Source organism: Nothobranchius furzeri, chromosome 19 (assembly GCF_043380555.1).
Source record: "Nothobranchius furzeri strain GRZ-AD chromosome 19, NfurGRZ-RIMD1, whole genome shotgun sequence".
NCBI classification, from domain to species: domain Eukaryota; kingdom Metazoa; phylum Chordata; class Actinopteri; order Cyprinodontiformes; family Nothobranchiidae; genus Nothobranchius; species Nothobranchius furzeri.
The window spans coordinates 4,924,316-5,068,494 of record NC_091759.1 but is presented as its reverse complement, the minus strand read 5'-3'; the positions used below and the strand labels follow the sequence as shown (position 1 = coordinate 5,068,494).

The 144,179-nt window shown below is 36.8% G+C and overlaps 8 protein-coding genes across 11 annotated transcripts in view; 3 read left to right on the top strand and 5 right to left on the bottom strand.

The window, feature by feature from the left end:
• The first annotated feature begins 25,301 nt into the window (after positions 1–25,301).
• On the top strand, positions 25,302–29,907 carry LOC139064212 (uncharacterized). Its single transcript, XM_070547263.1, has 2 exons — positions 25,302–26,006; positions 29,825–29,907. Exons 1-2 carry the CDS (start codon positions 25,302–25,304, stop codon positions 29,831–29,833), a joined length of 714 nt encoding a protein of 237 aa, XP_070403364.1. The 3' UTR covers positions 29,834–29,907.
• A 12,800-nt stretch (positions 29,908–42,707) lies between these two features.
• Positions 42,708–47,117, top strand: cfap20 (cilia and flagella associated protein 20). 2 transcript variants are annotated; one of them, XM_015942151.3, is made up of 6 exons: positions 42,708–42,874; positions 43,051–43,130; positions 46,306–46,417; positions 46,500–46,688; positions 46,755–46,868; positions 46,964–47,117. In XM_015942151.3, the coding sequence occupies exons 1-6, from the start codon at positions 42,791–42,793 to the stop codon at positions 46,967–46,969; spliced, it is 585 nt and encodes a 194-aa protein (XP_015797637.1). In that variant the 5' UTR covers positions 42,708–42,790; the 3' UTR covers positions 46,970–47,117. The 2 variants fall into 2 exon arrangements, with proteins under 2 accessions (XP_015797637.1, XP_015797636.1); XM_015942150.3 differs by having other exon boundaries at positions 42,710–42,874; positions 46,961–47,117.
• Positions 47,118–52,000: 4,883 nt separating this feature from the next.
• Positions 52,001–57,218, bottom strand: LOC107374002 (zinc finger protein 271). The gene is made up of 3 exons (XM_015942148.3): positions 57,020–57,218; positions 56,322–56,720; positions 52,001–53,920 (listed from the first exon to the last, which is right to left on the bottom strand). The coding sequence occupies exons 1-3, from the start codon at positions 57,120–57,122 to the stop codon at positions 52,149–52,151; spliced, it is 2,274 nt and encodes a 757-aa protein (XP_015797634.1). The 5' UTR covers positions 57,123–57,218; the 3' UTR covers positions 52,001–52,148.
• A 2,157-nt stretch (positions 57,219–59,375) lies between these two features.
• On the bottom strand, positions 59,376–117,798 carry LOC107394607 (otolith matrix protein OMM-64). 3 transcript variants are annotated; one of them, XM_054745129.2, is made up of 7 exons: positions 117,598–117,798; positions 116,634–116,966; positions 107,488–107,838; positions 98,151–98,534; positions 63,444–63,824; positions 61,061–61,210; positions 60,713–60,971 (listed from the first exon to the last, which is right to left on the bottom strand). In XM_054745129.2, exons 1-7 carry the CDS (start codon positions 117,695–117,697, stop codon positions 60,919–60,921), a joined length of 1,752 nt encoding a protein of 583 aa, XP_054601104.2. In that variant the 5' UTR covers positions 117,698–117,798; the 3' UTR covers positions 60,713–60,918. The 3 variants fall into 3 exon arrangements, with proteins under 3 accessions (XP_054601097.2, XP_054601100.2, XP_054601104.2); XM_054745122.2 differs by having other exon boundaries at positions 59,376–61,210; XM_054745125.2 differs by lacking the exons at positions 116,634–116,966; positions 117,598–117,798 and adding an exon at positions 108,476–108,660 and having other exon boundaries at positions 59,376–61,210.
• On the bottom strand, positions 84,974–87,125 carry LOC139064267 (zinc finger protein 234-like). Its single transcript, XM_070547482.1, has one exon. The coding sequence runs from the start codon at positions 86,873–86,875 to the stop codon at positions 85,202–85,204; it is 1,674 nt and encodes a 557-aa protein (XP_070403583.1). The 5' UTR covers positions 86,876–87,125; the 3' UTR covers positions 84,974–85,201.
• On the bottom strand, positions 112,431–114,278 carry LOC139064266 (zinc finger protein OZF-like). Its single transcript, XM_070547481.1, has one exon. It carries the CDS (start codon positions 114,144–114,146, stop codon positions 112,647–112,649), a length of 1,500 nt encoding a protein of 499 aa, XP_070403582.1. The 5' UTR covers positions 114,147–114,278; the 3' UTR covers positions 112,431–112,646.
• Positions 117,799–119,212: 1,414 nt separating the features above from the next.
• dgat1a (diacylglycerol O-acyltransferase 1a) lies at positions 119,213–137,361 on the bottom strand. The gene is made up of 17 exons (XM_015973607.3): positions 136,856–137,361; positions 133,973–134,060; positions 127,553–127,593; positions 127,350–127,435; positions 126,014–126,066; positions 125,762–125,867; positions 125,416–125,544; positions 124,827–124,901; positions 124,321–124,424; positions 124,161–124,199; positions 124,008–124,049; positions 123,492–123,536; positions 123,309–123,421; positions 123,170–123,235; positions 120,199–120,286; positions 119,936–119,998; positions 119,213–119,820 (listed from the first exon to the last, which is right to left on the bottom strand). The coding sequence occupies exons 1-17, from the start codon at positions 137,146–137,148 to the stop codon at positions 119,674–119,676; spliced, it is 1,578 nt and encodes a 525-aa protein (XP_015829093.3). The 5' UTR covers positions 137,149–137,361; the 3' UTR covers positions 119,213–119,673.
• Positions 137,362–140,345: 2,984 nt separating this feature from the next.
• Positions 140,346–144,179, top strand: part of zgc:63863 (TBC1 domain family member 20) — a 20,869-nt gene continuing 17,035 nt past the window's right edge. The window contains exons 1-4 of the mRNA XM_015973608.3: positions 140,346–140,550; positions 141,327–141,381; positions 142,835–142,965; positions 143,058–143,138. Coding sequence (XP_015829094.1) covers positions 140,481–140,550; positions 141,327–141,381; positions 142,835–142,965; positions 143,058–143,138 — 337 coding nt within the window. The 5' untranslated portion in view covers positions 140,346–140,480. The remainder of the gene's footprint in view (positions 140,551–141,326; positions 141,382–142,834; positions 142,966–143,057; positions 143,139–144,179) is intronic.

Sequence of the window (144,179 nt, the reverse complement as noted above, 5' to 3'; positions counted from 1 at the left end):
TACATTTTTAGGACACATACTGTAGTATGATATTATTTATACATTTTTAGGACACATACTATAATATGATATTATTTATACATTTTTAGGACACATACCTTAGTATGATATTATTTATACATTTTTAGGACACATACTGTAGTATGACATTATTTATACATTTTTAGGACACATACTATAATATGATATTATTTATACATTTTTAGGACACATACTATAGTATGATATTATTTTTACATTTTTTGGACACATACTAAAGTATGATATTATTTATACATTTTTAGGACACATACCTTAGTATGATATTATTTATACATTTTTAGGACACATAGTATAGTATGCAAATTTTTTAACATTTTTTAGGACACATACTATAGTATGATATTATTTATACATTTTTAGGACACATACCTAAGTATGATATTATTTATACATTTTTATGACACATACTATAATATGATATTATTTATACATTTTTAGGACACATACTATAGTATGATATTATTTTTACATTTTTTGGACACATACTAAAGTATGATATTATTTATACATTTTTAGGACACATACTGTAGTATGATATTATTTATACATTTTTAGGACACCTACTATAATATGATATTATTTATACATTTTTAGGACACATACTATAGTATGATATTATTTTTACATTTTTTGGACACATACTAAAGTATGATATTATTTATACATTTTTAGGACACATACCTTAGTATGATATTATTTATACATTTTTAGGACACATACTATAGTATGCAATTATTTTTACATTTTTTAGGACACATACTATAGTATGATATTATTTATAAATTTTGAGGACACATACTATAGTATGATATTATTTTTACATTTTTTGGACACATACTAAAGTATGATATTATTTATACATTTTTAGGACACATACTATAGTATGATATTATTTATACATTTTTAGGACACATACCTTAGTATGATATTATTTATACATTTTTAGGACACATACCTTAGTATGATATTATTTATACATTTTTAGGACACATAGTATAGTATGCAATTTTTTAACATTTTTTAGGACACATACTATAATATGATATTATTTATACATTTTTAGGACACATACCTTAGTATGATATTATTTATACATTTTTAGGACACATACCTTAGTATGATATTATTTATACATTTTTAGGACACATACTATAATATGATATTATTTATACATTTTTTGGACACATACTAAAGTATGATATTATTTATACATTTTTAGGACACATACCTTAGTATGATATTATTTATACATTTTTAGGACACATACCTTAGTGTGATATTATTTATACATTTTTAGGACACATACTATAATATGATATTATTTATACATTTTTAGGACACATACTATAGTATGATATTATTTTTACATTTTTTGGACACATACTAAAGTATGATATTATTTATACATTTTTAGGACACATACCTTAGTATGATATTATTTATACATTTTTAGGACACATACTGTAGTATGACATTATTTATACATTTTTAGGACACATACTATAATATGATAATATTTATACATTTTTAGGACACATACTATAGTATGCAATTATTTATACATTTTTAGGACACATACTGTAGTATGATATTATTTATACATTTTTAGGACACATACTATAATATGATATTATTTATACATTTTTAGGACACATACTATAGTATGATATTATTTTTACATTTTTTGGACACATACTAAAGTATGATATTATTTATACATTTTTAGGACACATACCTTAGTATGATATTATTTATACATTTTTAGGACACATACTGTAGTATGACATTATTTATACATTTTTAGGACACATACTATAATATGATATTATTTATACATTTTTAGGACACATACTATAGTATGATATTATTTTTATATTTTTTGGACACATACTATAGTATGATATTATTTTTACATTTTTTGGACACATACTAAAGTATGATATTATTTATACATTTTTAGGACACATACCTTAGTATGATATTATTTATACATTTTTAGGACACATACTATAGTATGCAATTATTTTTACATTTTTTAGGACACATACTATAGTATGATATTATTTATAAATTTTTAGGACACATACTGTAGTATGAAATTATTTATACATTTTTAGGACACATACTATAGTATGCAATTTTTTTTACATTTTTTAGGACACATACTATAGTATGATATTATTTATACATTTTTAGGACACATACCTTAGTATGATATTATTTATACATTTTTAGGACACATACCTTAGTATGATATTATTTATACATTTTTAGGACACATACCTTAGTATGATATTATTTATACATTTTTAGGACACATACCTTAGTTTGATATTATTTATACATTTTTAGGACACATAGTATAGTATGCAATTTTTTTTACATTTTTTAGGACACATACTATAGTATGATATTATTTATACATTTTTAGGACACATACCTAAGTATGATATTATTTATACATTTTTAGGACACATACTATAATATGATAATATTTATACATTTTTAGGACACATACTATAGTATGCAATTATTTATACATTTTTAGGACACATACTGTAGTATGATATTATTTATACATTTTTAGGACACATACTATAATATGATATTATTTATACATTTTTAGGACACATACTATAGTATGATATTATTTTTACATTTTTTGGACACATACTAAAGTATGATATTATTTATACATTTTTAGGACACATACCTTAGCATGATATTATTTATACATTTTTAGGACACATACTGTAGTATGACATTATTTATACATTTTTAGGACACATACTATAATATGATATTATTTATACATTTTTAGGACACATACCTTAGTATGATATTATTTATACATTTTTAGGACACATACCTTAGTATGATATTATTTATACATTTTTAGGACACATACTATAATATGATATTATTTATACATTTTTAGGACACATACTGTAGTATGAAATTATTTATACATTTTTAGGACACATACTATAGTATGCAATTTTTTTTACATTTTTTAGGACACATACTATAGTATGATATTATTTATACATTTTTAGGACACATACCTTAGTATGATATTATTTATACATTTTTAGGACACATACCTTAGTATGATATTATTTATACATTTTTTAGGACACATACCTTAGTATGATATTATTTATACATTTTTAGGACACATACTATAATATGATATTATTTATACATTTTTAGGACACATACTATAGTATGCAATTATTTATACATTTTTAGGACACATACTGTAGTATGATATTATTTATACATTTTTAGGACACATACCTTAGTATGATATTATTTATACATTTTTAGGACACATACTAAAATATGATATTATTTATACATTTTTAGGACACATACTATAATATGATATTATTTATACATTTTTAGGACACATACTGTAGTATGATATTATTTATACATTTTTAGGACACATACTATAATATGATATTATTTATACATTTTTAGGACACATACTATAGTATGATATTATTTTTACATTTTTTGGACACATACTAAAGTATGATATTATTTATACATTTTTAGGACACATACCTTAGTATGATATTATTTATACATTTTTAGGACACATACTATAGTATGCAATTATTTTTACATTTTTTAGGACACATACTATAGTATGATATTATTCATACATTTTTAGGACACATACCTCAGTATGATATTATTTATACATTTTTAGGACACATACCTTAGTATGATATTATTTATACATTTTTAGGACACATACCTTAGTGTGATATTATTTATACATTTTTAGGACACATACTATAATATGATATTATTTATACATTTTTAGGACACATACTATAGTATGATATTATTTTTACATTTTTGGACACATACTAAAGTATGATATTATTTATACATTTTTAGGACACATACCTTAGTATGATATTATTTATACATTTTTAGGACACATACTGTAGTATGATATTATTTATACATTTTTAGGACACATACTATAGTATGATATTATTTATACATTTTTAGGACACATACCTTAGTATGATATTATTTATACATTTTTAGGACACATACCTTAGTATGATATTATTTATACATTTTTAGGACACATAGTATAGTATGCAATTTTTTTTAACATTTTTTAGGACACATACTATAATATGATATTATTAATACATTTTTAGGACACATACCTTAGTATGATATTATTTATACATTTTTAGGACACATACTATAGTATGATATTATTTTTACATTTTTTGGACACATACTAAAGTATGATATTATTTATACATTTTTAGGACACATACCTTAGTATGATATTATTTATATATTTTTAGGACACATACTGTAGTATGATATTATTTATACATTTTTAGGACACATACTATAATATGATATTATTTATACATTTTTAGGACACATACTGTAGTATGAAATTATTTATACATTTTTAGGACACATACTATAGTATGCAATTTTTTTTACATTTTTTAGGACACATACTATAGTATGATATTATTTATACATTTTTAGGACACATACCTTAGTATGATATTATTTATACATTTTTAGGACACATACCTTAGTATGATATTATTTATACATTTTTTAGGACACATACCTTAGTATGATATTATTTATACATTTTTAGGACACATACTATAATATGATATTATTTATACATTTTTAGGACACATACTATAGTATGCAATTATTTATACATTTTTAGGACACATACTGTAGTATGATATTATTTATACATTTTTAGGACACATACCTTAGTATGATATTATTTATACATTTTTAGGACACATACTAAAATATGATATTATTTATACATTTTTAGGACACATACTATAATATGATATTATTTATACATTTTTAGGACACATACTGTAGTATGATATTATTTATACATTTTTAGGACACATACTATAATATGATATTATTTATACATTTTTAGGACACATACTATAGTATGATATTATTTTTACATTTTTTGGACACATACTAAAGTATGATATTATTTATACATTTTTAGGACACATACCTTAGTATGATATTATTTATACATTTTTAGGACACATACTATAGTATGCAATTATTTTTACATTTTTTAGGACACATACTATAGTATGATATTATTCATACATTTTTAGGACACATACCTCAGTATGATATTATTTATACATTTTTAGGACACATACCTTAGTATGATATTATTTATACATTTTTAGGACACATACTATAGTATGATATTATTTTTACATTTTTGGACACATACTAAAGTATGATATTATTTATACATTTTTAGGACACATACCTTAGTATGATATTATTTATACATTTTTAGGACACATACTGTAGTATGATATTATTTATACATTTTTAGGACACATACTATAGTATGATATTATTTATACATTTTTAGGACACATACCTTAGTATGATATTATTTATACATTTTTAGGACACATACCTTAGTATGATATTATTTATACATTTTTAGGACACATAGTATAGTATGCAATTTTTTTTAACATTTTTTAGGACACATACTATAATATGATATTATTAATACATTTTTAGGACACATACCTTAGTATGATATTATTTATACATTTTTAGGACACATACTATAGTATGATATTATTTTTACATTTTTTGGACACATACTAAAGTATGATATTATTTATACATTTTTAGGACACATACCTTAGTATGATATTATTTATATATTTTTAGGACACATACTGTAGTATGATATTATTTATACATTTTTAGGACACATACTATAATATGATATTATTTATACATTTTTAGGACACATACCTTAGTATGATATTATTTATACATTTTTAGGACACATACTGTAGTATGACATTATTTATACATTTTTAGGACACATACTATAATATGATATTATTTATACATTTTTAGGACACATACCTAAGTATGATATTATTTATACATTTTTAGGACACATACTATAATATGATAATATTTATACATTTTTAGGACACATACTATAGTATGCAATTATTTATACATTTTTAGGACACATACTGTAGTATGATATTATTTATACATTTTTAGGACACATACTATAATATGATATTATTTATACATTTTTAGGACACATACTATAGTATGATATTATTTTTACATTTTTTGGACACATACTAAAGTATGATATTATTTATACATTTTTAGGACACATACCTTAGCATGATATTATTTATACATTTTTAGGACACATACTGTAGTATGACATTATTTATACATTTTTAGGACACATACTATAATATGATATTATTTATACATTTTTAGGACACATACCTTAGTATGATATTATTTATACATTTTTAGGACACATACCTTAGTATGATATTATTTATACATTTTTAGGACACATACTATAATATGATATTATTTATACATTTTTAGGACACATACTGTAGTATGAAATTATTTATACATTTTTAAGACACATACTATAGTATGCAATTTTTTTACATTTTTTAGGACACATACTATAGTATGATATTATTTATACATTTTTAGGTCACATACCTTAGTATGATATTATTTATACATTTTTAGGACACATACCTTAGTATGATATTATTTATACATTTTTTAGGACACATACCTTAGTATGATATTATTTATACATTTTTAGGACACATACTATAATATGATATTATTTATACATTTTTAGGACACATACTATAGTATGATATTATTTTTACATTTTTGGACACATACTAAAGTATGATATTATTTATACATTTTTAGGACACATACCTTAGTATGATATTATTTATACATTTTTAGGACACATACTGTAGTATGATATTATTTATACATTTTTAGGACACATACTATAGTATGATATTATTTATACATTTTTAGGACACATACCTTAGTATGATATTATTTATACATTTTTAGGACACATACCTTAGTATGATATTATTTATACATTTTTAGGACACATAGTATAGTATGCAATTTTTTTTAACATTTTTTAGGACACATACTATAATATGATATTATTAATACATTTTTAGGACACATACCTTAGTATGATATTATTTATACATTTTTAGGACACATACTATAGTATGATATTATTTTTACATTTTTTGGACACATACTAAAGTATGATATTATTTATACATTTTTAGGACACATACCTTAGTATGATATTATTTATATATTTTTAGGACACATACTGTAGTATGATATTATTTATACATTTTTAGGACACATACTATAATATGATATTATTTATACATTTTTAGGACACATACCTTAGTATGATATTATTTATACATTTTTAGGACACATACTGTAGTATGACATTATTTATACATTTTTAGGACACATACTATAATATGATATTATTTATACATTTTTAGGACACATACCTAAGTATGATATTATTTATACATTTTTAGGACACATACTATAATATGATAATATTTATACATTTTTAGGACACATACTATAGTATGCAATTATTTATACATTTTTAGGACACATACTGTAGTATGATATTATTTATACATTTTTAGGACACATACTATAATATGATATTATTTATACATTTTTAGGACACATACTATAGTATGATATTATTTTTACATTTTTTGGACACATACTAAAGTATGATATTATTTATACATTTTTAGGACACATACCTTAGCATGATATTATTTATACATTTTTAGGACACATACTGTAGTATGACATTATTTATACATTTTTAGGACACATACTATAATATGATATTATTTATACATTTTTAGGACACATACCTTAGTATGATATTATTTATACATTTTTAGGACACATACCTTAGTATGATATTATTTATACATTTTTAGGACACATACTATAATATGATATTATTTATACATTTTTAGGACACATACTGTAGTATGAAATTATTTATACATTTTTAGGACACATACTATAGTATGCAATTTTTTTACATTTTTTAGGACACATACTATAGTATGATATTATTTATACATTTTTAGGACACATACCTTAGTATGATATTATTTATACATTTTTAGGACACATACCTTAGTATGATATTATTTATACATTTTTTAGGACACATACCTTAGTATGATATTATTTATACATTTTTAGGACACATACTATAATATGATATTATTTATACATTTTTAGGACACATACTATAGTATGCAATTATTTATACATTTTTAGGACACATACTGTAGTATGATATTATTTATACATTTTTAGGACACATACCTTAGTATGATATTATTTATACATTTTTAGGACACATACTAAAATATGATATTATTTATACATTTTTAGGACACATACTATAATATGATATTATTTATACATTTTTAGGACACATACTATAGTATGATATTATTTTTACATTTTTTGGACACATACTAAAGTATGATATTATTTATACATTTTTAGGACACATACCTTAGTATGATATTATTTATACATTTTTAGGACGCATACTATAGTATGCAATTATTTTTACATTTTTTAGGACACATACTATAGTATGATATTATTCATACATTTTTAGGACACATACCTCAGTATGATATTATTTATACATTTTTAGGACACATACCTTAGTATGATATTATTTATACATTTTTAGGACACATACCTTAGTGTGATATTATTTATACATTTTTAGGACACATACTATAATATGATATTATTTATACATTTTTAGGACACATACTATAGTATGATATTATTTTTACATTTTTGGACACATACTAAAGTATGATATTATTTATACATTTTTAGGACACATACCTTAGTATGATATTATTTATACATTTTTAGGACACATACTGTAGTATGATATTATTTATACATTTTTAGGACACATACTATAGTATGATATTATTTATACATTTTTAGGACACATACCTTAGTATGATATTATTTATACATTTTTAGGACACATACCTTAGTATGATATTATTTATACATTTTTAGGACACATAGTATAGTATGCAATTTTTTTTAACATTTTTTAGGACACATACTATAATATGATATTATTAATACATTTTTAGGACACATACCTTAGTATGATATTATTTATACATTTTTAGGACACATACTATAGTATGATATTATTTTTACATTTTTTGGACACATACTAAAGTATGATATTATTTATACATTTTTAGGACACATACCTTAGTATGATATTATTTATATATTTTTAGGACACATACTGTAGTATGATATTATTTATACATTTTTAGGACACATACTATAATATGATATTATTTATACATTTTTAGGACACATACTGTAGTATGAAATTATTTATACATTTTTAGGACACATACTATAGTATGCAATTTTTTTTACATTTTTTAGGACACATACTATAGTATGATATTATTTATACATTTTTAGGACACATACCTTAGTATGATATTATTTATACATTTTTAGGACACATACCTTAGTATGATATTATTTATACATTTTTTAGGACACATACCTTAGTATGATATTATTTATACATTTTTAGGACACATACTATAATATATTATTTATACATTTTTAGGACACATACTATAGTATGCAATTATTTATACATTTTTAGGACACATACTGTAGTATGATATTATTTATACATTTTTAGGACACATACCTTAGTATGATATTATTTATACATTTTTAGGACACATACTAAAATATGATATTATTTATACATTTTTAGGACACATACTATAATATGATATTATTTATACATTTTTAGGACACATACTGTAGTATGATATTATTTATACATTTTTAGGACACATACTATAATATGATATTATTTATACATTTTTAGGACACATACTATAGTATGATATTATTTTTACATTTTTTGGACACATACTAAAGTATGATATTATTTATACATTTTTAGGACACATACCTTAGTATGATATTATTTATACATTTTTAGGACACATACTATAGTATGCAATTATTTTTACATTTTTTAGGACACATACTATAGTATGATATTATTCATACATTTTTAGGACACATACCTCAGTATGATATTATTTATACATTTTTAGGACACATACCTTAGTATGATATTATTTATACATTTTTAGGACACATACCTTAGTGTGATATTATTTATACATTTTTAGGACACATACTATAATATGATATTATTTATACATTTTTAGGACACATACTATAGTATGATATTATTTTTACATTTTTGGACACATACTAAAGTATGATATTATTTATACATTTTTAGGACACATACCTTAGTATGATATTATTTATACATTTTTAGGACACATACTGTAGTATGATATTATTTATACATTTTTAGGACACATACTATAGTATGATATTATTTATACATTTTTAGGACACATACCTTAGTATGATATTATTTATACATTTTTAGGACACATACCTTAGTATGATATTATTTATACATTTTTAGGACACATAGTATAGTATGCAATTTTTTTTAACATTTTTTAGGACACATACTATAATATGATATTATTAATACATTTTTAGGACACATACCTTAGTATGATATTATTTATACATTTTTAGGACACATACTATAGTATGATATTATTTTTACATTTTTTGGACACATACTAAAGTATGATATTATTTATACATTTTTAGGACACATACCTTAGTATGATATTATTTATATATTTTTAGGACACATACTGTAGTATGATATTATTTATACATTTTTAGGACACATACTATAATATGATATTATTTATACATTTTTAGGACACATACCTTAGTATGATATTATTTATACATTTTTAGGACACATACTGTAGTATGACATTATTTATACATTTTTAGGACACATACTATAATATGATATTATTTATACATTTTTAGGACACATACTATAGTATGATATTATTTTTACATTTTTTGGACACATACTAAAGTATGATATTATTTATACATTTTTAGGACACATACCTTAGTATGATATTATTTATACATTTTTAGGACACATAGTATAGTATGCAAATTTTTTAACATTTTTTAGGACACATACTATAGTATGATATTATTTATACATTTTTAGGACACATACCTAAGTATGATATTATTTATACATTTTTATGACACATACTATAATATGATATTATTTATACATTTTTAGGACACATACTATAGTATGATATTATTTTTACATTTTTTGGACACATACTAAAGTATGATATTATTTATACATTTTTAGGACACATACTGTAGTATGATATTATTTATACATTTTTAGGACACCTACTATAATATGATATTATTTATACATTTTTAGGACACATACTATAATATGATATTATTTATACATTTTTAGGACACATACTATAGTATGATATTATTTTTACATTTTTTGGACACATACTAAAGTATGATATTATTTATACATTTTTAGGACACATACCTTAGTATGATATTATTTATACATTTTTAGGACACATACTATAGTATGCAATTATTTTTACATTTTTTAGGACACATACTATAGTATGATATTATTCATACATTTTTTAGGACACATACCTCAGTATGATATTATTTATACATTTTTAGGACACATACCTTAGTATGATATTATTTATACATTTTTAGGACACATACCTTAGTGTGATATTATTTATACATTTTTAGGACACATACTATAATATGATATTATTTATACATTTTAGGATACATACTATAGTATGATATTATTTTTACATTTTTGGACACATACTAAAGTATGATATTATTTATACATTTTTAGGACACATACCTTAGTATGATATTATTTATACATTTTTAGGACACATACTGTAGTATGATATTATTTATACATTTTTAGGACACATACTATAGTATGATATTATTTATACATTTTTAGGACACATACCTTAGTATGATATTATTTATACATTTTTAGGACACATACCTTAGTATGATATTATTTATACATTTTTAGGACACATAGTATAGTATGCAATTTTTTTTAACATTTTTTAGGACACATACTATAATATGATATTATTAATACATTTTTAGGACACATACCTTAGTATGATATTATTTATACATTTTTAGGACACATACTATAGTATGATATTATTTTTACATTTTTTGGACACATACTAAAGTATGATATTATTTATACATTTTTAGGACACATACCTTAGTATGATATTATTTATATATTTTTAGGACACATACTGTAGTATGATATTATTTATACATTTTTAGGACACATACTATAATATGATATTATTTATACATTTTTAGGACACATACCTTAGTATGATATTATTTATACATTTTTAGGACACATACTGTAGTATGACATTATTTATACATTTTTAGGACACATACTATAATATGATATTATTTATACATTTTTAGGACACATACTATAGTATGATATTATTTTTACATTTTTTGGACACATACTAAAGTATGATATTATTTATACATTTTTAGGACACATACCTTAGTATGATATTATTTATACATTTTTAGGACACATAGTATAGTATGCAAATTTTTTAACATTTTTTAGGACACATACTATAGTATGATATTATTTATACATTTTTAGGACACATACCTAAGTATGATATTATTTATACATTTTTATGACACATACTATAATATGATATTATTTATACATTTTTAGGACACATACTATAGTATGATATTATTTTTACATTTTTTGGACACATACTAAAGTATGATATTATTTATACATTTTTAGGACACATACTGTAGTATGATATTATTTATACATTTTTAGGACACCTACTATAATATGATATTATTTATACATTTTTAGGACACATACTATAATATGATATTATTTATACATTTTTAGGACACATACTATAGTATGATATTATTTTTACATTTTTTGGACACATACTAAAGTATGATATTATTTATACATTTTTAGGACACATACCTTAGTATGATATTATTTATACATTTTTAGGACACATACTATAGTATGCAATTATTTTTACATTTTTTAGGACACATACTATAGTATGATATTATTCATACATTTTTTAGGACACATACCTCAGTATGATATTATTTATACATTTTTAGGACACATACCTTAGTATGATATTATTTATACATTTTTAGGACACATACCTTAGTGTGATATTATTTATACATTTTTAGGACACATACTATAATATGATATTATTTATACATTTTAGGATACATACTATAGTATGATATTATTTTTACATTTTTGGACACATACTAAAGTATGATATTATTTATACATTTTTAGGACACATACCTTAGTATGATATTATTTATACATTTTTAGGACACATACTGTAGTATGATATTATTTATACATTTTTAGGACACATACTATAGTATGATATTATTTATACATTTTTAGGACACATACCTTAGTATGATATTATTTATACATTTTTAGGACACATACCTTAGTATGATATTATTTATACATTTTTAGGACACATAGTATAGTATGCAATTTTTTTTAACATTTTTTAGGACACATACTATAATATGATATTATTAATACATTTTTAGGACACATACCTTAGTATGATATTATTTATACATTTTTAGGACACATACTATAGTATGATATTATTTTTACATTTTTTGGACACATACTAAAGTATGATATTATTTATACATTTTTAGGACACATACCTTAGTATGATATTATTTATATATTTTTAGGACACATACTGTAGTATGATATTATTTATACATTTTTAGGACACATACTATAATATGATATTATTTATACATTTTTAGGACACATACCTTAGTATGATATTATTTATACATTTTTAGGACACATACTGTAGTATGACATTATTTATACATTTTTAGGACACATACTATAATATGATATTATTTATACATTTTTAGGACACATACTATAGTATGATATTATTTTTACATTTTTTGGACACATACTAAAGTATGATATTATTTATACATTTTTAGGACACATACCTTAGTATGATATTATTTATACATTTTTAGGACACATAGTATAGTATGCAAATTTTTTAACATTTTTTAGGACACATACTATAGTATGATATTATTTATACATTTTTAGGACACATACCTAAGTATGATATTATTTATACATTTTTATGACACATACTATAATATGATATTATTTATACATTTTTAGGACACATACTATAGTATGATATTATTTTTACATTTTTTGGACACATACTAAAGTATGATATTATTTATACATTTTTAGGACACATACTGTAGTATGATATTATTTATACATTTTTAGGACACCTACTATAATATGATATTATTTATACATTTTTAGGACACATACTATAATATGATATTATTTATACATTTTTAGGACACATACTATAGTATGATATTATTTTTACATTTTTTGGACACATACTAAAGTATGATATTATTTATACATTTTTAGGACACATACCTTAGTATGATATTATTTATACATTTTTAGGACACATACTATAGTATGCAATTATTTTTACATTTTTTAGGACACATACTATAGTATGATATTATTTATAAATTTTCAGGACACATACTATAGTATGATATTATTTTTACATTTTTTGGACACATACTAAAGTATGATATTATTTATACATTTTTAGGACACATACTATAGTATGATATTATTTATACATTTTTAGGACACATACCTTAGTATGATATTATTTATACATTTTTAGGACACATACCTTAGTATGATATTATTTATACATTTTTAGGACACAGTATAGTATGCAATTTTTTTTAACATTTTTTAGGACACATACTATAATATGATATTATTTATACATTTTTAGGACACATACCTTAGTATGATATTATTTATACATTTTTAGGACACATACCTTAGTATGATATTATTTATACATTTTTAGGACACATACTATAATATGATATTATTTATACATTTTTTGGACACATACTAAAGTATGATATTATTTATACATTTTTAGGACACATACCTTAGTATGATATTATTTATACATTTTTAGGACACATACTGTAGTATGACATTATTTATACATTTTTAGGACACATACTATAGTATGCAATTATTTTTACATTTTTTAGGACACATACTATAGTATGATATTATTTATACATTTTTAGGACACATACCTCAGTATGATATTATTTATACATTTTTAGGACACATACCTTAGTGTGATATTATTTATACATTTTTAGGACACATACTATAATATGATATTATTTATACATTTTTAGGACACATACTATAGTATGATATTATTTTTACATTTTTTGGACACATACTAAAGTATGATATTATTTATACATTTTTAGGACACATACCTTAGTATGATATTATTTATACATTTTTAGGACACATACTGTAGTATGATATTATTTATACATTTTTAGGACACATACTATAGTATGATATTATTTATACATTTTTAGGACACATAGTATAGTATGATATTATTTATACATTTTTAGGACACATACTGTAGTATGACATTATTTATACATTTTTAGGACACATACTATAATATGATATTATTTATACATTTTTAGGACACATACTATAGTATGATATTATTTTTACATTTTTTGGACACATACTAAAGTATGATATTATTTATACATTTTTAGGACACATACCTTAGTTTGATATTATTTATACATTTTTAGGACACATAGTATAGTATGCAAATTTTTTTACATTTTTTAGGACACATACTATAGTATGATATTATTTATACATTTTTAGGACACATACCTAAGTATGATATTATTTATACATTTTTAGGACACATACTATAATATGATAATATTTATACATTTTTAGGACACATACTATAGTATGCAATTATTTATACATTTTTAGGACACATACTGTAGTATGATATTATTTATACATTTGTAGGACACATACCTTAGTATGATATTATTTTTACATTTTTTGGACACATACTAAAGTATGATATTATTTATACATTTTTAGGACACATACCTTAGTATGATATTATTTATACATTTTTAGGACACATACCTTAGTATGATATTATTTATACATTTTCAGGACACATACCTTAGTATGATATTATTTATACATTTTTAGGACACATACTATAATATGATATTATTTATACATTTTTTGGACACATACTAAAGTATGATATTATTTATACATTTTTAGGACACATACCTTAGTATGATATTATTTATACATTTTTAGGACACATACTGTAGTATGACATTATTTATACATTTTTAGGACACATACTATAGTATGCAATTATTTTTACATTTTTTAGGACACATACTATAGTATGATATTATTTATACATTTTTAGGACACATACCTCAGTATGATATTATTTATACATTTTTAGGACACATACCTTAGTGTGATATTATTTATACATTTTTAGGACACATACTATAATATGATATTATTTATACATTTTTAGGACACATACTATAGTATGATATTATTTTTACATTTTTTGGACACATACTAAAGTATGATATTATTTATACATTTTTAGGACACATACCTTAGTATGATATTATTTATACATTTTTAGGACACATACTGTAGTATGATATTATTTATACATTTTTAGGACACATACTATAGTATGATATTATTTATACATTTTTAGGACACATAGTATAGTATGATATTATTTATACATTTTTAGGACACATACTGTAGTATGACATTATTTATACATTTTTAGGACACATACTATAATATGATATTATTTATACATTTTTAGGACACATACTATAGTATGATATTATTTTTACATTTTTTGGACACATACTAAAGTATGATATTATTTATACATTTTTAGGACACATACCTTAGTTTGATATTATTTATACATTTTTAGGACACATAGTATAGTATGCAAATTTTTTTACATTTTTTAGGACACATACTATAGTACGATATTATTTATACATTTTTAGGACACATACCTAAGTATGATATTATTTATACATTTTTAGGACACATACTATAATATGATAATATTTATACATTTTTAGGACACATACTATAGTATGCAATTATTTATACATTTTTAGGACACATACTGTAGTATGATATTATTTATACATTTTTAGGACACATACCTTAGTATGATATTATTTTTACATTTTTTGGACACATACTAAAGTATGATATTATTTATACATTTTTAGGACACATACCTTAGTATGATATTATTTATACATTTTTAGGACACATACTGTAGTATGACATTATTTATACATTTTTAGGACACATCCTATAGTATGCAATTATTTTTACATTTTTTAGGACACATACTATAGTATGATATTATTTATACATTTTTAGGACACATACCTTAGTATGATATTATTTATACATTTTTAGGACACATACCTTAGTATGATATTATTCATACATTTTTAGGACACATACTATAATATGATATTATTTATACATTTTTAGGACACATACTATAGTATGATATTATTTTTACATTTTTTGGACACATACTAAAGTATGATATTATTTATACATTTTTAGGACACATACCTTAGTATGATATTATTTATACATTTTTAGGACACATACTGTAGTATGACATTATTTATACATTTTTAGGACACATACTATAGTATGCAATTATTTTTACATTTTTAGGACACATACTATAGTATGATATTATTTATACATTTTTAGGACACATACCTTAGTATGATATTATTTATACATTTTTAGGACACATACCTTAGTATGATATTATTTATACATTTTTAGGACAGATACTATAATATGATATTATTTATACATTTTTAGGACACATACTGTAGTATGAAATTATTTATACATTTTTAGGACACATACTATAGTATGCAATTATTTGTACATTTTTTAGGACACATACTATAGTATGATATTATTTATACATTTTTAGGACACATACCTTAGTATGATATTATTTATACATTTTTAGGACACATACCTTAGTATGATATTATTTATACATTTTTAGGACACATACTATAGTATGCAATTATTTATACATTTTTAGGACACATACTGTAGTATGATATTATTTATACATTTTTAGGACACATACTATAATATGATATTATTTATACATTTTTAGGACACATACTATAGTATGATATTATTTTTACATTTTTTGGACACATACTAAAGTATGATATTATTTATACATTTTTAGGACACATACTGTAGTATGACATTATTTAGACATTTTTAGGACACATACTATAGTATGCAATTATTTTTACATTTTTTAGGACACATACTTTAGTATGATATTATTTATAAATTTTGAGGACACATACTATAGTATGATATTATTTTTACATTTTTTGGACACATACTAAAGTATGATATTATTTATACATTTTTTGGACACATACTAAAGTATGATATTATTTATACATTTTTAGGACACATACCTTAGCATGATATTATTTATACATTTTTAGGACACATACCTTAGTATGATATTATTTATACATTTTTAGGACACATACCTTAGTATGATATTATTTATACATTTTTAGGACACATGCTATAATATGATATTATTTATACATTTTTAGGACACATACTATAGTATGATATTATTTATACATTTTTAGGACACATACCTTAGTATGATATTATTTATACATTTTTAGGACACATACTGTAGTATGACATTATTTATACATTTTTAGGACACATACTATAGTATGATATTATTTATACATTTTTAGGACACATACTATAGTATGATATTATTTATACATTTTTAGGACACATACCTTAGTATGATATTATTTATACATTTTTAGGACACATACTGTAGTATGACATTATTTATACATTTTTAGGACACATACTATAGTATGCAATTATTTTTACATTTTTTAGGACACATACTATAGTATGATATTATTTATACATTTTTAGGACACATACCTTAGTATGATATTATTTATACATTTTTAGGCCACATACCTTAGTATGATATTATTTATACATTTTTAGGACACATACCTTAGTATGATATTATTTATACATTTTTAGGACACATACCTTAGTATGATATTATTTATACATTTTTAGGACACATACTGTAGTATGACATTATTTATACATTTTTAGGACACATACTGTAGTATGACATTATTTATACATTTTTAGGACACATACTATAGTATGCAATTATTTTTACATTTTTTAGGACACATACTATGGTATGATATTATTTATACATTTTTAGGACACATACCTTAGTATGATATTATTTATACATTTTTAGGCCACATACCTTAGTATGATATTATTTATACATTTTTAGGACACATACCATAGTATGATATTATTTATACATTTTTAGGACACATACTATAATATGATATTATTTATACATTTTTAGGACACATACTATAGTATGATATTATTTTTACATTTTTTGGACACATACTAAAGTATGATATTATTTATACATTTTTAGGACACATACCTTAGTATGATATTATTTATACATTTTTAGGACACATACTGTAGTATGACATTATTTATACATTTTTAGGACACATACTATAGTATGCAATTATTTTTACATTTTTTAGGACACATACTATAGTATGATATTATTTATACATTTTTAGGACACATACCTTAGTATGATATTATTTATACATTTTTAGGACACATACCTTAGTATGATATTATTTATACATTTTTAGGACACATACTATAATATGAAATTATTTATACATTTTTAGGACACATACTATAGTATGCAATTATTTTTACATTTTTTAGGACACATACTATAGTATGATATTATTTATACATTTTTAGGACACATACCTTAGTATGATATTATTTATACATTTTTAGGACACATACCTTAGTATGATATTATTTATACATTTTTAGGACACATACTATAATATGAAATTATTTATACATTTTTAGGACACATACTATAGTATGCAATTATTTTTACATTTTTTAGGACACATACTATAGTATGATATTATTTATACATTTTTAGGACACATACCTTAGTATGATATTATTTATACATTTTTAGGACACATACCTTAGTATGATATTATTTATACATTTTTAGGACACATACTATAGTATGCAATTATTTATACATTTTTAGGACACATACTGTAGTATGATATTATTTATACATTTTTAGGACACATACTATAATATGATATTATTTATACATTTTTAGGACACATACTATAATATGATATTATTTATACATTTTTAGGACACATACTATAGTATGATATTATTTTTACATTTTTTGGACACATACTAAAGTATGATATTATTTATACATTTTTAGGACACATACCTTAGTATGATATTATTTATACATTTTTAGGACACATACTGTAGTATGACATTATTTATACATTTTTAGGACACATACTATAGTATGCAATTATTTTTACATTTTTTAGGACACATACTATAGTATGATATTATTTATAAATTTTGAGGACACATACTATAGTATGATATTATTTTTACATTTTTTGGACACATACTAAAGTATGATATTATTTATACATTTTTAGGACACATACTATAGTATGATATTATTTATACATTTTTAGGACACATACCTTAGTATGATATTATTTATACATTTTTAGGACACATACCTTAGTATGATATTATTTATACATTTTTAGGACACATAGTATAGTATGCAATTTTTTTTAAACATTTTTTAGGACACATACTATAATATGATATTATTTATACATTTTTAGGACACATACCTTAGTATGATATTATTTATACATTTTTAGGACACATACCTTAGTATGATATTATTTATACATTTTTTTTAGGACACATACTATAATATGATATTATTTATACATTTTTAGGACACATACCTTAGTATGATATTATTTATACATTTTTAGGACACATACTATAATATGATATTATTTATACATTTTTAGGACACATACTATAGTATGCAATTATTTTTACATTTTTTAGGACACATACTATAGTATGATATTATTTATACATTTTTAGGAAACATACCTTAGTATGATATTATTTATACATTTTTAGGACACATACTGTAGTATGACATTATTTATACATTTTTAGGACACATACTATAGTATGCAATTATTTTTACATTTTTTAGGACACATACTATAGTATGATATTATTTATAAATTTTGAGGACACATACTATAGTATGATATTATTTTTACATTTTTTGGACACATACTAAAGTATGATATTATTTATACATTTTTAGGACACATACTATAGTATGATATTATTTATACATTTTTAGGACACATACCTTAGTATGATATTATTTATACATTTTTAGGACACATACCTTAGTATGATATTATTTATACATTTTTAGGACACATAGTATAGTATGCAATTTTTTTTAAACATTTTTTAGGACACATACTATAATATGATATTATTTATACATTTTTAGGACACATACCTTAGTATGATATTATTTATACATTTTTAGGACACATACCTTAGTATGATATTATTTATACATTTTTTTAGGACACATACTATAATATGATATTATTTATACATTTTTTGGACACATACTAAAGTATGATATTATTTATACATTTTTAGGACACATACTGTAGTATGATATTATTTATACATTTTTAGGACACATACTATAGTATGCAATTATTTTTACATTTTTTAGGACACATACTATAGTATGATATTATTTATACATTTTTAGGAAACATACCTTAGTATGATATTATTTATACATTTTTAGGACACATACCTTAGTATGATATTATTTATAAATTTTTAGGGCACATACTATAGTATGCAATTATTTATACATTTTTAGGACACATACTGTAGTATGATATTATTTATACATTTTTAGGACACATACTATAATATGATATTATTTATACATTTTTAGGACACATACTATAATATGATATTATTTATACATTTTTAGGACACATACTATAGTATGATATTATTTTTACATTTTTTGGACACATACTAAAGTATGATATTATTTATACATTTTTAGGACACATACCTTAGTATGATATTATTTATACATTTTTAGGACACATACTGTAGTATGACATTATTTATACATTTTTAGGACACATACTATAGTATGCAATTATTTTTACATTTTTTAGGACACATACTATAGTATGATATTATTTATAAATTTTGAGGACACATACTATAGTATGATATTATTTTTACATTTTTTGGACACATACTAAAGTATGATATTATTTATACATTTTTAGGACACATACTATAGTATGATATTATTTATACATTTTTAGGACACATACCTTAGTATGATATTATTTATACATTTTTAGGACACATACCTTAGTATGATATTATTTATACATTTTTAGGACACATAGTATAGTATGCAATTTTTTTTTAACATTTTTTAGGACACACACTATAATATGATATTATTTATACATTTTTAGGACACATACCTTAGTATGATATTATTTATACATTTTTAGGACACATACCTTAGTATGATATTATTTATACATTTTTAGGACACATACTATAATATGATATTATTTATACATTTTTAGGACACATACCTTAGTATGATATTATTTATACATTTTTAGGACACATACTATAATATGATATTATTTATACATTTTTAGGACACATACTATAGTATGATATTATTTTTACATTTTTTGGACACATACTAAAGTATGATATTATTTATACATTTTTAGGACACATACTGTAGTATGATATTATTTATACATTTTTAGGACACATACCTTAGTATGATATTATTTATACATTTTTAGGACACATACTATAATATGATATTATTTATACATTTTTAGGACACATACTATAGTATGATATTATTTTTACATTTTTTGGACACATACTAAAGTATGATATTATTTATACATTTTTAGGACACATACTGTAGTATGATATTATTTATACATTTTTAGGACACATACTATAGTATGCAATTATTTTTACATTTTTTAGGACACATACTATAGTGTGATATTATTTATACATTTTTAGGAAACATACCTTAGTATGATATTATTTATACATTTTTAGGACACATACCTTAGTATGATATTATTTATACATTTTTAGGACACATACTATAATATGATATTATTTATACATTTTTAGGACACATACTGTAGTATGAAATTATTTATACATTTTTAGGACACATACTATAGTATGCAATTATTTTTACATTTTTTAGGACACATATTATAGTATGATATTATTTATACATTTTTAGGACACATACTGTAGTATGACATTATTTATACATTTTTAGGACACATACTATAGTATGCTATTATTTTTACATTTTTTAGGACACATACTATAGTATGATATTATTTATACATTTTTAGGACACATACTATAATATGATATTATTTATACATTTTTAGGACACATACTATAGTATGATATTATTTTTACATTTTTTGGACACATACTAAAGTATGATATTATTTATACATTTTTAGGACACATACCTTAGTATGATATTATTTATATATTTTTAGGACACATACTGTAGTATGATATTATTTATACATTTTTAGGACACATACTATAGTATGATATTATTTATACATTTTTAGGACACATACTATAGTATGATATTATTTTTACATTTTTTGGACACATACTAAAGTATGATATTATTTATACATTTTTAGGACACATACTATAGTATGATATTATTTTTACATTTTTTGGACACATACTGTAGTATGATATTATTTATACATTTTTAGGACACATACTATAATATGATATTATTTATACATTTTTAGGACACATACCTTAGTATGATATTATTTATACATTTTTAGGACACATACTGTAGTATGACATTATTTATACATTTTTAGGACACATACTATAATATGATATTATTTATACATTTTTAGGACACATACTATAGTATGATATTATTTATACATTTTTAGGACACATACTGTAGTATGATATTATTTATACATTTTTAGGACACATACTATAATATGATATTATTTATACATTTTTAGGACACATACCTTAGTATGATATTATTTATACATTTTGAGGACACATACTGTAGTATGACATTATTTATACATTTTTAGGACACATACTATAATATGATATTATTTATACATTTTTAGGACACATACTAAAGTATGATATTATTTATACATTTTTAGGACACATACCTTAGTATGATATTATTTATACATTTTTAGGACACATAGTATAGTATGCAAATTTTTTTACATTTTTTAGGACACATACTATAGTATGATATTATTTATACATTTTTAGGACACATACCTAAGTATGATATTATTTATACATTTTTAGGACACATACTATAATATGATAATATTTATACATTTTTAGGACACATACTATAGTATGCAATTATTTATACATTTTTAGGACACATACTGTAGTATGATATTATTTATACATTTTTAGGACACATACTATAATATGATATTATTTATACATTTTTAGGACACATCCTATAGTATGATATTATTTTTACATTTTTTGGACACATACTAAAGTATGATATTATTTATACATTTTTAGGACACATACATTAGCATGATATTATTTATACATTTTAGGACACATACCTTAGTATGATATTATTTATACATTTTTAGGACACATACCTTAGTATGATATTATTTATACATTTTTAGGACACATGCTATAATATGATATTATTTATACATTTTTAGGACACATACTATAGTATGATATTATTTTTACATTTTTTGGACACATACTAAAGTATGATATTATTTATACATTTTTAGGACACACGTTTTTTTTCCATTGCGCTTAAGTGTGTGTTAAGTACCCTGGGACTCTTTCATTTTGGTGGTTTCACTCTCTGGATTTTAGCTCTTCCCAGGTGAGCTCTATAATAATTATGTTTTCTTTAAAGGAGTTTCTGCGTGCACCGTCGCGGGAAGCGCTCGAGGCCTGCCGCAAGAGCGATCTGGTGGAGGTGGCTGAGCACCTTGATCTCCATGGCACCCGCACAATGACGAAACAGGTTCTAAAAGAGACAGTTATTGCTGCCTTGGAAAACTTGAACTTGTTGCCTGCAAAAGGGACTGGAGATCTTCCTGTCCTTTCCCCGCGTGCGGATGACGCCGCAAGCCATGAGAACGGAGCAGGACCATCTTCTGCGGCACCCGAGGAGACGGCTCCCGGCTACCAGACCCCGCCGGCTCACAGTAAGACCCCTTCTTCACCACTAACTTTGCCCAAGTCTGATCCTGTCTCACCAGCTTCTACTCCGAGTTCGCTGGAGCGTTTTAACCTACGTCTGAAAGTCCGAATGGCTCAGCTAAAGTATGAGGCCGAGGAAAAGGAGAAGCGCCGTCTGATGGAGATGGAGCTGGAGATCCGCAGAATGGATCTGGAAGCCGACACTCAGATCAAGCTAAAAAGACTTGAGCTGGAAGCCCAGGCTTGGAGACAAGCCGAGATTTCCCAACAAAATGACCCACATGTTGACACGCACAAGGTTGTGACAGAACCCGACACCACACGAGAAGAAACTACCCCTGGAATAAAACAGAGACTGGACATAAGTAAATGCATTGTGTTGGTGCCACCTTTTCGGGAGTTTGAGGTGGACAGCTACTTCCAGATATTTGAGCGCATTGCTGCAGCTCTTGAGTGGCCTCGTGACGTGTGGGCGTTGATCCTCCAGTGCAAGCTCACCGGAAAAGCCCAGGAGGTAATGTCTTCTTTGTCCCTTTCTGACAGTTTAGATTACGAATGTGTGAAAAGTGCAGTGTTAACTGCTTATGAACTGGTCCCAGAAGCATACCGACAAAGATTTCGAGCATTAACCAATAAACAGCCACATCAGACGTTTGTCGAGTTCGCCAGAGAAAAGCTTTTATTATTTGAAAAGTGGGTTGCAGCATCAAAAGTGTCTTCTTTTACTGAGCTGAAGGAATTAATCCTGTTAGAGGAGTTCAAGAGATGTTTACCGGAGCGCACCGTTTTATACTTGAATGAACAAAAGGTAGCGACTTTGTCTTCTGCAGCTTTGTTGGCGGATGAATATTCATTAACGCACCGCGTTAGCGGCGAACTGCCACCCAGAGATGCCAGACGGCCTCCTATGATGAGGCCTGCTCACAGCGGTTCGGTAAACGCCCACCAGCCAAGATGTGTTTACTGTCATCGGTCTGGGCATGTAGTAAAAGACTGTTACAAATTAAAAAGGAAAAACGAACAGAAAACCTCCCCCTCACGTGAGGTTGGTTTTATAACGAAAAACAAGCAGGTCGTGACAGAAATAAACGACTGTTTTCAACCATTTTTGTCCAAAGGTGTGGTTCAGCTAAATGAGTCAAGTTCTGACCAAGCTCCAGTTATCATCTTGCGCGATACTGGGGCATCACAAACGCTCATAACTAGCGATGTCATGATTTTTAACGAGAGCAGTGAAACGGGCGTGTCAGTTCTGCTGAACGGAATAAATGGTGAGCCGATTTCTCGGCCGTTACACCGAGTCTTTCTTTCTTGCGAGCTAGCCAGAGGTTATTTTGATGTGGCGGTTTGCCCATCTTTGCCGATCGCTGGAGTAAATCTCCTGCTCGGAAACGATGTTGCTGGAGGAAATGTGGTCCCTCCATTCCAAGTTCTAAACGACCCGTGCTCAGACACCAGTTCGTGCGTTAAGGAGCAGCCAGGAATTTATCCTGCATGTGTCATAACCCGTGCCCAGGCACGTAAACAGGAGGAAACCTTCCAGTTATCCTCTCTCTTTGATGATGGACACAATAAAGAGGACCATCACGTCCACGACCACAATGCGGACATTACCGCCGACACCGAGGATGAAGACGTGTCGCTCACGTCGGGGTGTCTGCCTTTACCCCGGATGACCTTAGGAGAGGAGCAACGTCGTGATGACAGCTTGAAGAAATTTTTTCAGGATATTAAGAATCCTGATGGGGAAAAGTCCGGTTATTTTCTACAGAATGACGTGCTAATGAGATTTTGGAACAATCCTGCCGCCCAAGGAGCACCTTGGGGTACTATTAATCAGATTGTAATTCCCACAAGGTACCGAAATAAAGTTGTGAGTTTAGCTCATGAAAGTCAGTGGGCAGGACACTTAGGCATCCGGAAAACGTACCAGATAATTTTGGAGCATTTCTTTTGGCCTGGCATGAAGAGGGACGTAGCTGAATATTGTAAGCGTTGCCATGTCTGTCAAATTTCTGGAAAACCAAATCAGCTGCCTGCTCCAGCCCCTCTCCATCCGATTCCTGTAATCGGGAATCCTTTTGACACCATTGTGGTGGATTGTGTAGGTCCATTGCCCAGAAGTAAATCTGGTAAGAAATACCTGTTAACCATAATGTGCACATCCACCCGTTTTCCAGAAGCTTTTCCGTTATCCACCATAACAGCTAAAACTGTCACCCGGGCTTTAACCCAGTATTTCTCATTGTTTGGTTTACCCCGTGTTCTACAAACCGATCAGGGAACCAACTTTAAGTCAGAGCTGTTTAGGAAGGTGGCCCAAACACTGGGTATCCACCACGTGGTATCTTCTGCTTATCACCCAGAAAGCCAAGGCGCTTTAGAACGCTGGCACCAAACTTTTAAAAGCATGCTGAAAAAGTACTGTTTAAGTTCAGGAAATCAGTGGGATGAAGGAGTTCCCTTTCTGTTGTTTGCCGCCCGAGAGGCTCCCCAGGATTCTTTGGGGTTTAGCCCGGCTCAATTAGTGTTCGGACACACACCTCGGGGCCCCCTTAAAGCTCTCAAGGAACAGTTTCTGAGAGTCCAGGAGTCTAAAAAGGAAAAGATCAATCAATACCTCAAGAAATTTCTGTGGCGAATAAAACATGCAAATAAACTGGCTAGGGAGAACTTGGAGATAACTCAAAAGAAGATGAAAAGGCAGTTTGATCGAAAAGCTGTAGCCAGGGAGCTCCACCCCGGTGATCAGGTTTTAATATTGAATCCTTTGGTTGGCACTAGCTTATCAGCTAAATTCGATGGACCATTTGAAGTGCTGGGAAAAATAAACAGTACTACCTATAGCATTTCCACTCCTCATCGTCGCCGTAAGTCCAGGGCTTGTCATATTAACATGCTTAAGCTGTACCATTCCCCTCAGGCTTCACCATCAGAGGTTTCTGAAGCTGCGGTGTGCGCAGCCGCATCCTTCACTCCTATTCCCGAGGAGGACATCCACCTGAAGTTAAAACCTGTTGTTGGCCCCCGACTCGCTAACTCTTTAACTTTGGCCCAGCTACCAGATATCCTGGACCACTTGAATGACGACATGAAACACGAACTGATGAGTCTGATACAAGAGTACTCTTGCCTCTTTTCAGATGTACCTTCTCGAACCACTGCGGTTAGTCACGACGTCGTTGTGGTAACATCTCAACCCATAAAACAACACCCATACCGAGCTAATACGGTAAAACGTGAATTGTTAGAGCAGGAAACGCGTTATTTGTTGGAACATGGCTTGGCCGTGCCCAGTTGCAGTCCGTGGAGCTCGCCCTGTTTAATTGAGAAGAAGCCGGATGGCTCTTCCCGCTTCATAACTGATTATCGAAAGGTAAACTCTGTTACAGTGCCAGATGCATATCCCTTGCCCAGAGTAGATGACTGTATTGACAGAATAGGAGATGCATCCTTTATAACGAAAATAGATCTACTCAAAGGTTACTGGCAGGTGCCTTTAACAACTGCTGCCTCCGAAATCTCTGCCTTTGTAACTCCGGACGCATTCCTGCAATACACAGTTATGCCATTTGGAATGCGAAATGCCCCGGCAACCTTTCAAAGAATGATGAGCTCAATAACTTCTGGTTTATCGAACTGCACTGTATATCTTGATGATATCGTTGTCCACACCTCCACTTGGGAAGCCCACATTGAGGGTCTGCGGGCCCTTTTTCAGCGTTTAGCTGATGCTCGACTCACCATTAACCTGGCTAAAAGTGAGTTCGTTAAAGCCACGGTCCAGTTTCTGGGAAAAGAGGTTGGCCATGGGAAAGTAAAAATGTTAGCAGACAAAATACAGGCCATCACAGAGTTCCCCAAGCCAAGAACGCGTAGGGAATTGAGACGCTTCATTGGAATGGCTGGCTACTACCGCTGTTTTTGTAAGAATTTCGCCAGTGTAGTTTCCCCATTAACCAATCTTTTGAGTCCAAAGGTTCCGTTTACCTGGGATGAAAGTGCGCAAAAGGCGTTTGACTCCTGCAAGGTTTTACTTTGTAGTAACCCTGTTTTAAAAGCCCCTGACTTGTCCAGACCATTTAAACTCGAGACTGATGCAAGCCATGTAGGGGTTGGGGCCGTGTTACTACAAGAAGACGATGCAGGGATTGACCACCCAGTTGCCTACTACTCACGGAAATTTGCCACATACCAATTAAACTACTCCACAGTGGAAAAAGAAACCTTGGCTCTATTGCTGGCTTTGCAGCATTTTGAAGTGTACGTTGGCTCCAGCAACGGGCCCCTAATTGTTTTTACAGACCATAACCCTCTGGTTTTCCTTTCCAGAATGTTTAACAAGAACCAGAGATTAATGAGATGGGCCCTCCTGCTCCAAGACCACAACTTAGACATCCGGCACAAGAAGGGAGCTGACAATGTGGTTGCGGATTGCCTGTCTCGTGGTTTTGTAGAATAGTGCCTTTCTTTTATTCTATGGATATTACAGATAAACTTAAACAAAGCGGTGAGTTCCCAGGTAGGTTTTAGAGGTATACCCCCTTTGGGGTATGTCCTGTTTGTTTTTTTTATTAGTGTTGTGTGTCGCGGCTAGTGTTGGTGTCCTTTTGGGCACCATCTCGGGAGCACCCCAGGAGGAAAAGGGGCCGGCTTGGCCACCCCTCTTCCTTGCTGGTTAGTATGTTTTCTTCGGAAAACATGTGCTTAATCTGCCCGCCTGCAATCACATGAAGCCTAGACTGAAGTTTTTTAGAGAAGAAATGTTAGGCAGTCAGTGGGGACTCATCCGTTTTTTTTTTTTTGTCAACCTGAAATGAATCCTAGATTTGTTCTCCATAGGCATTGTTTTTTTTCTCTGAGTTGGTTTTTAGAGCTTGTTCTTTAAGAAAGACAATCCTTTTTAATGACTGTCTTTCTTAGCTGTTTAGGGGGAGGCTGTGACGACCCTCGTCCCCTCGGTCCGTCCTCTCATCCTAGCCTGAGCCTTTTGTCCCCGCTGCACGGGATCCAGCACCAGGGACAGCGCCAGGAGCGGCCAGCTCACACTCTCCAGCGCTCCAGCGCCCTTTCAGGACCTCGGAGAGAGGCACGCCAGCAGAGACAGCAGCTGATCTTCATCAGCGATCAAGCAGCTCCCAGCTCTTTAAAAGGAGGAACGCAACAGACATCGAGGAGATCCTGGAGTAGCCAGAGATTCTCCTTTAGCTCACGGACACTTTAGCGACCGTTACCAGACAGGTTTAAGGCTGTTAACACCGTTCCTGCTGGGTTTAAGGTTATTGATAGAGATCCAGGAGTAGCCTGAGATTCTCCCTCGCTCATTTATGTTTAAGTTCTCTACTAAGGATCCCGGATTAGCCTGGGTACCTTCTGAGTGTGTTTTCACACACCTTGTTAAGGGTTAAGCCTTTGTGGTGTTTTTCTTTTTATCCCCATAGGACTTTTGAGCCGGGGATATTTTGCATTTTGGCAGAAAGCCTTTGTCATAAGCAGTGAGACTGCTTAGGGTGTAGTTTATTATTACGAAGCCTTATTTATGCCGTTTACCCACGGACACCTTATGTTAATAAATCCTTTTGTTTTTACTCGAACCTCCTCGTCCTTTATCCTCACACACACTTTTACACCTATTTGCTTGTGTTAGCCCCCTCATCCTCCTAGACCTGCAGAGAGGGGGCGTAACATTAGGACACATACTATAGTATGCAATTATTTTTACATTTTTTAGGACACATACTATAGTATGATATTATTTATACATTTTTAGGACACATACCTTAGTATGATATTATTTATACATTTTTAGGACACATACCTTAGTATGATATTATTTATACATTTTTAGGACACATACTATAGTATGCAATTATTTATACATTTTTAGGACACATACTGTAGTATGATATTATTTATACATTTTTAGGACACATACTATAATATGATATTATTTATACATTTTTAGGACACATACTATAATATGATATTATTTATACATTTTTAGGACACATACTATAGTATGATATTATTTTTACATTTTTTGGACACATACTAAAGTATGATATTATTTATACATTTTTAGGACACATACCTTAGTATGATATTATTTATACATTTTTAGGACACATACTGTAGTATGACATTATTTATACATTTTTAGGACACATACTATAGTATGCAATTATTTTTACATTTTTTAGGACACATACTATAGTATGATATTATTTATAAATTTTGAGGACACATACTATAGTATGATATTATTTTTACATTTTTTGGACACATACTAAAGTATGATATTATTTATACATTTTTAGGACATATACTATAGTATGATATTATTTATACATTTTTAGGACACATACCTTAGTATGATATTATTTATACATTTTTAGGACACATACCTTAGTCTGATATTATTTATACATTTTTAGGACACATAGTATAGTATGCAATTTTTTTTTAACATTTTTTAGGACACATACTATAATATGATATTATTTATACATTTTTAGGACACATACCTTAGTATGATATTATTTATACATTTTTAGGACAGATACCTTAGTATGATATTATTTATACATTTTTAGGACACATACTATAATATGATATTATTTATACATTTTTAGGACACATACCTTAGTATGATATTATTTATACATTTTTAGGACACATACTATAATATGATATTATTTATACATTTTTAGGACACATACTATAGTATGATATTATTTTTACATTTTTTGGACACATACTAAAGTATGATATTATTTATACATTTTTAGGACACATACTGTAGTATGATATTATTTATACATTTTTAGGACACATACTATAGTATGCAATTATTTTTACATTTTTTAGGACACATACTATAGTATGATATTATTTATACATTTTTAGGAAACATACCTTAGTATGATATTATTTATACATTTTTAGGACACATACCTTAGTATGATATTATGTATACATTTTTAGGACACATACCTTAGTATGATATTATTTATACATTTTTAGGACACATACTATAATATGATATTATTTATACATTTTTAGGACACATACTGTAGTATGAAATTATTTATACATTTTTAGGACACATACTATAGTATGATATTATTTATACATTTTTAGGACACATACTATAATATGATATTATTTATATATTTTTAGGACACATACTATAATATGATATTATTTATACATTTTTAGGACACATACTGTAGTATGACATTATTTATACATTTTTAGGACACATACTATAGTATGATATTATTTTTACATTTTTTGGACACATACTAAAGTATGATATTATTTATACATTTTTAGGACACATACTGTAGTATGATATTATTTATACATTTTTAGGACACATACTATAGTATGCAATTATTTTTACATTTTTTAGGACACATACTATAGTATGATATTATTTATACATTTTTAGGACACATACCTTGGTATGATATTATTTATACATTTTTAGGACACATACCTTAGTATGATATTATTTATACATTTTTAGGACACATACCTTAGTATGATATTATTTATACATTTTTAGGACACATACTATAATATGATATTATTTATACATTTTTAGGACACATACTGTAGTATGAAATTATTTATACATTTTTAGGACACATACTATAGTATGCAATTATTTTTACATTTTTTAGGACACATACTATAGTATGATATTATTTATACATTTTTAGGACACATACCTTAGTATGATATTATTTATACATTTTTAGGACACATACCTTAGTATGATATTATTTATACATTTTTTAGGACACATACCTTAGTATGATATTATTTATACATTTTTAGGATACATACTATAATTAGATATTATTTATACATTTTTAGGACACATACTATAGTATGCAATTATTTATACATTTTTAGGACACATACTGTAGTATGATATTATTTATACATTTTTAGGACACATACCTTAGTATGATATTATTTATACATTTTTAGGACACATACTATAATATGATATTATTTATACATTTTTAGGACACATACTATAATATGATATTATTTATACATTTTTAGGACACATACTATAATATGATATTATTTATACATTTTTAGGACACATACTATAGTATGATATTATTTTTACATTTTTTGTACACATACTAAAGTATGATATTATTTATACATTTTTAGGACACATACCTTAGTATGATATTATTTATACATTTTTAGGACACATACTGTAGTATGACATTATTTATACATTTTTAGGACACATACTATAGTATGCAATTATTTTTACATTTTTTAGGACACATACTATAGTATGATATTATTTATACATTTTTAGGACACATACCTCAGTATGATATTATTTATACATTTTTAGGACAAATACCTTAGTATGATATTATTTATACATTTTTAGGACACATACCTTAGTGTGATATTATTTATACATTTTTAGGACACATACTATAATATGATATTATTTATACATTTTTAGGACACATACTATAGTATGATATTATTTTTTTATTTTTTGGACACATACTAAAGTATGATATTATTTATACATTTTTAGGACACATAACTTAGTATGATATTATTTATACATTTTTAGGACACATACTGTAGTATGATATTATTTATACATTTTTAGGACACATACTATAGTATGATATTATTTATACATTTTTAGGACATATACTATAGTATGATATTATTTTTACATTTTTTGGACACATACTAAAGTATGATATTATTTATACATTTTTAGGACACATACCTTAGTATGATATTATTTATACATTTTTAGGACACATACTGTAGTATGATATTATTTATACATTTTTAGGACACATACTATAATATGATATTATTTATACATTTTTAGGACACATACCTTAGTATGATATTATTTATACATTTTTAGGACACATACTGTAGTATGACATTATTTATACATTTTTAGGACACATACTATAATATGATATTATTTATACATTTTTAGGACACATACTATAGTATGATATTATTTTTACATTTTTTGGACACATACTAAAGTATGATATTATTTATACATTTTTAGGACACATACCTTAGTATGATATTATTTATACATTTTTAGGACACATAGTATAGTATGCAAATTTTTTAACATTTTTTAGGACACATACTATAGTATGATATTATTTATACATTTTTAGGACACATACCTAAGTATGATATTATTTATACATTTTTAGGACACATACTAGTGATATATTATTAGTAACGCCATATGGCAACGCTGTTACTCTTACCAGTAACTATTAATCAATTTAGTTTCTTTTTTTATTAAGGTTACTGTTACCCTAAAAGTGTGTTTGTTCATTACTAGCTGCCTGTGCCACCTGGTCTTTTTAGCTAACAGACCAGTGGAAACATGGCGGAAACTAGCATTTCGCTCATGCTAGCAAATTTCACTCAGCTAATTTGAAGGCAAGTATGGACTCCAAACAACTGGATTCCAAACACTTACCTTCAAACCTGCTGAGTACATTTTTCACGCTGCATGGGTGAAACGTAACTAGTACCTGTAACTCATTACTCTTTTATGTAACCAGTACAACACTGTCTGTAGCTAATGTAGGCGATAGAGTTTTCAGGTGCAGCATGCCGTACTTTAAAAATGAACATGTATAAACACATTTTCTCAATGAACGAGACTTTAAAGAATTTCTGAGCAACATTACTTACCATCAGGGAGACCCAGACAGAGTGGAAGTCCTGGTACAGCTTCATATCCTGGTGAGCTAACCAGTGCAGGTGTGGCGCCCCCCACTGTTGATCCTGGGTGCTGCAGTTGGTCTGGTCTGGTGCAGCTTGTGGCAGGAGGGTGTTGGTGCTGGAGTTGGTGAGAATACGCTCCATTGGTCTGAAAGAAAAAACAGCTGGTTGGCCTCTGATTGACGTTTAGAGTCATTTTATCATTTTTAGAATAAAATAGCTAGAAGTAGTGCTCAGAGAGGCACGCTAGAGTCCAAATGCATCTGTTTTACTTGAATTTGTGCTTAACCTGTGCTATTAAAAACCTTGTTAGAATTAAACTGAGTATTCTGTTTAAATCCTAACACATTTTATTGTAAAGCATTTGTCTCCTAAAGGCTGTAATATTAGAACTTTTACAAAAAGACACAAAGAGACAGAATTTAAATTGTTTTTGATTCCTGTGATACCAGGATCCTTACACAACTTTTGCAACAATCAGTCATTTCTGTCCTTTCTCCTACTAAATGAAAACATCCAGAGTCACAAAGGGGGTCTACTATTGGTTTAGTGTGCAAACATATCAGAAGGAACTCTGTGAAAGAAGAGATGAACATCAGCAAAAGGTCGTCTGGGCAGACACGCCTGGTGCTGCAGCGGCTGGGACCAACCCATCATCATCTGCTGTCTGACAGGAAGAGATGAAGTTAAACCTATATGTCGATGAGTTAAACACCCGAACCCGGAGTTTAACTTTTAATACAAAGTGTAAGATGCACACACACACACACACACACATCTAGAACCCTTCATTCACAGATAATACTCATGCTATTTTAAAATGACGAGTGTCAAAGCAACACATTGACCTAAAATTCACCAAATATTTGAAAAGGATTATTTTATTAAACTTGTTAAATAATGTTTTGATTACTTTTTGGGGACACATATTCCCTCCAAAGGTTTCTGGGTCTTCCCAGGATTCTCCCCTCAGTGCCCGGAGAACCTCCAGAGATCAGATCCCAGATTCATTCTGAGAACTCCTTCCCATTCGTGGGAGCAGCGGCTCTGCTCCGAGCTCCCAAGGCGCAGTCTGGAGTTTTATTTTGGCTGCTTGTATCTGTAACTCCAAACTGTTGATCCATCATCATCACTTGAGAACAAGAGACCAAGATACTTTAGGCAGAGGTTAAATCCCAACTCCCTAAAGGAAAACTGATGCTCGTTTAACTATGAAAGCTGAGGGGTACCTCTGTCACATAATCTGAGAGGTACACATGGTGTGAAACTGTGTGAGATTACAAAATCTGACTCATTTTCTGATTATAGGATAACCTTAGTCTAAAACGGTTTTGTCATTTATTTTATAATCTTTCTTTTCTTAATTGTATTTAATTTTTAGATAAATTGTGGTGATTTTTATGTATTTTTTAAAATGTATTTTTCTTTTTTTTTTTTACATTTATTCGTAATCTTTAACTGCAAATCAACAATTGTTTTGTTGGAACTCTATTATTTTAGTCCTCATTTTTCATGCTCTTCTAGGATACCAAGCAGTTTAGCTTGCCTTTAGCACCCCCTACTGTCCAGTTAGTAAAACCAAACGTGAAACTCCTCTCCTCACCGCAGTGAGTTTGTCTTTTTAACACCTTAACGTCTGAAATGTCTCCCCAGCCTTCATTAGTGTCTACATGAGTGATTCATCACTGGTGGTCATGATCTAAAACATGCAGGAAACAGACTGCACCTCCACCATGTCAGCTCCACTTTATCAAATTCAACAGGGACCAGACTTACACTCTTGACTTGACTTGTACTTTATTTCATACTAAAGTAAAAAACATGTTTTTTATACAGCACAACTCAACACAAAAGCAATCAAATAATAAAGTCCGAACAGGAGTAGTTAGAAGTAAAACTTGTTTATTCCTACCCCCTTCTCACTAATTCTTATTCAACTTATCTCAAAAACAAAATTTTAAAATCAAGAAACGTTTCTATATAAAAATAACAATAATACAGAGTAACAAATAGATTAAACATACTCAACAATCAACTCCTTGTATTATTCCATTTAACCCAGCTCATCATCATAATTATCCAATAGATGTTTTTTGTAGCTCTGCTTAAATTGATTTACCTTTACACATTTTTTCAAATCTTCACTCAAATTGTTCCATAAATCAACCTCACATTTTGTTGTACACATACGCCTCTTTGTTGTCTGAACTCTCTGTTTTTTGAAGTTTAATGCCCCTCTCGAATTGTACCCATCATCTTTATCATTAAACATTTTCTGTATATTACATGGAAGCAATTTATTTCTTGGCTTAAACATGATTACTGTGGTTTTAAACTTTATCAGATCAATAAATCACTTGTAATTTTAAAAACAGTGTTGTTGTGTGTTCCCTATATCCCACATTATATACTATCCTTATTGCTCGTTTTTGCAGTAGGGATAGTGACTGCAGATTACTCAGGTATGTGTTTCCCCAAACTTCCACACAGTAATTCAAGAATGGCATTAACTGTGATGAAAACAGAATATGCAACGATTCTTGATTCAGTAAATGTTTTATTTTACCCAAAACGCCAATGCTCTTTGCCAATTTTGCTTGTGCATATTTAATATGTGGTTTCCAGCTATTATTATGGTCTAGGATAACCCCCAGACATTTTGTTTCATAAACTCTCTCTATTCTTACATTTTCTAGCATCAGTTTTATCTCGGAGTCCACTCTTCGATTTCCGAACAAGATGACTTTGGTCTTGTCCAAGTTCAATGATCATTTGTTCAAGCTGAACCATTCTTTCAACTTGCTCATTTCAGTCCTCACTTCTCCCAATAATTGCTGTATATTTTCCCCAGAACAAAGAACATTGGTGTCGTCTGCAAACAAAACAAATTTTATTTTTTTTAAACCATAACTAAGTAATTTATGTGCATAATAAATAACTTAGGGCCCAGGACTGACCCTTGTGGTACACCAACAGTTATGTCGAGACAGACATCACATTTGAACAAACTGTTGTCTATTTCCCATATAACTTTTTAACCAATCCAAAACCACCCCTCTAATCTTTCCATTTTCATAAATAGTATGTCATGGTCTGTAGTATCAAATGCTTTTCTGAGATCAATAAAAAACCCAAAACATGTTTGTTTTTATCCATGCAATTTGTGACTTCTTCTATTAATTTTATTAATGCTACCGCGGCTTATCTCTGAAGTTGCAAGTGCAATTTTCTGGCCATAGAGGGCGGTGGGGGTCTGAGTGAAATGTCATTAATTTTGTAAAGGTTAATGACATTTACAAAGAGTAAGAACAACATTGAAAATGATGTCTATTTCAATAGCGGGTGTTAAATTCTGGAATGAGTTAACAGAAGAAATAAAGGATAGTAGTAATGTAAACCAGTTTAAAGAGCAAGTCACCCCAAAATCAACTTTTTGTTGTTGATAAACTATATAAATGTGTGTCTAATCATGCTGCAGACATGTGTGGTCAATAATTTGGTACTTCAGTGCATCTTAGTTCAAATTTAAATATTCTGCCTAAAACTGGCAGTGTTGCGCCGTTGTCAGGTAAAACCTCTGCACTGCATTGGAATTTAAATCTTCCACCGCTATTGGCTAAGAGGTATGCTATGATGTAAACTGGTACATTATGATGTCACAATGCCATTGTGAGCCTGTGTGTGTGTGTGTGTGTGTATTTGTTAGTGGCTCCACCCTCTCGGTCTGCTAGGCAACAGCATTTGTTGCATTTTTCATACATGAAGAGGGAGTGAAGTAAATTTCTTGTAGGGGGTAACTTGCTCTTTAAAATAAAACTCAAAAAAGAAATGTTAAATAAGTATAAGAATGAAGAAAATGCAATTAACCCAGGACGGCATGTAAACTGATGTTTAATCTATTCTACAAATTAGAAAATCTAAATATAGTTCTAGTTGAACATGAGAATTTTATTTATTTATTATTATTATTTTTTTGTGTGTTTTTTTTTGAAGGCATTGTAACTGTTTTGTTGTTTAAATTTTGATGATGAGGATGTAAACCTGAGGGGGTAGGGCTAAATAAGTATACACTTCTCCCTACTCCTTTTCAAACAATTGCGTGGAATGATTTTATGAAATGTTGGTGAATGTATATGTTTGAAATAAAGTGAACTGAACTGAACTGAACTGAACATTTCACACATACTGGATCAAAAAAATGATTTAAAAATACAAAAAAGTTGCAAAGTAAATCTTTGATTAACTGAGGGGGAAAATACTAACCAAAAACAAAATCTAAAAAATTTGGAGATGTCTGATTTAAATGGTAACTGTTATTGTTTACTTTTATTATTTCCTTAATATCAAAGCAATATTTTATATTATTAATATTAAAAGTCATATTATAACCATTATTGATCCAAATAAGTGTTAAAAATGTGCAAAAGAAAAAAAAAACAACCATACAAATATTCTTTATTTGAAGTAAAAGAGTTACGACCAAAAGCCTGGTGGTGTTTTATTAAAACTTGTTCAGACGGGTGGGCTATGGCCCGTCCTGCTGAGGAAAGTTCCTCTCTTCTTTATCACAGAACAGTTTGAATAAATAAAAAATGTAATAAAATGTTTCTAAAAATCTACAATCTACTTTTAGTGGACTAACTACTGTTGTTCATTTTGAAAATGAAGAATAAATGTGTGGAACGTACCTGGTGAAGACAGAGCTGTAAAAGCTTCAGACCACTTCTTGTGACCTTGTAAATGAATAAAAACTAATTAACACTCCAACTCTGCTGTTTCCTTTTCCTCAGTAATTTTCCTATCAGATAAAGTAAAAGGAGAGCTGAGACATGAACCTGTGGGTGGGAGGATTCCTCCTCCTCCTCTGGTTCTTGACTCTTCCTCCTTCTTCTTCATCGTCCCCAGCATTCATTATTTTTCTTTCATTCTAATTTGTACCGAGTCTGTTTTTTATTTATCTTCCCCTTTATGAGAATTTGCTTTAATGATGTAAAAAAATTCACAATCAGACCAAAGATAAAGATTTTAGGGAAGAAATACACACATTTAAGTGCTGTGGTTGCTACAGAAACATCATCATAGCAGTATTATGGAGATTTATTATACTACTTAGTAGAAAAATGTTCAAATTGTGTCATTTGATGAGCTTTTATTTCATTTCCAGCTTCAGTTTTCTGGTTTATGCGCATTAGCACCTTCATACATAGGTATGGCACACACACACACACACACACACACACACACACACACACACACTGGAGCAGACTGCTTTGTTCAAGTAGGATTTAAATAAAGTTTATTTAAATCTCCCTCCAGGGTGGTCCCCCACTGGAGGAGTCAGATGGAGGGAACTTTTCTGTTTGTCTCTCTGTATAAATATTTGATCCAATAAAAAGAAAGCAGGAAGCAGACACACACACACACACGGGGGCAAATTGTTTCACAACAGACAACTTTCTGAAGAATGAACACCTCTCAAACTAAATCAAGATCTTCCAGATACTCCAGATGTGGACCTGCTGCAGGGCAAACCAGAAAATCTTTGTCATCTTTTAGAAAACTAAAAGGAGACTTTCAGATCTCCGTCTCTGAGTTTCCGAAGAGCCTGGCTAGTGTTTGATTAAAAGTTTCACAGCTTGTTCAAATATTTGAGTCCTTTTCAGAGGTTTGAAGTGCTGGAGATGTAGGAGGAGGATGCTCTGTTTGACACTTTGGTAAAATTTAGTGGGTAAAAGGAGTGCTGGAACAAAGCTGTGCAGGAAATCTATTTCAAGAGAGCTCTGCTTAATCCTCGTGCCTGGTTAAGGACATTTGTGTCATTGTGGAGGGCCGTTTATTGACTGTGATCGTTCCTTAGCCATGAAAATGGGTGAAAGAGTATGCTATTTTATTCTGGAGTTAACCACATATAAACAACTACCATGTAAATACAGACTTGACCCTTTTTTTAGAGAAGCTTGTTTTAATACAACTTAATGATTTTATCAACCGCCAACATGTCCTAGAGAAATTTTAGTCTGGTTTTAGGGTGAACCACAGCACTGAGACGGCCCTTCTGAAGATTAGAACAATTTATGATGCCCAGAGGGCAACAGTGTTGGTTCTGCAGGATCTAAGCGCGCCGTTGATACAGTAGACCACACTATTCTTTTAACCCGTTTAAAACAGATCGGCCTCTCTGGTGTTGTTCACAGTTGGTTCACTTCCTACCTCACAGACAGGACTTTTATGGTGAGTTTGGATAGCTGTTCCTCTGGGGTCCACAGCATCACATGTGGTGTGCCTCAGGGTTCAATTCTAGGCCCCACAATGCGGGTCGGAACAACCAAAACAAACATGGCTTCAATAGAAGAGATCAGTTTGCTCATTTTAATTCATTTTGAGATGAAAAAAGACAACAGCTGTATTGTAGACTGTGTGAAAGACCTCTGAACCAGTGACTGGAGAGGGTGTCTCGCTCATTTTGTCAACTCGGGCTACTGGTTGCTCCAATATTGCAGCGTGCACACACATCACATTAATTTTGGAGGATGCGCACAAACGACTGTTCAAATCAATGCAAGTTACGCGATGCAAACAAAACATGCATACGCATTGTTAAAAAGCACGCATTTCCCAGGCTTAAGAGGACACAGCATTTCTTTTGTTTTACTCTAATATCAGGTAAAGAAGGCTAGCAGCTAACGTTGAGCTAAAAGTGCTAATACTGAATTAGATAAAATTGTCAACTCAAGCAAAATCTCAAGCTACTTTTTCAATTACCACATGTATTTATGTACATGTCAACTTACTGTGTATGGCTCGTCTTCGTTTGTCATCCAGAATCTTCTGGCGCTGATCTGTGGCCGGTGCTGATCCTTTGTTCAATATTACTTAATTTTTACTAAGAATTATGTTGTACAAACATGATACATATGTATATTGTAGAACGTGAAAATTAATTTGTTACAACAATATAGTAATCATGTTAAAAATTTATATTTCTATCATTTAATTTTTTTAGCCTGACAACTTTGTGAAGCTGTAGAAAGCCACTGATGTCATAGTTTTATGTAGTTTAAAACAGAAATCTTTGAGTCCCGTGTCACTTAAAAGCATTGTATGTGGGTTTAAGTTGTTAGGAAATTATTATTATATTATTAATATTAATATTATTATTATTCGTGATTTTGTTGCTAAAATTTTCTACTTCAAACCAACAAAACAAACTAAAATAAATTAAGTTGTTTGACCGGAACGCTGCACCTGTCCATTTTTACCGCCAGGAGGCACCATTTGTTTATGAAAACTCTGGTTTCCAAGCGACATCAAAACATTAAAAAGCTGACTGTTGCTGGCTTTCTCTTTAGCTCGATAGAGGGAATTTCATTTTCTTGGATAGTCAATCTGATATTAATTGAGTTTTAAAACAAGCAGTTGTGTTTTAATTTTAGGCAGCGGAACTGTTTATTTAGTTTCAATCGGAATCAGAAAATCAGGGAACACCGGAAACACACTTTTGAACGGAGAGTTCGCGAGCTCGACATGTTCAAGAACACATTTCAAAGTGGATTTCTGTCCATCCTTTATAGTATCGGCAGCAAACCGCTTCAAATATGGGACAAGAAGGTAAAAATCGATGTAGAGTCACAAATGTGACATCAGGAGTAGCTAGTTAGCCGCTCGTGTTTAAGCTAACAGCCGTTGTGTGTGCATTTTTAGCGCTCGGCTCAGCTGTTACGCTCAGTTTTCCCCCAAATTCAGTTTGAAATATTTGGTTCTGTGATGATTTTTTACATCCACAGGTCAGGAATGGCCACATAAAGAGGGTGACTGATAACGACATACACTCCTATGTGTTGGAAATCGAAGGAGCAAACGTGAGGTGTGTGATCCCGGATTGGCTCTGTTCACCTCAGATGTTTGTTGTCCTCAGAGAGGACATCAGTAGGTTAAATGTACACTTGATTAATTTATTTAGTGCAGCTGTTTATATTTAGCTTTGGCGTGTATTCAAAGTGCCAACTTTGACGAAGTCTGGGATGTTAGTTGGGATTTAAAGAACACAGGTTATTTTCCCCCAGTTATTGATCCATCTTAGCGTTTTTATTCATTTATTTTTGGTAGGAAGTTCATCAGGGGTCAAATCTGAGCCTATCAAATCAGTTCCCTCCATTTATTAAAAGGATACTTTGCAACTTGTTCATATTTTAATTATTTTCTTGATCCAGTATGTGCTAAAATGACCCTTTACAGGGTTAATAAAAAGTCACTCAGACCCCACCGACTCCTGTGGCCAGAATGTCACAAATGCAACTTTAGACCAGCTGGCCGCCATTTGTGACTTGAGGGACCACTAAAGCGTGTTTATTTTATAGGCCTATCGATATGGTTTTTTAAACGCCGATACCGATTTCTAAAGAATTTTGTTGCAGATGGCCGATTATTAAGGCAGATATTAATTATATATATATATATATATATATATATACACACACACAGGTGCTGGCCAGTAAATTAGAATATCATCAAAAGGTTGAAAATATTTCAGTAATTCCATTCAAAACGTGAAACTTGTACATTATATTCATGCAATGCACACAGACCAATGTATTTCCGATGTTTATTACGTTTAATTTTGATATTTATAGGTGACAACCAATGAAAACATCAAATCTGGTATCTCAGAAAATTAGAATATTCTAAAGGCCAATGAAAAAATGTTTGTTTCTCTAATGTTGGCCAACTGAAAAGAATGAACATGAAAAGAATGTGCATGTATAGCACTCAATACTTAGTCGGGGCTCCTTTTGCCTCAATAACTGCAGTAATGCGGCGTGGCATGGACTCGATCAGTCTGTGGCACTGCTCAGGTGTTATGAGAGCCCAGGTTGCTCTGATAGTAGTCTTCAGCTCCTCTGCATTGTTGGGTCTAGCGTATTGCATCCTCCGCTTCACAATACCCCATAGATTTTCTATGGGGTTAAGGTCAGGCGAGTTTGCGGGCCAATCAAGGACAGGGATACCATGGTCCTTGAACCAGGTGCTGGTGGTTTTGGCACTGTGTGCAGGTGCCAAGTCCTGTTGAAAGGTGAAGTCTGCATCCCCATAAAGTTGGTCAGCAGCAGGAAGCATGAAGTGCTCTAAAACTTCCTGGTAGACGGCTGCATTGACCCTGGACCTCAGGAAACAGAGTGGGCCAACACCGGCGGATGACATGGCACCCCACACCATCACTGACGGTGGAAACTTTACACTGGACCTCATGCAACGTGGATTCTGTGCTTCTCCGCTCTTCCTCCAGACTCTGGGTCCTTGATTTCCAAAGGAAATGCAGAACTTGCTTTCATCAGAAAACATAACTTTGGACCACTCAGCATCAGTCCAGTCCTTTTTGTCCTTGGCCCAGGCGAGACGCTTCTTGCGCTGTTTCTTGTTCAAGAGTGGCTTGACACACGGAATGCGACACCTGAATCCCATGTCTGTCATGAGTCTCCTCGTGGTGGTTCTTGAAGCGCTGACTCCAGCTGCAGTCCACTCTTTGTGGATCTCCCCCACATTTTTGAATGGGTTTGTCGTCACAATTCTCTGCAGGGTGCGGTTATCCCTAGAGCTTGTACACTTTTTTCTACCACATTTTTTCCGTCCCTTCGCCTGTCTGTTAATGTGCTTGGACACAGAGCTCTGCGAACAGCCAGCTTCTTTAGCAATCACCTTTTGTGTCTTGCCCTCCTTGTGCAAGGTGTCAATGATTGTCTTTTGGACAGCTGTTAAGTCAGAAGTCTTCCCCATGATTGTGGTGCCTTCAAAACAAGACTGAGGGACCTTTTAAAGGCCTTTGCAGGTGTTTTGAGTAAATCAGCTGATTAGAGTGGCAGCAGGTGTCTTCTATATTCAGCCTTTTCAGAATATTCTAATTTTTTGAGATACCAAATTTGGAGTTTTCATTAGTTGTCACTTATGAATATCAAATTTAAATGTAATGAACATTGGAAATACATTGGTCTGTGTGCATTGCATGAATATAATGTACAAGTTTCACGTTTTGAATGGAATTACTGAAATATTTTCAACCTTTTGATGATATTCTAATTTACTGGCCAGCACCTGTATATATATATATATATATATATATATATATATATATATATATATATGTGTGTGTGTATATATATGTGTGTGTGTGTATGTTTTAGCAGCACATCGATTGTGAAAGACAACTGAACACTCACTGTGTGCAATATAAATGAATTAAGTCAATAAATCTAATGTTTATTGAACTTCAAATATAAAACAAACTCAAATCATTTAAACAATTGGTGCGTTCGGGTCCTTTCTCCAGTTTAGTAGTGGTGGCAGTTGCCACAGGTGCCTGATTATTATTTTTTAATCGGCTTTTAAAAATAATTTTGGTCGATACAGAAAACTTTGAATATACCTGCCCGATGTATCAGCCATCCTCTGGTTTATTAGGTCTAAGACGTGCTTTCGTCTCAGATGTCCATTTAGAGAAGTTGTGCTTCTGTGCCACGCTAGATCGCTTTTGCATAACTTGCAGGTCACTCATCTTTTCACGGCATCTAGAGCGAAGTGCTCCCATACTTTAGATGTTTCTGTTCACGTTTTTTTTTCCTTCAGTTTTATTGTTTGTTTTGCTCCAGGACCTTTTCTTGCTCTGTGTGAGCATGTGCGTCAGGCATGTGTGTGGTACATCATAAAAACAAGTTACCTACTGGCTGATTTCTTCTTCTACTGCTCACCACTGGTAGATCAGTTGCTCATTACTGCCACACACTGGCCGCAAATTTAACAGATTGTTAAAAATAGACCGCTTCTGGTAATAACGTGATCATAAAATAACTAACCAATGACTAAATAAGTTGTCAACTATTTTAATAATCGATTAGTTGTTTCAGCTCTTAATTGGATGGATATTTATGGAACCACAACAACAGTATACTATGTGTCTGTGATAGATCTTCTCCAGATCTCTGCCCAGTAGAGATGGGTGCTGCATGTTTATATATTTATTAAATAGGTTTATACCCTCCTCTGTGCAGCACCACCTACATAACATGTCCCGCTGATCCCAAAAAGACGCTCGGCATCAAGCTTCCCTTCCTGGTTATGATCATCAAGAACCTCAAAAAGTACTTCACCTTCGAGGTCCAGGTAACGGATCCAGAGGCCATCGGTGCCTTGCTGATTTTCAGTCACACTCCAGTGATTTGTTTGTTTCATTCACATCCTTCAGGTGCTGGATGACAAAAATGTCCGACGGCGATTTCGAGCGAGTAATTACCAAAGCACGACGCGGGTGAAGCCGTTCATCTGCACCATGCCGATGAGGCTGGACGACGGGTGGAACCAGATACAGTTTAACCTGTCGGACTTCACCAGGAGGGCTTACGGGACCAATTATTCAGAGACCCTACGTGTTCAGGTGAATACACACAGATACGGTAGATGGTGTTAAAAAAACAAACCATCTGACCTGGTTTGCTTTCAGATTCATGCTAACTGCTGCATCAGGAGGGTCTACTTCTCAGACAGGCTGTATGCTGAAGATGAGCTGCCGGCAGAGTTCAAACTCTACCTGCCGGTTCAGAATCCCAAATCAAAGGTGAGTTCACACCTGAGAGCGCGATGCACCTGGGACAATGTCATGGGAAGTGTAAGACATCTTACATCTTTTTGTTTTTATTTATTTTGCAGCAGCAATGATTCCTGTCGTTCCCGAGCTGTCGTGAAGTTTAGTCAGATTAATTTTAATGTAGTGCTTTTGAGTCTTCTCGTCTTTATTTCTACTCGACTTGTACGTTCTGACAGTTTTTACTGTACATAATCATCAATAAACTGCTGATGTGCAAAATTTGTACTTTTATAAGAGTTTGTGTTGGAAAAGATGTTTTGAAAGTTCTATTTCTCAAAAGTGAAATAAAATGTCTATTTAAAAATGTATTTTGGTTACTTTTGGAAAATAACTAAACATTTGAGTGTTCAGGTCACAAATCACTTTTTAAATGTTTCATGGCCTTTTGTTGCTTTAATGACTTAAAAAATACATTTTAATTTAGAAATAATTTTAATGGTACTAAGAGAAAGAGAGAAAAGGACAGTTTATCACACAAGTCATTCTAATGAAGGATAAAAGGTTTAACTTTCTCATTTAAAGGGTAAAATAAAAAAAGCCAAAGTTCCAAAACTTTATTTTTAAAAAATAATAATCATCGAACTTATACAGGGCTTGTTTAGGACACTCATGCACTCTCACATTCACACACTGCCAGTGATGGTGAGCTACTTTGTAGCCACAGCTGCCCTGGGGCGGTCTGTCAGAGGCGAGGCTGAGGCATTTGGCGCCGTCGGCCCCTTTGACCACCACCAACACAGGCAAGTTGGGTGAAGTGTCTTGCCCAAGGACACAACAGCAGAATACCCTCCGATCATGAGGCAACCCCCTCTACCACCTGAGCTACTGCCGCCCCACCAGAAAGACAGAATAAAACAGGCACAGCTTAAGAAATTAGAAACCGGTGCAAAAGTCCATTTATGTCAGTAACTCATCTTAGACTGCGAGACCATCGAAAGCCTCAGGAACCCTTTGCAGGTGTGTTTAGAATATTGAACCTTTTCACACTATTCTTTTGAATGTGGAGTTTTCATAAACTAAGCTATAATCATGATTCTAACATATCTGGCTTTACATGCATTTGATTTTAGTTTCACATTTTAAGTGAAATCACTGACATAAGTGAATAAGTTGCTCTGTTCCGGTAAGCCTGCATCAAAAACATGAAATAAAATCAGATGGAACATTTAGAATTAAATGTAAGATATCCACTCATCTTTTATAAAAACAACCTCAAACATTGTTCATATTTAGCTGAAAATACACATTTTTAGAGTCCTTTAAAAAGTCCAACATATAAAATGACATCTTATAAGTGGCACGTAAACAAATGCCTAAAAAAACATATATACTTGTAAATTTAAGCTAATTTGACTAGTTTCTTTATATTACTTATTGAAACTTACTTTATATACGTTCTATAATAATTTTATAATTATGAATTAATTAGTAAGTAGATGTTCAGCCTCACTCAAAAGTGTCTACGGGGTTACGATGGTCATCAAAGCTGTAAAAGACCAGGGGCCTCATTTATCAAGCTTGCTTACGCACAAAATGGGGTCGGAAAACTGCGTAAGCAACCTTCCACGCAAACTTTGGGATTTATGAAAGAAAACAGTGGAAGAAGAAGAAAATATAATTTCTATAGCACCTCTCAAAAATCACGAGGCACTTCACAAAAACAAAAAATGTAAAAATATAAAAAAGAATTTAGAAAATTGTTAAAAATATATTTTAAATGAGCAAAAAATAGACAATTGTGATAAAAAATGTTAAGAAAGAGAGAGAGTGAATAGGAAAGAGGGAAATCAGTGGATCTTGAGGAAGGTGGAATAGAGAGCAGAATAAAGAGAGAGTGGTGAAGAAGGTCATACAAAAGCCAGCTTGAACAAGTGAGTCTTCAGCTGCTTTTTAAAGGAGCCCACTGAGTCCACTGATCTCAGGCTCAGGGGGAGAGAGTTCCAGAGTCTGGGGGCCACAGCAGCAAATGATCTGTCACCTTTGGTCTTTAGCCTTCTGCTGCACAACCAGTAGGCTTTGATCACTGGACCTCAGGGACCTGCTGGGGGTGTAGGGACTAAGAAGATCACCAATGTAAGATGGTGCTTGTCCATGTAAGGCCCTATAGACCAGAACCAGGATCTTGAAATGAACCCTGAAGATGACTGACAGCCAGTGAAGCTGGAGGAGAAGCGGGGTGATGTGGGTGTGTTTGGAGGACTTGGTCAGAAGCCGAGCACAGGCATTCTGAACCACCTGTAGACGGTTCAGGGAGGTTCTGCTCAGACACGTGAAAAGAGAGATACAGTAGTCTAAGCAGGAGGAGATGAAGGTGTGGATAACTGTCTCAAGTTCAGAGCGGGACAGAATTGGACTCAGCTTAGCAATGTTCCTGAGATGGAAGAAGGAAGAGCAAACAAGAGAACTGACATGAGAATCCAGGGTGAGAGCTGGGTCAAAGGTCACGCCAAGATTCCTGATGGAGTGAGAAGCAAGCTGACCAGAGAGTCTCTGACTTTGGGAGCCAGCTTGTCTGGGGCACAAATGAGGATCTCAGTCTTATCTTCATTCAGCTGCAGAAAGTTCCCAGCCATCCAGGTTTTGATAGAGTCTAAGCAGGTGTGTAACAGCTGCAGCTTTGACATCTCATGGGGCTTGAAGGAGATGTACAGTTGGATGTCATCTGCATAAAGATGGTAGGAGATTCCTTTGAAGGAGCTCAGGATGTGCTGAAGAGGAAGCAGATAGAGGAGGAAGAGCTGAGGCCCCAGCACAGAACCTTGTGGGACACCATGGGTAAGGGAGGTGGTGGAGGACCTAAACTTGGAGACGGCCACAGAAAAGGAGCGCTCAGAAAGATAAGAGGAGAACCACTCCAGAGCAGATCCTGATAGGCCTACCCAGTCTCTCAGCCTCTCCAGTAGCAGGTGATGGTCAACAGTGTCAAAGGCTGTAGTCAGGTCCAGCAGGACCAGAACAGAACAGTCCCCTGCATCACTGTGAGTCAGAAGGTCATTAGAGACCCTAAGAATAGCTGTATCAGTAGAATGAGCTCTACGAAAACCTGACTGGAAGCTATCATAGATGTTATGTTCATCAAGAGCAGCTGTGAGTTGTTTAGCCACAACCTTCTATGCTATGGAGAAAGGGGTCAAGACTCGGTTTTTTAAGAAGCGTGTGGATTACAGCGTTCTTTAAGTAAGTAGGGACCTGACCAGAAACCAGAGAAGCATTAATTATAGAGAGCACGCTGGGTCTGATGGACTGAAAAGCACTTTTAAACAAAGATGAGGGTAAGATGTCGAGGGGGCATGCAGAGGTCTTCATAGAGTTAACTAGTTTGGTTAACTCAGGCAAAGAAACAGGAGCAAAGCTATCTAGGATGATGGGCCTGGTTGGAGTCGGGAGAGGCAGCGATAAGGCTGAAGGAGAGATGCTAGATCTAACCTTATTGACTTTGTCCACAAAGACAGAAAGTTCTCAGTCTGCAACAGAGTGGATTGAGGCTGTAAGAGAGGCAGGGGGTTCCCTTTGCTCTGGGACACCAGGTTGGAGAAATAGGAAACCCTAGCATCTCTGACTGCAGAGTTAAAGGATGTCAGAAGATGCTTTAGGTGCAGCAGATGGACGTGGAGATGGGTTTTCTTCCACAAGCGCTCAATTTTTTTGCATTGGCGCCTTAGGCTGCGAAGGCTGTCAGTAAACCAGGGAGTAGGGTTCACTGCAGGAACTGATCTGAAAAATGTGCACAACTTTAAGTTGACTAAGGACCTGGCTTACGCACATGTTGGACATGGAGAGCACCTGCAGTGCTGCTGCTGAGAAGGACAAAATTATGAAATCCTGCAGCATTATCACTTGTGCTGCTTCATTTTCACACAGAACAAGACCCCCCAAATGCACACATGTGCGCGCGCACACACACACACACAGCCTGAAGCGCAGAATACGGAATGCAGAAAATCAGCAGGGGGACAGATTGAGACAGAATGTCATGCGACTGTGGCCGTGTCCTGTCACTGTGACCCGATTGATCATGCACCCTGCCTACTTGTACAGGTGAGATCTCCGTTTGGGTGACTGGTTAGCGTGTGTGACTTTCACCTGGGAGTCTGGGGATCAAATCCCAATTGGACCATTTTCTTTATGTCCGCCACAGATCTCTCTGAAGAATTCACAACATTGACGGCTTCAGCAACGCTGTGCCACTCTGCGGATTTTCTCTTATTTGTTTTGCAAAAGCACTTCCTTTCATTTCTCCACCTCACCCACAAGTACCTCAATTTCTGCTTCTGTGAAATTGAGTTTCCTTGATCTGTCTTGATCTACGGTTGCCATCGTCATTAGCGGAGCGCTGCAACAGCCGGTTTATGCATATGCATGAGATTCACAAGGCTCTTTGCAGTGACTATTTATGGCAGTAAGTGGGCGTAGTGAGGGCGGGATGGGACTAAAAAGCAGCTGAGAAACATTCTCGTTAGTCTCCGATTTATGAAGCGGAGATTGCGTGCAGCTGTGCGTACTCCATGTTTGATAGATCACAAACCTGCTTGGCGTAAGTACATTTTCTTTGCTGAGCTTAAGCACGGTTTTAGTAAGGATTCTACGTAATGTTTGATAAATGAGACCACTGGTTACCTGTTACTTTGCAGATAAAATAATGAACATATGTCTAAAGGTTTACTTGTAAAAACAAAAACAAAAACATGAACCATCATACACTGGAAAAAACCTAACACTGGTTTTATTTTGAAATATATCGTATGCAGCTCTCTAAACCACATCTCACTTCATTTCTGGCTCATGTAATTTCTTTCACATCTTGATAATCCACATGTGGCATCTGGAAAAACAAGACTCCATGCAGAAACTTTCCAGAGCTCCGCATCCGGATCTGCACCTCAGCCGGTGTGAACACTATGAATAGACCAAACTTTTTTTTGTTTTAGCAAAAGCTGTTAAGAAACCTACAGAAGAGGATTAGGACCACTGAAAAGAAAAAGAAAGGAAGATTGTTCTGACTTTAATTTCAGAATTTTGACAAGATTAAAGTCAAAATTCTTAGAAAAATGTCAGAATTCTGAGTAAAAATGTCAAAATTCTTAAATTAAAGTCAAAATTCTGGGATTAAAGTCAGAAATCTGAGTAAAAACTCTGAGATTAAAGACAGATTTCTCTTGTTTTTTTTTCTGTTTAGCGGCCCTAACACTCTTACGCAGAAACAGAAATGCATTTGTTCCTCTGTGAATGAGGTGTCAGAGCTATGCAGTTTCAATTCTGTGAGCTCTCATCTTTAAGGGTTGCTTTAGCATTTACAGCTAAAGTGTTTTCAGCGATTTGGGTTGCCATGTCTACATCACATCCAAAGGATTTGAGCTCTGTGTGGACTATCATGTGTCTGCTCAAACTTGTCACTTGGTGAAACCTGTGTCCACAAACATCACAACAGTATGGTTTCTCTATGGAGTGGACTCTCATGTGTATTTTTAAATTTGTCCTATCGCTGAAACCTTTTCCACAAGCATCACAACTATACGGTTTGTGCCCTGTGTGGAGTCTCGTGTGTATCGTTAAACTTCTCTTCTGGCTAAACCACTGTCCACAAACATCACAACCAAATGGTTTATATCCCGAGTGGATTCGCATGTGGATGTGTAAAATAGCATTTCGGCTAAAGGTTTGACCACAAACATCGCAACCAAATGGTTTCTCTCCTGTGTGGATTTTCATGTGTCTGTTTACACTTGACTTTTGACTAAAACTCTGTCCACAAACATCACAAGGATAGCGGTTGTGTCCCGTGTGTATCCTTGTGTGTGTGCTTAAATGAGACTTCCGGTAAAACTTTTGTCCACAAAAATCACAACAAAAACGTTTCGATCCGGTGTGTATCATCATGTGTGTTTTCAAATTTGTCTTCTGGCCAAAACTTCTACCACAAATATCACAAACGAACGGCCTATGTCCTGCATGGATTCTCATGTGTGCTTTTAAACTTGACCTTCGGCTAAACATTTGTCCACAAGTATCACAAATAATAGGTTTCTCTCCGGTGTGGACTCTTATGTGTGCATTGAACTCTGTTTTTTCGCTAAAACTCTGCCCACAAACATCACAATCAAACTGTTTCTGTCCTGTGTGGATTTTCATGTGTGCTTTTAAATGAGTCTTTTGGCTAAAACTTTGTCCACAAACACCACAACTAAATGGTTTCTGTACTGCATGGACTGCCACGTGTCTGTTTAAATTTGTCTTATCGCTAAAACTTTGTCCACAGCTGTCACAACCAAATGGTTTCTCCCCTGTGTGGATTCTCATGTGTAAGTTTAAACCCGTCTTTTGTAAAAAGCTTTGTCCACAAAGATGACAGAAGAAAGGCTTGTGTCCTGTGTGGATTCTCGTGTGTCTTTCCAAATGTGCCTTTTGTCTAAACCTTTGTCCACACAGAACACAACAGTACAGTTTCTGTCCTGTGTGAACTTGCATGTGTCTGTTTAGATTTGTCTTTCTGCTGAAACTTTTACCACAGTCGTCACAAATGAATGAGCCCAGAGTTGTCTCTCCGTTTTTGTTCAAGTCTGCACTTGTCTTCGCTCTAAAACTTTTTGAATGACTTGTCATGTGCCGTCGAAGAGACCAGTTGTGGAGGTATCGTCTACCACACTCAGAACAGCTAAAGGATCTGTTGATGCGGGTTACACCCGAGTTCTGGTCCTTGTCACCCTCTTCAGTTTTTGCCCAAAAGTCTGAGAAGAGTTTCACCTGAGAGTCAGGATTTGTACCATCATCATCCTCACTGACATCAGTCTCTGAAGAGCTGGAATCATATTCGTGAGTATTTAGACCTGGGCTCCAGTTGGTTTCTGTTCCTCCACAGTCTTCTCCGTCAGCTTCTACTTTCACCAGATCCTTCCTTTGCTCTCCTTCCAAACTGGTCCATACTTCCTCATTTTCCTCTTTCATGACAAGGCACCCTGGCTCCTGCTGGTCCACATCAAGTCTCCAATCTTCAGGTGCTTCTTCAATTATTATCTGATCAACATCTGCAGGAAATAATGAAAAACATCAACATTAAGTTCAACTGACTTTTAATTGGAGTGATTTGGACTTATTTCACCTCTCAGCCTCAGTAAAAAATGAGCCGTCAAGAAATTAAGAGGAAATTTGTCATTTTTAAAATATTTTTGATCATACGTTGCTTATTATCAAACAAGCCTATGTTTGGGCAGTAAAATGTTGCAGCTGCAGAGTTGAGAATATGAAACACTAGACACCACGCTCTTCCATAGGACTGTTTTAGCCCTCCCGTTGTCCTATAAGGTGGCCCCTCCAGGACAAGGGACGGTGGTTTATTCCTCAGAAATCAAAAACAACACCTTGAGTCTATTAGACCCCATTACAAAGGTGGGAGGGTTGGGGGGGGGGGGGGGGGGGATACATTTCAAATTTCAGCCAAAACTGTGAACAAAGGCAGGATTACTCAAAAACCTGAGAGAAAGGCAAGCCAAACTCGAAACAGTGCATATGGTGTCCAGTGGACCCCACGGGATTGCAATGGGCAACATTTATACCGAGAACCTTCGAATGTTTCCACATCTGGATTAGTGAAGAAACTGGAAAAAAGTAATGGGGTAAAAAAAATAACACCTGGGGTCCACCTTTCTCAGTGGCCTAGTGGTAGAGTGTCTGCCCTGAGACTGGGAGATCAGGGGTTCGACTCCTGGTCGGGTCATACCAAAGACTTTGAAAAAATGGGACCCAATGCCTCCCTGCTTGACACTCAGCATTAAGGGGTTGGATTGGGGGGTTAAACCACCAAATAGTTCCCGAGCGCGGCTGTGTCTGCAGCTCACCGCTCCCCCAGGGCATGGGTCAAATGCGGAGAATAAATTTCACACACACACCAGTGTGTGTGACAACTAATGGGACTTTAACTTTAACTCACAAAATGGAAAACATCAAAAAAAAATCTTAGAAACTGCATAGCTCTGGGGGTGGTTGCTGGGTTGTTTGTGGGAGGGTTAAAAAAACAAATAAATTTAATTTCTTGAAGTCTAAGGATATAGTTTAAATGGCTCAAAGTGTCAAAGACTGATCATATATTTTTCTCCCATTTTTATCTCCTAATATAAAATTGATTTATTTATAGAGCATATTTTAAATAAAGTTTGCCAGCATTGTAATGATGCACATTTACATTAACAGAACATCAGCGCAAAACGTAGCTCACTGAATGCTGATGTGCTCTTTTAAATACTTTCAAGCACACTTAACAGCACAGTAACAATATGGACTTCTCTGATTTTCCACATGTTGGAAAAAATGTTTTGATGACCTCATACCTGAATGTCTTGTGTTTATGTTACACCTTCTACCACCTTAGCGGAGGTCCAAGGTGCTGAGTAGCACATAGTAGATAAAAGAGAAGAAAAATTGTAGTAGATAAATTATACAAGTAAAAGCAATTAAAAGCCGTGCAGTACAAAAAGTAAAATACAAAAGCCAGTGTCAAGAGTCAAAGCTAACAGATAAAAGTGAGTTTTCAGGTGAGACTTCTGAAGAAAAAGAGCTTGCTTCACCCCAGGGGACTTCCAGCAACTCCTGCTCAGCAGAGCGAAGGGCCCTAGAGGGGACACGCCGCTGTAACAGTGCAGCCAGATATGGGGGAGCACTGCCCTGCAGCACCCTAAAGACATGGAGGAGGATCTTCAATCTTGCCCGATAACACACCGGGAGCCAGTGCAGTGAAGCTAACACTGGGGTAATGTGGTCCCTCCTTCTAGTCCCAGTCAGCAGAGTTTTGGACTAGCTAGAGCCAAGCAGGTGTAGCCTGACTCAGCCCAGCATACAACGCATTGCAGTAGTCAAGGTGGGACATGATAAAAGCATGTAGTACTGTTTCCGAATGTGATCTTGACAAGAGAGGTTTAATCTTAAATAGCCGTCTCAGATTTAAAAAACATGCCTGGACAACCATGTTTATTTGTGCATCAAATTTATGGGCCTCATTAATTTTCACCCCTAAATTTGTGACCACATTCTTCTCATATTGTTCCAGGGAAGCGAGATCAATCTTGCCACCTGCTCCAGCTTTTTCACCATGGCTGAGTATTATGACCTCAGTTTTGGACTCATTTAGGAAGAGGAAATTAATGGCCATCCATAACCTAACTTTCCTTAAGCAGTTCAATAACGCAAAGAGCCTCCTGCCTCCCGAGAAAGGAGCAAATAGATCTGGCAGTCGTCTGCATAAAAATGGAACTTAACACCACGACGCTGAAGGAGGACCCCCAGGGGCAAGAAGTAGTGTAAACAGAAGGGGGCCAAGGACAGAGCCCCTGAGGGACCCCCCCCCCCCCCCCCATCTGAGGCTCTCAGGCTGAAGAAACTTCACCCATCTATAATCAGAGAAGCTAAGACATTTACTAACAGTGTTATAAATACCTGATCCAGGACCTCTGCTTTCCTCACAGTTTTTGTCATCGCTTTCAATATTTGGCCCAGAGTCTGACAGGAGTTTCAGCTTTAATCCTGGATTGTCCTCTTCATCATCCTCACTGTCTTCGGTCTCTAAAGAGCTGGAATCAGCTTCACAAGTGTGAAAAGCTGGACTGCGAGGAGATTCTTGTTCTCTGCAGACCTCTTCATCAGCTTCTTCCATTTGATGCTGACGAAGTTCTAAAGAGAGAGGTTCCTCTTCATCGTCCTCACCTTTCAAACTAACTGTAGTAATCGAAAACTTGGAGGGATCCGTCTCCACACTAAGCTGCTGTTCATCCTCTTCCTCTTTCATGCTTAGGATCTCCACATCAGGTCCCCGGTCTTCAGGAGCATTAAAAACATCTGCAGGAGACAGAGAGACATGCAGGATAACCAACTTTAGATTTGGTTCTAATTGTTTATCGCTTTGTACGTCCCATGTGTTACCAGGTAGTTTTTAATTCTTAAATTAAACATTAAGTCAATTTCCCTGCTTAATAATAATGTTCCCTTTCGATGAAAGCGATGAAATAACGGTACGAGAATCCGTTCACCAGTTAGCATGCTATGCTACAAACAAAGCTAGCTAAGCTAAAAGGAAACTGCTATTAATGCCAACTTGACGTTATCAAATTTGGAAGAAGAGGTGTAAGTATACAAACCTAAGCTCTGCAGCTGAGCATTGGTGTTAAAAACAGGGTTGGTTACTTTGTTTTGTAGCGCGTTCCCCCTTAAACGCCATAAATGGTTGCAATCTGCGGCCATTGTTCAAATAGGGCAAGCCAAGAGACACACAAGTTACCCAACCCGTTAGGTAAAGTGGCGAAAACGTTCGCAGTTGGATGAGGTCGCTGTAAAAATAAATAGTTTATTCACCAAGCATTTTCCGTAGGAACATAGCCACAAAGCACTGTAAAACATGATTACATTTTAAGAAATTTTTAATAATTTGCATCACTGTTGTTTCATTAGTGACACCAATTGGTTAGGAGAGGAACTGCAGTGAGTGTTGCAGGTCTAAAGTAAACTGCGCACTATTTTCATAAATTTACCAATTTCTATAGATATATTTAAAATAAAAAACAAAACAATTTTTTCAATGTCAGAATGTGATGATGTTCTGCATTTTATAATTTCTGTAACACATTATTTGAAAAAGTGAAAGAAAATCAAAACAAATCTCAATGTTTCATATCATAACAATGCTCTTATCTATTATAATTTGTTCTTCATTGTTTCATGTATAAACTGATTGAACACTTGAACATTAATAAAGATGGGACTACTGGTTCTAAATAAAACAAACGCTGCCAAGTTGTTAAAAAAACAAATTTCATTTAAAAAGTTACATTTCTAAGCAGTTACATGCAAGTGGAGCAATGATGAGTTGAAATAATAAACACATTTTTAATATAGATTGGTTTTATTTAAAGGGGCATAAACAGGAAGATGCACAAATGATTTAGAATATGTTTCAATTACATATCTTTTATGTGTTTGACATGAAAATAATGGCATATTTTAAATGCAGTCATGCTGTTTTTAATAAACAATATCAGGATCTTACAGCTTCAAATCACTGAGCACAGGAAAAACAATTGAACGCACAGGAATATCATTAATATTCATTTTAGATCAATTATTGCTTTTTTCTTGAAACTGCACAATTTTATAAGTTTATGTACAATGAATCATTTCAAAAGGAGTTGATACTTAAGTAATAAAATATGTAAATGTGACTTTAAATAAGTAGCTACTTCAACTAAATTGTATTGGTTTTATAATTGTCTGTAATAATTTGTAAAATCATACTTCTTAAAGTAACTATCGATAGATTTTAAAATTTTAAGCTAGGGCTTTAACATTGATCTCAGTGATTGATGAGTTAGAAAATTGACCAGTTTCATAATTGACACCACACTGCTGACCAAAAACCGCACTTGATAGTTTTGTGGAGTGTGTAGGTGCCCTATAGGGGGAGCTCCTTACCTGCTTTAGGGCTGTAATGCTAACGGTTCTCATTTTCAACTAGTGATGGGAATTCCGGCTCTTTTTAGAGAACCGGTTCTTTTGGCTCAGCTCACCAAAAAGAGCCGGCTCTTTTGGCTCCCAAGTGGCTCCTCAGATTTTCTGTTGCGTAGAGTACATTTATAACCAAAATAATGCCAAACTATATGTAAAATAATTTACTAATGTAAAAAAAAGCAATATATCAAATATTTATCATTTCTATGGATTTAATAACTTAACACTTTAAGAAATCTCCACTTCCCTACTGCTGGCGCTCATTTTCAATCAAAGCTTTATTTATAAAGCGCCTTCCGCAACCCTGTCAGGAAGCCCAAAGCGCTGAACATTGTACAGTTATCTTAGGTGGGTTCTTGCTGTCTTTCTAAATCCATGCTTTCGTTCTTTTTAAACACAGAAACAGTTTTGTTTACCTGTTTGTAGCTACAGTTTCGCCGACGGCTGCCGGCTTCTTCAGGCTGACGCTGATGGTGGCGCGTCACTTCCTTCTCCGTTTATCTGCGGGCAGCAGAGGACGTTGTCGCCCTCTACTGCCCGCTCTCCCCTCTCCGACGATGCAGTCCCATGCGTGGTCCAGCGTGTAAACTCCGTCGTCCCTGTTCATGGTCCCACATCCACGTCTCCTTATCTCGATTGCTTCCTTGATCCATCTTTTGTATTTTTGTTGTTCGGTGGTTATGATCCGTGTGCTGTCCCAGTCCATTATATGGTTTTCTCTTAAGCAATGATCTGTTACGGCTGACTTTTTTATTGTACTTTCTGCTTCTTCTTTTGCTGCTCTTGTGCATTTATGGATATGAAAATCACCAGGCAGACCGACGGGACCCTAAACATAAACACATACAGGAAACCAACACACACAGACCAATATTTATTATGGACATCAGAACACCCCACCATACACAAAATATCAGTAATCAGAACATTATATCACCGAGCAAACATAATAACAGAAGAGAGAGACCGTAAACAAGAGGACAAACACATACAACACGCTTTAAAGACCTGCGCATACCCGACATGGGCAATCTCCCTAGGAGACGGAGAAGTATGAGGGCACAATGTCTCCGCTCGTGCGTGCGTCTCCCTGGTGGAGCTGATGGAGAAGCATGACTCAGGCTTAAGTGGCCTGGAAAGCTATCCTATATATGTGAATATATATGAAAAGCAAAATTATTGTGCTTTGACAAATGACGACGTTGATGCTAGGCTAGTTCCTAAAAGTTTTCTTGATGTTTCCCCTTTTGTGTGAATTCTCATATGTGTCGTTAAAAGTGTCTTTTGGTTAAAACGTTGTCCACAAACATCACAGGAAAACTGTTTCTGTCCTGTGTGTATTCTCATGTGTGTGTTTAAACTTGTTTTTCGAGTAAATCTCTGTCCACAAACATCGCAGCCAAACGGTTTTTGTCCTGTGTGGCTCCTCATATGCGTATTTAAATGTATCTTCTGACTAAAACTTCGACCACAAACATCACAAGAAAACGGTTTCTGGCCGGTGTGGATTCTCGTGTGAATTTTTAAGCTCGTCTTGTGGCTAAAGTTTCTACCACAAACATCACAACAGTACGGCTTCTGTCCTGTGTGGATTCTCATGTGTGAGTTTATATAGGCCTTGTTTCTAAACTGTTGTCCACAAACATCACAACAAAATGGTTTTTGCCCTGTGTGAACTAGCATGTGTCTGTTTAAATGGGTCTTCTGGTTAAAACTTCGTTCACAAACATCACAACTATACGGTTTCTGTCCCGTGTGGATTCTCATGTGTGTATTCAAACTAGTCTTTTGGCTAAAACTTCGCCTACAAACATCACAACTGTATGGTTTCTGTCCTGTGTGAATTATGATATGAGTATTTAAACATATCTTATTGCCAAAACTTTGTCCACAAACATCACAACAAAATGGTTTCTGTCCTGTGTGGATTCTCATGTGCATGTTTAAGCTCTTCTTTTGGCTAAAACTTCTACTGCAGACATCACAACTATACGGTTTCTGTCCCGTGTGGATTCTCATGTGTATGTTTAGATTTGTCTTTCGAGTAAAACTTTGTTGACAAACATCACAGCAAAATGGTTTCTGTCCCGTGTGAATTATCATGTGTCTGTTTAAGTGCGACTTTTGGCTGAAACTTCGTCGACAGACGTCACATCCAAATGGTTTCTGTCCTGTATGGATTCTTATGTGTCTGTTTAAACGTGACTTCTGGCTAAAACTTTGTCTACAAACATCACAAACAAACACTTTCTGTCCCTCCTGGATTGTCACCTGTGTATTTAAATTCATATTTTGGTTACTTTCATCACAAAGATCATGACAAAATGATTTTGGTCCTGTGTGGATTGTGTCTTCAGTTTTTGACCCAGGTTCTGACAGGAGTTTCAGCTGCATGTGAGAGTTGTCATCAACCTCTACATCATCCTCACTGACTTCAGTCTCTGATGAGCTATAGGTGTCTTCAGTGTTTAGATTTGGACCCCTGGTGGTTTCTGCTATTCCACAGTCATCTTCATCAGCTTCTGCTTCCATCTGCTCAGCTGAGCTGCTGACTGAAAGATCTCTGCCTTCCATTTGATGCCAATGAACCTGTGAGATTAGACATTCTTCTTTCTCATCCTCACTCTTCAAAGTAACAACATTGAATGAAAACCTGGTGGCATCAAGCTTCTTTATACCACCGAGTTGACCTTCCAGACTGGTCCACCATTCCTCCTTTTCCTCTTTTATGCTGAGAAGCTCTGGTTCCTGTTGGTTCACATTTGGCCTCCAATCTTCAGGAACCTCTTCTTTAACCACCAGCATCTGCAGAACATCTGCAGAAAGAGCTGAAACACATGAACACCATTTAATTTGTAACCGGCTCAAGATATTTTGGTGTTTTGTGTCTTTGCAGCCTCCATTGTGTCATTTTAACAGGAAGTGAAGCTAGCTGAGCTGCATAGTGTCATGGGATGTCCTGGAGTGTCTCGTTCTGTCTGCAGATGTCCTTTAAAGGATCATATCATGGAAGATCTACTTTTTGTAGCTTTTTACTGTGTATTATTTCTATGTCCTTTTGAATAAAAACAAACCTAAACCAGTTTTTGGCTGCATCCATGCATTTTCCTGTTTCAGCTGCAAATTTTTAATTTTATTTTGAAAATATTGACACGCATTGATGGAAACAATGTGCATCATTCTGGCTTTCTCCTCCCAACATTAGGCCCTTCTCCTTTCTCTGAAGGTAGTCTCTGACCTGAAACCTGCCTCCCCTGGTCAGCACAGGATGTGTGTATATATGGTGTGTGTGTGTTTGTGCGTGCTGTCGTCTCAATCCCCAGTGACTCGTTGTGGTTTGCTGCTTATAGAGCTCCAGGAGTTGACGTCACTTCTCCTGGCATGCAACAGTTCAAATCGAAACGGCGCCATATTGGCATGCAGAAGCCGGCAGCTGGACTATTTGTTATTGTCAGAAAACTCAATCAAACGGGAAATATGGTAGATTCCTGTTGTACTCCAGGATGCAGAACAGACGCGGACGACATAAGGAATGAGCCATCTACAGGATTCCCCAAGATCCGGAGCGCCGCAAACGTTGGATCATTGTAATAAAACGCGCTAGTGACCGGGCTAAAATGAAGCTGTGGGATCCCGAGAGTAAAGGTTTTCGCTTATGCAGCGACCGCTTCATATCAGGTACTTAAACCAACGTTTCCTCAACTGTGTATGGTATTTATTTTAAATGCTTTTATTACGATTCTTAGTGGGCTTCCTAAACTTATTTTGGCGTGGCTTTTTCTGTCTTATTACTCATAGCAACAATAAACATCACGTAAAACGTTGCCTCGTGAGTTCTGCGTGCTGCCGTTTCCGTGTTTTATGATCACAGCAATTAACCGGCTAAGCTGTATTTAATTTTTAAGCAATGGTGGATCAATTGTCAGATCACACATAAAAAGCACTTTGGATTGCTATTATCTGTCTCACCGAGACTACTTACGTGTAAATCTGTTATTTGTCCGTCCATCCATCCATTTTCATCCGCGTATCCGGAGTCGGGTTGCGGGGGCAGTAGCGTGACTTCCCTCTCCCCAGCCGCCGGAGCCAGCTCCTCCGGGTAAATCCCAAGGGGTTCCCCGGTCAGGTCCGGTGTTGTGCCGGTAAGAAGTCCGCTCAGACATCTTCTGGCGTTTTTAAAAAGTATCCCAGGGGCACGGTAAGGGTCGGAGATGTTTAGTCTATTTAATTTCTGACTATATAAAACGATTTCTTCTGTTTTAAAGTGTGAAGTAAACTCCGACGAAGTAAAATCCAAGCGGATCCCGTTCATGGTTACATCCGTGTTTGTTTACCTTTTTTGCATGCCAAAATGGCGTCCACTAACTGAGAGTCACGTGGGGTCCGGAGCTCTATACTGAGCCAGAATCCTCTGGAGGTTTCTTTCTATTAAAAGGGAGCTTTCCTCTCCACTGTCGCTACATGCTTGCTTAGTATGAGGATTGCTGTGAAGTCACTGACAACAAGTCAGTGACCCAATCTAGTGGGTTTCCTTACATAGGAAACTTTTAAGTAACTGGTACAATGCACCAATGACTAGGTTCAATTGGAATGTTTACTTTGTAAAGTACCTAGAGATGATTTGGTGCTAAATAAATAAACTGTATTGAATTGAATGTTTTACAGCCTTCATTGCGACGGAACAATATCTCACAATATCACTAGACGTGTCTTAGAAACATCTGGCCTGAGGTTTCAAATTAAATTCAGTCTTAAAAATCATCTGACCACCAAGGATATGGTGTCCTAGTTACTTTCCTGACTCATCTGATCTCCTTGTTAGATAAGAAGTTTTAATATTCAGGACAAAGCTGATCCAACATGCTTTGACTACAGAACCTGTAGAGATGTTATCACCTAATATCACTAATTTAAAAAAGTGGTTCGTGACAAACTTTAAAGACACTTATTCCCATTTTTTACATCAACACAGAAGTCTATGAAAAGGTTTTGAATATAACAAATGAACAGCTGAACTGATATTTCATACTGAGTGGAGATACAGCTCTTCTCCTTACTTACCATCATTGTCACCTGCATCTTCATGACTGTCTTCAGTCTCTGGAGAGCTGGGATCATCTTCATGAGTATTTACATCAGGGTTACAGCTAGTTTCTGCTCCTCTACAGTCCTCGTCAGCTGATCTGCTGATTGGAAGATCTCCACCTTCCATTTGATGCTGATTAATATGTGAGATTAGAGTTTCCTCTTCATCATCCTCACTCTTCAAAGGAACTGAAGAGAATGAGAACATGTTGGCATCAGTCTCCTCCTTCCCATTAGGCTGTTCCCCCTCCAGACTGGTCTCCTCCTCTTTTATGTTGAGAGTCTCTGAGCCCTGCTGAACCATATTAGGTCCCCAACCATCAGGAGCATCTATACTCAGCGCCCTCTGCTGATCATCTGTAGGAAACACAAAAACACACAAACATGGATACTTCCAAAAGCTCCTTTATGTTGCAACTGGTGACAGAAGTTGCTAAATTTATTTATCATATTTATGAGGTCACTGCACATTAAAACCAGTATAGCATTGTACTGCAAAAGTATGAAATATTTCAAGCTAAGTCATTATAAAAAGTAATTTTTTTCTGAGCTTGAGTTTATTTACATTCATCAACGCACTCCAGACATCTCTCTATCCAGTTTCTATATTTGTGACTGACTGGGTCCACAACTCGGTGAGTACAGCTGCTTCTGTGACGGAATCTCCCTGAACAAACAGATGAGGGCCTTTCTGACGCTAATGCTAGCTTTTGTCTAATCTTATGACTCGTGCACAAATAAGCGACTCAAAGTTTATTTAGTATTTTTATCATTCAGTAACAACATTTAAAACTAAACGGCTTTTGTTTTAAGTTTAACGAGTCAGGAGCGCAGATGTCGACCTCTCGTGCACAAATAAGCGACTCAAAGTTTATTTAGTATTTTATCATTCAGTAACAACATTTAAAACTAAACGGCTTTTGTTTTAAGTTTAACGAGTCAGGAGCGCAGATGTCGACCTCACATAGCAAGCTACACATAGCCAGGAAGCTAAACCTATTAGCAAGCAGAAAACGTTCATAAAACGACAACCAACAATCTCACACTTTTAAAAGTACAAACCAAACATTAGCTGTCCGGATTTGCGGTTGAAAACATAACTTATTTAGTTTTGTGGCTTATGTTCCCTTAAATGTGATCATTCCTGTTCATGTCTTTGTTAGCTTTCTCGGGTGCTTTTACTGATGTTCAGCGGTAGTATTTTCTCGTTAGCGACGCCAACAGGATTAGAGGAGAACTGCAGCGGCTCTAAACAGCATGTGGTGTATGATTCCATTATTTACTGATATATCAGACATGATCTGACTATCTGATGCAAATAAATTATTCTGTCAGCAGTTAAAATTAATTTATGCTTGCATGCTTTCTAAAAAGCAGAAAATCCTTGCAACACTGCTTGTTCAAATGAATACTGAGGAAAAGCGCATTTTAACATACCACCTTTATTAAAGAGCAGAAAATATATAAAGATCATTTCATGGGAATACGAACAATCCTATTATAGATTTATTTACAGAATAAAAAATTATTAATTAAATCTTTTTAGTGTTGCAGCTAACTTTTATCACAAAGTTTGGTTACAATTTTTAAAGGAAAGTTGGATTTTCTGTTTCAATCCACAAACAGTTGACACAAAGAAAAAAAAACGTTGTGTTAACTTTGTTAGTTCACTAAGTGTCTGAAGCCTTTCTGAACAGTAGTGTGTAGCCAGAAAACAAAAGGAATGTGCAAAATCAAGGAATTATTCACATTTGTACAAACAGTTGCTTCTATTGGAGTGTCTGTAACGTGCCTTGAGATGACATGAATGGTGCTATATAAATAGCTTTGTTCACAAAAATTAAAATTGTCAGACAAATTGATGAACAGTTTGATTTAAAAAAACAATTAAGATGGTGGAAACATGTATGAAACGAATTTGGCATCAAATTTAAACTTCTCGACAGTGTATGGAAGACTGCTCCATTGACCGACATTTGTAGCTGTAAGTACGTCACGTTGTTCATTGTCCAATAGCATGTGGAGATAGTTTGAAAGACATCTGTAGATTGTGTCCTGCGACTAAGCTCTGACTGTAGGTCATGGCCAGCTCTGTATTCACATATGCAGGATGGCTTTCCAGGCACAGAAACAAAAACCCATCTTCCTCCCACTATTTGCCTGCCGGTAGCATGCCAAAAGAAAATGTGTTACTATCTTTCAAAGCCATCCTCTCGTCTGTCATTTAGAATGTGTGTTTAAATCCTCAATAAGTGGCACATGGGCCAGGTCCAGCCTGTGAACCTCCATTTTCTGGCCCTTTTAGAAGAAGAAAATATCATTTCTATAGCGCTTCTCAAGATAAAAATCACGAGGCGCTTCACAAAAACAAAAAATGTAAAAATATAAAAAGCATTTAGAAAATGTTTAAAAATATATTTAAAATGAGCAAAAAGTGACAATTGTGATAAAAAAATGTTAAGAAAGAGACATTTATTTTATCTTTTCAGCTTTGGTTTGGCTATCGGTCTGCTGACGTATGCTTTTGGGATTGTAACGTACCAAGGGGGTCAATTTTCACCTACACATTGACCAACATAATAGCCTTTCATCTACAGAAGTAGATCCACTTTCTATTTGGCCTCCAAATCCAGAAGGTTCTGCTCAGTGTGTGTTTACATATACGAAGACAAAACATCCAGACCAACATTCTCTCTCAAGGTCCTGCACTCTGAGCCAGACTGCTGATTCCTCACTACTTGTAGCTCCTACAGGATTTTACAGTTATAAGTTAAATAATCATATGTGATGAACGAACAAGATGTTTAAATCAAATGTTTTAATAATCTGTGTTAAATCAATGAATTTTAATTATGATAAATGATAAATGACCCGCACTTGTATAGTGCCTCTCAGAGTAAGGACTCCAAAGCACTTCACACTACAGTGTATCATTCATCCATTCACACACTCATTCACACACTGATGGTGATGAGCTACAATGTAGCCACAGCTGCCCTGGGGCACACTGACAGAGGCGAGGCTGCCGAACACAGGCGCCACCGGTCCCTCCGACCACCATCAGCAGGCAAGGTGGGTTAAGTGTCTTGCCCAAGGACACAACAGCAGAATTTTCTGTCCGGAGCCGGGATCGAACCTGCAACCTTCCGATTACTGACAACCCACTCAACCGGTTGAGCTACTGCTGAATATTGTTCTTACAATGATCCATTTATATCACAAATCAGTATGTGTTGATTTAACAAGTTAATCAATATAAAAACTCTTAACATTGTGGTTTATTAAAGCAAGAATTACTTCCCAATTAATTCAGTTTCTAGCTGATTCTCGAACCGACCGATTCGGGAACAAGCATCTTTGAGACGTCTCTTTTGACCCGCAGTCAAAAGCCTTTCTGCGACGCTGCAAGCAGATACAGCCAAACAGCTCTTTTCAGAGCTACTTCAAATCTCATACATCCACCATGGATGCTGAAAAGCATTTCAGCTTATACTGTTGTGACCTGGAAGACATCTCAAGACTGGACGGGTCGTATCAGAGATAATCTACGGGCTCCAGATCGCTGACGTCGTTAGGTCCGTTTTAGGGGGGCTTCAGCCCCCCTAAAATAATCACAAGCCCCCCTATCATTTTGGTTTATTTTATTTTTTCAGTTAACCTTTTTTTATTTGTTCACATCTACATGCTCAACACAATCACGGCACGTGTAGTTGGTACATGAGTTTTTTTTTTTGTCTGAAACAGAAATAATAATTAATGAATATAGAACTACATGGTCGCACACAGGAAGTATCAAGAAAGGACTTCCTCCCCTTAAGCCCGGCAGCTTTGTTGACAAGTCAGGGGCAGGGGTTATACAGCAAAACCTTTATATCGATGAGCAAACCCTGCTCAGCGCTCTTGTAAGTCACTCAACATCACATTAGGGTAAGACAGCAACAGCAGCACACCGTTAATATTTCAAGGTTATAGTTCAGACGAGAGAGGAAAATGTTACCGCACCGACATGCTAATGCTAACTCCGCTAGCATGTTTACATGCCGCAAACCATAATGAAAAGCCGCGCCATAGTTAAATGGTCGGAAAACTCCCCTGAAGTGACGTGATTAACGAGCCAGCCAGTTCATTGAGTGACAGTGCCACCAACTTGAGCGTACAGTAATGAGTCTGCACAAACAGAACCTGCTCTGCGCTTGTGTGCAGGAGCTACAGCCCTCTGTGGGCTCAACTCTGTCTCTGCGATGCAAATCTCTCCCTGCACTCCTCAACAAGTAGCCTCTCCAACAGTCAATCACAGACAGCTCTGTTTTATCCAATCAAAGCATGTCCAGGAAATACTGCTTTACAGAAAAACACCCATTTAACAGCTAATTGAACTGCTTTCTGCTGCTGGTTAGCTACCAGTCACCATCCACTGCCTGCAAGATACTTTGTTGTAATTCATGTGTCATGATTAGAGTGACCATATTTGACTTCCAGAAAAGACACATTGCCCATTCCTAAAACTGTTAAATTGCACTATTTTCAGTTAAAGAGGACTTTTAATTTCAACATATAAAGTGTTTCTTCTCTGTTTGGTCAGACATAAATGATCCCTTGATGTGTAAAAGGAAGTGAACAGTGGAAATGTCCCAGGAAAAGAGGAGGGTTAATCAACCTAATTAAATATAATTATATAAAGTCCTCTTTATCTGAAAAAAGTGCAATTTTCCTGGCAGTATTTCCTGGACATGCTTTGATTGCATAATGGAGAGCTGTCTGATTGGCTGACAGAGAGGCTACATTGCTTTGTAAATTGCAAATTGAGCAACAACAGGGAGATTTGTGCAGGCAGAGACGGAGTTGAGCATGCAGAGAGAGGGCCGCATATGACTGCAGAGCAGGTTGTGCTCCTGCTGATTGATCACTGCACGCTCCAGTTGGTGGCACAAAAATCACTCCACACTACAAACCTGAATCAGAATATGGCCGAATGTGTATATTATTGACCATTTTTCTATATTATATATTTTTCTATAATATATATATTATATTATAGGTACATATATGTATCTATAATATAGTAAACAGCCAGTTTTATAATGTCACATATATTCAAAAGCTACATCAAAACATATATTAAAACCTATATGTTTATATGAATTCTTTCCATGTGGGTTGTCAATTGCTTAATATTTCCTATGTTTACCTATGGGAAAGAAAGGAGATATTGTACTCATCTAACTTTAACATAAATTTTGGCAGCTTAATGTGACATTATGGAAAATGCCATCATCATGAGCAACCAAACATAGGCTATATTAGGCTAACAGTTGTTCATATTCTGTACCATCTATCCACCAATGGCTGTTTCAATTATTGTGAGTGAAAACTAAATGGCTTATGAAAATATATATCTCTCATATAAGCTCTTTCATATATTATTATAAGCTCTTTTATATGAACAAATATGTATCTCTCACTTATGCTCCTTATATATTATCATAAATACATTATTATATGCCTTTTCATGGAATCTTGTTATAATATCAAAGACCTCTCTGTGCCTTTTCTGCTCAAGCTGAACAGCTGCATAAGGGAGTGAAAGCGTTCCTTCCTTCAGTTCCTCAATACAAGAACAACTGTCTTTGTTAGCAAAGGATGTTGCAGGATGTGTCCTGATCATCTCAAGGTTGCATGTCCTTGGGATGAATTGGTCTTTCATTAACAAGGCTATTAGCTGACGTGCGTCTGCAGGTGCAGATGGCAGAATTACGTGTGTGTATGGCAAACTACGTATGTAACATTCCTGTAATCTTCAATAAAAATCAGCCGTTTTCAGCAGAACGGCGAGAGTCTGTCCGAAGCATCTGGCAAGAGCAGGTCGCGGGACTTGCTGCAGAGACTCTCCCCCTCATGAGCGGCGAAACAGTGAATGGACTTCTGATCATTTGTCTCCTCGTTCTGTCAACTTAAAAGGTGTTTAACTCCATCTACTCCGTACCCGTGCTTGGTCTAACGGAAGAGAGACCAACAAATTTGGCGTCACGAACAGGATTTTTTCTTTTTGAAGAAAAAGGAGTTTTTGGAGGACAATTTGACCAACCGACCCAGTGAACGATCTTGGCACAGAACACCGCGGTGGAAAACAAGGTGAGCAGAACCTTATTTTCTAAAATCTGCTCATTGGATTTATCCAAAGCCTTTTGTGTCCGGAATCATAGTAGCTGTGGTCCTAAAATAATAGTTGGAGAAGAAAGTGGAGACAAGTGCAGAAAGAATAAGAGATTTTTTGTAATGGTTTAATGGTGAAATGAAATGAGGATTTTTCTAATGGTTTAATGAGTAAATGAGAAAAGGAAATAGTACAGATGAAGGGATGGTGACCCAGGGCTAATAGAGTAGCCCTAAAGTTCCATTTCCAGGTCGTGGCTGACCACACTATTTGCTGACGAGCGGATAGAATATATAACAAGGTTATATAAAGCTTGGCTGGATCCATAGGTGTGGGAACCCTAAAAGTCCACAGGTCAAGGACCTGGTTTTTTTGTGTTAAGGGAAGGGGAGGCTAAAAGAGAGCTCCCTGGATTTTAAGGTCGAGGACCTTTTGCATGAGATGAGAAAAATGTTCTGAGGTAACTGTTTTTGCATAAGATGATAAATGTTTTGACTGCTTCTGTGTGAAGAGAGCAGTGCTTTTGGCTATTTCTGCGTGCTTTTGGCTGTTTTTGCATAAAATGAGCAATGTTTAAATATGACAAGCAGCCCAGTTGAAGCCACGAGAAATAAGGTTTTATTGAGAAAGTCAGCGGAAGAGGCGATGAAGAAAAAAGGGGTAGATGTTAACAGTAGAGGTAACTGGAGAAAGATTTGGGAAGTGAAGGCTGCAGAATCAAGAGAAAAAAGGCACAGCTGTAGACAAGCTTCACTGTGTGTGTAAGCTGAGTTCAGCCTGTGTGTGTGAGGCGCAGCAAGAGGCTGCTTACGGCTCTGGATTGAAAGTGCAGCACTAGGAGAGTGCAGAATGCAGAGCAGAGTTTTGGGAGCTCCGTGTGTGTGTGTATGTGAGTGTACAGCGCTGGGTGTGTGTGTGAAGGCCTGATGCGGTACCAGAAAATAAATAAATAAGATAAATAAGAGCTTTAAAAAGTTGCAACTCGTATATGTAAATTACACTGCAGTGCTAAAAATTAATGTTTGGAGCTACGCAAAATTCAAATTCTGCAACCCTGTTCTGATCAGTCTTTGAACAGAACACCATAAGTTAATAAATAAAAGGTTTTTAAAGTAACATATGCATATGTATGTGTGTATGTATGTATATGTGTATACATATATACATATGTAGTGTAGAAGCGTGATAATCATTGGTGTGTGGGGCAGCATGTGAGTGACCCCGATCTGGGGGTTAAGTGACCTGGAGATGAAAAAAGGGAAAAAACCACCAAGAAACGCAAGTAAGGATGTAAATGACAGCTTTATTTTAGAAATATAGTCATATAGCTGCTAAACAGTAAAATCAAAACAGATCTGCAGAAAATAAATATATAAACTATTCCTCAGAGCGCTCTCAAAAAAATTGCAATTGGATTTGCTCTAATGTTACATAAGGCCTGCTTAAAAGCATAGTAAGCATTAAATTCTGAAAATAACCAGTGCAGTGTTAAATAAATTCTGTGCTTAAAATATTATATATATAGAGAGAGAGAATAAATAAGTGACGAACTGACTTACCTTAAAAAAATAATAATAATAATAAAAAGAGACTGTGACAAACAAAGAATGTCTCTGTGCCTTGTGAATGAGTGAATGTGTGTCTTCTTGCATGAGCTGCTTTCGCTGGATCTTCTGAATGACTCAGTTTTTAATAGAGGGAGCAGCTGCTTGAGAAACAGGGTGCGGTCCATGTTTTTACTAGACGGTTATTTAGTTCGAGAGACTGTGGAAACAATAGAAAAAGAATTTATCGTTAGTGTGAGGACAAGAAAATCCTTTAAAATACAAAAGTTGTATGGTCGTGGTTATAAAGGAAGTATTTTGTCTGATTATGGGCCGTGGAGTCAGCTGGACTCCCTCGCTCTCACAGTTTTCCTGTGTAACATGCAGTTTTAAGCAATTTGTGACTTTAGAAAGGATATTTTTCGGTGTTTTGGACGTACCTTAAGGCTTCTGGTTAGGGTATTCAGGAGATCCTTCCTCTCGGACAGATCTAGTGAAAATGACTGGAGTTTCAGCCTGAGGACCTGACTCCACCCACTTTTACACACAGGAGTCCCGCAGTCTAAAAATAGCACAGGGCGCTGCGAAAAGCAGCTCTGAACCTCTCAGGATCATCTTTATGAAAACCATAAAATTAACAAATAATCAGTAAGGAAATAAAATATTTGTTAAATCTTGCTATAAAACAAAATCCAATAATTGTCTTGCCTCAACTTTAAGAACCATTAACGTTAATGGCTGGATTTTGGGACGCTGAATAATGAAAAAACAGATAAACTAAGTATTATTTCCTGTAACCTGGCTAGAAACTGTACTAGGCTGTTTTGAGTTAAAAACTGGTAGATATTTTCCCAAAATAAAATAGATAAATAAAAAATGAAAGGAGGGATCTTGCATTTGGGATAGATTGTGCCTAAAGTTTAAAACCTGTGTAGAACCGATTTGACGAGTCAGAAAAATTGTGCATAGGAAATAGTCTAGATTTACCTTTGAGTCAATAAAGTTGACTAAATATTAGAAACCTTCGTTGATTTTGATTTGTAAAAGAGAAAGTTCTGTCCTTTCAACTCAATCAACATATTTAAGGAAAACGTTTGCTGTGCATTGTGGAGGCATGAACTTTACTGGGTGGGCCTGTCACAACCAGCTGCAAAGAATGTTTGGCTCTGACTTCTATACAAAGAGAACCTGGAAGCCCTCACCAAAAACTGTGACTCATAACATCAAGACGGGGAGCACTACAAGATGGACAAAGAGGCAGAAAACTTATTTGCCCTGCTGCTGATGAAACAAAGTACAAAAGGGGGAGCATGTGTGCTAACATGTGAACTTCAATCAATGACGGTGGTCATCCTGGACTTACAAAGAGAGGCTCAAAAGAGACTGTTTCCTATGGTTACACCCAGTAAAAGAGTGCTTGCTGCAGTCAGGTAATGAACAAGGCTTTTTGGCAACAACCAGTTGAATTGATGAAATGTCAGAACTGTGGAAAATTTACTAAACTACTGTAGAACATAGTTAACTGAGAAAGTTAGCCTAAAAAAAAAAAAGATAATAATAATATCAATAAATAAATAAATAATAGGATTAGTAACCTGGATTTCAGCCCAACTCACCATTGGACGTCAATATAATCTTTATTGTCTTAGGATTCTCAGCTGCAGCGGACATGCAGTAAAGCCTTATTTTCTTTTCAAAACGGAATACATCAGCGTCATCACTTATTTTCATTGGTTAAGGAAACGGTGTCTATTTATAAGTCTAGGAGAACGCTTTAGGCTTCAACAGTTCTCTCCTTCGAGCAAACATGCGCAAATTTCCGGATAGTTTATAGTAACGTTCCATCCCATTCCATTCATTGCATAAAAATAAACATTAAATGAATAATTTGGCATCCAGCTGACTAAATGATTCATGGAACATCTCATCCGAGACAACAGTGTTGTTTCAGCTCCGTTGAGTTTCCCAACAGATCTAGCCAAACCTAGCTGATCCTATATTTTTCTATCAGCTGTAAGTTCTAACGTAGAAAATAATGTCACAAAAATATTGAATAATTGTACCCCTCATTCGATAAAAATTATGTTCACATTTTTATCTTGTGAAATCTTTAACATAATATTTTTAAATGGCCGTTTTGACGACAATTGGCTAAAAAGTCTTTAAGATTATCATCACAGGATGGCATGATAAATAAGTAAATAACATAAATAAATAAATAGACAAAAATAAGAGAGAAAAAGCAAAATTAATTAAATGAAACGTAATAGTGATAAAACGTTAAATTGATCTAAAATCTGTCATTCAGCGCCACTGGAAAAAGGAAGAGGATAGGGGAGTATTTCTTAGCACAAATCACGTTATTGATTTAGCAATGCAGCTTAATTTCAGATGCTTTAAGGATGATATTAACTTGTGTTATAGATGGAGGAGTAGCACAGAAACACTTCTAGATGAGGAGATAAGAAAAAAAAAAACTGCTGATTACCAATACTATGCACAAACAAACCTGTAACTGCAGTTTCGTTATTTATGAATTAACCTTAAGTAGTGAATTAATTCTTAGGATTTCTTGTGCGAGTAGTGTTCCTAAAAAAGAAAGAAAGAAAGAAAGAAAGAAGGTAAGAAAGACAGGTAGTTTAGGTAAGGGACAACCTGAAACTATTTGGTTGAATTGATAGTAAAAGTGGTTGTCCTAATTTTTAATTGGAGAGATCACACCGCAACATGAGTTTAGAACGGCAGTTATGGGAAGTTTTGTTGGATTAATTTGATTACACGCTTTAGGTCTTATTTTTTCTTTCCACTGATTTAGCGTTAGGTTAAGTATTTCACACTTTCGCTTCAGTCTGACATTTGCTTGGTGTGTGAGGGCACAGAGACGTGTATGGACCGTGTGTTTGACTGTGTTTGTCTTGTTTGTTTGTTTATTTATCTATATGGGCATGGCCGAGCCTTGAGAAACATCAACAAAGACATTGGACTATTCTGAGTAAATTAACCAATTCAAATTCAAATTCAGGATCCTGAAACAATTTGGCTATAACCTCTAATTGATGAAGGACATCTTAAGTATTCATTATACAAGGCTTCCTCTCCAGTGTTGCCGGAACTGTTATAAAACCCATGCATGGTTGTATATTTTAGTTTGATCATTTATACTCATTGAATTATTGTTGTTTGCTTTGTGTTTTAATTTCTTTGTAATTTTTCTCTGTGACACAGGTGGAGATGCTGGTGGCGAAGTGGATCCCACTCATTTCTTTCTCCCACACACATTCTTACTCTCTCCCTCTCTCTGTGTGTGTATGTGCATGTGTATGTGTTTGTGTGTCTGTGTGTGTCCATGTCGTGATGTCACTGTACCTTTAATTGCGCTTGCTGTTCGTAACTGTATGTGTCTGATGTTGAAGGTATCAGAGGCTAGGGTCAGTAAGAGCTAGGACATTTTTGTGCATAACCTCTAATCCCTAGGCGATCGGTCCGGGGAACTTCTGGTCCGGCCGGAGTGTGAATCTTCCTACCAACTATCTGCCAAAGCTCAATTGGACTGCACAAGTCGAGAAAGCCTTCATTGGACCAAAACTACACACACGAAGATGCTTCGCCTTCGGTGCCAGGCGTCTGGGTCCTGCTAAAAGTCACCAAAAGGAAGTGGACGGAACCGAGGTGGACCGGGCCATACAGGATCACGGAGAGGACATCACACGCTGTCCGGCTGGACGGGAGGAGCCTAACCTGGAAGAGAAGCAGCCGACATCTGCCTGACCAGAAAAAGTACCCAAGGACCAGGACGAGAAGCAGCTGACATCTGCCTAACCAGAAAAAGGATCCAAAAACCAGGAAGAGAAGTAGCTGACTACAGTAGCATGCCAAGCTGCCACCACATCCTGCAGGACGAGAATCATGACATCATCACCCCCTGCAGCTGCCTGGAGCCAGTGAAAGGACCTCAACAGGGGGAAGAAGTAACCACCCTATGAACATTCTACAAGGGTTGTATTTAACACCCTCATTTATTTTACAAGGGTAATATTTTACACCCTCCACCTGCTGACCCAATTATCCAGATGCCCTTGTTACTAGCCAATCCTAACATCTATTTGGGAGGGGAACTCTCTGATGATAGTGATGACTCTCATGATGAAGAAGATGTTGTTAGAGTGTGAGAATGTTCAGTGATTTATGTAACCATCCCTTCACCAGTTCATTTTTATGATTTTTTTTGTTTGTTTTGTTTTATTTTTTGTTGATCATTGATGTCCTAGGCATGCACACTCTATGCCAACAGGTGTTCGCCCCAAAATTGAGATATGACAAATGGGGGGACATGGGGGAATTTTCCCTATAAACATATGATAATTAGGGTTTTTCGCCCTCATATGGAGTTGCATGCGATCCATACATGTTGTAACATGTTCAGTTGAAAGTATGATCATGTTTTTTGTATTGGTTTACTGCTAGAAAGATGAGAAGCTGTAACCTGATTGATTGTTTGTATTTGTATTTTAAAACTTTGCTTATTGGATTCTTTTTGATGGAATTTGGTGTTATTGTTTTGATTTCTTATATCTTTATTGAACTCTTAAAAGAGTTCAAAAGGGGGATTGAAAATATATATCTCTCATATAAGCTCTTTCATATATTATTATAAGCTCTTTTATATGAACAAATATGTATCTCTCACTTATGCTCCTTATATATTATCATAAATACATTATTATATGCCTTTTCATGGAATCTTGTTATAATATCAAAGACCTCTCTGTGCCTTTTCTGCTCAAGCTGAACAGCTGCATAAGGGAGTGAAAGCGTTCCTTCCTTCAGTTCCTCAATACAAGAACAACTGTCTTTGTTAGCAAAGGATGTTGCAGGATGTGTCCTGATCATCTCAAGGTTGCATGTCCTTGGGATGAATTGGTCTTTCATTAACAAGGCTATTAGCTGACGTGCGTCTGCAGGTGCAGATGGCAGAATTACGTGTGTGTATGGCAAACTACGTATGTAACATTCCTGTAATCTTCAATAAAAATCAGCCGTTTTCAGCAGAACGGCGAGAGTCTGTCCGAAGCATCTGGCAAGAGCAGGTCGCGGGACTTGCTGCAGAGACTCTCCCCCTCATGAGCGGCGAAACAGTGAATGGACTTCTGATCATTTGTCTCCTCGTTCTGTCAACTTAAAAGGTGTTTAACTCCATCTACTCCGTACCCGTGCTTGGTCTAACGGAAGAGAGACCAACACTTAGTAGCACTTTTTTTGGCATTAGAAATTGAAAATGTTTTTCAATGTGTTGGCTAGATGGATATACGAAGATTTTTTTAAGAGAGTGAGTGAGGAACAGGAGAGACCAGGTGGTTGATGCTGAGGAGATCTGCATGGTCAAGGTCAGTGATCTACAGCGAAAACAGGGGCGAGCGCATCGTTATGAGCATTTACCTGAGCACAAAGTTCCCAAGCAAAATTGAACAGTTTTCTATTTAGGAGTGAACAGGTAAGAGACCTTGAGAAAAAAAAACTATAATAATCATGTGACCTGCAACCTTATGTCAAGTTGTATCTGTATAGTTGACTTTCTGTATTATAAGTTCTACTACTTGCTGGATATTTTCATATATACTGTTATTTTGTCTTGTAATAGTTAATTATATACTCCTTTATTCCATATCATAGCAGTGTTATTCATATATTAAAACTGTCAACTGCACACTCATTGGGCAGAATAAAAGTTTGACAATTATTCATTTGTTCTTTATTGTCACATTTCAGTAACATTTATAATTAAACAAGTTGTAATTAAACAAATTAAATAAATGACTACAACATTTCCCCCTGTTAAGTGCAGTAGACTGAAATGAATAGCTTTATTTGGAAATATAACATATCAAATTTTTAACGGACTTACATAAAATCTTTCTTCAACATAGACCCCACTAATTAACTGATTAAGTGTTATTTTTTATAAAAAGAAGAGAGAAAATGCACAAAAGTAGGAAAGGAAAGGAAAGTGATAAAATAATAGGTTTTGTTAGATTTTCTTCAGATAATGAATTAATTGACAAAGTTTTTGCAGGGTGTGACAAAAAACGTTCGAGGTCAAGCTCCTGGGGCTAAGCCCCCCCTATATCTCAATCCTAGTGATGTCCATGCTCCAGATACTGTGAGGTCACCTGACTTCTGACAGTCTGGATCTGCTGGGGGTCTCCACCAGGGTTTGTAGAAAGAGATCGCGTCTGATGCTGTTTTTATCAAAAACCAACTCTCTAGTTTATAACCAAACAAATTCTTTTACACCCAGATTCCACCAGTTCTCTCAGATACAAAGAACGAAGATGCTAAACATCTAGATTCCATCACATTACATCACCTCACATCCACCACATCACATCTCATCATCCATATCTTGTCCTGTATAAATTATTATATATAAACTCTGTCTGAATTAATACGAAGTGTGTTTATGGTCCATGAACAAGTAAAAGTAACTATAATCTTCTGACTAAACATCAAAGATCAGTCAGGTTGATATTTCATATTTATACGGAATATCACATCTTATTGGTCATAATTAACTAATGTATTCCATTACTGGATGTTTGCTCATGATTGTGTCCTACAGGAGCGAGACATTGTGCAGTTTGCCTCACTGATACCACAGAAACCGCAAACGGTCTCCTTGTCTGTACCTCACCCTGACTCAGCATCTTCTCTGAGCCCACCATTAAATTACACATCTAACCACTAGGGGATACTCTATCTTTACCACACTGGTGGTGTGATGACACACACCAAGTTTAATGCTATTCTGACCACGTTTTTTGAAAGTCATTGAAGGTTAAAGTTATCTAGAGGGCACTGTGACCAACTACAGAAGTCAGCTTTGGTTGACGAAGATGGTTTTCTATTATTTTGGCATCAATCAGACGTTGCGTGTGTTATCTAGAGCCAGAGAGCCAAAAGGGGGTGGAGCTACAGGGGTTTGAACCAACAGCCACATCAATGCATTTGGTGCAGTCACGTGATGACACAAGCCAAGTTTAATGCCATTGTGACCTTGAATTAGGAAGTAATTAACTCTTAATCTTATCTAGGGGTTGCTGTGACCAATTACATAAAAATCCCATTGAGGTCCTCTTAAGCTTGGTTTATGCTTGATGCATCAGCGAGGTTCGCACGGCTCCGCGTGGCAAAATTGCGTCATTTTAACAACCACTCCCCTCAACCACGCCTCCACACGGCCACAAACTTTCCGCACCGCGCACCTAGGAAATGTTCTAACCACGCGGACTGTCGGAAGCGGACAAACATGGCGGACTGGCAAGAACTAGTATGTCAGAGGTTTGTAAATACAGACATTTGTAAGATTCATCTCTCAAAGATCACTGTGATCATCATATTGTTAATAATTCTTGGAGAGAAATAGTTTGCACTGTCGGAAAAGACGAGGACGCTGTTAAAAAATGCTGGAATGCCATGTTGTAAACAACAGTAAGTTTTACTTCTACTATGGTGTAGTGTTGGATGCATGCCGTAGAGCTCCATGCTGCCCCCTACAGTTTGGGAGAATATTGGCTCACCGCAGAGACAAGCCGTATGAACCATAAACTCTGCAAGTTGTGAAGCGCGTTCCATCCGCGAGCCGCATCACCAAGCGGAAAGTAAATGTGTCAAGCACAAATCAAGGCTTAGGGAGTCAAAGATGGTTTTGTGGTAGTTTGGCATCAATCAGACATTGCGTGTACTTTCTAGAGCCAAAGAGCTGAAAGGGGGCGGAGCTAAAGGGATTTGAACCAACAACCACATCAATGTGTTTGGTGCAGTCACGTGATGACACAAGCCAAGTATAATGCCATTGTGACCTTGTCTTTAGAAGTTGATAAAGTTTGAACCCATCTAGGGGGCGCTGTGACCATTTACAACTAAATCCCATAGAGGTCATCTTTCGTCATCAAAGATGGTTTTCTGTTAATTTGGCATCAAGCAAACATTGTATGGGTCATCTAGAGCCAAAAGGCTGTAAGTGGGCGGAGTTAAAGTGATTTGCACGAGTGAGCACATACATGTGTTGATTGCGGTTGTGTGATGACTCCCACCATGTTTGATATAGTTTGGAGCTTTTTTTGCAAAAGTTACAAAGGTTTTATTGTATCTAGGGGCACTGTCCCAAATTTAGGAAATATTCCATGAAGAAGTTTGTAGGTTGACAACAATCATTTGTCTGCAGTTTGGTGTGACCTGCATCATGCATGTGTTATTCAGGGCCTAATATCTGTCAGGGGGCGGAGCTAAAGCAATATCAACCAATGACCACAGGATTGTGTTGGTGCCTTTGTGTGATGCCATATAGCAAGTTTGGTGGTTGTGACCTTGTCTGTATGAGTTATTACAGTTTTAAAGGTATGTAGGGGGCGCTGTGGCGATATTATACGACGTTCACCAACCATTTGTGCCTCATTGGCTAAAGGGCATCATTGTTGATTGCCATGTTCAGTCTTGTGCAGATCAGAGGTTGTTTGTGGAAGTAACAGTCAAACGTAAAGGTCACGGTGTCACGCCAGAATTCGCCATGGCATCAAAGCCCCTCCCTTTCTAGAAAGCTATCAGAACTGATTGGTCATTACAGCATCATGAAGTCAGTGCATGACCTTAGTGTCATGTTGACTAAATTAGAGGGGACAAATGTGGGCATTTCACCATAAAAGAATAGACTTCCTGTTGTCAGAGGGCGGGGCATAGGTGATGTCAGCTGTCCACATTGTCACTGTCTTGAGATGTGGTCAGTGATCACACAGACAAAGTTTGATATGGATCTGATCATGCAGATGGGAGTTATTACATCAAGTACTGTAATGGCGAAAGGTCAAAGTTTGAGGCTTAGCCACGCCCACACCTTTCAACTTTTGAAAAGTCCGACGATAGAATTTCCCCCCCTATGTCTTAAGAGTATATAGCAGAAGGGTGAAGGCGATTGGTGAAAAGGGCAATGGGGCATCACTCTCCACACTACGTGTATGAAAACCACTAAATTGTACTTGGACCAAAATGGCTGACCTTCTGTGAAACTTTGCGCTTGGCTCCAAGAGACTTTTTTGTAGGTCCTGAGACACTACATTAGTGTACCAAATTTCGTAATCCTCAGTCAAAGCATGGCTTGGGGCTGACAGTTTTAATGGTCCTAGAGGGCGCTATTTCAGAAAATAGGCCACGCCCACCAGATTTTCACATCCGATTTTTTGGGGGGCCGGACTAGGATCACTCACCAGAAGTTTCGTGGCGATATCTTTAGAAATGACGAAATGGGAGGCAAACGTATGGCCATGGTGGTACACCTGACTTCGCCGTGCCGCCACAGCCCTGCCCTCTTTTGAAAACTCCCATAAAGTGACGCCAAGAAACACCCACTTGTCTTGAGTTACCAGCTACAAATTTGTGGTGATTAAGTAAAATGGGGCGATTTGGGACCTATCACAGTAAAACTTGACCTTTTTGGTCCTGAGGGGGCAGGGCTTGTGTGATGTCATCATCCGACCATTCATTTTAGTTTGTGGATGGATGTCGAATGACCACAGAAATTTTTGTAACTCTGTTCTATTCGAGTATGAAGTTATAGCATTCATATTTTTTTGGCAAGTAGTCGAACTTCGAGGCCTGGCCATGCCCCCTCAGCATAAACGAAAAGTCAGTTTTATTTTCTATTTGATCGCCCACCCCTTCTGAGCAATTGCCCACAACTTTCGAGATGAACGTGCAAAAAATGATCGAGTAAATCAATCAGAAGCGGACCCAAGAAACGGCCAAAACGGGGTCAAAATCACCACTTCAAACCAAAATGGCCGACTTCTTGTTTGATATTGACCATGGTTGCAGGAGGCTTTTCTGTGCAGACTGTTGAGTACTACAAGTGTAGAAAATTTCATAACTGTACAACAAACTAAGGTTTATGGAGGGGGGTATTTTTCACATTCTAGGGGGCGCTGTGGAGCTAGTTTATTTGGTTTTTTTGGGACCTTTAAAATACAAAATCTGACACCACGCCTGACATGCGTGCAAAAATTCCTTCCTGAGTTTTCGGGTATGTTAAGACCTCCAAAAAGCCACTTTACTTGACGGAAGAAGAATAAACAGAGCAGATACAAAAGGCCTTTGCAGCACTTTCGCTGCTCGGGCCTAATAAGACAGTAAATTAAACATTAAACCATATCATTTATTTCTATATAAACCTTCCACTACCTTTGCAAAAGGTCAAGGTGCTGAACACTATTACAGAACAACAGCAAACAATGAGGACAAAAAAAAAGGTTAAAAAAAAAAGCTGATACCATAAGAACAAGTATTTAAAAGAACTCATTAAAGCACCCAGGAACAATAAAGTAAAATAATTATTTTAAAAAAGGCAGAATGTTTGACCAAGAACTCAAGGACACTTTGGAACAGTAAAAAAATAAAATCACAATTAAAACAAATTTTGCTTAGGACTCTAAGAGAAAAGGCTCATCGGTAGAAGTGTGTCTTCAAACAAGACATAAAGACTGGAGGGATGGTTCCTGCCTCAAAAGCTAAGGTGATGCACTCCATAGATTTGGGGCCACCACAGGAAATGCACGATCCCCTCTAGATTTCTAGCAAGAGAGTGGAATTTCCAGGATTTCCCTGTTCAGGGAACACAAGGCCCTTGAGGGGGCGGATCTGTTGAGCAGTGAGGAGAGATAGTTGGGGCAATGCCCTGTAGGGCCTTAAGTCTATCATTTAAGTTGTGGGTAGATAAAATAAGCAATGATTCTTACGTTCCCATTTCAAACTAATTTAGTTAATTGTGTTACCTGATGATAACGTGAAAGTCTTATGAATTTAGGTGATTTATTATTATTTGTTCACTATTATTTAATTTTTACTTCATTTTTTTCTTTTTCTTTTCTAAACCATTGTGAATGTAATGTATTATTTAATCTAATTTAAAATAAATAATTAAAAAAGCTGGTACTACTGACTACAGCTCAAGTGGGCCTTAGTAGCCTAGAATAACAGAAAAAGAGAAACACCAAGATGGTGCCAGCTCAGGAAGAATGCTAGTTTGAAAAAACTTTAGATCAATTTTGGACTATTTAGAATTTAGCTTTTTGTTGAGAGATGAGCAATTATGGTACCAAGTAACCAACTATTTTATTTTAAAAAGTGATGCATTTGCTTCTTCAACAGTGTATGGCAAACTACCCCTTTGCCTGATTTCTGTAGCGATTAATATGTCACATTGTTTCTTGCTGTGATTGGTCCTAGTGCTGTCCTAATACGTGCAGAGACAGTTTAAAAGACAACTGCAAATTTCACCCCACGACCGAGCTCTGTCTATGGGTCCTGGCCAGTGACCAGACTATATATTCACATATACAGGGTGGCTTGCCAAGCTAGGTCTCTAGTGCATTTTAAAGTTGAAGTCAAAGGCCCATTAGTCATCAGTCTTGGGATTTATTTGGTAGTTAAAAAAACTTTTTAAAGAAAATGTGAATTTGAATCCACATGGTCAGAAGAGTCTATCCTCTCCCCGGGCTGCCACCATAGCGTGGTGGAGGGGTTTTAGTGTCTCAATGATCCTAGGAGCCAAGTTATCTGAGGCTTTATGCCTCTGGTTAGGTCACCCATGGCAAACAGGTCCTAGGTGAGAGATCAGACAAATAACAGCCCAAAGACCCCTTATGTAGAAAAATATATATGGAAACAGTGTTGCCCAGACGAGGGTCACTGGGGCCCCCCACTGGAGCCAAGCCTGGAGGTGGGTCACCTCTTTGGTGGGGAAGGAGCCTAAGTTGGTGTGCAAGGTTGAGAGGTTTCGACTACATATACATGGCTCTGGCTCCAGAACAAGTTTTCTTGAGAGGGGTTGGACTCTCTACCACTCTGAAGTTGCTCCCACTGAGAGGTGCCGAGCAGGGGTGAGCATACCATCTTGGTGCCTGTACGTTGAGGTTTACCCCGGTAAACAAGAGGGTAGCCTCCCTCCGCCTACGTGTGGCGGGATAGGTCCTGACTGTGGTTTGTACTCATGCACCAAACTGCAGTTCAGACTAGCCACCCTTTTTGGAGACCTTGGAGGGGGTGCTGGAGAGTGCTCCTTCCAGTGACTCCCTCATGATGTTGGGGGACTTTTAACGCTCATGTTATTAATGATAGTGACACCTGGAGAGGTGTGGTTAGGAGGAACAGCCCCCTGATCTGAATTCGAGTGGTGTTTTGTTATTGGACTTATGTGCTGGTCATGATTGTCCATAATGAACACCATGTTCAAGCATAAAGGTGTCCATATGTGCTCTTGGCACCAGGATACCTTAGGCCGTAGCTCGATGGTCAACTTTGTTGTCCTTTTGTCTGATCGGAGGCCGTATTTCTTGGACACGGGTGAAGAGAGGGGCAGAGCTGTCAACTGACCACTACCTGGTGATGTGTTGGCTCCGATGGTGGGGAGGATGCCGGTCAGACCTGGCAGGCCCAAATGCATTGTGAGGGTCTGCTGGGAACATCTGGTAGAGTTGCCTGTCAGAATGAGCTGCAATTCCCACCTCCAACAGAACTTCTAAAATGTTCCGGGGGGAGGCGGGGGACACTGAGGCCGAATAAGCCCTGTTCCGTGCCTCCATTGTTGAGGCGGCTGACAAGAGCTGTGGCCCCAGGGTCATCTGTGTTGTGGCATCAACCCCCGAACCTGTTGGTCGACACCGGTGGTTAGGGATGTTGGCAAGCTGAAGAAAGAGCCCTATTAGGTCTTTTTGGCCTGTGAGACTACAAAAGCAGCTGATAGGCACTGGCAGTTCAAGCAGATTGCGGCTTGGGTAGTCGCAGAGGCAAAAACCTGGGCGTGGGACCATGGAGCAAGACTTCCACATAGCTTTGAGGAGATTCTGGACCACCTTCAGGTGCCTCAGGAGGGGAAAGCAGTGCGTTACCACCACTATTTACAGTGGGCATGGTGTGCTATTGACCTCTACTCTGGACATTATTGATCGGTGGGCAGAATACTTCGAAGACCTCCTCGATCCCACCTGCACGTCTTCCAGTGAGGAAGCAGAGCGTGGGGACTTTGGGTTGGACTCTCCAATCTCTGGGGCCAAGGTCACGGAGGTTGTCAAAAAACTCCTCGGTGGCAAGGCTCCGGGGCGTACTCCAGGAGTATGGGGTGCCAAGCTCTTTGATACGAGCTGTTAGGTCCCAGTATGACCGGTGTCAGAGCTTGTTCTGCATTGCCAACAGTAAGTCGGGCTCGTTCCCAGTGAGAGTTGAACTCTACCAAGGCTGCACTTTGTCACCAATGCTATTCATAACTTTTATGGGCAGGAGTTCTAGGCACAGCCAAGGTGTTGAGAGGATCCATTTTGGTGGCCTAAGGAAGGGGTCTATGCTTTTTGCAGTTGAAGTGGTCCTGTCTGCTTAATCAGAAAGTGATCTCCGGCTTTTGCTGGAGCGGTTCGCAACCGAGTGTGAAGTAGCTGGGATGAGAATAAGCTTCTCTATATCCGAGACCATGGTCTTGAGTTGGAAAAGGGTACGCCTTCTCCGGGTCAGGGATGAGGTCCTGCCACAAGTGGAGGAGTTCAAGTGTCTCGGGGTCTTATTCATGAGTGAGTGAAAGCTGGAGGGCGAGATCAATAGGGTCTGCATCTGCAGCGATGCGGGCATTGTACCGATCTATCGTGGTGAAGAGAGAGCTGAGCCAGAAGACAAAGCTCTTGATTTACCGGTCGATCTGAGATCCTACCCTCAGCTATGGTCACAAGATTTGGGTAGTGACCGAAAGAACGTGATCGCGGATACATACGGCCGAAATGATTTTTTTCTGCAGGGTGGCTGGGGTCTTCCGTGGAGATAGGACGAGAAGCTCGGTCATTTGGGACAGTTTCCAAATAGTTCCGCTGCTCCTCTACGTTGAGAGGAGCCAGTTGAGGTGGCTCAGGCATCTGATTAGGATGCCTCCTTTTGTGTGAGTTCTCATATGTGGTTAAATGTGCTTTTTAGTTAAAATTGTGTACACAAACATCTCAGGAAAAATGGTTTTATCCAGTGTGTTTTCTCATGTGTATGTTTAAACTTGTGTTTCGTGTAAATCTTTGTCCACAAACATGGCAGCCAAATGGTTTCCATCCTGTGTGTTTTCTCATGTGTATGTTTAAACTTGTGTTTCGTGTGAACCTTTGTCCACAAACATCACAGCCAAATGGTTTTTGTCCTGTGTGAGTTCTCATATGTATGGATAAATGTGCCTTTTGTGTACAACTGTGTCCACAAACATCACAGTTAAACGGTTTATGTCCTGTGTGAGTTCTCATATGTCTGGATAAATGTGCCTTTTGGGTAAAACTGTGTCCACAAACATCACAGGAAAATGGTTTCTGTCCTGTGTGTATTTTCAAGTGTCTGTTTAAACTTGCCTTTTGTGTAAATTTTAGTCCACAAATATCGCAGCCAAATGGTTTTTGTCCCGAGTGACTTTCCATATGCATATTTAAATGTATCTTTTGACTAAAATTTTGACCACAAACATCACAGGAAAATGGTTTTGGTCCAGTGTGTATTCTCAAATGTCGGTTTAAACTTGTGTTTTGTGTAAATTTTAGTCCACAAACATCGCAGACAAACGATTTTTGTCCTATGTGACTCCCCATATGCATGTTTAAATGTATCTTCTGCCTAAAACTTTGACCACAAAAAACACAAGAAAATGGTTTCGGTCCTGTGTGTATTCTCATGTGTCTGTTCAAATTTCCCTTTAGTGTAAATCTTTGTCCACAAACGTCACAGCTAAACATTTTTTGTCCTGTGTGTATACTCATGTGTGTGCTTAAATTAGCCTTCCGTGTAAATTTTTGTCCACAAACATCGCAGCCAAACATTTTATGTCCCGTATGGATTCTCACATGTGTCTTTAAACTTGATCTTCGTGCAAATCTTTGTCTACAAACATTGCAGCCAAATGGTTTTTTTCCGGTGTGGGTCCACATATGCATATTTAAATGTATCTTCTGCCTAAAACTTTGACCACAAGCATCACAGGAAAATGGTTTCTGTCCTGTGTGTATTCTCATGTGTCTGTTTAAATTTCCCTTTAGTGTAAATCTTTGTCCACAAACATCGCAGCCAAACATTTTTTGTCCTGTGTGGATTCTCATGTGTGTGTTTAAACTTGCCTTTCGAGTAAATCTTTGTCTACAAAAATCACAGCCAAATGGTTTTTGTCTTGCGTGAATCCTCATATGTATATTTAAACACATCTTTTGACAAAAACATCGACCACAAACATCACAAGAAAACAGTTTCTGGCCAGTGTGGATTGTCATGTGTGTGTTTAAATGTGAGTTCAGGCTAAAACGTTGTCCACAAACATCACAAGCAAACACCTTCTGTCCTTCCAGGATTGTCATCTGTGCATTAAAATTGATATTTTGGCTACTTTCATCACAAGGATCATAACAAGATGATTTTGGTCCGGTGTGGATTGTGTCTTCAGTTTTTGACCCCGGTTCTGAGAGGAGTTTCAGCTGCATGCGAGGGTTGTCCTCCACCTCTTCATCATCTTCACTGTCTTCAGTCTCTGTTGAGTTACAAGTGTTTAGATTTGGGCTCCAGGTGGTTTGTTCTCCACAGTCATCTTCATCAGCTACTGCCGCCATCTGCTCAACTGAGCTGTTGATTGAAAGTTCTCTGCCTTCCTTTTGATGCGGATGAATCATTGAGCCTAAAGGTTCTTCTTCCTCACCTTCACTTTTCAAACTACCATTGAATGAAAACCTGGTGGCATCAGGCTTCTTTAACCCACTGAACTGATCTTCCACACTGGTCCACAGATTCTCCTCTTCCTCTTTTATACCGAGAGTCTTTGGTTCCTGTTGATCCACATCTGGCCTCCAATCTTCAAGAACCTCTTCTTCACCCACCACCACCTGCAGAACATCTACAGGAAGTGCTGAAACACATGAACACCATTACATTTCTAAATGGCTCCAGATAGTTTGCCATTTGTGTTTTTGTACCCCCCTTTGTACCATGTTGTTACCATTTTATGTATCATACAAGTCCATTCCATAAACTCAACAATCCACTTTAAACAACTGCTTTGTAGATAGACAGGAAGGACTAAAGGGTGACGACTCTGTTTTAGTTAGTCTTAATAGCTAGCATTTTCTTCAGCAATTTTAACGTAACTGTGGTGGAAAAGAAAATCTAATCTCATCAAAAGGCTCAATACATCATCTTCTAATAATTTTTGCCATAAAAGCATTTTCAATTTCTACAGAATTTAGTTTTAATGTTCAGCTACCATTAGAAGGACTCAATGTTTCTAGAACATGTTCAATTGTACTTTAGTAGTGTTACATATATTTTAAAAATGCACATCCATATCTTAGTAAAGTCAACTATAAAGCCTAGTTGATATTTTTCAGTCTGCGGAGGTGTGCAGACACTCAGCACCATTATCCATCAGCCAGGGTTCTCTGACAGGAGATGGACATAGTAGAGCCCTAACCCTAACCCCAGGCTGCATCGCTAGCATGTCAGCTAGCCACTTTACAACTGACTAACATAATTCCTGGTAAATAATATGACAAAGATTTTAAGAGATGGAATCATGTGACCACAGATAAAAGCCAGTTGATCTCAGGCAGGTTTTAGGTAGAATGCGGCTGCAGCTTCAGGAGGCTGGGCCACCGGGAGGCTGAGAAGTTCCACTTGTTTGACAAGCAGATACAAAATTAACCAAGATCCAAATTTTTAATAACTATTTAATACAAACCGAAACGAACTCAACAAAACATGTTAATTTATGACCCAAAGATAAACAAATATAATAATCATAAGTATTATATTATTTGCCACCGTGGCACAATGCGTGTTTTCGGTTGGTCAACAAAAAATGAAAAATACAGCGACCCACACACCCTGTCTGACAAATTATCAGTAGAGCGCATGTATAACTAATCAACCACAGCTCTGATCACGCACATCCCATCAACTATCACATTCGTAAAATGGTTTATACTTCTCAGTGAGCTCCGCAACGGAGAGACGCACACGAAGTGTCGGAAAGGTTTTCACATTCGAACTTCTGTTCAAGCAGTGGAGTGTTGCTAAGCAATTCCCCATCAGGACAACAGAGGGCGTAGCAATTTTCTGTGGTATCCTGCCACCATAACACTCAAGTATCCGGTCCTTGATAGTGTATTTAAATATTTCAGAGACTTTATTACACGACCAAATTTGCCCTTCATTCTCATCCACCTCTTCATGCGGTCGCCACCTCTAAAACCACATTTCCTGTTGTTTCCGTCCACGTTTGCTCCGTATTTCGTACTCCTTCATTCATTTCAGCTCGAGTCTCTAGGAGAGGTCCACTGAATAAAGTAATGGTTTGAGAGATGCAGCGGGGTGTGCGTTTATGGCAAGTGCTTTTCCAGCTTTGTGAGTTGGAGGACTTTGTACCAGTTTTAGATCAAATGATAACATTAAGGACAGGAAACCAGATGAGCTAGGATTGTCCAAGTGAATATTCATGTCTCCAAGGACTATTGTGGGACAGTCATGCTCAGGAATGGAGAAGAGCAGGGTGTCAAGTAGAAAGTGGCTGAATTGTCCTAGTTGTCGATGTATAACAACCATAAAGAATTATTTCGGTGCGGTTACCTGGATGGCAGGGTATTCAAAGAAGGTGTACTTAATAATGCATAGCAACTGACTGTATTTCCATTTGTTGGAAATTAACATGCCTGGTCCGCCACCTCGTCCAGATGCACTAGAAATGTGGGTGAATGTGTGGTTGACTGAGAGTGCAGCTGGGGTAGCATTGTCACCAGGTTGGATCCAGGTCTCGGTGAGAGCCAGGGCATCAAGTGACAGGTGGTTGGCATATGCAGCAATGAAGTCGGCTTTGTTTACTGCTGATTGGCAGTTCTACAGTCCCATAGAATGGCGAGTGTCACCGGGGAGAGTTTGTTTTAGAGGGCAAAGGTTTTGAGGGTTGCCGTTTCCTGTGTGAGACCTTCTGAAGCCAGTGACCACAGGTATAGGATAAAGGCACATTTTGTAAAGGGTCTAGATCACATTTGTTTTATTCTGTGTCTTTGCTAGGTGGACACGCACAGGTAGATACGTATGTCTTTACCCTGGAGTGCCTTCACACTGGAAGGGATGCTTCCACGGGCTGATGCTTCAGTTGTGCAGCCAAACATATGCTGTGCTCCTAACTGGAAACAGCTGTTTATGCATAGCTGATTTCATCAGTTGAGACTAGGGCTGCAACAACGAATCGATAAATTCGATGAAAATCGATTTCTAAAAGCGTTGGCAACGAATTGCGTCATCGATTCCTTGTGTTGCACAACTCTTCCAAAAGCCCCCTCCCCTCCCGCCCGCCGTTGTGCGCAGACCGGTGGAGAGCCGGCAGGTGTTTGTAAGAGGAACATGGCAGAAGCAGCGAGACCCAAAAAAGTAAAAACTTCTAAAGTTTGGGAGCATTTTCAGTTAAATCAGGCGAAGACATTCGTTACCTGCAACGTTTGTAGGTCAGACTTAGCATGGCACGGGGATACTACGGTGATGATCTGGGACGTAATTTGGGGGGGGGACGGGTGGGACATGTCCCCCCCACTTTTTCAAAAGGCAGTTTCGGTCCCCTTCACTTTTTTCCGTCCAAAAACAATGTTACGCTCCATTAAATGGATTTGATTGAGCACTAGGACCGAAACGGAAACCGGTTTCCTATTAGACCCACCCAAAAGCTAATCTATTGGCTCTGCTGATACTTGCTAACGTATTATTGGCTGTTGCTGCTGTCACTCAAGTAGTAAACAGAACGTGCTCACGTTGTTTTGCTAGTTTGGAGCCGCTAGGGAACACCGGTACTGAGTCACATCGTCAACTAGACGCTGTGTAATATCAGAGCTCAGCTCAGCTTCCATTATATAACATTTGAATAAGTGTTCATTTGTGAGTGTTTGGTAGTTATGCACAGCCAGGCGGCAGCATGTCAAGAAACGAAAGTGGATATAAGAGACTTCTTTCAAAGTCAAAACGTAAGTTGGAACATGTGACAGACCTGCATTAAGCTCAGACTCACCTCCTCCTTCACAAACATACTCAAAACTAACTTTTACAAACTAATCTCCTCCACATAACTGACTCCTCAGACACAATTTATTCGTATTATTATAATTATTATGTTTTTATTATTACTATTATCATCATAATTATTATTACTAGTAGTAGTAGTAGTAGAAGTGTAACTTCAAAACTTTTATCATTTAACTTTATTGTAAACTTATCTATTGCAATGCATATTTTCACATTAAAAAGCTCTGAAAAATGAACAGTATCATCGTCAACAGATTTTTTTAAGCTTAATGTCAAAGATGTACACTTTTCATTAGATTTATCTTATTTTTTCCATTTATTTTTTGTGTGTTGAAATGCAACAACTGTTTAAACACTTTTAAGGGAAAAAACATATTTAATATGTTTTTATACACTCAAATTGGTAATGAATAATTTACACATTATATTAATAATAATTGTGAATCATACTAGAACCATCCTGTAAATATTTCTGTTTGTTCCATTCCAAAATCTCCCACTGTTTATAGTTCATGCATCTTTTTTTCAGGTGACCGACAGAGATGCAGGAGGAGAGACCGGTGAAGGTACAGCAGGAGAGGCTGTAGGAGATGGAGGACGAGAGCCTGGAGGAGATGGAGCAGAGGCTGGAGGCTCACAGGTGAGGTTGAAATAATGAAGATACGATAGACATAAAATTGATCATTTTGACAAATGTTAGGGTGATGATCATGTGTAAAACATTAGTTCAGCATGTCCTCTAACACAGCAAATGAAATAACGGCCAGATCTCAGGAGGGACCGTTTATGTATAAATACTTTTTATACTTTTGACTAGGCCTGGGAAAGTAACAAATTTTGCTGGATGATATTTTGTCCAAAAAAATTGTTGATGATAAACAATATCATTGTCAACATTATCTAGACCAAAATAACCACTAATATAATGTTAATATGTCATAATAATGCAAGTACACCCTTTAAAATGCAACAAATAAACCTTCATTTAACATTGAAATGTCCAGAACCAGAACTTCTAAATGAATAAAAATAACAAACAAAAATTAAATAAAAAAAAGAATCTCACTCCCTGTTAGAAAATGTTGCACCAAAAACAATAAAAAAAGACCCAAAACAATAAATACAATGGCCTATCCATTGTCAACAGCCAAAACTGCACTTCAATAATGATAATAAATATTAATGATAATAGAGTTGTACATTTTTTAACTTTGATATATATATATATATATATATATATATATATATATATATATATATATATATATATATATATATATATATATATATATATATATATTGAGGATGGAAAAATTATTGAGATGGGCACGTGACGTGTCAAAGGGTCTTTACATAACACCCCCACCCCAAATCCGCACAAGCCTGGTGTGTCCCCCCCACTTCTGAAATCAAAATTTCGTCCCTGGTGATGATGCAGCGTCTTAAACGCAAGCATGTCAGAATCATCAGCGAGGAAGGAGAGAGCTCTGTGTCCGGGTAAGTTAAAAACTTTTCAAAAGTGATTCACCCAAGCCCCGGATTATTACACAGGCTAGACATGCCCTAAACTCGTTAAAAAAAGTCTATAAAATTGTAAGCGCGACGCTATTAGATAGGGGGGCGGGGGGGGGGGGGGCTCGCGCCGCTGCGAACCGGTTCCGCCGTCACACTCCCACAGAAACTGGTTGATCACACCGGGGCCAGACTGCTAGCATGTGGTTTTACAACCACAATGTCCTCAGAAGCGAAAACGCTTTTAAAAGGGAGGGAGGAGTCCTAACTGTTGCTGCAGGCGTGTTGTGTGAGAGTGCAGTTATACTGTATATGTATACTGGTTAATATATTTTTGGGTTCAGTTGCTTTCATGTGGCCTGATGTGAGTCTTTTTGGGATCATTGGAATGATCAGCAGCATTTCTTGATGTGACTTTATGGCAGTTGCCCAGGGCATCATCACAAGGAGGGCGGCATTCATTTACTTTTGTTTTATTTGGTATTTTTCAGTCATTTTTTGAAATAGTGATTAACTTTGATTAATTCACAGCCTATGTTTAATTACATTTAAAAATTAGTTGTTTGACATCCCCAGTTATAATAAATGTCTACAGATGAGATCAAACAAAACAGATGAGAATTGCCCTTAAAGAGCAAGTCACCCCCAAATAAACTTTTTTTGCTGATAAACTAAATAAACGAGTGTCTAATCGTGCTGCAGACACGTGTCGTCAATAATTTGGCACTTCAGTGCATCTTAGTTAAAATTTAAATATTCTGCCTAAAACTGGCAGTGTTGTGCCGTTGTCAGGTAAAAATTCTGCACTGTATTTTAATTTAAATCTGCCACCGCTATTGGCTAAGAAGTATGCTATGATGTAAACTGGTACATTATGATGTCACAATGCTGTCGTGAGCCTGAGTGTGTGTGTATTTGTTAGCGGCTCTGCCCTCTCGGTCTGCCAGGCAAAAGCATGTGTTGCATTTTTCAAACATGAAGTGGGAGTGGAGTTAGACTCTGGTAGGGGTTGACTTGCTCTTTAAGCTGTTTAACTTGGACCAAGCATTTTAGGTCACAGATAGGTGTAGCTTAGGGTCTCTGTCTATACACCTTATAAGACAATTTAGGTAATGGCATGTTGTTTTTCTGCTATTGAACTGTTTTCTAATAATGTTGTGTTAAATAAAGTGAAGGAAGGAGAAAAATAACGTTTCCCTAGCAGTTTTTAAAAATGTCCCTATGTAATCCGATTAATCAATTAATCGTGTCAAGACCCCATCCGATTCATCGATTATCCAAATAATCGTTTGTTGCAGCCCTAGTTGAGACCTACAGTATCTGATGAGTGGTTTGAGAAACTGCTTGTTTACAGCCTCTAATCGCTCTTATTGTTTTCAGGTAGCCCAACTGGAGCTACTAGACAACAGGGTGACCCAAGGATGGGTTTCCTCCTCTTTCCAATGGCAGATAGTAAAAGCAAAGATTAAAAAAGAAAAACTTACACTAGCAATTACTCAAGGCCCTTCCATGAAACTGTCAGAGAGTGCTGCTCTACAGATCTATCATGACTGATGGGACACCTTTTAACCTGCCTAACCCCTTCCTTCCACAGCAGCCGTCAGCAGCACGTTACTGCAGCAGCACGTCATAGCTGCTGATAGGAACCGCTGTGGTCAACAGAACCTTTTCCACTGCAGCCGTCAGCAGCGCGAGTCGGCCGCGTCTCAGAAGCAGCATGTCGCGGCCCTTACGCGCCGGTTCTATTTTCTACGCGCAACGCCTCTGAAACAGGTTAAGTTCGACATTTTGGGGAAGGAAAGACAGGAAATCGGACGCGGAAACGGAGCGAAGCACCCGAGATTTCCAGAATAAAGAAACGTACGGTTGCTTTACTAAAAAAAAAGTTACTAACTGTGCTGCCCCATGAGAAGTTATCACCTAGCTAGCGGTCTCCTTTGTTTTTCAGGTCCGTATTGGCGATTATAAAATGGACAGAACATAAAACACAAACCTTTTGGAGCCATGTTGTAGTTTTCTCCTGCTTGTTGTTGTGTTTACTGACGAAGTCACTCGTGTGACTTCGTGCTCTGTCGGTGACAGCTGCTCCCCTGCTGCTTCACGTCTCGTGGGAAGGGCAGAGCAGCAGCTTACGCGAGCAAGACGTGCTGCTGCAGTAACGTGCTGCTGACGGCTCCGGTGGAAAGAAGGGGTGAGGCTTGCAGCCAGCGCCTACAGCCCTGTCTATACCACTTCCTCTGTGTCAGAAATCCCACTAGGGTAGGTCCTGTATTAAGTTTTATTTCTCAGTAAAATTTCTGCTCTAACTGATGTATGACTGCACATTAAGATAGACCAATAGAGTTTAATTTCTAATTTTCACATCTCCGTGTTAAATTGTAGCTCTTAGTTCCAAAATGGTTGGGCATCCCTGCTCTACAAGTGACTAGCCAACAGGACCGCATCACCACTGACCAGTGGCGCCAGCTGGCTAGCAGCACTGCTCAGCAGCAGCCGGGGCCTGCAAAGCACACTGAGGACTGGATGATGGTTGAGGATACAAGGCCCTCAGAGAGAGAAAAGAAAGCATCAATGACTAAGCATTTGCCTGGTAAGAAGGGAGCCTATGTGGGTCTTCTTAACCCTAATTTATAATTCTCCATCAGCTCAAGTGTGGAGACATGCACACAGATTGACGAAGATAATTTCTTTTTAGACTTCTCCGTCACCTGTGGAGTGTTGCAAATGATGGAAAAAATGTACATCCTCCTGGCTTTCTCCTCCCAACATTAGGCCCTGCTCCTTTCTCTGAAGCTAGTTTCTGATCTGAAACCTGCCTCCCCTGGTCAGCACAGGATGTGTGTCTTACGCCTGAGTCATGCTTCTGCGTCTGCGTCAGTGCGGAGACACGCAACGCCATTATCCGTCCTTGCGGGCCTGTTGGAGAGCCCCCGCAAGGACGGACGGAGTCGAGCTCTCTGTTCTAAACATCCATCCGTCGAGACGGAGAACGCAAGCTTGTGATTGGTCAGGGCACAGCTGCTGTCTACACCGCCGCCATTGCGCCCCAGAGCTGAGGATAACCATAGATCTGTATATAAACACTAGATGGAGAAAGCGGGAGTCGAGGGCGTAGCTAAACGGCGGCCATCTTACCCCAGACAACACATCCCTCCACTCTCAATAGTAGCGGCTGAAAGGTGTGTGATCAGCTTAAACAAAAACACCCTTAAGTCGATGAAATATTAACGGATTTACAAGCGGGTTGTCTTATTACAAACCTTAGAACACATGGGCTTGAGACGACATACTTGCACATGTTGAAAGTAACGCTTTTGCTTTTGAAAGTGACAATTGTGAACCATGTGTCCTGCCTAGGCTGTCTGCATGTTACACAGGTTGAGACCACAATCGATATTTTATGTGGTTCTACAAAACCAATAACAACTTTACAACAGCTCAATAGTTGTGTAAATGATGTTTGTGGATGTTTTTATGTTTATTAGCTGTCTAACTTGGCTTAGAGATGATGAGGGATACAGTGGGTGCACTGCTTAGCAAAACAAAGTTGACTGTTTACTTCAGCGGGAGTCGCTAGTTTTATTTTAAATAAATTAATGCTAAATTGCCAGTGATTTTTAAGCGTCTTGGTTTGTTACTCAAAACTTATATTGGGACATATTAAAACAGGACATTTCTGGATTCATGCTAGCAGAAATACACTTTTATTACTTGTGAAGCTCTAGGGTCAACATGACTGATTTTCGTGCAGCCTACGGAAGCTCGAATCTCCGCTGTGACAAACTGAGACAACGTGGGATCACCTTTCATCTGTAACTGTTGCAAAGAAAACCTTTACTTGTACATTTTTCAGTCTGTTAATTGTTTTTATGTGAATAAAATAATTTGAAACTGTTGTTCTATTGCTGCTGCTACCTCCTTCTATACATTGTTTATCTGGTTTTATGAATGTTGAAAATCTCCTTCATCCATCTATCTGATTTATTACTGTAATCCATCTTATTTATTAACCTAATCTATCTTTTTGATTATTTCCTAACTTTTTCAGAAAGCATTTCCAAAGAGCTTATAATTAATAAATGAAAGTCAATAAATAAGGAAACAAAAGTTAAGAAATTGTGAAAATACAAAATAATTTGCTGGGTGAAATTTTATTGCTGGCGGGACGTTCTGGCTGACAGATGTGATTTGGGTGTTGTTTGTCTTATTTGTTGGGGTGCACATTTTGTATCTGTGTTCTGTTATTGTGTGCTTTACCTCAAAAGAACCTTGAAATCTCATCTCTACACAAATTTTATTTCACAAACCAGGAATATATATATATTTAGATAGATATAGATAGATCTATATAATATAATAATAGGCTATGTATACCTTAAGTTACTGTAGCTTACAATTAAATGTGTTATCTATGAAAGATTAAATGCTTTGGGGAGTGAAATAACAGTAATTTCTGGGCCATACCCATCCTATTTCATAGACACATCTCTGGTATTTATAACAAAGAAGACATTTTGAAAATCGGTTGAAAACTGAGCAAGTTAGAGTTATTTAAATAGTATATGCACCATACACCCCAATGTCAAGAGAGGGGGCAGCTGTCTGAGGTAAGATGGCCGCCACGTTCCTACGTCGCATCCCATTGGCGATCAGCTGGGACGAGCCATCTAGTGTTTATATACATATCAATGAGGATAACTAGTGGCAGACACGGAGAAGCTCGAAGAATACCTCGCGAAAAAAACTCTAAAAACATGAACGCTTCATTCCCCCGTGACTGGAGGAGTGAAAAGATGCGAAGCAAGCGTTTTATTTGTGGACGGAAATGACAGGAAACACGGGTTTAGAGGTGGCAAGCCCATGAAGAGGTGGAGGAGGATGAGAGACAAATTTGTATGTGTTAAAAAGTCTCTTATAAACAAAAAACACAATATAAACACACCATCTTGGACCGGATACATGACAGGATACCACAGAACAGCGCTACGCCCTCTGTTGTTCTGGCGGGGAATTGCTTTGCAACACTCCCCAAAAGACAGAGAAGTATGAGGGCAAAACATCTCCGTCCGTGCGTGTGTCTCCCTTTTGGAGCGGACGGAGAAGCATGACTCAGGCTTTAGGCAACTTGTTTTGTAAAAGGAGGTTTGGTTTGGAGTTCTTCAAGGTTATTGACCATTGCTGTAGAGCTGTGTATCCTGCTTGTGTGTGTGTGTCGCAAGCAGATGTTGTAGCATTTTCTGCAACCACTGTCAGGGACAGAGGAAATATTTCATCCCAGGCACCTTTTCCCCATCTGAGTGGTGTGTGTGTGTGAATCAGATTTTATGGCTCATGTCTAGTTTAAGTTATGTACAAATGTTCTATAAAGCAACAGTCACTTCATGTTTTCTCTAAGAGTTTTTCTCCCCAGAAGAAGTTACACTGGCGTTCTGCAGAGCTGTCACAGCCTCCTGGAGGGGTCATCGGCTGGTACACTACAGCCAACCACTAGACATTCTACCTCTCCTTATATAAACTTTTTACTTTCTTTGACGTAAAAAGTACTACTAATTCATTTTAATTAAATATAGATTCACTCAGATAAAGACAATAAAGTTTACTACTGATGCATGCAGCCAAATATATATGGCATGTGTGTGCGCTCGCTCTGTTGTCTCAATCCCCAGTGAGTCGTGGTGGATGGCTGCTTATACTGAGCCAAGATCCTCTGGAGGTTTCTTTCTGTTAAAAAGGAGATTTCCTCTCCACTGTCGCTGCATGCTTGCTTAGTATGAGGATTGCTTTAAATACTCTGATACTAGTCAGTGACTTGATGCAATTTGCTGGGTTCCTTATTTAGGAAACTTTTAACTAATTGGCACAATGGACTGAACTCAATGCACCGATGACTAGGTTCAATTGGAATGTTTACTTTGTAAAGTACCTAGAGATGATTTGGTGCTAAATAAATAAACTGTATTGAATTTTTTACAGCCTTCATTGCGACGGAACAAGATCTCACAATAACACTAGTCGTGTATTAGAAACATCTGGCCTGAGTTTTCAAATTAAATTCAGTCTTAAAAATCATCTGACCACCAAGGATATGGTGTCCTAGTTACTTTCCCGACTCATCTGATCTCCTTATTAGATAAGAAGTTTTAATATTCAGGACAAAACTGATCCAACATGCTTTGACTACAGAACCTGTAGAGATGTTATCACCTAATATCACTAATTTAAGAAAGTAGTTTGTGACAAACTTTAAAGACACTTATTCCCATTTTTTACATCAACACAGAAGTCTATGAAAAGGTTTTGAATATAAAAAATTAACAGCTGAACTGATATTTCATACTGAGTGGAGATACAGCTCTTCTCCTTACTTACCATCATTGTCACCTGCATCTTCATGACTGTCTTCAGTCTCTGGAGAGCTGGGATCATCTTCATGAGTATTTACATCAGGGTTACAGCTAGTTTCTGCTCCTCTACAGTACACCTTGTCAGCTGATCTGCTGACTGGAAGATCTCCACCTTCCATTTGATGCTGATGAATTTGTGAGATTAGAGTTTCCTCTTCATCATCCTCACTCTTCAAAGGAACTGAAGAGAATGAGAACATGTTGGCATCAGTCTCCTCCTTCCCATTAGGCTGTTCACCCTCCAGACTGGTCTCCTCCTCTTTTATGTTGAGAGTCTCTGAGCCCTGCTGAACCATATTAGGTCCCCAACCATCAGGAGCATCTATACTCAGCGCCCTCTGCTGATCATCTGTAGGAAACACAAAAACACACAAACATGGATACTTCCAAAGGCTCATTTTTATTGCTACTAGTGACAGAAGTTACTGAATTGATTAATATTTATGAGGTCTCTGCACATTAAAACCAGTGTGGCCTTGTACTGCAAAAAAATGAAATATTTCTAACTAGTCATTATAAAAAGTTCCAAAATCTGCAGCAACATGCTTTTTTTTTTTTTTTTGGTAATTTGAGCTTCTGAGCATATTTATATTCATCGAAGCACTCCCGACTGTCACCATCTCTCTATCCAGTTTCTTTATTTGTGACTGGATCCACAACTCAGTGAGGAAAGTTGCTTCTGTGACGGAATCTCGCTGAACAAATAAACAGATGACGGCCCTTCTGATGCTAATGCTAGCCTTCGTCTAATCTTTGGACTAGTGCACAAATAAGTGACTTCGAAGTTTATTTTGTATTTTATCTTTCAGCAACATTTAAAACTAAACGAGTTTTACTCTAAGTTTAACGAGTCAGAAGCGCAGATGTCGACCTCACATGAGCAGCTCATGATGAGCTCGATTTGTTCACCATTTAGCAAGGTAAGCTAGCTAGGAAGCTAGGCCCATTAGCTAGCAGAAAATTGCAATAAAACACTAGTTAACATTCTCACACTTGATGAAAATAAATGAAAAGTACAAACCGAATATTTGCAGTCCGGATTTGTGGTTGAAAATATGATTTATTTTGCTTTGTTGCTTATGTTCCCTTGAACGTGACCGTTCCTGCTCGGACTCCATCATCCATATCCCTGTTAGCTTTCGTTCATCAAAAAATCCCAAAATAATGGGATCGTTGCTGCGATTGTTAGGGCAACAAGCTGCTACAGATGTCAAATACGCTCTACGTAAAAATCAATTGGACAAACGTAAACTTGACTGGTGTCAAGCCAGCCTCCAATTTGTTTTCTGTTCCCCGTCTATTCAAGTGATTACGGGAATGGATGTGGAAACCGGATTTCAAAATAAAATTCAATGTCGAATGAATTATCAGATATTTTAAGAACATAATAACAAATAATTTAGGCTTGTTCACTATTAGCGCCCTGTCAATATCATGGCAATCTTATTTTGGATTTCAAAGTAAAAGCCCTATGAATTTTCATTTTTGAACTACTCTTTCAATGACTTCAGAATGCCCTTCAAAGCAAAAGTCATATTTCCAAACATTCTAGTTACTGAGGAGGAAACATGCGTCTGACTAAGGCCGTCTCTTATTATCTATATACTGGGAGGAGCACGCGCGCACGCACGCACGCACACACACACACACACACACACACACACACACACACACACACACACACACACACACACACACACACACACACCACTGTCATTTTCCCACCAATTTTGGAGACCACCCATTTGCTCTGTCACGTCCACATTCCTAAGGACGTGTGGAAGGATGTGTGTAATCAATGCGGCCAGGTTTGGGTGGGCTGGGGCTGATTGCACAAATGACATAACTCTACAGACAGTAGGGAATATGCAGTTGGTATATTCACTGATTTAAAAAACATCACTGAAACAATAGATCACACAATATTAATCAACTTCAAAAACATGGTACCAGGGGTGTTGCTCTCAACTGTATCAGAAGTTATTTCACTAAAAGAAATCCATTTGTGCTAATAAATGATCCCAACTCAGAACAGCTTGACATAAATTTTGGGGCACCACAGGGGTCAGTTTTGGGCCCAAAGCTATTTATTTTATACATGAATGTCTTATGTTAGGTTTCCACGGAATTAAAATATTTTCTATTTGCAAATGATATTACCATCTTTGCCGCAGGTGTGAATTTGGTTTATTACATTTGGTTACAACAGAACTGGCTAAACTGAAACTATGGTTTGACTTAAATAAATTATCATTGAATTTAAATAAAACTAAAGCTATGCTGTTTAGAAATTGGCTAATAAATACAAATACCGGTATGACAGTAACAATAAAATATATAATGTATTTCTATAGCCCCTTCCACTACTGTTGCAGAAGCTCAAGGTGTCGTACACTATTACAGTACAACAGCAGACAAAAAGACAGAAAAGATTGTAAAAATAGCAAATATAAGAACAAGTATATAAAAAAACTGAATAAAGCACATAGGAACAATAAAAAGTAAAATAATTAATAAAAGAAAGGTAGAATAAAACTGAGTTTTTAGAGTATTTATGGAGCAGTGCAGAGAAATAATTCCCTGTAGGGCCTTTAGTCTATTATTTAAGTTATGGGTAGGTAAAATAAGCCATGATTCAAGATCATCACACACTGGTGAAATTACAGGTCCTTCTCAAAAAATGTGCATATTGTGATAAAGTTCATTATTTTCTGTGACGTACTGATAAACATTAGACTTTCATGTATATTAGATTCAATACACACAACTGAAGTAGTTCAAGCCTTTTATTGTTTCTAATATTGATGATTGTGGCATACAGCTCATGAAAACCCAAAATTCCTATCTCAAAAATGTTTGCATATCATGAAAAGGTTCTCTAAACTAGCTATTAACCTAATCATCTGAATCAACTAATTAACTCTAAACACCTGCAAAAGATTCCTGAGGCTTTTAAAAACTCCCAGCCTGGTTCATTACTCAAAACCGCAATCATGGGTAAGACTGCAGACCTGACTGCTGTCCAGAAGGCCATCATTGACACCCTCAAGCAAGAGGGTAAGACACAGAAAGAAATGTCTGAACGAATCGGCTGTTCCCAAAGTGCTGTATCAAGGCACCTCAGTGGGAAGTCTGTGGGAAGGAAAAAGTGTGGCAGAAAACGCTGCACAACAAGAAGGGGTGACCGGACACTGAGGAAGATTGTGGAGAAGGACTGATTCCAGACCTTGGGAGACCTACGGAAGCAGTGGACTGAGTCTGGAGTAGAAACTTCCAGAGCCACTGTGTACAGGCGTGTGCAGGAAATGGGCTACAGGTGCCGCATTCCCCAGGTCAAGCCACTTTTGAACCAGAAACAGCGGCAGAAGCGCCTGACCTGGGCTACAGAGAAGCAGCGCTGGACTGTTGCTCAGTGGTCCAAAAGTACATTTTTCGGATGAAAACAAATTTTGCACGTCATTCAGAAATCAAGGTGCCAGAGTCTGGAGGAAGACTGGGGGGAGGGAAATGCCAAAACGCCTGAAGTCCAGTGTCAAGTACCCACAGTCAGTGATGGTCTGGAGTGCCATGTCAGCTGCTGGTGTTGGTCCACTGTGTTTTATCAAGGGCAGGGTCAATGCAGCTAGCTATCGGGAGATTTTGGAGCACTTCATGCTTCCATCTGCTGAAAAGCTTTATGGAGATGAAGATTTCATTTTTCAGCACGACCTGGCACCTGCTCACAGTGCCAAAACCACTGGTAAATGGTTTACTGACCATGGTAATACTGTGTTCAATTTGCCTGCCAACTCTCCTGACCTGAACCCCATAGAGAATCTGTGGGATATTGTGAAGAGAAAGTTGAGAGATGCAAGACCCAACAGTCTGGATGAGCTCAAGGCCGCTATCGAAGCATCCTGGGCCTCCATAACATCTCAGCAGTGCCACAGGCTGATTGCCTCCATGCCACGCCGCATTGAAGCAGTCATTTCTGCAAAAGGATTCCGGACCAAGTATTGAGTACATAACTGAACATAATTATTTGAAGTTTGACTTTTTTTGTATTAAAAACACTTTTTATTGGTCGGATGAAATATGCTTATTTTTTGAGATAGGAATTTTGGGTTTTCATGAACTGTATGCCAAAATCATCAATATTAGAAACAATAAAAGGCTTGAACTACTTCAGTTGTGTGTAATGAATCTAATATATATGAAAGTCTAATGTTTATCAGTACATTACAGAAAATAATGAACTTTATCACAATATGTAATTTTTTTGAGAAGGACCTGTATATCTTCCCATTTGACCCATCCTGGCGGGAAGCGGTGAGATGCAGACATGGCTGCAATTGGGAACCATTTGGTGGTTTAAAAAAATGTTTTAAAGGAAAAATGAATCTGAATGCAAATGATTACAAGAGATTTATTTTTTATTTTTGCCACTTTAGTTTTGGGACAACCTTCTCCATTACACAAACAACCCAGCAACCAGCCCCAGAGCTGTGCAGTTTCTAAGAATTTTTTTTGATGTTTTCCATTTTGTGAGTTAAAGTTAAAGTCCCATTAGTTGTCACACACACTGATGTGTGTGCGAAATTTGTTCTCCGCATTTGACCCATCCCCTGGGGGAGCGGTGAGCTGCAGACACAGCCGCGCTCGGGAACCATTTGGTGGTTTAACCCCCCAATCCAACCCCTTAATGCTGAGTGTCAAGCAGGGAGGCATTGGGTGGGTCCAATTTTTTCAAAGTCTTTGGTATGACCCGACCAGGAATCGAACCCTGATCTCCCAGTCTCAGGGCGGACACTCTACCACTAGGCCACTGAGCTGGTTATACGTTCTCATGTGTGGTTAAATGTGCCTTTTAGTTAAAACTGTGTCTACAAACATCTCAGGAAAATTGTTTCTGTCCTGTGTGTATTCTCATGTGTTTGTTTAAATTTGCCTTTCGTGTAAACTTCTGTCTACAAACATCACAGACAAATGGTTTTTGTCCTGTGTGGCTCCTCATATGCATATTCAGATGTGTCTTCTGACTAAAACATTGACCACAAATATCACAAGAAAATGGTTTTTGTCCTGTGTGTGTTCTCATGTGTCTGCTTAAATTTGCCTTTCGTGTAAATCTTTGTCCACAAACATCGCAGCCAAACATTTTTTGTCCTGTGTGGATTTTCATGTGTGTGTTTAAATTTTCCTTTTGGGTAAATCTTTGTCCACAAACATTGCAGCAAAATGGTTTTTGTCCTGTGTGACGTACCATATGTCTGTTTAAAGCCATCTTTTGACGAAAAGGTCGACCACAAACACCACAAGAAAACCGTTTCTGAGCCGTGTGGATTTTCATGTGTGTGTTTAAATTGGTCTTTCGGGTAAAACTTTGTTGACAAACGTCACAACAAAATGGTTTCTGTCCCGTGTGGACTTTCATGTGTCTGTTTAAATGTGACTTCAGGCTAAAACTTTGACTACAAACATCACAAGCAAACACCTTCTGTCCCTCCTGCGCATTAAAATTCATATTTTGGCTACTTTCATCACAAGGATCATAACAAAATGATTTTGGTCCTGTGTGGATTGTGTCTTCAGTTTTGAACCCAGGTTGTGAGAGGAGTTTCAGCTGCATGTGAGGTTTGTCATCCACCTCTTCATCGTCCTCACTGTCTTCAGTCTCTGATGAGCTGTAACAGTTATCGGTGTTTAGTTTTGGGCTCCTGGTAGTTTCAGCTCCTCCACAGTAATCCTCATCGGCTTTAACTTCCATCTGCTCAGCTGAACTGCTGATCGAAAGGTCTCTGCCTTCCATTTGGTGCTGATGAATCTGTGCGATTAGAGGTTCATCCTCACCTTCACTCTTCAAAGTAGCAACATTGAATGAAAACCGGGTGGCATCAGGCTGATTTATCCCACCGAGTTGATCTTCCAAACTGGTCCACAGTTTTTCTTTTTCCTCTTTTATCTTGAGAAGCTCTGGTTCCTGTTGTTTCACATCTGGCCTCCAATCTTCAGGAACCTCTTCTTTACCCACCACCACCTGCAGAACATCTGCAGGAAGAGCTGAAACACAGGAACACCATTTCATTTCTAACTGGTTTCAGGTATTCCATTGTGTGGTTCTTTTCTAAAACTCAACGTAGTAAAGATTTGTTTTTACCTTTTAAACCTTTACGCTGTAGCCTTCCTCAGAGCACCGCTGATGTTCCTTCACCACTTATCTGCAGGCAGCTCTACGGCCCACACCCTCCCTGGTGATTACAATGTCCCACAAGCGATCCAATGTGTAAACCATCATCTCTGTTCATGGGCCTGGGTCCATGTCTCCTTATTTATTTATTTATCGTTTCTTTAATCCATCTTTATATTTTTGTTGTTGGTAACAATAAAATAAAATAATAATACATTTAATTTGTATTGTGCTTTACCTCATAAAAATCTCAAAGCGCTTACAGAAAAAAAAATAAAAATGAAAGATTAAATGCTTTCCTTAACAGAAAGGAATCATATTGTATTAATGATCTGTGTACTGTCCCATGGGTTTCCCTTGTGCAGTGGTCTTTTACTGCTGATTTCTTCAGTGTACTTTCTCTCTTTTGTGTCTTGGGACTAGTTTCCTTCTCACATTCCTTTCTACGTTCTATCTTTCGTGTGCTGAGTTGGCGTCCGGTTTCACCCATGTTTGTTTTATTGCAGAGTTTGCATATTTCATATATGACTCCACACTTTTAGTCCTGCTGATATCTTGTCTTTTGGGTGTACTAATCCATTTCTGACTTTCATGTCTTGTTTTGTTGGTGTGTTTTTTTCATTGCTATTATTTTTGTTATGCCTTTGATGTACGGAAGGGCTATTACTGGTTTTGGTACGTCTTTCTTTCCGCTGTTGTTTGTTGTTTTCCTTTGTTTATTTACCATGTTGGTTATTTGCAGGATTTTAAAGCATTTAGTATGGGTTGGTCCTCTTGTCGCTCATGGAATATTGTCATCAGCAAAGAGGGCGTGGGCAATAGGCGACGACATCAACCTCTGCTACCCGCAGATAAACGGAGAAAGAAGTGGCGCTACCAACATTGGCGGTGCTCTGAGGCGACAGCAATAACCAAAACACTCAGACGAAGTTGTTAAACGTACAGCTTTTTTTTAATGTTTATGTTTATTTATTTGGCAGACGCTTTTATCCAAAGCGACTTACAATTTATAACCTATAGGGCATGTTGTGATCTGTGGGGGAAACCGGAGTACCCGGAGGAAACCCACGCATGCATGGGGAGAACACGCAACTCCACGCAGAAAGGCCGCAGCCGAGTTTCGAACCTGCGACCTTCGTGCTGCGAGGCAACAGTGCTAACCACTGCTCCACCATGCAGCCTCTCCTGCATTTTTCTGTGTCTGGTTTGATTATGTCAATTTGATGAACCACCATAAATCTTGTCATGTGGTAAGTAGCAGCTACGCTAGGGGAGAGGAGATTCTGTAGTAATGTCACATATGCAACATGCCAACGTCTGATTTCTAGTCATAGGAATCACAAATTTTTACAAGCTTATAAGTCTCAACATACGTGACTGTTGTGGTCGAAACAGACATAACTTTTCATTTAAATTGAAATACAACATATGTTCGATTCAGGGCATAAAGGCTACTTCACACTGGAAGCAACAGCGAGGCGGAACAGCAGAGGAACATCGCTGCTTCAAATAGAATCCACTGTAGTCTATGCGGTGTTTCAAACCAGCCGCAATGCAGCAATTTTCAGGCGACCCCAGGGATCTCATTTATCAAACATTGTGTAGAATCCTTACTAAAACCGTACTTAAGCTCAGCAAAAAAAAAGTACTTACGCCAAGTAGGTTTGTGATCTATCAAACATGGAGTACACACAGCCGCACGCAATCTCCGCTTCATAAATCAGAAACTATCTAGAAATGTTCTCAGCTGCTTTTTAGTCACATCCCACCCTCACCACGCCCACTTACTGCCATAAATAGTCAATGCAAAGTGCCTTGTGGATCTCATGCATATACATAAGTCGGCTGTTGCAGCGCTCCATAAACGACATGCCGACCGTAGATCAAGGCAGGTCAAGGAAGCACAATTTCACAGAAGCAGAAGTTGAGGTACTTGTGGGTGAGGTGGAGAAATGAAAGGAAGTGCTTTTGCAAAACAAATAAGAGAAAATCCACGGAGTGGCACAGCGCTGCTGAAGCTGTCAATGCTGTGTTCTTCAGAGAGATCTGTAGCGGACATTAAAAAAATGATCCGATCAGGATTCAATCCCCAGACTCCCGAGTGAAAGTCACGCGCTCTAACCAGTCAGCCAAACAGAGATCTCCCTTGTACAACTAGCCAGGGCGCATGATCAGTCAGGTCACAGTGACGGGACACACACACTGTCACAGACGCATGACATTCTGTCTCAATCTGTCCCCCTGCTGATTTCTGCATTCCGTATTCTGCGCTTCAGGCTGTGTGCGTGTGTGTGTGCGCGTGCATGTGTGTGTGGGGGGGGTCTTGTTCTGTGTGAAAACGAAGCAGTACAAGTGATAATGCTGCAGGATTTAATAATTTTATCCTTCTCAGCAGCAGCACTGCAGGTGCTCTCAATGTCCAGCATGTGCGTAAGCCAGGTCCTTAGTCATCTTAAAGTTGCGCACATTTTTCTGCTGAGTTTTCTTTCATAAATCCCAAAGTTTGCGTGGAAAGTTGCTTGCTCAGTTTTCCGCCCCCGTTTTGTGCGTAAGCAAGCTTGATAAATGAGGCCCCAGATCTTTTGGCCACTAGAACAGATCCCATCAACACCATGGCTGCAACTGTTTTAGAGCATGAAGTGCTTCCTGCTGCTGACCAGCTTTAAGGAGATGCAGATTTCATTTTCTAACAGGACTTGTTTAACGACCATGGTATCCCTGTTCTTGATTGGCCAACAAACTCACTTAATCTTAAAAGAAAATATATGGGGTATTGTGAAGAGTGAGATGCATTACGCCAGACCCAACAATTCAGAAGGGCTCAAGGCCACCATTAGAGCAACGTGGGCTCTCATAAAGCCTTAGCAATGCCACAGACTGATTAACTCCATGCCACGCCACATTGCTGCAGTCATCCAGGCCAAAGAAGCCCCAACTAAATACTGAGTGCTGTACATGCTCATACATTTCAGTTGGCCAACATTTCTAAAATTCCTTTTTTTTTGCATTGGTCTTAAATGATATTCTAATATTCTGAGATAGTGAATTTAGGACTTACAATAGTTGAATGGAATTACTGAAATAAATCTATTTTATCATGACACTCTAATTTTATGACCAGAATCTGTACACTTACCGTCGTTGTCCCATGCATCCTCATCACTGTCTTCAGTCTCTGGAGAGTTGGGACCATCTTCAGGAGTATTTACATCAGGGTTCCAGGTAGTTTCTGCTCCTCTCCAGCACTCCTCGTTAGCTGAGCTGCTGATTGGAAGATCTCTGCCTCTCATTTGATGCAGATAAATCTGTGATATTTGAGGTTTCTCTTCCCTATCCTCACTCTTCAGAGGAACTGAAGTTTCGTTGAGCTGTTCACCCTCCAGACCGGTCTCCTCCTCTTTTATGTTGAGAGTCTCTGAGCCCTGCTGAACAATATTAGGTCCCCAACCATCAGGAGCATCTATACTCAGCGCCCTCTGCTGATCATCTGTAGGAAACACAAAAACACACGGACCTGGATATAAATGCTCCTTTTCCCTGTCAACAGGAGAGAATTGATGTTTCCTTGAAGTCTGTTGACAAGAGTTACTGAATTTATTGAAAATGAATACTTGTGAGGTTTCTGCACATTAAAACCAGTGTGGTTTGTACTGCAATAGCATATTTCAAGCTAGACGTTGTAAAAAGTTCCAAAATCTGCAGCAAATTTCGCTTTGTTTTTGTAATTTGAGCATTTTAGTATACTTATATTAATCAACGCACTCCCGACTGAGTCCACAACTCAGTGAGGGAAGCTGCTTCTGGGACAGGATCTCCCTGAACAAATGATTTGGGTCAAATAGATGCTGCTGCTAGCCATTGTCTAATCTTGGGACTCGTGCACAAATAACTGACTCAGAGTTTATTTCTATTTTGGCTTTCAGCAACATTTAAAACTAACAAGTGTTATCTTGAGTTTAACGAATCAGAGGCGCGGATGTCGACCTCAGATGAGGTCAATTGATTCACCAGTTAGCAAGATACGCTACACATAGCCAGGAAACTAAGCACACTAGCTAGCAGAAAAACAACAAAGCGACAGCTAACATTCTTACGTTTAGTGAAAAGAATTGGAAGGTACGAACCAAATCTTTGCAGTCTGGATTTGTGATTGAAAACATTCTGATGTGACTCCATCATCACATCCCTGTTAGCTTTCGTTCGTTAAAACAAAAAATCCCTAAAATAATCAGACGGTTGATACAGCTGTTAGGGCAAAAAGCTGGTATTTATGTTAAATAATAAGTCCAAAAAAATAAATAAATAAAAATAAAGATAAATGGAAAGTTGGTGATTACGATTTCCTTTCTTTACTCTTCTTCCTCGGGTTAGTCCCGCGAAAGCATTTTCTCGTTGGCGACGCCAACAGGGTTGGTGGAGAACTGCAGCGCCTCTTCAAAAACGCTGAGTAACCCCTACGCTTCACAGATTAATAAACATAACGTCCTAAAAAATCACCCCCAAAACATATCAAAATACAAAACAAATATAAGATAAAAACCTAGCATGTGGTGTATGTGATTTGATTATTTTATGATCAGATGGGATCTCACTATCTGATACAAATAAGTGATTCTGTCTGCAGTTCACGTTAATTTATGCTTACATGCTGTCAAAGAAGCAGAAAGTTCTTGCAACACCGCATTTTTAGATATAAAAAATACTAAGAAATAACATTCATGAAGATCCAAATCACCTTTATTGAAGAGCAGAAAAACTACAAAGATCATGTCATGGCACTGAAAGTTATATTACACATATCTAGTTACAGAATGAACTAAATTATTAATTCATTAATTTTAAATGTTAAACCCAATAATTTTAACACATTTTAAAGTTGGATTCTCAATTTGTGTCTAAAAGTAGTTGATTGAAAGAGAAAAAGCTGTGTTGACATTTATTTTTTAATTCACTTTGTGTCTTAAGTTTGAAGGTGAGTCCATGATCCGTCACCCAGATCACTCGAGAGATAAACGGGAGGCCAGAGACTCATCTCAGGAGAAGGATAGGGAGGACAGAGCATCTTTCTGTATTCTTGGGAGTTTAGAGTTCTTTGGCTGTAATGCCAAGCGTAGGGAGCCAGATTTAGATAGCCTATATTGTTTTGGGACAGGCTAGAGATAAAATTCCTCTCTGCCTTTCAGTCCATTTTGGTCTCAAGGACATCCCAACAGTTGAATCAATAGAAGTTAAGTCTCCAAAAAACCAGGCTGCAACATTCTCCAATCTTGTATACATTCTGCGTGCAAATTCAGAAACACTGCTAGATTACTGAGAGCATCTAGCTTCCCATTCATCTCGAGCAACGCCTGAGTCTGAGAGCTCAAAGCATGGCAAACACCTTGTCTGAGGTTGGGAGCTCTGCCAATCGCTCCCGTCAGCTCCAAGCAGCAGAAACCTGGTAATCATCATTCCAAAAATAACACAGATTGGTCGTAGTTGGAGGAACATAAACAGGAAGATGCACAAGTGAATTTACTAGAGATTTCCGAACTTTGCCCACATTACATACACAGACACAAACATCTATTTGGTGACAGACATTGCACTACACCCTTATTTGTGATGAAATCACTATGACAACATCCACTCGATAGTTTTTTTTTTCCCTTTTACAGTCCAAACAAATATCTTCATAAACTTTGCACCTTTAACCTTGTGAACACATCTGCTGTCATCTTCTCAGTTGGACAAAAAACAAAAACCACATCGTCTTTCACAAAGTGATGCGTAGTGTCAACGTGTTTGCTTCCCTGATGGTTTGTTGGGTTCTTTGCTAGGCTTATTGTCCATTTGTTTTCCTCAAAAATCTTGACAACCTTAGGCCCCCTTGATTGGGGGTGAGACAGGGCTTCATAAATAAAATGATTTATTAATAGATTATCCCATTACTGCTAGCAGACTCCAACACCATGTTTTATGGTATTATCACTCAATAAAACTTGGTACTCATAGGACAAGAACTCAGGGCCCTTATCTTCCAGGCATTTTACCTTCGCAAAGGGTGCCATGTCTGCTAAGACCCGTTTAGTTGCTTAAACTGCCTTAATATTTCTTAGAGAATACACATAAATAGTACCAGAACAGCATACTTTTAACCTTCAAATGACTCTAGCGCACATGTTATATCCCGCTTAATTTCCGTTTAAAGATAGCAGTGGTCCGCGGCCGTAAATCAGCGTGTTGGACATGTCTGGGCCCATAACCTGCTGCATCGTTACTTCCAGTGGCTGGATTTCTGCCACTTGGTGCAGCAGTTTTTTTCGGCTCTGCCGAAGCACACACTCCGACAAGCACTGATGCAGTATGGCTAACTTGAACTATTCGAAATAAGAAGACATTTACTGAACAACTGTGCTCATCCACTCTCTTATAGCAGTAATGTTGTCCCATACATTCACACAAGAGAGAAGACCACACCCTTATTGACTTCAGAACTCCGCCCACATTACAAAGATCTTCTATTTAGTTAAAGACATCGCACTACAACAAGCACAGGGCAAACAAATCCATTTACAGCAACATTACCAATATTCACCTTGGACCAAATATTGCTTGTTTTCTTGAAATAGCACAATTTTAAATATGTTTATGCATATTTATAGGAGTTGATACTTATATCGAATATGCCAATTTTACTTTAAATAAGTTGTTACTTTAACTTATTTTTTATTCATGTCTGTAATCATTTATAAAATCATACTGTGTAAAACTACAATCTGGAGTTTTTCCACTTTCGGTAAATATGTGATTTTGTTAAATCCGTAAATGTGATACTGTGATATAATGTAGGCCATGTCTTTTTTTTTTCTTTTTTTTTTGCTAAGCCCGTCCCCGTCCCATAGAGCCTCATGCAATAGGAACTGACCACTGCTCAGCACTAGCCAATAGTGATTGACATCTGCTTACGTACAGATGTCAATCACAGATGCATGTTGAGTACATACATACCGAGACAGATGGAGAGTTGGTGGCCTTTTTCGTGGTCTTTAATATACATACATAGGAATAAACAGAACAACATGACGGTAATTATTGTAAAACAATGTATTTTAGCTCTGTTGGTCAGCTCAAGGTGTGCGTTCATTAATGAGAAGCATTACTTTTGGCCATAAGTATGAAATAAGGGAGAAGGGCATAAGAAGCGATACATTTGTTGGCCGCTAGATGATGCAGTCATAAAAATAGATTTCTGCTTTAACCCTTGGAGGTTCCTAAAAAAAAGCTACACTGGGGACCCTCGCACAAAAATATGCATTTGAGCAAAACGTATATTAAAAAGTATATATTTCAAAAGTCAGTATTTTTTTCACAGATTCTTTCCTTAGCTTCAGTCCTCACCAAACATAATAAAATATTTGAGTGTTTTTGAGATTTAACCCCTTTAGAGCTAAGTTTTGTCAAAATAAACAAACTTTAAAAAAATTTAAACCTAAATCATCTTTTGTGTTTTCACCTTTTGTGTGTTATGTCCAGAGGAACTCTTTTGGGGGTGAATTGTGAGGGCTCTAGAGTCACATATGAGCAAAAAATATATTTTGTTTTCTCTTTTTTGTGTAGAGTCAGATATTCAAAAAAACTCACATCCAGGTCCATCGCACAGAAACATGCTCTTACAATGATAGTCATTTGAAAGTTTATTGGAACAACAAAGTGTGTGTTTGTGTGTTGCAAACAGTGCATGCAACAGTAGAGTGCAGCCAGCCAGGTCACATTTGGAGCAGAAGTGGGCAAACATGCTTCCTTGTCTTGGCAGAAATGGCACCTTTCTTTCATCCTCCTCTCTTCCTCCGGAGTCTGGAGGGCTGCTCTGCTGCTGGTCGACCCATCTCCGCTCAGGGAGCGGTACACTCCAGCCAGGATCAGCCAGGGGCGTGTCCAGGGGGTGGCTTGGGGTAGTACATGCCACCCCACTATATTTCTTTTAAATTGACTTGTCCACAAAAAACTTGGGGTAAAAAAAATGGAGCACATGTTATATCCCGCCCATGCACAAAGAAGTGCACTACCTGGACCACACCATTTTAAAAGATTTGGCCAGCAGCCCAAAATATGTCCGCAGCTCTGTTGTGTCAGTCAACATTCACTCGGCATTTCTCCGGATCCCCACCATGTTTGTGTCGCGAACGATCAGGTTGCGGATTTCATCCGTAATCAAAAAATTAAAACAATGCTCAATGCTTTCTGTTCGGCTCACGTCATACCGAGTTTTGGACCAACGTTCCCATTACATAAACAACCAAACAAACGCCAGAACTATGCAGTTTCCAAGAGTTTTCTTGAGGTTTCCCCTTTTGTGTGAATTCTCATATGTGTCGTTAAATGTGGCTTTTGGTTAAAACTTTGTCCACAAACATCACAGGAAAATGGTTTCTGTCCTGTGTGTATTCTCATGTGTGTGTTTAAACTTGTTTTTCGAGTAAATCTCTGTCCACAAACATCGCAGCCAAACGGTTTTTGTCCTGTGTGGCTCCTCATATGCGTATTTAAATGTATCTTCTGACTAAAACTTCGACCACAAACATCACAAGAAAACGGTTTCTGGCCGGTGTGGATTCTCGTGTGAATTTTTAAGCTCGTCTTTTGGCTAAAGTTTCTACCACAAACATCACAACAGTACGGCTTCTGTCCTGTGTGGATTCTCATGTGTGAGTTTATATAGCCCTTGTTTCTAAACTGTTGTCCACAAACATCACAACAAAATGGTTTCTGTCCTGTGTGGATTCTCATGTGCATGTTTAAACTTATCTTCTGGCTAAAACTTCTACTGCACACATCACAACTATACGGTTTCTGTCCCGTGTGGATTCTCATGTGTATGTTTAGATTTGTCTTTCGGGTAAAACTTTGTTGACAAACATCACAGCAAAACGGTTTCTGTCCCGTGTGAATTATCATGTGTCTGTTTAAATGTGACTTCTGGCTAAAACTTTGTCTACAAACATCACAAACAAACACCTTCTGTCCCTCCTGGACTGTCATCTGTGCATTAAAATTCATATTTTGGCTACTTTCATCACAAGGATCATAACAAAATGATTTTGGTCCTGTGTGGATTGCGTCTTCAGTTTTTGATCCAGGCTCTGACAGGAGCTTCAGCTGCATGTGAGGGTTGTTCCCATCTTCAACCTCTTCATCATCCTCACTGGCTTCAGCCTCTGAACTGTAACCGTCTTCAGTGTTTAAATTTGGGCTGTCACAGTCATCTTCATCAGCTTCTACTTCCATCTGCTCAGCTGAACTGCTGACTGAAAGACCTCTTCCTTCCATTTGGTGCTGATTAATCTGTGAAATTAGAGGTTCTTCCTCATCCTCACTCTTCAAAGTAACAATGTTGAACGAAACCCTGGTGGCATCAGGCTTCTTCATGCCACTGAGCTGATGTTCTTTCAGACTGGTCCACTGTTCCTCCTCTTCCTCTGTAATGTTGAGAGGCTCTAGTTCTTGTTGGTTCACATCTGGCCTCCAATCTTCAGGAACCTCTTCTTTAACCACCACCACCTGCAGAACATCTGCAGGAAGCACTGAAACACATGAACACCATTTAATTTGTAACTGGCTCCAGCTAGTTGGCCATTTTGTGTGTTTGCCCCCCCCCCCCAAATTGTACCACGTGTTGAATGGAGTATAATCAGACTTTTTAATGTATGGAATTAAGCCTGGATTATGTCTCTCATTATGTGAAATCAATTCTAGGCTTCCCAAGGTGTATCCGTGTGTGTGTGTGCTCCTACAGCCTTGTCTCGTATCACCCATGAAGTCGTAAATTGCTAGTTGCCTTCACCGAGCTGTGACCTCCAGAGAAGTGGAGGAGGCAAGGAGGTAAGGAGGCTCATTCTGGAGAAAGTCCAGGTGCACCAGCTAATGGTTTATCCAAACAAGACATAGACTTTTAGAATCGATAACATTGCTCCCCCTGACAAGCAAGAAGGAGGGGCAACGTTGGGCGAATGTCAACAGCATGCAGAGAAGAGGAAAGCCTGCAAGAGGCGCTAAGAAGAAACAAGTGAACGATGAAGACTGGGAGAAGAAAAGGTGACATCATGACATCCAAGATTTAAGGTCTCTTTGGGGCCGTTGGAGAAGTAACAAGAAGAGGAACACGTGACCAGGAAGTCTGAAGTCTGAAGTAGCAAACAAAGAAATGACTGTGAGGGAGGGAGGACAGAGTGAATAAAAGAGTCGGCGAGCCTGTGAGAGGGCATGGCCTTTGATGGGAAGAGTGTGTGAGGTACAGAGATGGAAAGAAGGAAGCTTTTGCTTTGAGCTTTTTGTCTGTGATAATCTGACCTAGTGTCATTTTTATAGAGCTTATTCAGCTCAACTTTGCTATAACTCGGTTTATTGGCAAAGAGTTGTTTTACCTTTTAACCCGCTTTGTCAGGGTTTCGTTTGGATTATTATTCTGTTTTTATCTGTGTGAAACAAAACCTAGTTCCTCGGATTCGTGGAACGAAAAAAGGATTTACGAGTGGGGTCTCCACCTGTCGGTAACCGAGCATCCCGAGGTATTGATATAAGGGTTTCCTCCATCCTAGGCTACAGGTAAAGTCAGTTGTCTCCTCAGCATAAATGGAGCAGCTGGAAAGGGTCTTAACCTGAAGTGTACTTAAGCTTCATGGACTGGGGGTGTGTGTAGGTGTGTTTGCGCCTCCTCTTTGTCTGCTTAAACTAATTTTGGTCAGAATTAGAAGCTCTGGGTTTGTGGTGATTGCTGATCAACTCTCTACAGAGCAAGAGTGTTTGTTGGTAGCTGGCATTGTCACGCTCACTACATCGATTACAAGTCAAACGCTGAGATATTAGTAAAATCTAGAAGAGTGGAGCTAGCCCGGTAAATTGGCTTGTAACACCGTGTTACTACTTTCTGCGTATCATACAAGTACACTCCATAAACCCAACAATCTACTTTAAACCGCAGCTTTTCTAGATATAGAGAAAGAAGATGAAAGGGTGTTTCATTCAAGACTAATTTCACTGTTTTAATTTTATTCTTAAGAGCTCGCATTTTCTTCAGCCATCGTAAGACATAGTAACCGTATGGAAAAGAAAATTTAACCTCATCAAAATGACAAATTACTGCACTGCTAGGCTCAATACATCTTCTAATAATTTTTGCCATAAAAACATGTTTATTTCTGTAGAATTATGTTTTAATGTTCAGCAACCATTGGAAGGGTTCAATGTTTCTACAACATGTTTAATTGTACTTTAGTAGTAGTGTGTTACATTAATTTCAAATATGCACATGAATATCTTTGAAAAGTGTAAACAAGGCTTTATTGTTTCATTTACCAGCTGTGGAGGTGCACGGACACGCGGCTCCGTTATCAGTTAGCAAGAGCTAAGTTAGCAACTATTTTCAAATGCAAAGGAGAGCGCACATCAGTGATTGGTCGGCCCATCAACAGCTTAAGATCATTTCCGGGTTGACACCACTTCTTTTAAATGTGTCAACAGCGCCGGTGTTGACGTAGTAGTGACATCTTGTGGAGGCAGGCATGGAGCAGATTAAAGAACGTCTGGCAGAAGAAGTCAGAAATTGTGAACATTTGTAGAACCCTTCACTGATGGAATATAAAGATGCACGGCTTACCTTCAACTCCTGGACAGAAATCGCTGGAAACTTGGATTTGGAGGTGAAGGAATGCATGAAGAGATGGAGGAAAATGAGGGATAAATTTGTCCGTATGAAATAAGACTTTGAAGAGCAGCAGTGACTGTAATGGTGGCCAGAAAATCTCCACCTTTATATTTATGTTGGGCAGACCAGACAGAAAAGGTCTACACCCCCTGCTGTCCTGGAGGAGAATTGCTTTGTATAAAATCTAAAAGGAAAACATCATCAATATGTGTGTGTGTGTGTGTGCGTGCGCAAACTTGCTGACAGAGAAGTATAAACTAGGCTTAATGGTAATAACAGAAGAAATAACAGGGGGGGTTAGCTGACTCAGATGAAGATAAACTGTCACCTGGGTATTTTTCATTATTGTGTATGTCAATCAGCTTTTATGGCTCATTTGTAATTTATGTTTAATTAAAAAAAAAGCCTAAAATCCTTTTGCACTTGTCTACTGGAAGCTTATCTATAGTTGTTTGTGAGAATGCTCCCCAGTTTCAATGGGACCATTATTATTGCTTGACAACATGCCATCACCAAGTGAGGAAAAAAGGAGAAAATTTGAGGAAAATATGTTATGGGTAGCACCAGGCACCAAGGAGGAGGTGCTCTACTCTCCTTACCGTCATTGTCCCATGCATCCTCATGAATGTCTTCAGTTTCTGGAGAGCTGGGACCATCTTCATGGGTATTTAAACCAGGGTGCCAGGTAGTTTCCGCTCCTCTACAACTCTCCTCGTCAGCTGAGCTGATGATCGGAAGATCTCTGCCTTTCATTTGATGCCGATGAATCTGTGAGATTAGAGGTTCCTCTTCACCATCCTCACTTTTCAGTGGAACTGGAGTCATCTTGAGCTGTTCACCCTCCAGACTGGTCTCCACTTCCTCCTCCTCTTCTTTTATGTTGATAGGCTCTGAGCCCTGCTTAGGTTCCCAATCATCAGGAGCATCTATATCTGTAGGAAACACAAAAACACACAGACATGGATAAGTATCCTCATGAACCCACCTCAAATGACCAATGACTCCTTTTCTCCTGCTACTAGTGTCAACAGAAGGGAATTGTTTCTTTTAAGTCTGCTGACAGAAATTAATTAATTTATTGATGAATATTTGTGTGTCTTCACAATAAAAGCAGCAGGACGTATTTCGAGCTAGTCATTGTAAAAAGTTAAAAAATCTGCAGCAAAAATGTGTAATTGTAATTTGAGCTTTTGAGAATATTTATATTCATCAACGGACATGGGTCCACAACTCAGTGAGGAAAGCGGTTTCTGAGACCTCCCAGAACAAATGATTTGAGTTTAATAGATGCTGCTGCTAACCTTTGTCTAATCTCATTCTCATGACTCGCGCACAAATACCTGATTCAATGTTTATTTTAGCTTTCAGCGACATTTAAAATAAACAAATTATATTTTAAATTTAACGAGTCAGAAGCGCAGATGTCACAGAGGCCAATTCATTCGTCAGTTAGCAAGTTAAGCTACACATAGCTAGGAAGCTAAGCATATTAGCTGGATGAAAACTGAGAATACAATATTTAACATTATCACACGTGATGGAATGAACTGATAAAACACAAACCGAATCTATGCAGTGCGGCTTTGCGGTTGAAAACGTGATTTATTTTGTTTTTTGGCTTTTGTTCCCTGAAACGTGACCGTTCCTGTTCGGACTCCATCATCACATCCCTGTCAGCTTTCGCTAATCAAAAATGCCCTTAATCAATTAAGCGCTGAGCAGCTGCTAGGGCAACTCTACTCTTCGTCGTCTGGTGCTTCCCTGATGTTTAGCGGTGGTATTTTCTCCTTAGCGACGCCAACAGACGCAATGGAGAACTGCAGTGGTTCTTCAAAAACAGCGTTTTGGTGCGACTTCCTTATTTTCTGATGCATCAGACAGATGGCATCTATGTACAAGAGGATTAAGGCCACTGAAACAGAAGAAGAAAAAAGTATTCTGACTTTTTTCTCAGAATTCTGACTAATAATTCTGAGAAAAAAGTCAGAATTCTCTTATTCTTTTTAGTTCCCCCAATCCTCTTCTGTTCATCTGCCTGATATGAGCAAATAATTCTGTCTGCAGTAAACATAAATTTATGTTTACATGCTCACAAAAAATCTTTGCAACACTGCTTGTTTATAAGAAAAAGCATTCATTATCAATCATAGAAACCAACTTTATTGAAAAAATAAAGATGTCATGGCAATGCAAGTAAGCAGGTGACTGAGATCTATTCACACAGAATGAATAAAACTAGAAAGTAAAATATTTTACATGTTGCACCTAATATGATCCAAATTTTAGTAAAAGAAAAGTTGGAATTTCAGTTTCAATCCAGAGAAATTCATGTTTGAAATCTTACTGGGCTGTGGTGTTTGATAGAAATATGTCCCACAACTGAATAATTAGATAAAAACAGACAATTAAATCACATTTCTTTTATTTGACATCAATATCGACGTGTTTTTTGCAGGCACTTTATATAGACTGCCTGAGACTCAACTTTTATAAATATATAAAATAAATCTTTAATTTGATGTAATTACTCCAAACTCTTTATTTTTTAAATAAGAGGCTCAGGTTTATGTCTTCAAAAAAAAAAAAAAAAAAAAACGAGCAAAATGTTAAAGAGATTTATTTTAACCTGCACTGCCTTTCCTTTTGCAGGCTTTGGCAACAATTAAAGCAAAAAATAAACAAAAAATACATCTAAGAATCCAGATACAGTAAAAATACAAAGAAAAATGTTTACATTGATACTGCTTGAATCTCTTTTCACCACAAAATTTGAAATTATGCAACATAAAACTTACTTCAACAAATAAATTCATAGAATTCCATTGCTTTAGTCAACAGCATGCATCGGTTTAAAGTGCTTTAAATCATCGAGCACATGAAAAAATATCATCAGCAAAAAGTTAAACCTACAAATGCTGGCAGTTCAAACAAAGATCAATCTAAAATAGATTAGACACGTGTTCTGTTCCACCATGGGTGGTGTAGAAAAACTGGATCAATCCATGATTCTACTATTTTTAAACAACAGAGTCCTTGTGCCTTTATTCCTTCCTGCAAAATGATCCTTGCTTCTTTTAATCACCAACCTAATTCAATATTTATAATACATAACACTGTATTGCACAAAAAAAAAGGGGGGGGGGATACATTGTGGTCAATTTCAATAACTGGCAAACATTTTCAATAGAAATCTGCAGTTTCAGCCTGATATAATCAAAGCTAGCAGGCTACTCTTGGATAAACAAAGTGACTCGTTAGCCATCCAGGCTACACGTAGCAAAGATGATGTTCTAGCTTGTGATTGCTTGGCAGTGATTCCCATTTGTCGCACCTGAAGTGCATTTTTTAACACATAACTCCAGCACTCCCACCTTTAAATGTGTCGAAGGGCTTTTAAAGCTTAAGAAATTGTTTTTTTTAGCTCAAGTAGAACAAGAACCTTCAGAAGTTTAGCCTATGAGCTGAATAACAAGCACTTTAGTGTTTAAATATCCTATTTAACTCCCCAACACATTATGGTCCGTATCTATTAAGTGCAAAAATAGAAGCGAGGACAGCTTCACATGAGCGTTCCACGCTAGCTTTCCTCATCGGTTGACGTGTATGTGCGCCAGTCGGGGATTAGATCTTTTCCTGGTGCTACTCAGTGCTGCTGTGATGAATGACATAGTAGTCGTGAACGTACATCAACACGGCGATGGGCTGCCCAATAATAAGGGACATCCACACAGCGGCGTTGCCATAGTTTCCGTTCAGATAGCGACCCACAAACCAAGCCAGAGGAACCTGTTTGGATCAAAAGACCAGAGGTCAGATTATGAGCGCAGATCTGTGTCAAAGATTAGACATGGAGGGTGTGCAGATGACCATGCTGGGATGGAAATGAGTGTGTGTGTTTTACCTGTGCCATCATTCCCATAAAAGCCCAGAGTCTGAACATCTTCAGAGGAATACTAACCAGGTACTGAGAGAAGAAAAAGCAGTTCAGAAAAGGTTAAACATAAATGCGTTCTATATTATTACTATTATTAATAATATTAAAAACGTGACAAAATTACGCAGTGTTAATAAAAAGTTAAAACTACACAATTAAGATGAAATTAATTTTCCTCAGTTTGAAAGGTTGTTTATTGTTAAGAACTAAGAGCTTAATGCTTCACTTACCTCATGGAAGAAGGCAGAAACCAGGAATACGGCAGTTTGAGCCAGAAACTTGTTTGTCCCTCTTTTCAACATCGGCTTATAGAAATGTCTGGAAAACATGAATAGAAAAACACAAAGACAAATTACCTGGGATGTAGGAAAATATTGATGCAGTGAAATATCACAATATTTCATGTTATGATACAGAATCAATATTTAAAGGCAGTGAATCAATTTTGTATTTGAATTTCTTTTATGGGTGCTTTGCAAACTTCAACTGCTAGGTGGCAGCAGTTTTTTCCTGCTTTATTCTGACGGAACAAGATCTTGCAAAAACATGCAGTGTGGCTTAAAAGCAGAGCTTATTTTTATGAAATTAAGCTTTAAAATTGCAAATATCATCCGACTTTAACTATTACAATATACCGTGCCGCCTGTATTATGATACATATCGTATTGTCTCTCCTGTAATTTAGGGATGGGTACCTTTGACATTTGAATCGATTCGGTACTAATTCCCGGTACCTAGGAATCGATACTTTTGAGTGTTTATTATTTTAATTCTCTTTTATAATTAAATAATATATTTTTCCTCAATATATAACAATATTTGATAAATATCACGATAAATAACATTCAACTATTTGTATTTTAACATCGTCCTTGTAGTTTTATAAGCTGATAATTAAACTGAAGCAAACATCTTTACTGTGAACTAAATTTACTGTGTATCTACATTCCTTTTGCCGTCTTTTTCATTTGATTTTTCCTACTGGGAAGTTAGAATTTCCGAGGAGAAAGCGAACGCACCATTAGCTGATAACAATGGTGGCATAGGAAGCTAACATATCAAGCTAACGTTATCTTAAACAGTTTATTTAACTGCTGGAGCAGATTAAAACGATGATGCCTCACACTTAGATCGTTGTCACTGGTTTCATCTTCACCCAATCACCCGTCGCATTTAGTGAAGTGAAGCCAAACCTTAGAGCGCATTCATGTTCTTCTAGTCGGGAAATTCTGAGTTTTGAGGAGAAAGTGAACGCACCATTAGCGAAACGGAAGCTAACATATCAAGCTAACGTTATCTTAAACATTTTATTTATCTACCGGAGCAGATTAAGATGAGGATGTCTCACTTAGATCGTTGTCGCTGGTTTCATCATCACCCAGTTACCCATCACATTTAGTGAAGTGGACCCAAGCTTTAGCGTGCGTTCTTTCTACCATGCTGCTCTGTTTACAACTGGCTCGCAGCGAGCGACGACATAACGCTCTTGTGCATGCGCAGCTGTCTTGGCAAGTTCTCGTTATGAAGGACAGGTACCGAAACGAGGCACCGTTAGAAACGACGTGAATCGGTGCTCGGTCGGTACTATGGAATTCGGTCGGTACCTTAAAAAGTACCGAATTCAGTACCCATCCCTAAATGTGATACATATATTGTCTCCCCTGTACTGTGAAACATATCGTATAATTTCCCCTGTACTGTGATACATATCGTATCGTCGCCCCGTACTGTGATACATATCTTATAATCTCCCCTGTACTATCTCCCCTGTACCGTGATACATATCGTATCATCTCCCCTGTACTGTGATACATATCGTATTGTCTCCCCTGTACTGTGATACATATCGCATTGTCTCCCCTGTACTGTGATACATATCGCATTGTCTCCCCTGTACTGTGATACATATCGTATAATCTCCCCTGTACCGTGATACATATCGTACCGTCTCCCCTGTACTGTGATACATATCGTATTGTCTCCCCTGTACTGTGATACATATCATACTGTCTCCCCTGTACTGTGATACATATCATACTGTCTCCCCTGTACTGTGATACATATCGTACCGTCTCCTCTGTACTGTGATACATACGTATAATCTCCCCTGTACTGTGATACATATCATACTGTCTCCCCTGTACTGTGATACATATCGTATTGTCTCTCCTGTACTGTGATACATATCGTACCGTCTCCTCTGTACTGTGATACATACGTATAATCTACCCCTGTACTGTGATACATATCATACTGTCTCCCCTGTACTGTGATACATATCGTATTGTCTCTCCTGTACTGTGATACATATCGTACCGTCTCCTCTGTACTGTGATACATACGTATAATCTCCCCTGTACTGTGATACATATCATACTGTCTCCCCTGTACTGTGATACATATCGTATTGTCTCTCCTGTACTGTGATACATATCGTATTGTCTCTCCTGTACTGTGATACATATCGTACCGTCTCCTCTGTACTGTGATACATACGTATAATCTACCCCTGTACTGTGATACATATCATACTGTCTCCCCTGTACTGTGATACATATCGTATTGTCTCTCCTGTACTGTGATACATATCGTACCGTCTCCTCTGTACTGTGATACTTATCGTACCGTCTCCTCTGTACTGTGATACATACGTATAATCTCCCCTGTACTGTGATACATATCATACTGTCTCCCCTGTACTGTGATACATATCGTTTTGTATCTCCTGTACTGTGATACATATCGTATCGTCTCCCCTGTACTGTGATACATATCGTATTGTCTCTCCTGTACTGTGATACATATCGTACCGTCTCCTCTGTACTGTGACACATATAGTATAATCTCCCCTGTACTGTGATACATATCATACTGTCTCCCCTGTACTGTGATACATATCGTATCATCTCCCCTGTACTGTGATACATATCGTATTGTCTCTCCTGTACTGTGATACATATAGTACCGTCTCCCCTGTACTGTGACACATATAGTATAATCTCCCCTGTACTGTGACACATATAGTATAATCTCCCCTGTACTGTGATACATATCGTATTACCTTATTGTATTACTTTGACCATTACCAACCGAAAATACAATGAAACCAACTTCTAGAAAACTTTTATTTAGTTATATATTAATTATATATATGAATTATAATATATTAGACCATCGAAAGGCAAAACATCAAGTACGTACCTCAGACACCATTTGTGCACTGGGATATTCCAGTTGGCCCAGAAATATGTGACAGACTCAGAGTTCCTGTGATAAACAAACAGCAGTGAAGATAACTGAATGAAACTGGTTTAGACATTACTGAATGATCTCTACTCACCACCAGTCCCTGTAGAACTCCCTGTCTCCAAACTGCAGCAGCTCAGCCACAAAGTTCATTGACGAGTGAAAAAACCAATAAAAGAATAATAACCATATCAAATGGTTAGGAACCTGGGAGAAAGATAAAGTGTTAAAGATGTGACTTAACGTCACCAACATGCAGCTCGGTCACAATACTCACAGCTAGTTTCAGCAGTCGCTCCACCATCCGGGAAAAGTCCATATCCTGTGAGAAATAGGAAATAAAATTATAATAAGTAGAAAATGTTTTTTAATCCTGTTTAGCTGCAGAAAATGGTCATACTATAAAAAAATGGTATATAAAATGGCCTGTATTTGATATAGCACCTTCTAGAGTCCTGGAACCCCCCAAGGCACTTTACAACACAATCAGTCATTCACCCATTCACACACACATTCACACGCTGGTGGGGATGAGCTACAATGTAGCCACAGCTGCCCTGGGGCGCACTGACAGAGGCGAGGCTGCCGAGCACTGGCGCCACCGGTCCCTCCGACCACCACCAGCAGGCAACGTGGGTTAAGTGTCTTGCCCAAGGACACGACAGCGACAGACTGAGTGGGGCTCGAACCTGCAACCTTTCGATTACGGGGCGAGCACTTAACTCCTGTGCCACCGTCACCCCAAAAAAGAAATATGGAGTTTTACTGCAGAAACAATAAAAAGTATACACACCTGAAAAGGTTTCATCGAGTTCTGAATAGTGGGAACCATCCACTGAAAGATAACTTTAATAGTTAATAACTAAAATAATCACTTTCCGGTCATTTCTTCAAAGACAAATTCAGTATTTTGAGCACCGACTAAGCTGGTAAACATCTTACATACCTGCTGGATCAGTCCCACCAACAACTGCATGAGGAAAAGCTGAAAGAAATCAATCATTGCCAATAAATAAACCAAGAATCTTTGTTCACCAGTTGAAATTTAATAAAACTAATCCACTAAATTGCATGTTAAATTTATATTTGTGACTAACTCGTCTCACCATTTCAAAAAGTCTTCTCATCAGGAACCTTTTGCGTACTCGAGGAGATCGTGGGAAGTTGAGCTGGTAGCAAAGGGTTGGAGCAAAAACAAAGTAGTACATGTCTGAAGACAAAAAGAAGTCAACGTCGTTAATCAGCAGTAAATGTAAACACAGAACAAAAAACAACATGAAAAGGATGTGTTTTAATCCTTAAAAGTGCCATGATCAAGATGAGAGATCTGGTCATTTGTTGCTTCACAAATTATTCCAAAGTTCTTAGTCTCTACTATGATTGCTTATCTGGCCATCAGAAATATATGTAAATAATAAAGATGGCTGCTTTGTAGGTAACATTTTTCCACGTAGCACAGACTTTCCAGTTTTTAGATTTTAGACTCTTTACGAATAAAATGTTCCATTAAAAATAGTCATTTTAACTCAGTAAAACAATCTGTTAAATGTATTATTGCACATGTTTCCACGCAGACGACCGCTCTTCTAATGATGAAGATTACAGACAGTACCTCTGTGTGTGAGGTTTCCTGGGTAGGAGACATGAGAATGAACTGCTGACCCGTTAGACTGTGGCACATCAGGACCTATGAACACAGCAGAGAAATGTTTCACTTTCTAAAAGTCAAACACAGTTGCAATCATTAAGCTGTACAAATTATTCAGACTTACAACACTCAGCACACTCAGTAACTGCCTACAATCTCAGTGGCCTAGTGGTAGAGTGTCCGCCCTGAGATCGGGAGATCAGGGGTTCGACTCCTGGTCGGGTCATACCAAAGACTTTGAAAAAATGGGACCCAATGCCTCCCTGCTTGACACTCAGCATTAAGGGGTTGGATTGGGGGGTTAAACCACCAAATAGTTCCCGAGCGCGGCTGTGTCTGCAGCTCACCGCTCCCCCAGGGGATGGGTCAAATGCGGAGAATAAATTTCACCACACACCTGTGTGTGTGTGACGACTAAATGAGACTTTAATCTTAATCTTTACCACCACTAGATGGCAGTGAGGGACAAAAGATAAACTAAAAAGAACTCTTGATGTGAACAGATTTGTGTAGATCATGTAAACATAAACAATAGTCAGGGTGACCCACTTACATGAATATGATCGTGTTAATCTTTTGGCTCTGGCTTGTCTGATCTCTCTGCACCACCTGTTGGAGTCTTGGTACGAGTAAAGCTTGAGGAAGAGGACTGTGTAGATCCCTAAAGAAATCACACCACCCACTGCAACACACACACACACACGCATGCACACACACACACACACACACACACACACACACACACACACACACACCCACACACACAGAGTTTACGGAGATTGTTCGTAAACATGAAAATTACTCCAGATTTCTTTCGTCATTTACTTCCTCACTAATAGCTACTAACAAACATGGTGGTACCTACAGAAAAACACACACAGTTAGCCTCGGGTGCATACCTGGGGTCATGGAGGTCACTGTGAGGACTGTGGCAGAGGGAAATATCAACATGCATGTCAGGTTGAAAATGTGAAGAATCCATCCGGCAGTTTCAGAGACTGTACCCTACAAAAGGTCACAGGAAGTGGGGTTTTTATGTTTATTTGATCAATTTGGTCTAAAGATTTTCATCCTATTAGAGAGACTGTTTTGGATTAATCGAAATCAGAGGCATAAAAAAATTACTGGTGAATTTAGAAAAGTGTGCTTACCACGGCCAGACGCCTCTCTAGGTACAAGGCTGATAAGATGAAGACGTTGGACGCTAAAACAGGAACAGATATAAAAGTTTCATTAATGAAAAGACCTTAACAGTCATTCATAAAAATGTGTCAAATGAGCCTTTTTAGGAATTGATAAGCTAAGTCGTACTTAAATAAAACCAACTGATGACCCTTTTAGCTTGATTTCAGAACAAGAGACACAGATAACACACGTTTCTCAATCCACCTTCAGCTGTAAACGTCACTAACTATAAGACAAACGAGGGTTTGTGGTGACTGAATCACCAGCGAGCTGCATTTGGGGAGCAGAGCTGCTAAAGGCCGACGTCGTGGTCAAAAGTTTAGAAAATTGCAAAAAATTATTTTTTCTTTTAAAAACCCAATGAGCCGACAAGGCCAGACTGAAACCAACTTCATCAGTGTGCATTAGTGGCGGTCTCATGCTACGCTAGCCAGTTTCAGTCAAAAATGCTAATTCTTATCCATTAAATAAAGTAACAGCAGCTTGTTTTATTTTAATAGAACTGAATATAAATCACTACAGGGGCCAGATGAAGTGGTTTGTATGGATTATTTTCCCCAGACCAAAGCTTCGATGACTGCGATCAGTGAGCCCCCAGAAGGATTTATTGATGTTTTTGTTTGTTTTGCTTCTTGTTGACTGTACCCGTTTCAGTGAGAACTAAAAGACTTTAAATCAACATTTATCATGCAGATGTATGTAGAACTTATTAGTTTCATCTGCATAAATGGAAAAAAAGATCATAACATGGCATCTAGCATGGTGGTGGGGGAAATGAATGTTTTCTCAGAAATGAATTTTCTTCCGAGAAGATGACGAAAAAGAAGTCTATGAAAAAGCAGAAGAAGACAAAGTAAATCAGAATCAGAATCAGCACATTAGTACCGAAACAAGTTCCTAGTTTGTGAACTGCTTGTTCACTGACAATGGCAATACACCTTTTCTGATTCTGATTTACTTTGTCTTCTTCTGCTTTTTCATAGACTTCTTCTTCGTCATCTTCTCGGAAGAAAAAAATGACTAAAAAGATGACAAAAACAAGAAGAAAAAGATGAAGTAGTAGAAGTTTTTTTTTGATTAGCACTTATCGAAATAAAAATCTCAAACACACAATAAAGAAAAAAAAAAGTAATTTTTTTTTAAAAGTAGAGAGAAAATGAAAGCCTGCTTTCTTCTCTTTTGGCTTCTGTCTCATCCAGACTACAAATGTTCACCTGAGACACACCTGGTGCATATTCAGGTGTAACTGCAGCAGGTGTTGATTATTTTCTGTTTCATGCCACAAAGTAAAAAATTCAATACCAATAATCAGGCAGGCTGCTGGCCAGCTGTAGGGGTCCTTCAGGAAAAGAGACACTACTTGGATAGGGTCGACCAAGATGCCGTATCTGGAGAAAGATGAGGAAAACAAACAAATCACTAAATCTAAACAAGAATCGGTGAGCTGAATAACGACTAAAGAATAAGTTTGTAAATATGAGGTGTTTTTGCAAGTGCGCACTCACTTGATAATGTTCTCCAAGAAGAGACGTGCGTTACTAAGCATCTGTAAATAAAAACAAAATCGCCCATTAAAAAACAAGGTGGAGTCAACGGAAGGAAACATTTTGTTTCAATGTTTTTCTTTACGTGGCTTTATGCCAAGTCTGAACTTTGTTAAGAAGCTAAAAATGTTTAGCTGTAAATCTGGTTTATCGGTTCCTCTTCAGGAACTCAGTCTGGGATTAGTCTGTAGAATTAGCAAGTTTTTATTGTTGCCACCTATTCTGCCATAATTCCCAGCAAAACGCCTCAACATAACCATATAACAACACAGTATGGTGGTGGTGTTTCCATGGAGATAAAAAGAGTTTTAGCTTCCTCGGTTCGTTCAACTTCAGCAGTGCCACCAACAGTCTGGGAAAACCTCACAAACAACAAGTCAAAACTTCCAGAACTCACATTGAACCGCCTCAGACAGACAGGCTGCATTCACAGACAACAGCTCCGTCACCTCAACGTTTCCCAACAAGAACAGAACCAGACTCTGACCAGAACACGTAAAACAATTCCTTAAATTACATTTGTAAACAGATCAGAACATTCCATCCATTACACTAGCTAGCCAAGCTCTGGCTTCACTTCCTGTTTAGCTGCGACTTGTGCACAGAGGGACGTTTGATTGATGGCTCATGATCCAATCATTAAGAATGGGACACGAACAATGATAGGATGAGGTTTTTCCAGGATTGCACGTTTCCCAAATGGGTTCAAATGCAGACATTTCACTTCTCACCCAAGGAGCTTTGTCAATTTTGACTGGAACATACAAGAGTCAAGCTTATAACCTGTAGCTCTGTTACTAATGAATGAGCTGAAACTACCTATGAGTACCCCTACCCCCAGAGGAGTCAATTGATCCCATTAGGCCCTATTTTGTTGGACTGTAAGATGCAGGAAGGTGTGACCTGGACTGAAACATTTTTGGAATTAGGTTCAGCGCTCCATTGCAGGTGCTGGATAGGTGAAACCTGAGGCCTCCTCTGTTTAAAGTAGGTCTTTCCTGTTTGACTTGTATAGGTTCATTTACTCCTCTCTCAAACCATCAATGTTTTCTGTCAAAAATGTGTTTAGTAAGCATGTCCTAATACATCTGTAAAGTTGTCCGCATCTTACAAATAAATGCACAGGAAGCTGAGAAAGGCCTCATTTACACGCCGAGTCAGACATGTTTCACACCTAAGCTTGGCAACACGATGACACCTCGACCGCTATCACACCCTGCTGCTGCTCCCTCTGTAAAACATTACTTTATGATCATGTTATGCACTCAAGTTCAAGGTTCAACTCCAGCTTCAGTGATTGAAAATGACTCGACTTGGAGATGAGGAGTACATTTACAGTGGGGCAAAAAAGTATTTAGTCAGCCACCGATTGTGCAAGTTCTCCCACTTAAAATGATGACAGAGGTCAGTAATTTACATCATAGGTACACTTCAACTGTGAGAGATGGAATGTGAAAAAAAATCCATGCATTCACATGGCAGGATTTTTAAAGAATTTATTTGTAAATCAGCATGGAAAATAAGTATTTGGTCACTTCAAACAAGGAAAATCTCTGGCTCTCACAGACCTGTAACATCTTCTTTAAGAAGCTTTTCTGTCCTCCACTCGTTACTTGTATTAATGGCACCTGTTTGAACTCATTATCTGTATAAAAGACACCTGTCCACAGCCTCAAACAGTCAGACTACAAACTCCACTATAGCCAAGACCAAAGAGCTTTCGAAGGACACCAGGAAAAGAATTGTAGACCTGCACCAGACTGGGAAGAGTGAATCTACAATAGGCAAGCAGCTTGGTGTGAAAAAATCAACTGTGGGAGCAATTAACAGAAAATGGAAGACATACAAGACCACTGATAATCTCCCTCGATCTGGGGCTCCACGCAAGATCTCATCCCGTCGGGTCAAAATGATCACGAGAACAGTGAGCAAGAATCCCAGAACCACACGGGGGGACCTGGTGAATGACCGGCAGAGAGCTGGGACCACAGTAACAAAGGTCACCATCAGTAACACACTACAACGGCAGGGAATCAAATCCTGCAGTGCCAGACGTGTTCCGCTGCTGAAGCCAGTGCATGTCCAGGCCCGTCTGAAGTTTGCCAGAGAGCACATGGATGATACAGCAGAGGATTGGGAGAATGTCATGTGGTCAGATGAAACCAAAGTAGAACTTTTTGGTATAAACTCAACTCGTCGTGTTTGGAGGAAGAAGAATACTGAGTTGCATCCCAAGAACACCATACCTACTGTGAAGCATAGGGGTGGGAACATCATGCTTTGGGGCTGTTTTTCTGCTAAGGGGACAGGACGACTGATCCGTGTTAAGGACAGAATGAATGGGGCCAAGTATCGTGAGATTCTGAGCCAAAACCTCCTTCCATCAGTGAGAGCTTTGAAGATGAAACGTGGCTGGGTCTTCCAACACGACAATGATCCCAAACACACCGCCCGGGCATCAAAGGAGTGGCTCCGTAAGAAGCATTTGAAAGTCCTGGAGTGGCCTAGCCAGTCTCCAGACCTCAACCCCATAGAAAATCTGTAGAGGGAGTTGAAAGTCTGTGTTGCTCGGCGACAGCCCCAAAACATCACTGCTCTCGAGAAGATCTGCATGGAGGAATGGGCCAAAATACCAGCTACTGTGTGTGCAAACCTGGTAAAGACCTATAGTAATCGTTTGACCTCTGTTATTGCCAAAAAAGGTTATGTTACAAAGTATTGAGTTGAATTTTTGTTATTGACCAAATACTTATTTTCCACCCTGATTTACAAATAAATTATTTAAAAATCCTGCCATGTGAATTCATGGATTTTTTTTCACATTCTGTCTCTCACAGTTGAAGTGTACCTATGATGAAAATTACTGACCTCTGTCATCATTTTAAGTGGGAGAACTTGCACAATCGGTGGCTGACTAAATACTTTTTTGCCCCACTGTATATATTGGGTTGGTTTATTTTTAAGAGAGACATTTATTAAAGTGGGGTCAGTGGCATGATGATGTCATATTCAAGGGATTGTTTATGTCCTTTGCTTTTTCCAACACCTGCAGCATTGTGTTTTTGATTCAGATCCATTACCTTTGCCTCTGGTGACCTTTAGCACACACAAGAGGATCATCATCTCCAACAGAATAACTGGGACAGGGACCTTTACAGAGCAATTAAACAGAGGATTGCTAAATCGGTTATTTAGCAACATTTTCAGTGTGCTGGTATTTTTTTCTATTAGCCTTGTTCTTAGAAAGGTCAGCACACAAAGCTAGGCACTGAGCAACACCAGGAGGATCCCTCCTCAGGTGGGACTTGACAAACTGTTTTCTGGCAAGGATAAAACTCTTACAAATAAAGGTTTACTCTATTTTTCTCTAAGAACAATAACAGAACATTATAACCAGTGGATAAGTGATTTTGACAAAATCTGAATCTTTTTAGTCAAATTAAAAAGTTTCCAAATACATCAGTAACAAAACATTAAAGTGGGCATTCACTTGTTATTTCAACAAATCTGGGGTCTCCAGTATGAATGAATACCTTGTGAGCCATTTTCTTTTAAGAAAAAAAAAGCTCCTGTTTCGGGAAGTGAAGGTTAGCTGGAGGAGTGGGGGACGGGAAACGGCAGGAATGGTAGTCCTACTCACTAAGATTCATGTTATGCAAACATCTAGCCTCTGATTGGCTAACAGCATGGACACTTCCACTGCTAACCCTAACCCCTCACTCGTCTTGTGTTAACAATGCAAGGTTGATGTTTTATCTCCACAAATAACACAAGCCTGGAGGAGTTTTGGCATGTGGTGGAGTTGCTAATGCTAACGGTTAGTTTCTACTAGCTGAGACACGCTCTGCTCTCTCTTGGCCGCTAAATTGACAACAGCCTTCCGTGATCGGGTCATCGGTAGCAAAGATGGGCGAGTCCACGAATGCCCATTTTACAGTGACGTACATCTGTGCGGCTTTTTCTGGCCCAAGCGTTCTCATGTTTATGTTCTTTCTCTGGCTAATGCAGGAAACGGGTCAAAAACTATTTCACATTCTGCATGCATGTGATTTCAAAAATAACAAAATTCTCAGTGAACCTCCTCTTCAAACTGGATCTTCATTTCATAAATAAACTTTTTCTCATAATATACCCAATTTATATCAGATCTAAAGATTTCATGTTTCCTTTTAATCATTTAAAATGTGAATTTCATTGAGGCCAGCTAACATAAGATGCGCTGTTTCAAAGCTTTAAACTTTATTTAGCATGACCATCAACACTGATGTGGCAAAGCCAGCTTCTGTTTCTAGATAGGTCTCATGTTTCAAATTAAACTGCTCTAAACTCCTCTTATCTCTCTGAGCGCTCCTTTTCTGTGGCCGTCTCCAAGTTTAGGTCCTCCACCACCTCCCTTACCCATGGTGTCCCACAAGGTTCTGTGCTGGGGCCTCTGCTCTTCCTCCTCTATCTGCTTCCTCTTCAGCACATCCTGAGCTCCTTCAAAGGAATCTCCTACCATCTTTATGCAGATGACATCCAACTGTACATCTCCTTTAAGCCCCATGAGATGTCTAAGCTGCAGCTGTTACACATCTGCTTAGAGTCTATCAAAACCTGGATGGCTGGGAGCTTTCTACAGCTGAATGAAGATAAGACTGAGATCCTCATCTGTGCCCCAGACAAGCTGGTTCCCAAAGTCAGAGACTCTCTTGGTCAGCTTGCTTCTCTCACCAAACCTTCCATCAGGAATCTTGGCGTGACCTTTGACCCAGCTCTCACCCTGGATTCTCATGTCAGTTCTCTTGTTCGCTCCTTCTTCTTCCATCTCAGGAACATTGCTAAGCTGAGTCCCATTCTTTCCCGCTCTGAACTTGAGACAGTTATCCACACCTTCATCTCCTCACTCTTAGACTACTGTATCTCTCTTTTCACGTGTCTGAGCAGAGCCTCCCTGAACCGTCTACAGGTGGTTCAGAATGCCTGTGCTCGGCTTCTGACCAAGTCCTCCAAACACACCCACCTCACCCCGCTTCTCCTCCAGCTTCACTGGCAGCCAGTCAGCTTCAGGGTTCATTTCAAGATCCTGGTTCTGGTCTATAGGGCCTTACATGGACAAGCACCATCTTACATTGGTGATCTTCTTAGTCCCTACACCCCCAGCAGGTCCCTGAGGTCCAGTGATCAAAGCCTACTGGTTGTGCAACACACCAGGCTAAAGACCAAAGGTGACAGATCATTTGCTGCTGTGGCCCCCAGACTCTGGAACTCTCTCCCCCTGAGCCTGAGATCAGTGGACTCAGTGGTCTCCTTTAAAAAGCAGCTGAAGACTCACTTGTTCAAGCTGGTTTTTGTATGACCTTCTTCACCACTCTCTCTTTATTCTGCTCTCCCCACCTACTCCACCTTCCCCAGGATCCACTGATTTCCCTCTTTCCTATTCACTCTCTCTTTCTTAACATTTTTTTAATCACAATTGCCTATTTTTGCTCATTTTAAATATATTTTTAAACATTTTCTAAATGCTTTTTTATATTTTTACATTTTTTGTTTTTGTGAAGCGCCTCGTGATTTTAATCTTGAGAGACGCTATAGAAATGATACTTTCTTCTTCTTCTTAAACTAACTGATTTGGTGCTTGTTCAGAAAGCACTTTCACGTGTTTCTTATCTACCAGAGAGAAACAGAAAAGCACACAGCAGCCTTTTCTGGTACTTATCAGGCTTTCATACTTTGAAGTTTTGCACAAAGTGCTGAAGCACATCTAATCTCTCATCTCCACAAAAACACACCCCTGCAGCTGATATTTTGGGAGTTTAGCCAATGGTCTGCATTTTCATAAAAAAAACAAATCTTCAGAAACCACCGGAAAAAGGGACACGTTCAAGGGTTTGTAGTTCCACTTCACTCTCGACAACATCTAAAAGTTGAGCAGGGCCAGCTGTTGAGCGCATTTTATAACATGCAAAGAATCTGGTCGCAGAACAGAGAATTGCAGGGTGGTAATCAAATTTGTGCACAATTTTATTCATGCATGGTGTAATATTTTCCATGCAAGTGTGTGCACTTCTAGAAATATAAGATACGCATGTGCACATAAACAGACACATCACATCTGCACATGTGCAAAATGTCCTATTTATAGCGTGGGTTCATTTCAGTTACATATGGATGACAGCCAGCAGTATCACCTATCAAAACACTCACAACTCTGGAGAAAGAAAATGAAATAAACCAGAAGTAATTTTTTAAGTGACCACAGCTCATTCAGTGCCCAGCATTTGAGTTGTAATGACAGTATCCGATTATCAACAAGCCATTTTGTGACATAATGGGGAAATACAGACTGAAACTTCAGTTTTTTTTAAAGTGAAAGCACTAAATTCCCTAAATTGTACTCACCAGCATGACAACACACCAGTTAAGGATTCCTCTGTAGTTGCTGTAGCCGCTGGCTGAGCTCAAGAGAGACTCTTGCAGAACATGACAGCTGCAGAGGAGAGTATTTAGAAATTATTGATCCGTGTTTTATTCACTTTCTGGAAGTAAAAAGAACAATTTTTTTTTAATATGATCAGAGAAAAGCTAAAATACATTTTAGAATAACTGCCTACACTTTATGGATGTGAAAACTCTAAACTCAATATCAGTTTGTTACTATTTCCCTCTGATTTTTGTTATTATTTTTGTACTTGTACTGTTAAATGTATCCTGCAGAATGACACATAAATATTTTAAAACGGCATAAAACAACCAGGAATGTAGTAACTTTATAACCCAGATTGGGAAATTATGAATGAATCACGTCCAACAACCAACCGCTTGCCCCAAGAATTGTGAAAAAGTGGGTTGAAGGTTCTGAACCAACAATGAATTGTAGCAATAAAGGCTCAACTTTAACAAAACTATGACTTTTATGATTAACAAGTCATTCTTTAAACATAAAATATTTGAGATGTTTTTAAGCGAGTTTGAGGCCGTTTTGTTTCGATAAACATGTCGATTCTCATGTGTACATAAACTTTTCAATCAGGCACTACACACAACCTTTGACCTTTCTTTCAGATCAAAAAGGATTAGCTTTAAAAAAATACTATGACACCATAAATGTATTATCAAAGACAGCGTGTATGATGCATCCTGTACAAGCAATCTAAAAGCAAACAAAAATAAACAAATTGAGCTGAAACAAAGACTTCATCTACTAACTAAACTGAAACCAAAAGCAAAGAAAAGCTAAAATACAGAGCAAAAATTTACTTCAACTTCAAACTGTAGAGAATTATTAGGGGTGCGAAAAGAAAAACAGAAAATATCGGAAGTCAAAAGTCAGAGTTCTTTTTCAGTGGCCCTGATCACTTTCCGAACTTTTAGTGATGTGACGTTCACGAACGAATCGAGACTTTTGAGCAAGTTTTCGAAGTGCACGACGAGAGCCGAGTCCTTGTAGAGAACTGTTCATCTCGTCTTCCAGTAGGGCCCCTGCCTCCAGAACGCCCGCTCTCACAGACATCGGTGGAAGGCAACTCCCCCCTCCAAGCGCTGTCACGGAAAACCCCACCCCCGCCCCGCTCTCACAACTCTGCTTCTTTCAAAGGAACCCGTCTTTTGAAAGTTTCTTCAAAGGATCTGCTCGGGGTCCTTCGACTGCCGATGACGTCAAAGTACGGCAAACCCACTCGGACAAAATACTCTACACATCTATACTGCTGGAAAGAATTTAGCAGTTTCATTATTAAAATAATGTTTCTTAAGACGTAAGTTTGTGTTTATAATAGTATTTGTAAAATAAAACACTATTTTTTCATAATGTTGAACTCCTCTTTGAGCACATCCCTTGAAGAATCATAGGTATTAGCAACACCTGTGAAATTGTATTTGCAGGAAAGAAGTGTGTCCCGTTTATTGAAGTATTTTGTGTTTAGAGTTTTTGACGTCTTGTCCATGCGTAGTTCAGTTACGCTCATAGCTGCTAGCCAAAACTCTGGAGTTAAAAGTTTTCTGGCTTTACTAAAATACCTGTCTGTACTTATTTGATTGATGGTAGTTTTACTTTCTATTAGACTCCAAATGTAATCATTTGGCACGTTTCTAATTCATAATTTGTAAGAATGTAATCGGTGATATTAGCATTCCTATGGGTTTTTCCATGTATATTAGCATTGCGCTAAGCACTCGCTGCCAAATTGCAGCCTTTGCAATTAGAAAATCTCATTTTGTCACATCGCAATTTAATTGCACATGCAGTTAATCGTTCAGCCCTAATATACATGCAGCTCTATGCTAAAAGTGTATTTTCAAAGAGGTAATGATGGATTTCTTTGTAAAAGTTGTCCATCTTTCCAACAGAAAAATTTGCCTGGACCAACGTAACGTGATACCAATGTAACGTGATTACGTAGCTTCCGTAAGGTTCACGTTCAGCCAATCAACTACTTTGTTATCAGCAGTCGAAGGACCCCGAGCCGATCTTGCACCGAGCAGATCCTGTACCGACACTATAAGTCCCATCTCTACAAACGCTGCACTTGAAAGCAATTGTCAACTAAAATTGTACATATGGTGACTAGAAAATACGCCGATATATCAGGCCAATATTTACCATCTTTAATATATATCGGCCAGTGCAGATTTACTTCTTCAGTAGTGCCAATTTAAAGTCAGGCACATTCGCGGGCAGCTCAGAGCTGCTGCAGAGTTGTTCTTATGCTACGTGTATATTTACATTCTGAAAAACATCTGATTTATAAGTGCTCTAAAACTCCATTGTTAACTGACATTTCTTTTAGTTTACCTGCTTTGCATTTTTAACACTTTTTTGTTAAATGTTTAAATTTGTACTAAACTAAGATTTAGGACTAGGTAAATTTTAATTTAATGTTTTAAAACGGATTCAAGTTTAGAAATGTCCACCACGGTTGATATTTGTGACATTTTGGTACGCCAATAAGGCAGAAATCGTTTAGGCATGAAAATTGGCAACAAAAAAATTGGTAGTACATATCGGCCATCTGCAATGGTATCAGCAATTGAAAAACACCACATCAGTAGATCTCTTGAAAACCTTCTGAACTAAATTACACCGAGAAGTCAGAATATTTATTTTTCTACAAAGTTTAACGAGCCCAATTGTGGGGAAAAACTTTCTGGGATTTTTATTAGAAAAAAAAGAGCTAAAACAAATCTAAGACATAAAGGATATATAAAAAAAAACTTTTCTTTACCTTAAGAGTACATTATCAGGCCCACTTCCGCTCTAACCCGCTGTGGCGTCTAGTTGTTTACCTGAGTCTGGCGTTGATATCCTCCACCGCACTCTTGGGTGTCTTCGGACCAGTCCCGAGCTCCTGCTGCTGTTTTCCCGACGAGTCCTCCTCTCTGTACAGCCTCCCGTTGTGGCTCGCATGCTTTGAAGGCTCCGCTGCTGGTTTGGTTTTAGCGGGATGCTGTGGAGGTTTCTCCCCAGCGTTGTGCCGCTTGTTCCCGTTGACTTGTTTCGCGCTGACCGCTCCTCCACCGACGATGGTCGTCCTCCTCCTGCGGAATGCGGGCCCTCTCGCCTCGGCTCTCTCGCTCATTTCTGCGGCTTCAGTCACGAGACGCAGTTTCTACCTGCCCGACACTCATAGCTAATAAAGCCTTTTTTAAATTTATTATTTATTTTACCCTTTTCTGTTTCATCCAGTCGTGACAAAAAGAGAACTACACTAACAGAAGCAGCCAAACAGATCTCCTTGTGTGTATTAAAATGTCAATGCTGGTGGTAAAGAAGCGTTTTACCACCACTACAGTTCAATGTGCATCTGGCGCTTTGGTTGCCAGATCTTTGATTTGGGCAGACATCCCCCTATCGAGTCATCGGTCGACTTCCGCTTTAGGGGCGGCACCTTAAAAGGGTTTCTTGCTCAGTCCGCATGACAAATTAAGTTCTTTGAACCCACGCAAGATGAAAACTACTTCTTTAAAATGTGCAACAACATTTTAACACAAAAGCACACAAATAACTATCTCAAAGTTTGGCATGTTACCAATTTCTTTTTGGACTGCCTTGCTCCCTTTCCTTACATTTTTAATCAAATTTTTATTTCTAATTTTAAACATATTTGAAATCTTTTTTTAAAATCTTTTTTATTTTAAATTTTTGTTTTTGTGAAGTAGCCTACCTCCTGATTTTTATCATGAGAGGCGCTATATAAAAGATTGTTTCTTTCTTTCTGTATTAGATGGTTGATGTCAATTTTTGGACAGAAAAAAAATCAGACTTTTGCACTTAGTTGTGTTAGGCAGGCAGAAAAATGTTAAGTAATGATAAATTATAAGAAATAAGGATGTTTGTAGGATTTGCAAAATACCTGTAATTTACCCAAGAGAATCCGCCCTTCTTCCAAAATCAATTTCCCTCTGGGATTAATAAAGTATTTTTGAATTGAATAGAATTTAATTTACATAGAAGTACTTTGATTGATACTCAGTTTTTTGTTTGTTTGTTGTTTATAGCTATTTTTTAGTTTTTGATAAAAAATCTAACGAGTAAATGGCCTGTATATGTATGGCACCTTCTTAGGGTTCTACAACCCCCCAAGGTGCTTCACAACACAATCAGTCATTCACCCCATTCAAACACACACTGGTGAGGATGAGCTGATATAGGCTGGGCCTGCCGAACGTTACCGCCACTGCTTTCTCCGACCACCACAAGCAGACAAGGTGGTTCAGGTGTTTTGCCCAAGCCCCCACAATGTGGCTCAAAATTTGAAGCAATCCCGGAAGTACCAAAATTGCAGTTCCACCCTCATCCGCTGGGGGCGGTTGTCAGAAGCGAGCAAATCCTCATTGACTCCCATGTTAAAAATACCAATTTCACTGCAGAAATAAACATGTTTACAGCCTGGTACCAAAACATGTTTTTGGTTTAAATGATCTAGTTTACACTCATGACAACTCTGAGGGGGCTGAAATTTTTTCTCACTCTTCTGTTTAAGTGTATTAAAAGCCTAAAATTCTGTATAATTAATGAGCATCAGACCCACGTGACCACAGAGCTAGCTCCGTGGAAAGGCCTCAGTAGAGCCTCGGTCTGGCTTGGAAACTGTTCCGGGATTTTGAGTCTTCGTGTTTGATTTTTCTTTTTTGGATATTTTTTGTGCAATTGTTGGACAAAATGACTTGCTGTGGCATTAATTGCACTAATAGAGCGTCCAAGGAGTCTCCACTTCATTTTTTTCAGTAAGTAAAATTATATTTATGTATTTTAGGTCACTGCCGAGCTGAGCTTAGATTTTAACATGTACTGTTTAACCATGAAATTTAAATGTAATAAGGTAAAACCCAGTGCATTTAACATAATGCTGCACTTTAGAAAATGGGTTGAAATATAACATGTTGGTGGAGCTGGGTTCCGACTATCGGCTTGTGGAGCTCTCGGGAGACTGATGTTTTTCACCCTGTTCCCCCCTCCCCGCAGCTCGGCGCATCTCTGTCTGATCGCGGCTTCGGTCTGCTGCGCGGGCTGCCGGATTGTGGAGCTCTGGGATGGAAACCTTTCCACCCGGTTCTCCCCAGCGGCAGCTCTGCGCATCTCAGATCGCAGCGGCGCTTGTCTGCTGTGCGGCTGCCGGCTTGTGGAGCTCTGGGAGACCTGTGTTTTCCACCCGGTTTTACAGAGCAGTTGTCACGATTCGCCCCTGCCTTCCTGACTGTGTTTCTCTCCTGCCCTGATTAGTCCTTATTGTTCTCACCTGCCCCTCGTTAACCTGCCCATGAAGTTTCTAATTTTCCCTGTGTATTTATACCTCCCGTCTTGTACCAGTCTTTGTCAGATCATTGCGTGTGTTAGTTGTCAGCGTTGTGTTTGTTCCTGCCGTTCCCGTTCTGTAATTAAATTCATTTTTACTTTATCTGAGCCTGCATCTTTGCCTTCTGAGCTGCTCCACCATACTTGGTCCATCATCTCCACACCCACAATGTGACAGCGGTCAGCTCGGCGTATCTCTGACTCAGAATCTCTGGTGTTGTGCACAGTTAACTCTGGTTGTAGCTAGGTTGCTACATCCGTTAGCTTAGCTCCCACCTCCACGTTAGCTTTGGGTTAGCTTCAGGTTAGCTTAGCTAGTTCGACCGGGTGTCGTCAGTTGATCCCAGCCTTACAGCCCAACCCTCAGCTCCACCTCTCTTCCCTTTTGTGGAATTGTCTGGGCTTGACGGAACCTGTGACACGGTCAAAATGGCGGTGGTGGCCACCTCCCATTTTTCTTCAAAAACGTGTTATTGGAGTCTATGGAAACCCATTGTCCAATATTTATGTCGATGGTTTTGCCCAAAGGCACAACAGCAGCATTCCGCACCTGCAACCTTCCGATTACTGGACAACCCGCTCCATGAGCTACTGCTGCCCCCAACACAATAGAATTAGTCAGAACATGTATTGCACATGAAAGAATATGATTTGTGGAATATTTTCTAACAAATTCTGTTGTATTTAATATATTTTTTTCCAATCAAATTAACATATTAAGCATTTTGTTCTTACTCCAGTTTGTCATTATTTTTTAAATTTTAAATGTACTCTACTTCTGTTAAAAACATTTTCTTTCTGTCGCTTAAAAAAGGACATAAAAGCACTTGGTAAAACTGAGAACAAAATCGTCAATTGAACTCAAACACTACAAAAACTACAATTTTGTTAGGTTGTACCATCAGCCAATAGAATGGAAGTCACGTGGTTCTATTTACCAATGGCGATGTAGCAGCGAGCATGCTAGCTTAATTCAGTCAACGACAGCTGTGTCTGGGGTTGTTGACATTAACATTTTCGGTGTTTTTACCGGTTTAGCAGCATTTTAAAATCGTTTCCCCCCGTACCTATGAGAGCGGACCACCGTTGTCATTCTGGACTCTGTTTTTAAGTAATATGAGAAAATTTAAGAGGAAGAAACTAAACAGAGGAGCTGTGGTGAATGAGAATGGATCTGTTACAACAGGCAAGTGAAATCCAACTAGCTAGCATCAGTGTTTTATTAAAAACTTAAACTACAAACTCAAAAGTATTTTATTCTGTTTAAACATATTTGCTGCATATATTAGTAACTGTATCAGGTAAAATAGAAACGCTGACAACTGTGGGTTGCCAAATTTTAACATAACATTCACATCATAGACGCTGTTTTCTCTACTTTTCGTTGCAGGTGTTTGAGCAAAACACCTGTAGCTTAAAGTTCTTTGTAAAGATGTTTACGTGGCAGCCGCAGCCTGTCAGCCATTCTGGAGTGGATCATTTGAAAAGCTTGACTGTGGGCGGAAATGGTGCTTTTATTCACTGAGGCAGATCTGGCATTGTTGAAGCAAAGACACGTGGCATATTAAAAATAGCCTTTTAAAGTAATTTAGTTTCCATTTTATTTTGTAACTTGGTGAGCAAAATAACCCTGGGATGCTTTTATTATGACAGGTTATGTGAAGATATTTGTGTTTACTTTTTAGTAGCAAAAATGTTTAATAAAGTTATCTGTGGAAGTTAAGAATGCCTTAACATAATATTTAATGTGTAAAATAAATCAAAAACATATAACTCTGAATGTTTTACTCAATTTCGAAAAATCTCACATTTGCTCACTCATTTTTTCTTTCAATTCTTTATTTTTTATATCCGTGTTTTTTTATTTTCCATCTCCGTGCTTGTAATTTATTCATCGAACATGTCTAATCCCATTTTCCATGTTGTTTCTCTCATTCCCTGATTTCTTCCTCTTATTTACAGATGCAGACTGTGGGAGGAAGCAGAAGCTGGCTATCATACATCAGGCTTTAATCAGGTAAAAATTGGAATTTTTGAAACTTCCATTTAATGAATTTTAAACTTTAGATGACAAAGTTAGGAATTTACATTGAAACAAGTTTTCTGTCTTGTAACTGGCATCACCAACTATAAAAATAGTCACTGCTTTTTAACAATAAAATATAAATGCTTCAAATCCCTACAGTAGAAAAGCATTTAATGCAGAGAAATGGTTTAATTCCAATCAAACTTGTTTTAATTTATATATTTTCTTTATTTGGACTGTATGTAAGCTTACCGGTACATTAAAGCAACTTCAGTAAGCTTCCCATTTCTCCCTCCAACTGGTTGAAAGCTGAATTACAACTGTCGTATAAAAAACAACTGCCCCTGCCTACTGTAGCTAGTGCTAACAATGAGCTAACATGGGCCAAGAGATAAGCCACAAAGTAATATGATCCACACTGTTTGACAAAAATATTATTACTTATCAGTAGCAACAAAGCCAGGTCACTATCAGTCCATGATTTTGTAGCCTCCTTTAGTGCCCTCAAACAAGCTGTTGTTCACTCTGGTTTTAGCTTTTTGCTTCGTCTCCAAAGACATTACTCTGTTCCTTTTGCTTCCAGGCTCTGCCATGATTCCAAAAATAAAGTAAATAAAATAAATTCTTCTTGTGCTTTTTATTGATGGTCGGCAAACTGAAAATAAAAACTGTTAGCTATTTACTGTTCTGGTAGCTAATGTAAAAGCCAAGGCCTTAAAGCAGGAAGAGACCTCCCACTTGTGTTTCTACCCAAACCACAAAACTGTTGAATGCCATTTTTGGTCAGCAGAAGGCTGCAGAGTCCAATGTGAAGTTTCTCAATTGTATGGCTCAAGAACCACTAAAACCAGTTTAAAAACAATTGCTGAAATTGTTAAAACTGTTTAGTGTTTCTTTAAGGGAAACCGTCCCCAATTAATCAAAATAACATTAACCCTTAACCCAAATGGCTAGGGATGCAACGATACCCCTTTTTTCCAAACCGATTACCGATACTTCTACCACACAAAAAAAATTCAATGATTTGGAATACAGATTTTATTTTCTTCTCTGCTTTCAACAGGAAAACACAGAGGTAGATAAAAAGTAAAATATATGAATAAAAATCATCACAAAACTAAAATATTAGGTGAACAGAAATGACAAGTTACAGTGAAGCCATTTTCAAGCAACTGCATTGGTATCGGTTCCTAGTATCGGTTAACTTTTACCGATACAATACTGGAATCGCCCTACAAATGGCCCATCTTTTTTCCAATATTATGCAGAACAAATTTTAACTGCATTTAGATATTTAGTTACTAAGCTGTTAGTCAGAAAACACATTTTAAGAAAACTTTAGAGCTTAAAGCTTTTTAAAAGAAATCTTCAATAAAGCTAAGAGTGAAAGATGACTTTATTGCCATTTGACACCAAATCTTTGACATGTTTTTTATATCTATAGAGATCCAGTGGACATAGAAATCCTGAGGAACTCCTCAGCCAGTAAAGGAGGTCTACTCACTGATGAAATGAGGAGAAAAGTGTGGCCAAAATTACTAAACATCAATGTGTACAATCTACCACACAAACCTGGTTAGTAATACAGTCTGTGCTGCGTAAAGGAACATGTTTTTAGTGTAACCAATACTAATATAAGTTATAACAGTGCATTTTTACCGCTTTAGGTCGAGATGTGAGAGAGAACCACAAGGACTACAATCAAGTAGTTCTGGATGTCCGAAGGTCCATGAAGCGCTTCCCTAAAGGTGGTTTTATGTCTTTTATCTCTATAAATGGCAACATGTTATTCCTATGTGTCACTTATTAATCTAATCTGTTTTTACAGCAATACAAATATTATCAGTTTAATACTTATTGGCTGCAGTTAAAGGGGACATATTGTGCAAAACTCAACTTTTGCATAATTTTTTGCTGCTGTGTGGGCCTCTACTTCCTTATGTTTTATGTTTATGTTTATTTATTTGGCAGACGCTTTTATCCAAAGTTACTTACAATTTATAACCCATAAGGCATGTTGTGATCTGTGGGGGAAACCGGAGCACCCGGAGAAAACGCACGCATGCTTGGGGAGAACACGCAACTCCACGCAGAAAGGCCGCAGCAGAGTTTCGAACCTGCAACCTTCGTGCTGCGAGGCAACAGTGCTAACAACTGTGCCACCATGCAGCCCTGCAGCCTTATAAACACAACAAACGTGAAAATAATAAACTGTTTGTTCTAGTGTTTGGTTTAATGAATTATGTGTCTAAAACAAGCTGTTTCAAAAGGCTGTTTGTGATGTCACAAACAGGGAAATTAGAATAGAAACATCTCACGTGCAAGAGAGCTGCTGCTATAATAATAATGCATTGAACTAATATAGCGCTTTTCTAGACACCCAAAGACGCTTTCACACACACTCTCACATTCACACACTGCTAGTGATGGTAAGCTACTTGTAGCCACAGCCGCCCTGGGGAGGTCTGACAGAGGCGAGGCTGCCATTTGGCGCCGTCAGCCCCTCTGACCACCACTAACACAGGCAAGTTGGGTGAAGTGTCTTGCCCAAGGACACAACAGCAGGATACCCCTGGCGGGAGCTGGAATCAAACCCATGACCCTTCGATCATGAGGCAACCCGCTCTACCACCTGAGCTACTGCTGCCCTATAGAAGCAGCAGCTCTACTTTGAGCCCCTCTTGAATATCAGAGCTTCTCGGCTAATAGCAGCTTTAGCAGGGATTGTGAGTGTGGCCAGCAACAGCTTTTTTTCTTAAAGGGACAGAGCCCTGAAACGGTTCATTCTG

Bases quoted from the DNA above. Each gene is read 5' to 3' on its own strand.
- LOC139064212 (XM_070547263.1), top strand. From the start codon at position 25,302: ATGACGAAACAGGTTCTAAAAGAGACAGTTATTGCTGCCTTGGAAAAC.
- cfap20 (XM_015942150.3), top strand. From the start codon at position 42,791: ATGTTCAAGAACACATTTCAAAGTGGATTTCTGTCCATCCTTTATAGT. The intron at 43,131-46,305 runs GTGTGTGATCCC...TCCTCTGTGCAG, and splicing joins ATCGAAGGAGCAAACGTGAG to CACCACCTACATAACATGTC. The intron at 46,418-46,499 runs GTAACGGATCCA...CACATCCTTCAG, and splicing joins ACTTCACCTTCGAGGTCCAG to GTGCTGGATGACAAAAATGT.
- LOC107374002 (XM_015942148.3), bottom strand. From the start codon at position 57,122: ATGGCCGCAGATTGCAACCATTTATGGCGTTTAAGGGGGAACGCGCTA. The intron at 56,721-57,019 runs GTTTGTATACTT...TGTCTCCTGCAG, and splicing joins TGCTCAGCTGCAGAGCTTAG to ATGTTTTTAATGCTCCTGAA. The intron at 53,921-56,321 runs GTATTTATAACA...TATTTCCTGCAG, and splicing joins AAGCAGAGGTCCTGGATCAG to ATGTTGATCAGATAATAATT.
- LOC139064267 (XM_070547482.1), bottom strand. From the start codon at position 86,875: ATGATTCATCCGCATCAAAAGGAAGGCAGAGAACTTTCAATCAACAGC.
- LOC139064266 (XM_070547481.1), bottom strand. From the start codon at position 114,146: ATGGGTGATACGAGACAAGGCTGTAGGAGCACACACACACACGGATAC.
- LOC107394607 (XM_054745122.2), bottom strand. From the start codon at position 117,697: ATGATGGAGTCCGAACAGGAACGGTCACGTTTCAGGGAACAAAAGCCA. The intron at 107,839-116,633 runs GTAAGGAGAGTA...TGTTTCCTACAG, and splicing joins GGATGCATGGGACAATGACG to ATGATCAGCAGAGGGCGCTG. The intron at 61,211-63,443 runs GTAAGTAAGGAG...CATGTGTTTCAG, and splicing joins AGATGCAGGTGACAATGATG to CTCTTTCTGCAGATGTTCTG.
- dgat1a (XM_015973607.3), bottom strand. From the start codon at position 137,148: ATGAGCGAGAGAGCCGAGGCGAGAGGGCCCGCATTCCGCAGGAGGAGG. The intron at 125,868-126,013 runs GTAAGCACACTT...GACCTTTTGTAG, and splicing joins TAGAGAGGCGTCTGGCCGTG to GGTACAGTCTCTGAAACTGC. The intron at 123,537-124,007 runs GTGTGTATACTT...TATTTCTCACAG, and splicing joins ACTCGATGAAACCTTTTCAG to GATATGGACTTTTCCCGGAT.